Source organism: Castanea sativa, chromosome 10 (genome assembly GCF_040712315.1).
Source record: "Castanea sativa cultivar Marrone di Chiusa Pesio chromosome 10, ASM4071231v1".
Classification (NCBI taxonomy): domain Eukaryota; kingdom Viridiplantae; phylum Streptophyta; class Magnoliopsida; order Fagales; family Fagaceae; genus Castanea; species Castanea sativa.
Genome location: NC_134022.1, coordinates 1052293 through 1196471, shown reverse-complemented (window position 1 = coordinate 1196471; position 144179 = coordinate 1052293). Strand labels below are relative to the sequence as shown.

General features: G+C 35.9%; 8 protein-coding genes, 2 non-coding genes and 1 pseudogene across 33 annotated transcripts in view; 5 read left to right on the top strand and 6 right to left on the bottom strand.

The window, feature by feature from the left end:
- The window catches only part of LOC142613265 (putative disease resistance protein RGA1), a 14428-nt gene extending 653 nt beyond the window's left edge, over nt 1-13775 (bottom strand). The window contains exons 1-18 of one of the 21 annotated variants that reach the window (XM_075785529.1): nt 10312-13775; nt 10011-10130; nt 9763-9839; nt 9491-9595; nt 8475-8562; nt 6900-8205; nt 6132-6232; nt 5113-5198; nt 4667-4904; nt 3557-3803; nt 3065-3201; nt 2736-2830; nt 2320-2416; nt 1733-1820; nt 1523-1653; nt 1245-1420; nt 321-604; nt 1-129 (exon numbers count right to left, since the gene is read on the bottom strand). The exon at nt 1-129 is cut by the window's left edge and continues 56 nt beyond it. In XM_075785529.1, coding sequence (XP_075641644.1) covers nt 10042-10130; nt 10312-13651 — 3429 coding nt within the window. In that variant the 5' untranslated portion in view covers nt 13652-13775 and the 3' untranslated portion in view covers nt 1-129; nt 321-604; nt 1245-1420; ... (12 more) ...; nt 9763-9839; nt 10011-10041. Of the gene's footprint in view, nt 130-320; nt 605-1244; nt 1421-1522; nt 1821-2319; nt 2417-2727; nt 2831-3064; nt 3202-3556; nt 3804-4666; nt 4905-4936; nt 5199-6131; nt 6233-6899; nt 8206-8474; nt 8563-9490; nt 9596-9762; nt 9840-10010; nt 10131-10311 lie in introns of all 21 variants that reach the window. The other 20 variants (XM_075785523.1, XM_075785530.1, XM_075785532.1 and 17 more) reach the window with 20 other exon arrangements.
- Nucleotides 13776-35293: 21518 nt separating this feature from the next.
- Nucleotides 35294-35430, top strand: LOC142614330 (small nucleolar RNA Z247). The gene has a single exon (XR_012840408.1). It is a non-coding gene; the product is annotated as a small nucleolar RNA Z247 (small nucleolar RNA).
- Nucleotides 35431-38416: 2986 nt separating this feature from the next.
- LOC142614271 (geraniol 8-hydroxylase-like) lies at nt 38417-40154 on the bottom strand. The gene is made up of 2 exons (XM_075786855.1): nt 39258-40154; nt 38417-39091 (listed from the first exon to the last, which is right to left on the bottom strand). The coding sequence occupies exons 1-2, from the start codon at nt 40152-40154 to the stop codon at nt 38486-38488; spliced, it is 1503 nt and encodes a 500-aa protein (XP_075642970.1). The 3' UTR covers nt 38417-38485.
- An 11675-nt stretch (nt 40155-51829) lies between these two features.
- On the top strand, nt 51830-53730 carry LOC142612718 (scopoletin glucosyltransferase-like). Its single transcript, XM_075784855.1, has one exon. The coding sequence runs from the start codon at nt 51911-51913 to the stop codon at nt 53456-53458; it is 1548 nt and encodes a 515-aa protein (XP_075640970.1). The 5' UTR covers nt 51830-51910; the 3' UTR covers nt 53459-53730.
- Nucleotides 53731-58211: 4481 nt separating this feature from the next.
- On the bottom strand, nt 58212-109828 carry LOC142613264 (putative disease resistance protein RGA1). 3 transcript variants are annotated; one of them, XM_075785518.1, is made up of 15 exons: nt 106303-109828; nt 105995-106126; nt 105747-105823; nt 105417-105521; nt 104400-104487; nt 103844-104130; nt 102831-103068; nt 102066-102166; nt 100944-101129; nt 100598-100835; nt 99485-99731; nt 98994-99130; nt 95048-95327; nt 58423-58607; nt 58212-58333 (listed from the first exon to the last, which is right to left on the bottom strand). In XM_075785518.1, exons 1-2 carry the CDS (start codon nt 109643-109645, stop codon nt 106026-106028), a joined length of 3444 nt encoding a protein of 1147 aa, XP_075641633.1. In that variant the 5' UTR covers nt 109646-109828; the 3' UTR covers nt 58212-58333; nt 58423-58607; nt 95048-95327; nt 98994-99130; nt 99485-99731; nt 100598-100835; nt 100944-101129; nt 102066-102166; nt 102831-103068; nt 103844-104130; nt 104400-104487; nt 105417-105521; nt 105747-105823; nt 105995-106025. The 3 variants fall into 3 exon arrangements, with proteins under 3 accessions (XP_075641633.1, XP_075641634.1, XP_075641635.1); XM_075785519.1 differs by having other exon boundaries at nt 58214-58333; nt 58428-58607; XM_075785520.1 differs by lacking the exons at nt 58212-58333; nt 58423-58607 and adding exons at nt 94135-94535; nt 94625-94809.
- On the bottom strand, nt 58762-59769 carry LOC142613454 (putative disease resistance protein RGA4). The gene has a single exon (XM_075785815.1). The coding sequence runs from the start codon at nt 59767-59769 to the stop codon at nt 58762-58764; it is 1008 nt and encodes a 335-aa protein (XP_075641930.1).
- On the top strand, nt 71033-71169 carry LOC142614329 (small nucleolar RNA Z247). Its single transcript, XR_012840407.1, has one exon. It is a non-coding gene; the product is annotated as a small nucleolar RNA Z247 (small nucleolar RNA).
- Nucleotides 74222-75908, bottom strand: LOC142613268 (geraniol 8-hydroxylase-like; annotated as a pseudogene).
- On the top strand, nt 87505-89357 carry LOC142613267 (UDP-glycosyltransferase 73B4-like). The gene has a single exon (XM_075785544.1). The coding sequence runs from the start codon at nt 87546-87548 to the stop codon at nt 89091-89093; it is 1548 nt and encodes a 515-aa protein (XP_075641659.1). The 5' UTR covers nt 87505-87545; the 3' UTR covers nt 89094-89357.
- Nucleotides 109829-121483: 11655 nt separating the features above from the next.
- LOC142612621 (UDP-glycosyltransferase 73E1-like) lies at nt 121484-123403 on the top strand. The gene has a single exon (XM_075784735.1). It carries the CDS (start codon nt 121845-121847, stop codon nt 123264-123266), a length of 1422 nt encoding a protein of 473 aa, XP_075640850.1. The 5' UTR covers nt 121484-121844; the 3' UTR covers nt 123267-123403.
- Nucleotides 123404-123925: 522 nt separating this feature from the next.
- On the bottom strand, nt 123926-143366 carry LOC142612620 (protein ENHANCED DISEASE RESISTANCE 2). 2 transcript variants are annotated; one of them, XM_075784732.1, is made up of 22 exons: nt 143074-143366; nt 142888-142962; nt 142720-142773; nt 142033-142098; nt 141695-141798; nt 140918-140985; nt 140722-140844; nt 140513-140553; nt 140320-140420; nt 136419-136514; nt 135346-135410; nt 135186-135257; nt 134903-135058; nt 132832-133058; nt 132713-132752; nt 132440-132594; nt 132229-132330; nt 129582-129626; nt 129339-129479; nt 126177-126272; nt 125942-126043; nt 123926-124260 (listed from the first exon to the last, which is right to left on the bottom strand). In XM_075784732.1, exons 1-22 carry the CDS (start codon nt 143218-143220, stop codon nt 124153-124155), a joined length of 2184 nt encoding a protein of 727 aa, XP_075640847.1. In that variant the 5' UTR covers nt 143221-143366; the 3' UTR covers nt 123926-124152. The 2 variants fall into 2 exon arrangements, with proteins under 2 accessions (XP_075640847.1, XP_075640849.1); XM_075784734.1 differs by having other exon boundaries at nt 140722-140838.
- Nucleotides 143367-144179: the final 813 nt, after the last annotated feature.

The window sequence follows — 144179 nt, the reverse complement described above, 5'->3', positions numbered from 1 at the left end:
CGTTCAGATTCAGCTTTGAGTGTATTTGTAGCCTTATTTAAAGCAGTGTGCTGGACATCTAATGGCTACCCGTTTCTTCTGCCTGCTTGATAATTGGAATTCTCGTAGTATTTCCATGATATGCTAGTCCTGCATTTTATTTGACAGAAAATGCTAAACTCCAAAACAAAAAGATTGAAGTAATAATGCTTCCACCTTTGCTTTATGCATTGAAAGCTATTAAATGTTGTTTTACTCTAAAATAGCAAAATTGACTTAATTACTTGGATCATTAATAACTATCCAATGATGAATTTAGGAGAACTTTTTACTCTACTAACCTGTCATAAGCCACTAATAAACCTTTGCGCATTTGTAACTTTGGTGAAGCTTTGCTTTCCACCTCATTTGCAATTCCTTCTTTCTCATATGCAGTGTTGGCATGGATAAGTCATTAAACAAAACTGATTCTTGACTGACAAGACCAATCTACCAACTCATCCACTTCAATTTAACCTTTCAATTTCAATTCCATCACGTGACCTGATTTAGGATCACATGATCTTTGCAATATTGCAGTCACTATGCATTCCCCAATTCCACTTTTTCCAACAATTGTGACTTTCTGAAAGAAAAGAGTGACAACATTACAATTATGACTTGATTAATCTGTTTTTTCTTTTCAATTATCACTTGATCAAAAAAAAAAAATTCTAGTACTGCTTTGGTGCTAATGCTGTATAGAAGTAAAAGGGTGGCAATAAACAATTTGAAAATAAAATTTAACTTTGCCAAAAAGAATGGCAAAGCTTAGGCCTCAGAAAACCTGAATATCTAGCCTAGATGGATATCTAAAGCTTACGAGATGAAGCTCAATTTTTCCCTTGTATGATTCATTGTCATCCTGGACTCATTACTTAGGTCTATATTCAACTTAGAATTTATCATTGCTAATAAGAAAACATCAACAGCTTTGTCTTTTGCTACTTAGGTCTATGTTTTCAGACAAGGTCAAACAGTAATGCTGAAAGTATTAATATTGTCTTTTGAGCTTTTAGTCAATTGAGTTACTTTATATATATGTTTGGGAGGAAAAAAGAAATGCATTCAATATCCAGGACATAGGCCAATAATTCATAAAGATAATGTAAAGAAGTAATTATAAGCAATTTTATAGTTTCTTTTTGTTAAAATGTAAACATCAATCATATTGGCATTCTTGATCATGTTCAAATAATAAGCAATCAGAACAATAGTTTGCTTACATTCGTGTCCAATGCCTCTTGTGCTATTCTCTCAAATCTAGCATCAAATGCACTTTCAGCTGCATTTAAAAGTTAAAATCCATCGGAGTTTAGAAATTGCTCTAGCCATGGAAGCTGTTTGCTTCTGTCCACAAGATAATGAGTCTTGTGCTTCACCCCCCATGGAGTCCATTCAGCTGCAAATTTCAAATTTCCAAAATATATGAACAACTTAGATGATTATCAAGATGAAAGGATCATCTAAAGTACAGTCATGGACCAGGTCCAGAAGTTAGAACCTCAAGCAATGTATCAGTAAAAGACCAGCAAAGGCAAGTTCAGGTGCAGCTCTCATTTCTTCAATTCTTGCACCACCTTTCCATATGCAATATCATATTTGATGGTGGATGCAAAGAACAAGGGTTCTTGGCTGACAAGACCAAATTTTCCCTACTCCATTTAATCTGAAAATTTTTGAGATTAATATTATCCGTAAGACCTTTGCCCACCTGAAGATCATTGTATCACTTTGAAGAACTAATAACTGCTGACTTCCCACGCTTTTGCATTGTCCAACCAAAGCTCAAGTTTTGCCATCTGGAATATAGAAATAGAATCAATTAAATATATTTGTTCACTTAATAAAGTTAAATGATTGAAATAAACATAATTAATTTATGTATCTACATTTATGTCATCTAATATCTTTCCTATTGCATCATAAGCATTGATGTTTGATCCAGCAAAAAATGAACTTGTGTAGGAAGACGCCAGGCCTAGATACCAAAACTAAACCATCCATGTGGTAAGAAATAAAAGGAAAAAAGGCATGATACTTGCACACATACATTCATATGTTGTGGTTGCACACATCTTCATTAAGGAACTTAAGCCACTAAGTATCTAATACTTTTTTTTTTTTTCAATTTTTTGGCTATTGCTGCATATATAACTTTGGAACCAACTCTATTTGGAGAAAAGGCATAATCAGATACAATAAAAATCAGCAATACTTGAAACAAAAAACAATAATGAAGTTGTTCAATTATAATTGATTAATTTATAGAGGACTGAGTTTAAAATGATATGAATGAACCTGTGGAAGTATTAGGAGTTTTAGATCCTTATGGTCTTCTCTAGGATCTGAGCAGTCACATGGATTCATGTAACGTATGAACCTTGCCCATTAATGCCTGGCATTTTACTGATAAGTGAGAGAAAGAGATATACAAAATGTTTTGTTAACTAAAATAAAATGAACTCATCATTACAAGTGAGTATTCACTATAGTTTCTAGTTCCCACTGATAAAGAATTTAAGACTTTTTAATTTCAATTTTTTTTCTTTTCTTTTTCCTACCTACATTTTTTCTGTAACCAAACGGAGCATAAATTTAAATAATCCATCACTAAAATTGTTGACACTAACTTGAAATGTCAAAATTGTGTGTTAATTCAATCTAAATGAGGCTCATTAGGGGGACCAGTGAAAAGGGGATGATTACCCAAATACCTCATTAGGGGGCACCTCTTCCAGCTTTGCCTCTTTCCTTGGTAACCTCAATGAGGCTCAAAACTAGATTCAGTTTAGAACTCCCTTCTTGTACTCTGTTGCAGAATAAGATTTTTTTTTTTTTTTTTAAGCAGGGAAAGGGTCCAGTGAAAAAGGGATGATGTCGATGCACGATGGAAGTGGAAGAACATGGGGATATAGAATCCACAAGCCAAAAGTTAAAATCAAGACAAAAAGGAATTAGGATGACATAAAAGCAATTGAGTCCTTTTCAGCAATAGTGTGATAGGAGAATTTCTTTCACAAAAAACTATAGATCCTCCCCTTACCTGTGTACTGCCACTTGAAGTCTGAGTGCATTTTGATCTTTGAGATCATTACAAGCCCATTGTTTAAGATGCTGATTCCAGGAGTAATATATACTATAGTTGCCAGCTTTGAATTTCCAACCAGATTATCATTATTCCTATGAAAAGATCCACAAAGTAAGCCAAATAAATCGCCTCCTTGCACACTTTTGAATAAAAACTCAAGTAACAGTTTTTTCTTTATTAAGTAAAAGGAGATTGGCAAAGCCAAAAAATAGGTACTAATACATTTTACATATTATTTCATCTCATATAAATGCGGAAAGGACATATTATGATAATGAAAGTAATGAGACACAATTTCCAGCTTGTCATCTTACTGCATGTTGCAGGAGAATCCTTAGAACATTGAAAAGAAATAATAGCATTAACAATTTTTTTTTTTTTATAGAACAAAAAAGATTGCTATATATCTTTTTATGAAGGATCTAGGTTAACGATTGACATACATACCTAAAGAAGTCAAAGTGGCAGTCAATTCTCAATCTGGTTCTCATTAATTCAGTTCCATTATCAAATAAATGGGAGCAGGTTAATGCCACATCTTTCTTGTTTGACTCTGCCGTCTTAGCAACAACTTGAGTTAGTCAATAATACTCGATCTCTTTAAAGAAGTGAGGTTATCATAATCAAGCATATTGCAGAATCCCCCCTGATTTCCTCAACCATCTCCTCAATTGGTACTTGTCTCTACATTTCCCTTTGATAATCAAAGAACCAAGTGAATAAACTTGAAAACAACTCAAAACTTTTCAATAAACACATTGAATTTATATCCATGAACACAACAAAACAACAATACAAGTATAACTCGATTAATTTGGTTTTGTTTTTCCAATTATGACTGGATCATTAAAAAAAAATCTAGTATTGCTTTGGTGCTAAAGCTATATAGAAGTAAAAAGGTGGTAAAGCACAATTTGAAAATAAAATTTTACCTTTGCCAAAATGAATGGCAAAGCAGCTGAGGCCTTGGAAAACCTGAATATCTAACCTAGATGGATATCTAAAGCATACAACATGAAGCTCAATTTTTCCTTTGTATGATTTGTCATCATCCTAGACTTATTACTTAGGTCTAAATTTAACCTTGAATCAATCATTGCTAATAAGGAAGCATCAACAGCTTTATCTTTTGCTACTTAGGTCTATGTTTTCAGACAAGGCCAAACAGTAATGCTGACAGCATTAGCTTTGTATTTTGAAGTTTTAGTCAATTGAGTTCATGTGAAAGTTTGGGAGGAAAAAAGAAAAACTTGCCATATCCAGGACATAGGCCAATATTTCATAAAGATAATGGAAAGAAGTAATTATATGCAATTTTGTAATTTCTTTTTGTTAAAATGTAAAATTCAGAATCACATAGCTAGGTCAAATGATATACAATGCCGCTGTGGTGAACAAAGACTAGTTTACAGAAAATAAAATTACTAGTTGACACACGTGAAAATGCCTCAAGATGTGATTTAAGAGAATATAGTATGACTATACTTTTAACATTCCTTTTTCAGGCATTCTTGATCATGCTCAAATGATAAGAAACCAAAACAATAATTTGCATACCATCATGTCCAATGCCTCTTGCAATATTCTCTCAAAATCCACATCAAACGCACTTTTAGCTTCATTTAGGAGTTAAAATCCTTGTGTGTTTAGAAATTGCTCTTGCTATGGAAGCTGTTTGCTTCTGTCCACGGGACAAATGAGTCTTGTGCTTCACCACCCATGGAGTCCACTCAGCTGCAAATTCCAGAATTCCACATGACAGTACTTTAGATGATTATCGAATTGAAAGGATCATCTAAAGTACAGTCATGGACCAGAAGTTAGAACCTCACGCAATGTATCAGTAAAAGAACAGCATACGTAAGTCGAGGTCCAGCTCTTATTTCTTCAATTCTTCCCCCACCTTTCAATATGCAATATTATATTTGATGGTGGATGCAAAGAACAAAGGTTCTTGGCTGAAACTTTTTGAGATTAATATTATCCGTAAGAGCTTTGCCCACCTGAAGATCATAGTATCACTTTGGAGAACTGATAACTGTTGACTTCCTGCTTTTGCCTTTTCCAACCAAAGCTCAAGTTTTGCCAGCTGGGACATAGAAATCAAATCAATTAAATATATTTGCTCATTTAATAAAGTTAAATGCTTGAGATAAACATAATTAACTTCTGTATCTACATCTATGTCATCTAATATCTTTCCTAGTGCATCATAAGCATCAATGTCTGACTTCCGCTCAATGGTTTTATACATCTTAAAGTCTGTAGTTTCATTCAGCAGAAAATGAAGTTATGTAGGAAGACACCAGGCCTAAAGACCTGAAACATCCATGTGGTAAGAAAAAGAGGAAAGAAGGCATAATACTTGCACACATACATTCATATGGTGTGCATGCACCCATCTTCATTAAGGAACTTAAGCCACTAAAGTTTCTAATACTTCTTTTCTTTCAATATTTTGCTATTGCTGCATATATAACTTTGGAATCAACTTTGTTTGAAGAAAAGGCATTATCAGATTTAATAAAAATCAGCAATACTTGAAAAAAAAAATAATTATAATTGATAAATTTATAGAGGACTGAGTTTAAAATGGTATGAATGAACCTGTAGAAGTATTAGGAGTTTTAGATCCTTATTTCTATATCTAGGATCCGAGCAGTCACATGGATTCATGGAATGTGTGAATCTTGCCCATTAATGCTTGGCATTTCTCTGATAAGTGAGAGAAAGAGATGTACAATCATTTCTTGTTGACTAAAAGAAAATGAACTCATCATTACAAGTGAGTATTCACTGTAGTTTCTTGTTCCCACTGATAAAGAATTTAAGACTTTTTTTTTTCAAATATTTTTTTCTTTTACCTCCTACATTGTTTTTCTGTAACCAGATTGGGCATAAATTTAAATAATCCATCACTAACATTTTTTTGTCTAATTGAAATGTCAAAATAGTGCATTAATCCAATCTAAATGAGGTTCATTGGCGATGTCCAATGAAAAGGGGATGATTAGCCAAATACCTCATTAGGGGGCACCTCTTCTGGTTCTGGCTTTGCCACTTTCCTTGGTATCCTCAATAAGGCTCAAAACTAGATTCAATTTAGAACTCCCTCATTGCACTCTGTTGCAGAATAAGATTTTTTTTAGCAGGGAGAAGGTCCAGAGAAAACGGGATGATCTCGATGCACGATGGAAGTAGAAGCACATAGGGAAATTGAATCCAAAAGCCAAAATTTAAAATCAAGACAAAAAGGAATTAGGATGACATAGGAGCAATTGAGTCCTTTTCAGCAATAACATGATTGTTGCATTTCTCTCACAAAAACCTATAGATCCTCCCTTTACCTGTGTCTAGCCATTTGAACTTTGAGCGCATTGTGATCTTTGAGATCATTACAAGCCCATTGTCTAAGATGCTGATTCTAGGAGTACTAAATACTATAGTTTCCAACTTTGAATTTCCAACCAGAATACCATCATGCCTTTGCAAAGATTAACAAAGCAAGCCAAATACATCAACTCCTTGGCACACTTTTGAAAAAAAACTCGAGCAACATTTTTTCTTTATAAGTAAAAGGAATTTGGCAAAGCTAAAAAATGATTACAAATATATTTTACATATTGTTTCGTCTCATATAAATGCGGAAAGAACATATTATGATAACGAAAGTAATGAGACACAATTTCCAGCTTGTCAACTTACTATATGTTGCAGGAGAATCCTTAGAACATTGAAAAGAAAGAATAACATTGACATTTTAATCTAGGTTAATGATTGACATCCATACCAAAAGAAGTCACAGTGGCAGAAAATTCTAAATCTGGTTCTCATCAATTCAGTTTCACTGTCAAATAAAAGGGAGCAGGTTTATGCCAGATCATTCTTGTTTGACTCTGCATCTTAGCAACAACTTGAGTTAGTCAATAATACTCAATCTCTTGAAAGAAGTGAGGCTATCATAATCAAGCATATTGTGGAATCCCAACTGATTTCCCCATCCATCTCCTGAATTGCTGCTTGTCTCTACATTTCCCACTAATAATCAAAGAACCAAGTGAAGAATTCGAAAACAGCTCAAAACTTTCGAAGAAACACATTGAATTTGATAGTAAGAACCCAACTAGACCACAATAATGTCCAAATAGGTCAATAAGATTTAAATTTGATAGTTATAAAATCCTAACATAGTAAAGCAAAATTTGTATTGAATACTTATGAGAATGAGATTGGAATTATAGTGCAGGAGTCTTGTGGTCTATTATAAATAAAACTTACTTATTCTTTTATTAACTTGTGATGACGCAACCATTTGTAGAATTTAAAATGGTGCAACAGTGCTAGATATGTCAGAGCTTCAATGGCTGATATTTTAAAAAACACCACAACAATTAACAAGAGATAATTGCCACCACCATTGTCATAACTGCTGTACAAACTAACATTGAACTTGTTTCATATTGGAAAAACCAACAAAAGATAAACAAAAAACAAGATTTAAACCCAACAAAAATCTGAATAATAATTAGTAAAGTATTAATTTTGCCAGCATATTTTTCCATATCATATGTGAGAAATCAAATTCAGGATAAATAATTTTCATATGAAAGTAAAGAAATGTAATTGCAATGTATTGCAAAGTTGTAGGGTAACAAATTGAGAAATATGGCACATGAAATCGGACAAGTGAAAAATACTCGTAATATCAAAACACTTAGAATAAAAATAAAATTAAAAAGAAAGCATAGCATTGACATTTCATTATTGTGTTTTATCCTTCACAGATAAGTTAATGATTGACATACGTACCAAAAGAAGTCAAAGATGCAACAAATCCTGAATATTATTCTCACAAATACACAAATATAAGAACAGACTTATGCCAACTTTTTCCTGTTTGCCTCTACCATTGTAGCCATAAGTGGGATAGCGAGTGATACTCATTCTTTTTAAGATGGAAGGCTGTCATATCCAATCACATTGTAGAAAATCCCCATGATTTCCACACCACCCACAAGTGACTATCCACTGCATTTAGGTTGTGGCTATCTACTGCGTATCTGCCTGAACATGTGACCAAAATGTTTGCTAAATGCCTGCATATAAAAGGGAATCATGGGAGAAGTTGCACGCTATTAGTATCAGTCATCTAAAGAGAGAAAAAATTTAATAAAGGTAGATAGTTAGTTTCCTTTAACATTTATTTTCCACTCTACTGTAGAAAAACACTGAACCCTTCAAAAACTGTTGGGTTGGCAAGCTCACAACTCTAGGGGATGGTATTGGTTGCTCTTGTCATCCAACATGAGAAAGTTCAGAACTCAAAATAACTTGTAAACTAACAAACTATATTGTGGCACTCAACCTTTTTATGGAGTTATGATGGATCCTTCTGCATTTAATTCCAGCCTCAAGGATATATGCTGTCTCAGGTCATTCCGAAGCATTTTCACCTGGCATCATTCAATAAGTACCATTATGGATTTAAGAATCTAAGCTCCTCTTTTCAGATAAGAATTCTGCAGGATAATTATCAAGTTTGAATAAAAAAAGAAGTTACGATTGTATAATCATTGTCTTCCCAAAGTTTCTCACTAACCAGGGGCATAAAATGAATACCATTCCTGAAATATATCATGTCTACATTAAATCTAAGCTGTGTTTTGATGAAACTATTCTATCAAATAAAAGTTACAGACAGTGAATCTCATATATTTAAATATGAAGAATCATCAATTAAACCATTAAGTTCTTAAAATCTTTCAGCTCACCTATCACAAAAGAAGCGAAAGAACCACTATTAAAGACCACTTTTACATATTTGATCTTCATTTCATATATTTTACAACGAAATGAGAACTGCTTTTAGTATGTAAGAAGATAGCCCTAGATACCCAGATGAATTGACATACAGTTTAATGTCAAGCAGGTTCTTGTTTGGAGTAGGAAGAAACATAGAAAACAGGAGAAAAATGGACTGGAGAGTGATTTATTACTGGTTTCAAAGTTCTTGGAAAGGTCAAGAAACCTAACATATGATTAATGACTTACCCTTTATTTTGGGCACTAGAAGACTTCTAAGAACCAAAGTAACCAAAATTGATTACAAGCCAGAGATTGTTAGAGAAGTTGCAATTATAAATGAAGATGATCAAAGCCTAAAGCACACATTTGAAAATGAGGCATCTAGTTCTGTTGGCAATACTTGTATCTATATGGGTAAGAGTAGTAATAAACAGACACTGGATCCCAACTTTGATCATAAACTATTAAGCGTTATGAAGAATCTGCCATAGTGAAAACCTTTTTCTTTATTTTTTTTCCCCTTCGAAAACAAAGAATGATAATATAAAAGTAAATAAAAGTCTATTATTTGTTTACCTCTGTAGCATTTGAATTCAAGGAGAAAGCCAATAACCAACCACTTGTCCTTTATCCAAGTGTCGCTACCATGAATATCAACTTATGATCTAAATCCAACGCAGGCTAAGCAAGACAAAAAAAAGATAGGAAAGAAACATTAGTGATTCAGTATGAAACAACTCATACCTGCACAAGCCAGAAAAAAAAAAAAAAAAACATTAAACAATTTTTTTTATTCAATTGTAGAAAAAAAAACATGGTGGAGCTTATAACCGAAGCATAAAAAATACCTGCATAAGCTAATTCTTCTGCCAGAATACTTCTCCCCACAAATATTATCTCCTTATCAGCAATTGATGATCCTCACCTGACAAGATGAGAAGAAAAACACCCAAAATACATCACCAAATCAACTTGGTTTGAGATACAAAAAGAAACAGAGGAAAGAATTCCATATTCTTTCTCCTAATATGTGAAGAAAGTATGCATGTGAGGAATGAAAATTCTATTGGCAAAGATAAATAAAACAAGAAACCACCTCTAGATAATTATAATTATTCACCACTGAGCTATTGACTTGTTGAACCACTGCAACGCCCAAAAATTTTGGTGAAGCCCCGAGTTTTAAGTTCATATTCCTCATTCGTTTCAGTTTGTTCTGCATACTGAAATTAAAAAGCCAGGAAAAAATTAGCTATACAATTAAAGATGGGTATCCCTAAACACACAAAAACAAAAATCAAAATTCAACATTCAACATTTTTGAAACGAAAAACGATTGGAAAATCTGAGAGATGGTGAAGAAGAAGAAATTTGTTTTGTATAATGAAATTCAATACCTGGATGAGCTAAATTTCCTTTCAAGTTTTGGATGCGAGCAACCCAATCCTGGTTCTTGCAACTTTCTACTAAGATGGGACACCACCGAATATCCAGCGTCTTCAAAGACCTTAGGGCAGGCAATGAAGTCAAATTGGGGCAATCACAAATTTCGAGTGATTGAAGAGATATGATTTCGCAGATCCATTCCGGCAATGTCGTCAAACTCGGACAATCCCGAATTTCGAGACGTCGCAGAGAGGTCGCCTGTTGAAGCCCCATCGGAAGAGAGGCCAATTTTGGCATTTCAGATAATATTAGAGACTGAAGCTTTCTCAGGCCTTGCCATTCCAATTCCATCCCATCCCCATTATACTTACATAACTGAAGTTCTTCAAGTGCAGTGAGATGTTGTATAGATTGAAGGACATGACCATCACTGCCTTCTATCATATCAATATCCAAATATTTTAATTTGGAAAGAGGGGTGAATGAGGCGGCAAGTGTTGAAGAGGAATAAGAAGGAGCAGACGAGGTTGACTCTGCTACTGCTGCTGTTGTTGGGTTTTCCTGAGATGCCGTACTTATCATTCCCATCGATATTGTTCGCTCCAATGGCCTCAAATTAGACTTATACAGATATAGTCTTTCAAGATAAGGAAATAAAGGCATAGAAGATAGTTTAGGGCACTCAGAAATGTGTAGATTGGAAAGACGAGAAAATGAAGGCAGAGAATGATTCTTCGCTGTTATCGTCGATATTTCACCGTCATTATCGGCGACATCTTCGTCCTCCTCGATGGAGTCGCTCCTCCTCTTCCACCATCCCTTTAGATTTGGGCAAGTCCAAATTTTGAGGGATTCTAGGGGTGGAAGTTTAAAACTCTCTGCTACCAGAGATATGTACTCAAGAGAAGAAATATACTCCAATTTGAGAGTTTTGAGAGAAGGAAATTGATGCAATGGTAGCACATCTTGGCAATTCTTCATTGAAAATAACTTAAGGCTTACAAGATTTTTGAGTAAAGAAAGCCAGCTTGGATGTTTCACTCCCCTGTAGCGATATAATTCCAAACTTTTAAGATTTTGGTTTGGTTCCAAAGCTTCCACTGACATCTCATCGTACCCAATATCCACTTCTCCTTCTATCCACATTAACGCCAAACCTTCAAGGTGTTGTTTATCTTTCAAACGTGCAGTTTTATATTCTAATTCAGCATCTTTCTTGTGTCTCAGATTTTTAATCGCTAGACGTTCTCTCAACTGGTTTAATCCGTGAAATTCCTTCAACTCACCACCACACCTAGAGTCCGTACTCAACACATACAGAGTTAGTGAGTGGAGATTAGTCAATTGCCCAAATCCACGTGGCATATGAGTCAAACGAAAGCACCCAGATATGTTAAGATGCCTAAGATTGACTAATTTGCTAATATTTTTTGGCAATTCTATAAGTCCTTCACAATACAAAAGATTTAGTGTCTCCAAATTCTGCAACCTTGTAATGGAATTAGGAAGTATCTTAATCTCTTTATTGCGTGAGAAATCGAGATATCTTAAATGCTTCAACTTTCCAATAGAATGTGGCACAATCCTAATACCAGTCAACTTCAAATCTAACAGGCGCAAGAACTTAAAACTTAAAACAAATGCATCACAAGTTGACTTGTCCCATACCATTTGATTTGAATAATACTCTTGACATGGCAAAAGAAATGTTCTCATCCTACTTGATTTAAACAACGAGGTTGGAATTTGCTTGGATGAGACTAAATCAAAACCAAATGACACATGATGGGTTTTTTCATCCATTTTTCCCTCATTTATGCCAAAAGTGATGCTCTCTAGCCCCACTACCAATATTGCTAGATCATGCATTAGGTCATGTATTTTGAATTTAGTTACATGGGTCCACCAATTTCCTTCAGCTTCTTCAAAGAATGATCTCCAATGTAATTCTTCAAAATACTCACATCCAACATCTTCTAAGCATTGGTTTTGATCTGATGGCCTAATGAACCCTTGTGCCATCCATAGCTTAATCAATATCTCCTTTTCAATTTGATAATCCTTTGGAAATAAACTACAATAAGCAAAACATTGCTTTAAATGTGATGGGAGATGATCATAACTCAATTTAAGTGTTGGTAGGATATCACCTTCATTTTGATCTAGCTTTGAAAAATCTTTATTCATGAAGGAGAACCACTCCTCTTCTGAGGTTTTTGAGCACAATAGCCTTCCTATAAGCTTTATGGCAAGTGGAATTCCTTTGCACTTTCTAACTATTTCCATTCCAAATTCCTTAATTTTTAAATTTCCTGGTTCTTGTCCCTTTTCAAATGCTTTTTTCTTAAATAAAGACCAAGACTCCGCTTCATTTAAACCCCTTAAAAAGTGTGGCTCCATAGTTTTTGAAATATTAGCAACCTTTTTCTCACGTGTAGTTACCAATATTCTACTGCCTCTTGCACCACATAGTAGAGATCCTTTTAAGTTATCCCATTTTTCTGCATTATCATTCCACACATCATCTAATACAAGTAAGTATCTCACTCCATCTAATTCTTTATGAAGAACATTTATCAATGTGCTCATTTCAAGTTTTTCTTGTTTCTTACCTGTTGCATTTTCTAGGATTTTCTCAACAATCCTTTCTACATCAAAATCGTCTGAGATGCACACCCACAATTTTTTATGAAAATGACTATTAATTTCATCATCATTGAATACATATTGAGCTAAAGTGGTCTTACCTAGTCCTCCTATACCTACTATAGGAAGGACTGAAACATTGTCTTCAATATTGGAATCCAATAAACGTTCTATGATCACTTTCTTATCAACCTCTCTTCCAATAAAGTAATTAGCTTCAACACTTACACGACCATGAGTCTTTCTCACACTATTAGTGACTTGTGTCTCCCTAGGACGTCCCTCTAACTTGTACCTATTCTTATCTGCATCAATGGCATCTAACCTCCCCTTAATTGCCTTAATCTTATGACCCATTTTAAGACCATATGCAAGCTGGTTTGATTTGGAGAAGAAGATGCGTACCTCTTTCGCCTTCTTATTCCCGGTCATCACTTCCCTTTGTAAAACTTCAGTGGAAAAGTCATCCAGCAAGTCATCCGCTTCATAAAGTACATCTGTCAGCTTTCTCAGCCAATCACTGATGGCAGCATCCTGCGCCTGTTTCTCCTCCGCATCCAGAATGACAGCTTTGATGGATAAAACCGTGTTCCTGAGCTTATCAAGCTCACCCTTGACACCCCAGAGCAGGACAATCTCTTGGAGAGCAGGCTTTGCCAATTGGCCAATGATTCCCTCAGCAACTTTGATGAGAGCTTCCGCCATTGCACGCTAGTAGTAGCAGGTGAATGAATGCTAAACGGTTACAGTGAACTCAGTTAAAAGGTAGGCAAAATGAGAACAATTGTTTGTGAGGAGAATGGCTTAGGCAGATTGGACAATTTATTTAGAATGCTAGCAAGTTGCAAGTACAGTTGTGATCATATATTATTAAACATTACTTTGGGCAAAATGGTAAGATTTAATTCATCACATTGGTTTTCTTAGCTGGCTCTCACTAATTCAATTCATTATGTATTAATTCAAATTACTTTTGGGATAATGCATATTATAGTATTCTTGAAAACAAAGGTGCAGCGTGCACTTGTTACACATTCTACGACAAATTGCACATGTTGCTGAATCTAAACGCATCTCAAAACATATATTAAGTTAAACAAACAATAGTTTTTGTCTCAACGGTAAGAGGCCCATTTGGCCATGTATGACTAATATTAAAAAACTTACGCATGACATTGGTCATTGTCAGTGGCTATCGTTTTAGTTCAATGTATTTGTATTAGTTTAAATTAGTTTTGGGTTAATGCTCCTTTAAATAGTCTTACTTAGTCTGCGATTTCATACTTGGTGACTTTGACTGGTGATTGGAATTTGTGAAAATAAGAAAATGTAGATGCACTCGGTCATTATCCCATGACAAATTATAAGTAGAGGTTTGCTAATATATATATATATATATATATGAAAATATCTACATTTTATCGAATGAGCAATCTGGACTCTGGACTCTAGATTTATTCTTAATTCCTTATCATTTTAATGAGTAAAGATAATTTTTTTGGGGTAAGACTCTCTTTCCCTCTCTCAATTATAGAAAAAAAAATACCAAACAAAAGCGAAAACAAAGCTGTTACGAAATTCCCCATCAAAAAAAAAAAAACTGTTATGAAATAATTATTAATTTTGTGTGTGGAAATGATTATTAATTTAATAAGTAATTAAAATGTAAATAGAATAAATTCATAAGTAACACTATTAAATTAAAAATAACTAAAAGAATTTAGATAGTTGCAACTGTATTATCACTATATATATTCTTTAAAAACAAAAAACAAAAAATACTATATATAAACTAGCTTCATCACATGTGTTTTGCATGTGCAATGAAGGTAATTTTTATTTTGTTTTGGGTTTAGTGTCATCATGTTTAAAAACGAGATATAAATAGTGTGGATGTGTCGATCAATGGGTTTAGGTGTAATTTTGAATAATAATTAATAATGTTAAGGGGTTCTAATGTTCGGGCAAGGCTTAGGTACAATATTTATGTGTTGTTCCTTAGGTTCCCCTCTTAAGATTCTGTCATGTGGATTTTTTCTCATAGTATGAAACTTTATTTTTTAGTTAAATATCCATATAACAGAATCTTAAGAGAGGAACCTAAGGAACTACACCTAAGATATTGTACCTGAGTTTTGTCCCTAATGTTCTATAGCTTTGCAAGTATTTCAAACTATGTAAAGTTGTGATTTACAACTATTTTGTGTTGGCTTTAATTCCATGTCAAATTTGATTGTAATTTTATTTAATCTTGTGTACCTTGTATTTTATTAGGGATTTCTTTGTAAGGGTTATGTGTGAGAGAAAGTGTGAAGACTCAAGGCAACATTGAAGATCAAAGGAGTCTTCACATTGAAGATCAAAGGAGTCTTCACGAGTAGCTCACGAGAAGCCTTCCCACGAATTGAAGCCATGCACTCAGCGAAACATTCTGTTTTGCTATTTTGTCATATCTGATACATTATGTCTCTACCCACACTATATATACCCACATTACCCACATATTGAAATGAGTGTTTTTTGGAGAGAAAACCCTAGCCATAACCCTTGAGAGATAAAGGTTGTCATACCCACAATCCTCTACACAATCCATTGTAGTTTTCCTCAACTCCTACCTCTCCATATCCATATCCATATCCATATCCTTGAGAGGTTGATAGCTCAAACACTTATCACACCCAATCTGAGTGATAAGTGAGGTTTTAGTGCTGCTGGGAAGTATTGGAAGAAGCCAAACTTTGTCGGATGCAATCGGGCGCATTGCGGGATCCAGAAAGTTAGACAAGATACAGTTCCAAGAAGCCTTGTTAGAGTAGGAGCTTGGAGGGGTAGATTAGGCTTGAAGGGTCTCTTGCTATTCGTGTATCCCAACTTATTATTTAGTGGATCAATTTATGGCTTGGAGGGCGGCGGAGAGGCTTTTCGCCGAGTTCTTCGGTTTCCTCTTCGATAACACATCAGCTTGTTATCTTGTGTTTGCATTTCTCTTTGCTACTCTTTTAGCTTTCATTTTACTGTTGTGGTTTGAAGAATATGGCTTCAAGTAGCTTTATTGTTTGTTCGCTCGCATTTACTATATTTCGCAATTAGTTTAAGTTAAAGTAAAATCAACCGAGCCGTAATCTTTTAATTTGAGGTCTAAACAAGCTCTTGTGTATTCATACAAATCTGAGCTTTCAAAGTGCAACAGGGGTCATGTTTTTTATATCAATGCAGCTGAATGCCTTTGTTTTGTTTTGTAATCTTAGCAAACTGTAGCTTCCAGCGTGGACAATTATTGGCCACACGTGCATATGGGTTTATTCTATTACTCTGTTTTTTTGGGTTGAAGTAGAATTTGTTAAAATCTTTCTCCGTTCTTTTTTTCGTAATTAGTTATTTGAACGTAAGAAAGGAAAAAAGTCTAAAACTAATAAACTTAATAAAAAAAAAAAGTAAACTGTTGTTTTAACCTATTTGTGTTTTTAATTTAAAATTATCTAACTAAAAGATATGGGCATTTTAGAGAGTTTAAGAATTTATATAAGGGTATTTTAGTATGTAAAATGTTGAAATCCAAACAGAAAATTCTATTATTAGTGTACTAGACTCATCATACGCACTTTGCACATACAATAATGCTCTTTATTATTATTTTTTGTTCAATATTATAATGTTTAACCTGTGTTTTTTAATTTAAAATTATTTAACTAAAAAATAGTTATATTTCAGAGAGTTTAAAATTTTTTTGAGGATATTTTAGTACGCAAAATGATAAAACTCAAACAAAGAATAATGTTATTAATAGTAAGACTAGCCTCATCACACATGCTTTGCACGTGAGATGAGGTTCTTTTTTATTTTTTGGGTTTAGAGCATTCATATCAGTCTCATCAATTTAATATTTTAGTAAAAATTTATCTAAACTTAAACAAAACAAGCGTGCATCAGTCTCACTAAATTAACTAAAGTTTTTAAAGAGGATAATCTCATCTCTATATGTAGTAAGCCTCTATCTTTACTACATTAAACTTCAATGTTAGTAAAGTATTAAGGTTGATGTATGTGTATGAAAATAATAGATAGCTAAACTAGCAAAAATAGAGTTTTTTTTTTATTTTTTTTTATTTTAGCTAAATATTTGAGGAGACTGATGTAAATGCTCTTAGTGTCATTTTATTCAAAAATGAGATAGAGATAGTGTCCTAATTTTTAGGATATTTCTATGAGTATTTTTTTTCTAATTAATTATTTGTACATGAGAAAGGAAAAAGCCTAAAATTTATGAACTTAAAAAAAAAATAGTAAATTAATCTCCTATTTGTGTTTTTAAGTTTAAAATTATTTAAGATAGAGGTATTTTAGAGAGTTTAAGAATTTGTATGAAAATATTTCAGTACGAAAAATGATGAAATCGAAACAAGGAATCATGTTATTAATAGTACTAGACTCAATACACACGCTTTGCGCATGCAATAATACTTTTTTTTTTGTTTTTTTTTAATGTTATATATAATGCTTAAAAGTGATATATAAATAACCGTGTGTATTTATTTAATTTTTTTTAAGAAGGAGGTAAAGTAATGTAGAACAATGTTTAGAAATGGGATAGAGAACCATAAGAAGTTGAAACCCAATGGGACATTTGAATTTATTGATTGGAATAAGAATTGTGATAAGTAAAAAACATTTGAAGAATGAGTAGTTTTACGTGAGGTAATGAGTTTTTTTTTTTGGAAATAATTTTTTTTTATAAAGATAATTGAAATACTTGAATTTAAATAGATAACAAATACAGATAGCAATCTGACTTTTTTATTTTATAGGAGGAATCAAACATTTGAATACAAATGGGTGGAGAGAATAACGATTTGTTTTTTTTCCTTTTGTATGTGAGATTTTTTTTTTTTTTTTTTTGGAGGGGGTTGTATGTGAGATAGTATTATTGTTTAACCTCTTTTGCTTTTTTGTAGGAAAAAAATTAAACTAAAGAGTATGTTATTTCAAAATTTGTATGAGAATATTTTAGTATGCCAAAGATTGAAGACGAAACAAGGGAATCCTCTTATTAATAATATATATATATATATATATATATATATATATATATATATATATATATAATATGAGAATAATAGAACATAATCTTCTCAAAAAAAAGAAAAAAAGAATAATAGAACATAAACAAACAAATGGTAACTATATTTGTCTTTCACCTTGCACTACTCCTTTTACAGATGGTAACTAAACAAACAAATGGTAACATAAATAAATAAATTCATGCGCCTTTCTCCTTACACTCCTCCTTTTGCTCTTTTGTAACTATATTTTTCTTGTACCTAATGGTCAAGGTCTCAATCTTTGTTATTATTGTAACTATATTTATTGTGAGAAATAAAGTTCTCCATCTTTTATTGTAAAAAAAAAAAGGGAAAAAAGAAATAAATGGAAAGTTCCACCTTTCAATTCCAAAATTATTTGCAATTATGATTCGTCCCCTTATGTCTCTACAACTTCTTTAAATAATAAAATTAATTGTCCCTATCACTTCCAATTCCAAATTAATTTGTCCGCAAAGTTTTGCAAAAAAAAAAAGAGGGGAAAAAGAGTAAGAGAGTGAGAGAGAGAGAGAAAGAGAGGCAATTTCAAGTTTCAACCTTTCAAAAAAAGGAAAATGCTATAGATATAAATTTTTTTACAAAAATTTTTACAAACTGCTAATGTGATGAGTAGTTATTGGTAAATGAAAAAGTAATGTTAATGGTAGGTTCTGATAAAAACCAATAAGAAGTTAGCCATGAATCCACCACAATAATTTGTAAAAATATTGTAAAATAGTTTGTGCTTACTCTTCAAAAAACAAAGAAAATGTTTAGCACCATCTATTTAATTCCAGATCTATTTGCAATTAGTTATAGATTTGTTTCATCATTGGGAGAAAATTTAGAGTGGATAAAGATTCATCACATGTAACTCTGTTCGATCTGTTCTAGAAAACCAAAAGCATCATATGGGTTGTCTTTGCTGGTTGTCATTAATTCAATTCATTATGTATCGAATTCAAATTACTTTAGGCCTAATGCACCTTATAATAGCTAGTCTATTAGTCTATTAGTCTTGGTCAAGAACATGGTGCACAGTGCAATTGTTACACATTCTGCGACAAATTTCACATGTTGCTGAATCTAAACGCATCTCAAAACATATAATAAACACACAATATTTTTTGGTCATATGTATGACCAATGTTGAAAAACTTACGCATAACATGGGTTGTTATTAGTGGCTCTTGTTTAATTCAATGTTTTTGTATTAGTTTAAAATATTTTGGGTTACTGCTCTTTTAAATAGTCTTACTTAGTCTGTGATTTAATACCTAAGGAACGCTGGCTTAACCCATATTTTTGTCTCAATTGGTGACTTTGACTGGTGCCTGGAATTTGTGAAAATAAGAAAATGTAGGTACACTTGGCCATTATTCCATGACAAATTATAAATAGTGAGGCTTTGCTTATATATATCTAGGAAAATATGTACATGTTATTTATACCTTATCATTTTAATTGATAAGGGTAATTTCTGGAAAGAAAAAGATAGGTACATCGTTTTTACTAGACTCATCAGTCATGTCATATGTTTGATAAAATGGCGTGTATACACCCAAAAGCCGACGACTCTGAGCTTGACCCATCAACTCTTCTCCTTCACAAACGGTTTCTTGGACCTAACGGCTTAAGCGTCCAAACGAGATGAAAAGTTGACGGGGACAAAGAAGCTCCTGACGGGCCCAATATGGCATTGCTTGGACTCCACGAAATGGTATAAATGGAAACATCTTGTGCCCCACGAATAGCCTTAATTGAGAAGGTCTCTACAAGGGAAGAGTCTCATAAAGATACGTGCGTTAATAAGAATCTTCTCTACAATGAAAGATCTTCTTCGCCAAGGAATAGATGTCAACTCTACACTACTATAAAAACCCCAAAGCTCTCACAAATCAAGGTACGCATAATTCACCACAGCTCTGGCACTCTAGAGTTGTGAGAAATTCTCTAACTTGACCGTCAAAGGGTATTTGGCTAGTACCACACTGGTACTCTTCAAATGTTCTTCTTCCCTTTATGTGTTGTGCAGGTCTTGCTTGGAGTACATGAGGACCATGTAGCTTACTGATGATTTTTGGCATCATCATTAATGAACAAAGTTTTTTGGGGGGTAAGATTCTCTCTCTCACTTGATAAAAAATCCCAAACAAAATGTGTCCTAATATTAGGAGAAATAAGATTCAAATCCCTCCTCCTTATTATATTATGAAATTATCAACAAAAAAAATTAATTGTTTTATTGAAAATTTTGAAATTAGTAAATATAAAATGAAAAGGATAGAAAATTGTCCAATCTCTCCCTTGCCATCTTTTTTGTTAAATTACAAATTACACCCTCTAATTTTGTCCAAAAAGTAAAATGCTTAATTTTTTTTGTGAAATGCACACCTATATAAAATTTATAAGATTGAAATGAATAAATTAAAAGTACTAAATTAAATTTGGGGCAAAGTTAGAGAGCTTTTAGTTTTGTTCTTCTCTAATTTTCTCATTCGACATAAATGGAATCAAATTTTACTATTTCGAGTATTAAATAACTTTAATTTAAGGGAAAAAAGTTACCAAATGAAGTGTGGGTTAGAGCATCAGCATTAGTGGTTCAAAAATTTTAGCTTTTAGCACCACAAAAAGCTACTTTATCTATTTTATCACATCAATTTACAAAACACCCAACATCAATAGTTTTAGGGTAAATTGCAAATTACACCCTTGAAATTTGGGGTTGATTGGATTTTACACCCCAAAATTTTCAAAAACTTGATTTTACTACCTAAAGTTTGGTTTTGTTAGCTATTTACCCCCCAAATCAGCCTCAAAACTACATTGTTTTAAGGATGACCAAGCGAAGAGCTAGCATGCATCAGAACTGTAAGTGCACAATTGCACCTGGACCCAAAGACAATTATGAGCTCAGGCCCAATGAGCCTTAAACAATGAAATTTGTAGAGTATGGATTTGAAATCTAAGTTAAAGGTACTGAGAACTTGATAACAGGCTAAGGTGTGAAAAAATACTTGTAAATAATAGATGATAATTGCAAAAGGACCTCCTCGGACGTAAGCCGAGGACCACTTCTGTATTATTTCTCTTTCTCTCTTAAAGATTACAATTCTTAGTTCTTTTCTTGGTCACCGACTGATCCCCTTTTCTAGGGCCTTCACCCCCTTTAAATACTTCTTTCCTTGGTGATTTATCCACGTGCTGCTCAAATCCCCTCTCCCCTAGATATTTCTTCTCTTAGTGCTTTGAATAGTAACCAGAAGTTTCGGTCCTACTGTTCAGGGGTCACTTCCCCATTAATGCGGCCAGGGAGGTAGGTACAGGGTCTTTAATGTGGAGGTAGCAGCCTTTTCCTAAGATATTTTTCTTCCGCTGGTCACTCTAGAAGGTACAGGGATCCCTCCCTTTAACCAACAGTCTTTCCGGAACTTTGTCTTGATCATTCTAGCGAGACTCCAAATCCTCCTGGGTCTATCCGAGGAGAAACTCACCCTCGGATGTGTCCTCGGACTCTTGGCGCATGGACTGATTCGTAGTTTCAACAGGCTTTTAATTTAGGAACAAGTCGGCCCTACTAGTTAGAGCCCAAAGGCTCAAATACCTGCTTGGGTCCTTTTACCCCCCCATAATAGCCCCTCAAAACTCTATTTTTCAACATCCGAGGAGGAAAATAGGGTTTTGACCCAACGAGAACTTACCCCACACGTTTTGTCAATGACCACGCATGTGGAGCTCGTTTCGTGTTCCAGGAGATGCCATTTGGCGGTTATAATTTCAAAAACGTGCGCATTTATGACCGTAAGTTACACCTTGTTCCCCACGTTCAACGGTGAGATGAGCATCCAACGGCCCTCATCGCTCTCGAAAATTTGGCGGGACGGATGCAATTTCGAGGCCGCTTCCCGCACGTCATAACGCTTTGGAAACATGCGCCCTCATTTATTTCTCCAGAGCATAATCATATCAAAACCTCAGCCGTTTGCCTTTTCTCTACAGAAACCCGTGGAAACTTGCACAACTACAAACTTTGTAAGTTCCTAATTTTTTTTTTCTTTTACTCCTTTCTCCTCGGATTCTATCCTCGGCTCCCTTCTTAACCACTTTCTTTCTTAAAACTTGCCCTTTCGTTTCTTACTAATGGGTAGATTCAAGTGTTTAGTTGACACCGCCGCTGGGATGGAGGGTTTTAGGGCCAAGTACCACATTCCCAGCGACGTAGGTTTGGAATATTGCCCGGCGGAAGCCGTGGCTGGGTCTAGGAAAACGGGAGAGGTTATCATTCCCATGATTGCCTTCATAGAAGGTGGGATGACCCTCCCAATGAAAAGCGTAACCAGGGAATACCTCTGCAACCACAGGTTGTGTCCTGACCAGTGCGCTCCCAACGTCTTTAGAGTTCTAGGAAGCGTCGATGCTCTCAATGAGCAAATGGGCCTGAACCTAACTTGGCATGACGTCGTTTTCATGTACGAATGTCACAAGCTTACTAGGGTAGGTTATTCTATCAAATCCCGCTCTAGTGTAGTTAGGTTGATCTCCTGTCTGCCCAAGTCCAATAAAGGCATGAAGGAAGACTACCTCATCACCTCAGGCAACTGGCACGACGGCCCCAACTGCCCAGTCGAATGGGGAGATCCAGGTGTGACTCCTTAGTATCTAACTTCCCGCCCCATAGTTCCATCTAAACATCTTGAAATGTTTACTTACATTTACTAAGCGTTTAACTTTAGTTTATTACACGTCCTACAAATCTGACCATGTTTGTCTGTTTTGGTGTCTTTCTTTGCAGATAAACAACACGTGCGCCCGCGCCTGAGCCATTGCAACGTTGCAGATTTGAACCGAGTGCCTCGCTCAGAGATTTTTGTGAGTGAGGACTTGCAGCTCCGGGCGGCTCATTTGATATTAGGGTATGACCCCATATCCACAGACTTTCAGGAGATAGAAAACGCAATCGTTGCGAGTGATCGGAGACGTAGGCTAATCAACGTTGTCAGGCCGCATTTCTTAGCCGACCACGATATTCCCGACGATCCCCACACAATCTTATACACGCAACCTCTCACGGCGATCCCCCTCGCAGCACATTCTTAGGCAGCTACCATCCCAGAGGAGCAGGTGCCCTCATCAAATACGTTGGACGAGGAGATAGAACAGTTTCAACTCGAGGACGCCCAAAGACCTCGTGGAAACCCGTTCGTTGTTCTTTCCAACGAGGAAGAAGAGCCCGCCGAGACCTCTGGGATCGCGGGCCTAGTGATAGCACGTCCAGACGACAGCTCTGTTGAAGAGGACATGGACGCGCTTAAGGGCCTCCTAACCGCGAGAGGCGAGAGAGTTGCTAAAAAGGGGGCGAGGGGATCCCAAGCTCCCCCCGCCTTGCCACCACCCCCTCCTCCAGCCGACCCCAAGCCTCCTACTGACGATCCGAAGAAGAAAAGGAAGGTGGAGGCCGAGGGGGCTGGTGGCAAGGAGCAGAAAAAGTTGAAACAGCAGCCACCGCCGGCTCAGCAGCAGAAGCTGGACAAGGGCAAAGGGCGCGCCCGTTCAGTTGAAAGTGGGGAGATCAGAGACATGGCCGAGGTGCGCCGAGCACCTGCTATGTGGTCTCCCGAACTGAGACTAGATGGAGCGCCAATTCCCCTTCAGTCTACGATCAGGGCGTTCCAACAAGGCCATGCCCTCCACCTGGCCGATGCATTGGAGCGCCCACTTCTGCTGCCCAAGGACATGGAAGCCTTGGAAAAAATGAGCCAGCCTCAGCTGTTTCTTTCCTTGAAAAGGGACTTAGCTCTGGTAAGCTTCATTTCATTCTTGTATTCTTAGGGTTATTTATAAATTTCATAGTATATTTAACCCCCTAACATTTATCGCAGGCCATTCAAGAAGTTTTTGCTGTCGAGAAATTCGTGGAGGATTCTCGGAAGCGAATTGGAGCGGAGCAGGAAATAAGGCAAGAGACAAAAAAGTCCCTGTGCCAGGCCCTGGCGGATAATGGCTGATTTGAAAAGAGAGAGAGATGGTGCTGAAGCCAGTCTGAAAACCATGAAGAACTAAGTGGAGGGGCAATACAAGCTTCTTTACCAAAAGGATGACGAGCTCTCCCAAGCCCAACGGGCACGCTCTGACTTGAGGAAGGAGCTTGCGCGGATGAAGGAGGAAGCTCTTGCCCACAAGCACACTCTAGAAGCTGCAAAGCAGGCCAGCTACCGGGAGGGAGTGGTTGCAACACAGGACCAGCTGACAGAAGCTTTCGCGACATTGTGCCGAGAATACTGTTAGCAGGTATGGGGGGAGGCCTTAAACGTAGCAGGGGTTCCTCAAGCTTCCGAGCTGAGGAAGCCCGAGAACGTTTGGCTTCCCCTTGACATACAGGAGATAGAAGACGCTCCTGTTTTCGCCTCTCCTGCCCTTCCTCCTGTGATGCCAGAACTCGTTCCTGATCCTACAGAACCTGAAGGTTCCCATAACGAGAAGGACGGGTGTGGAGGTGCCGAGAAGGAGCAAAGTCAGAACGTGGAGCCCCTCATTCCTTCAACAGACAAAGGAAAACAAGTCTTGTCTACCTTTGAGTTGGAGCTGAAGAGCACTGAGGCTGGCAGCAGCTCCCTCCAAGACCCCCCTCCCCAAGCTTAGGGCCTAGCATAGGACTTTTCTGTACTTCCTTTTTTTTTATTTTATTTTATATGATGATGTATTCCTTTTATAATTAATGAAGAACAATTTTACTCTATTTCCATCCGAGTTGTATTTATTTCACTTTGTCCTTTTTATGCTTGTTATGAAAGTTTTTACTAACACATAACTAAAGACAAAACAGAACAAACAAGTCTAACTCCAGTAGTTGAACAATTATAACCTTTAAACAGCCATGCGCGTATTTGCTTTGCAAAGTAAAACATTTAAGAACCTGACAGAAACTAACTTAGTTTGGATATTATACAATGCCTTAGCTAGAAAACCCACATGATGATTAAACTTTGTAATCTGACATATCAATTCTAGTAGAATGTAAGGTCCGAGGACCATTCCTTACCAAATTTTCGTTTAACACTTAAACATATAAAACCTAAAATCCAATTTAACGACTGGTAAGATATTGAGTTCCACAAAGTGTGTGATAAGAATAAGAACAGTGACTAAGGTTCTGTTTAAGAAATGATAAGATGTCAATTTCCACAAGGTTGGTGGTCCGAGGACCATACTTAACCAAGTTTCTGTTTGACACTTAAGAATAGTAACTTCAAATGTTAATTTCCCCAAAGTAGGAGGTCCGAGGACCCGGCATAACTAAGGTTCTGTTTAACAAATGATAAGATATCAATTTCCACAAGGTTTGTGGTCCGAGGGCCATACAAAACCAAGTTTCTGTTTGACACTTAAGAATAGTAACTTCAAATGTTAATTTCCCCAAAATAGGAGGTCCGAGGACCCGGCATAACTAAGGTTCTGTTTAACAAATGATAAGATATCAATTTCCACAAGGTTGGTGGTCCGAGGACCATACTTAACCAAGTTTCTGTTTGACACTTAAGAATAGTAACTTCAAATGTTAATTTCCCCAAAGTAGGAGGTCCGAGGACCCGGCATAACTAAGGTTCTGTTTAACAAATGATAAGATATCAATTTCCACAAGGTTTGTGGTCCGAGGACCATGCTTAACCAAGTTTCTGTTTGACACTTAAGAATAGTAATTGTAAGCCCCTAATGTATTCATAACTTTGAACAGCTAACTAACAAAAGCACCTTTTATTAATAATAATAAATTCGAAGGTTATTTACATTCCATGGGCGTGGTACAATTCTTTCATCTAGGTCAACTAGCCGATACGACCCTATGCCAGCTACTGAAACAATGCGATAGGGACCTTCCCAATTTGGTCCTAGCTTACCCCAAGCTGAGTTCTTAGCAGTGCCCACCACGTTTCTTAGTACAAGATCCCCAGGTGCGAGTGGCCTTAGCTTCACGTGGGCATCACATCCCCGCTTGAGCTTCTATTGATAATAAGCCATTTGGATCATAGCTGCCTCGCGCCGTTCCTCAACTAAATCCAGGCCTTTCTCCAGGAGGCCATCATTATTCTCCGGGCTAAAAGAACTCGTCTTTAGGGTGGGAAAACCAAATTCCAGAGGTATCACCGCCTCGGCTCCATAAGTCATAGAGAATGGAGTTTCTCCAGTGGACCTGCGCGGTGTAGTCCGATACGTCCACATAACATGTGGGAGTTCTTCTACCCATCTACCTTTCGCATCGTCCAACCTTTTCTTGAGCCCACAGACTATGACCTTGTTAACGGCCTCGGCTTGCCCATTTCCTTGAGGATAAGCTGGGGTGGAGTATCTATTTATGATGCCCATATCACCACAATACTTCCTAAAAGCCTTGCTGTCGAATTGAACGCCATTGTCCGAAATAAGTGTGTGGAGTATACTGAATCTGGTGATGATGTTTTTCTAAACAAACTTCCTGGAGTCAACGTCTCTGATATTGGCTAAGGGCTCAGCCTCGACCCATTTAGTGAAGTAGTCAGTCCCCACGAGCAGCCATCTTTTGTTTCCTGCAGCCTTCGGAAATGGCCCCACTATGTCCAATCCCCATTGTGCGAAAGGCCAAGGACTGGAGAGAGGGTTAAGAACCCCTCTAGGTTAATGAATATTAGGGGCGAACCTCTGGCATTAATCACATTTTCTGGCATAGTCCTGAGCCTCCCTTTGCATATTGGGCCACCAATAACCTTAAGTCAGGGCTTTATGGGCTAAGGACCTTCCCCAAGTGTGGCTCCCACAAATCCCTTCGTGCAGTTCTTCCAAAAGTGCTTCCGTTGATTCTGGGTGCACACATAATAAGTATGGTCCTGAGAAGGATCATTTATACAGTTTCTGGTCCTCAAACAACCAAAAACGTGGCGCCTTTCGATGTATCTTATCTGCTTCAAATTTGTCCTTAGGAAGGACATCGTTTCTAAGAAAAGATATGACCGGGTCAATCCAACTAGGTCCAGGCCGTATCAGATGGATGCGAGTTGCGTTGACAACGGTAAGAGTTGGTTTTAGCAAATCCTCTACAAGGATGGCCCTGGGCAAACCCTGAGTCAAGGACGTTGCTAACGTTGCCAAAGAATTTGCATGGGTGTTTCCATTTCTAGAAACGTGAGATAAAACAAAAGAATCAAGTTTAGCTTGCTGACGTTTGACCTGGGCCAAGTATTCTTGCATTCTCGGATCCCTAGCCTCCAATGGTCCCCGTGACCTGGCCGACCACTAATTGAGAATCCGAGAACACATGAACTTCCTTTCCACCCATCCTATGTACCATGTTCATGCCCACCAAGACTGCCTCGTACTCGGCCTCATTATTAGTAGCCGAGAACGCCAGTCTTAGAAATTTTCGAAGACAATTCCCTCAGGGGATATCAGGACAAGTCCAACACCAGACCCTCTCTGATTAGCTACCCCGTCCACATATACTCTCCAAATTGGGGGTGCTGCGCCGGTGATCTCAGTAACTGATTTTTCATCCATGTGTGCTTCTTTCAGAGTCTCTTCTAGCAATGGTTCGGTAAACTCTGCCACCAAGTCAGCAAGGACCTGGCCCTTCACCGAGGTGCGAGGCATGTATTTAACGTCAAAGGCCCCCAAAATGGTTCCCCACTTTGCCACCCTGCCAGAGTAATCGGCGCTGCGTAACACCACCTTGAGAGGCAATTGGGTCAGAACCACCACGGTGTGGGACTGGAAATAATGAGGGAGCTTCCGCGTGGCATGAACTATGGCCAGAAGTGCTTTCTCCAAGAGTAGATAGCGCACCTCGGCCTTATTCAAGGACTTACTAACGTAGTAGACCGGTCTCTGCACCCCGCTTTCATCCCTTATGAGGATCAGGTTGACCGCGTGGATGGCCACTGCTAGATAAGCAAACAGGACCTCGTCCGCCTCGGGGCGAGACAAAATGGGTGGCCGAGAAAGATATTGCTTAAGCTGTTGGAAGGCTAACACGCAGTCGTCGGTCCATTGAAACCCTTTCCATTTATTCAACAATTGGAAGAAAGGACGGCACCGGTCAGCTGACCGAGAGATAAATCTGCTTAGTGCGGCGATCATTCCGGTCAATCTCTGGATCTCCTTTGAGTTTCGAGGCGGCTGCAAGTCCTAAATAGCCTTGACCTACGATGGGTTTACCTCGATACCTCTATGAGTAATCATATAACCCAAGAACTTTCCAGATCCCACACCAAAAGAGCACTTTGAGGCGTTAAGGCGCAACTTGTGCTTCCTAAGCACCTGGAAGGTGTCAGCCAAATCTTTAATGTACGAGGGTATTGTTTTACTCTTTACCACCATATCATCCACGTATACCTCAATGGTCTTCCCAAGTTGTTGTTCGAACATCCTGGTCATCATTCTTTGATAGGTAGCCCCAGCATTCTTCAACCCAAACGGCATGACCTTATAATGATAGTTCCCTGTTAGAGTAATGAAAGCAGTTTTCTCCTGATCCTCCAATGCCAATGGAATTTGATGGTAACCCTGGAAGGCATCCAAAAAACTCATACGAAGATGGCCGACAATGGCGTCCACAAGTTGGTCAATACGTAGCATTGGGAATGAATCCTTCGAGCAGACCTTGTTTAAATCCGTGAAGTCCACACATACTCTTCACGTTCCATTCTTCTTTTTGACCACAACCGTATGCGCCAACCATTCGGGGTAGAAAACTTCTTTAATAGCCCCAGCCCTCTTGAGTTTGAGCACCTCCTCCTTGACAGCCTCAGAATGTTCCTTGGAAGAACGCCGAGGTGGCTGCCTTCTTGGAACAATGGCGAGGTTGACATTCAAATTATGATAAATGAAGCTCGGGTCTACGCCCAAGGCCTCATAAGGGTCCCACGCAAAAACATCAATGTTGTCTTTCAGAAATTCCAACAAATCCATCTTCTCCTGGTATGGCAAGCGTATGCCAACTTGGAAGAATCTCTCAGGGTCATCGGCTATTAAAAACTTCTCTAAATCCTCACAAAGAGCCTCCTCTCCTGTCACCGACCCAGGTGCATCCGAAGCTGTTAATTGCTATGAGTCTTTGATGACCAAAGCCGATGACTCGACTTCTGTCTGATGAAGCACTGCGGCTGATATGCATTTCCTGGCCACCGATTGGCTGCCGAGGATCTCTTCAACATATTCCCCCGAGGGGAATTTAACCTTAACATGCAAGGTAGAGGAGACAGCACCCAAAGCGTGCAGCCATGGCCTGGCAAGGATGGCTGTATATGGGGAATACGCGTCAACCACAATGAAATCCACCTCGACCGTTTCTGAGCCAGATTGAACGGGCAAACGAATCTGTCCTTTCGGTACAACGACCTTCCCTTCAAAGCTTATAAGTGGCGAATCGTAAGGAGTAAGATCTTCTAGCCTCAACCTTAGCCCCTTAAATAAATCAGGGTACATAATATCTGCACCGCTGCCCTGATCAATCATCACCCTCTTCACGTCATAATTCCCTATCCTAAGAGTGACCACAAGAGCATCGTCATGGGGTTGGATGGTACCAACCTTATACTCCTCTGAAAATCCCAAGACGGGTAAGTTCACCTTCAACCTCTTCGGCCTGCAGCCTGCCTCTTCGGACTGAGAATATGAAACTGCCATCACCCTGGTGGGACCTGAGTCGGTCCTGCCAAGTGCAGCAAAGATAACGTTAATTGTTCCCAACGTCGACCGAGATGAATTACTCTTCTGATTATTTGAGTCGGATTGATGGCCCTGCCCATTAGGTTGATAAAGGTGCTGCTTCAGTTTTCCTTCACTAACAAGCTGCTCCAAGTGGTTCCAAAGGGTCCGACAGTTCTCGGTAGTGTGGCCCACGTCCTGATGGTACTGACAAAAGAGATTCTGATTCCTCTTCGCAGGGTCTCCCGCCATCTTACTGGGCCACTTGAAGAAGGGCTCCCTACGAACCTTCTCCAGCAATTGGTGTACTGGTTCTCGGAACACAGTATTCACAGTCTGAGGTGCTGCCGAGCCGAACTGCCCAATGTAATCTCTCCTCGGCTTGTTGTTGTGGTATCTATCCGACCTGAAATCCCTTCTCTCCTGCGGGATAACCTTCACCTTACCCTTTCCTTGCTGCTGGTCTTCCTCCACCCTTTTGTATTCATCAATACGATCCATGAGGCGACGTACGCTGCGGACGGGCTTTTTGGTCAAGGACTTCCTCAAGTCGTGATCAGTAGGAAGGCCTACCTTAAAAGTATTGAGTGTCACCTCATCAAAATCACCATCTATCTCATTAAACATCTCCCAATACCGGTCGAAATATGCTTTCAACGTCTCCCCTTCCCTCATGGCCATGAATAACAATGAGTCCAATGGTCGAGGCACTCTGCTACATGTGATAAACCGCGACGCAAATGCTCTCGTAAGCTCCCCAAACGAACCTACAGACCCCGATTTAAGGCTGTTGAACCACCTCATAGCAACAGGTCCCAAGCTAGAGGGGAAAACTTTACACATCAGGGTCTCATTATGAGAGTGCACTGCCATCCTCTGGTTAAAGTGACTCACGTGCTCTACCGGATCAGTCCGGCCATTGTAGATGGTAAAGGTGGGCTAGGTGAACCTTCTGGGGAGCCTCCCCTTCTCAATCCTCCGTGAAAATGGCGATTTGGATAGTTGGTGCAACGCCCGACTCATAGCATCGTTCCCCAAGCCCCTGGAAGGGAGCTTCTTGTGCCTGCGAGCTGGCAGGTCATCCTCCTCACAAGAGGACGTTGCGGTGGGGGGCGACCACGACCTCGAGCTATAGCTACTTCCCCGGACCTCCACTGAAGAAGGATTAGATGAGGACGGTGAATGCTTGCGTCTGACGCGGCGCAGTTTTCTTTTCAAATGATTAATCTCCTTTTGCATGGCCTTAGCACCATCCTCGTGGGTGGTGCTACCCCCGCCATGAGTATGGCTCGCCCTAGGATATTCTGTATGAACGCTTCCCTCTCGATCCCTTCGACACTCAAAATGCTCGAAAAGATCCTCAGGTTGTGATCCTTGAGACTCTGCATGGTGTGAGCCTAGGCTTGCCATAGTATCACAGCTCCTTCCAGACTAGATCCCCACAGACGGCGCCAATTGTAAGTGCACAATTGCACCTGGACCCAAAGACAATTATGGGCTCAGGCCCAATGCGCCTTAAACAATGAAATTTGTAGAGTGTGGATTTGAAATCTAAGTTAGAGGTACTGAGAAATTGATAACAGGCTAAGGTGTGAAAAAATACTTGTAAATAATAGATGATAATTGCAAAAGGACCTCCTCGGACGTAAGCCGAGGACCACTTCTGTATTATTTCTCTTTCTCTCTTAAAGATTACAATTCTTAGTTCTTTTCTTGGTCACCGACTGATCCCCTTTTCTTGGGCCTTCACCCCCTTTAAATACTTCTTTCCTTGGTGATTTATCCACGTGTTGCTCAAATCCCCTCTCCCCTAAATATTTCTTCTCTTAGTGCTTTGAATAGTAACCAAAAGTTTCGGTCCTACTGTTCAGGGGTCACTTTCCTATTAATGCGGCCAGGGAGGTAGGTACAGGGTCTTTAATGTGGAGGTAGCAGCCTTTTCCTAAGATATTTTTCTTCCGCTGGTCACTCTAGAGGGTACAGGGATCCCCCCTTTAACCAACAGTCTTTCCGGAACTTTGTCTTGATCATTCTAGCGAGACTCCAAATCCTCCTGGGTCTGTCCGAGGAGAAACTCACCCTCGGATGTATCCTCAGACTCTCGGCGCATGGGCCGATTCATAGTTTCAACAGGCTTTTAATTTAGGAACAGGTCGGCCCTACTAGTTAGAGCCCAAAGGCTCAAATACCTGCTTGGGTCCTTTTACCCCCCCACAAACTACGTCATTTTAGGCCTAAACTTTAAACTTCAAACAAATTCTCTAGCCTAAACAACAAAGTTTAAGCCAAATTCCTAAAATCTGAAAACAAAAACCATGAACATTATTTAGTTTTCCATAGTCATTGTCTAAGTTCACACGTGAAATCAGAGCTAGGGAGGTTTGGGTCTGGGTTCACATATGAAATCTGCGCAAGAACCATTTGATATAAAATATTCCCCATCGATTTTCAATTTCCAGGGATTGGACCGAAATTCTATGAGATTTATTACTTCTTCATAGTGCCAAGAAACATATTAAGGGAAAATTGAAGAAAGAAAGGAAGAAACTAGGGGCAATTAAAAATATAGAGTATTAGAGAAATTGAGAAAACTAAAGAAGAGGATTTGAGGTATGACTAAACTTATTGCTCAATGGATGTGGATATATTAAATATGGGCAATTTTGGACCACTCTACCTCGCTATCCTTTGGGCATCTTTCCTCTAATTTGGGACAAAGATGGATAAACAATGATTCTAATTTAGCGAGGCATTGCATGGCTTGCGATGTGGGCAGATACATTAGGTTCTTGCAGGACCAAAGTTTCGCCGCTGCACCTGCCGCTGGCGGGATGAGGGATTTGGGTTCTTGAGGTTTTAGTTTGTGGGAACTCTGAGTTTTTTGTTGTGAGGTTTTGTTTTTAGATTTTAGGAATTTGGCTTAAACTGTGTCGTTTAAGCTAGAGAATTTTGTTTTAAGTTTAGGCCTAAAACGACGTAATTTTGATGCATACTAACTCTTTGCTTGGTCATCCCTAAAACGACGTAGTTTTAGGGCTGGTTTAGCAAAAATAAAACACATCAACATGATGATGTGTCACTTAATAGTAGAAATTAACCATAAAAAGTGAATTACTAATGGAACCAACTTTAGGGTGTAAAATCAAAATTTTGAAACTTTGGAGTGTAAAATCCAATCAACCCAAACTTCAGGAGTATAATTTGCAATTTATCAATGGTTTTATTTTAGCATTCAACACATTAAAATAATATAAATAACACAATAAAATAATATATACACTACAATAAACAACAACCACAACCACAAGTCCACAACCAAAAGGAAAGCAAAAACAAAAGTTTATTTTCTTTTTAAATCATGCCCAGAAAAATATAAGTTTAAAAAAAAAAATCGCATCTAGTTAAACCAAAAAGGAAAAGAAAGAAAGATGAAAAGAAAAGAAAAGAAAAGAAAAAGCACTATCACACACACACATGGCCCAGGAAAGCAAAAGCAAAATAAAATAAAAAGAGGCAACCAGCAGGTATCTAGTACGTGATTTGAGCTTCAGTGGGGAGCTAATAAAATACTTTTTTTTTTTATCATCTGAGCTGCAATGCACACGCAAAAATGGCTGTGCAATGTAGCTCAACGGCCAGAAATTTTAACTTTCCCCCCACCGATGCAGTCCACTTCTATTATATTTAGTTACTAAATTTAGAATTTTAGTAATTTGCCTTCACCAATACTAGTGCTAAACTTCAGTAACATTCCTGTTACAATATTGCTTCAAAGATCTATAATTTGATAATGATAGGATTTTTTATTTTTATTTTTTGAATAATACGATTTGATAGGTCCATGTGACTAAAAGCATATGTTGATGGTTTTATTAATAGTTATGCAATGGATTGGAGGAATATTGCATTGTAGGAATTTTCCAAGAAGGTGGTTTGGAGGTAAAAAATTTTCCAAACAAAATATAGAATCTGTATACATAAAATATATATAAAATAACTTGAACAAGCTTAGACTATTTCACCATCTACTCAAAGTCTCCAATAAGCGAAACCCGTTGTCAAGTACCTGGTAACTTTGACCGATAATCGTAAGATGCGAAATCATGAAAACAAAGGTGCAGAGTGCACTTGTTAGTTGTTACACATTCTACCCCAAATCGTTGCACATGTTGCTAAATCTAGACGCATCTCAAAACATAGTAAACATGTGAAAGTACAAAGAAGTTGACGGAAACATTTCTTTTTTTCTTTTCTTTTTTTCTTTTGTTTTCCCTAGTATTTCGTCAAAACTTTTAACTAGAGACTAATCACTGTTTGCGATAAGTGGGCCTATAGCGGGATAAATTGCTGGCCTATGAAGTTTTTTCAAAGTGCTGGTGCCTGAATTTGAATTAGAAAGCTCCTAGTCAAACCCAAGACAGCCACTTTGAAACCAAGTGCCCAATTGCTTAGCCAACTCCATTGGTTTACATTTCTTATTTCTTTTTCCATAGAGCATTTCACCTCAAAGATCAGAGTGTTTTTCCAAGATTATGTGCAGGGACGGAACTAACTGGAACTAGAAGGCCCCCCCAAAACTTTTCCGGAATTAAATTTTCACCCCTGTAATTAACAAATATATGTTTCCCTCCTCCCTAAAACTCTTCATATTTCTTTTATGGATACCTTAAATTAAATTGGTTAAATTTTTATATTTGTTTATTATTTTGACCCCTCATTTTTAAAATTTTAGTTTCGCCCCTAATGATAAAAATGGATAACTTCACATTATAAAAAGAGCAAAATCTTGACTTTTTATCAAGAGCTTTCTAATTAAGTATAAATATTTTATTATATTGAATTAGTCTATATTGATTCTCTATAATTTTGAGGGAACACGTATTTTTTTAGTTAAAATCTTTTTATTTACTTAAAAAATGAAACAAAAAGTGCCCCAATTAAGTCACTGAACAGAAAAAGAAAAAGAAAAAGAAAGAGGAGTGACAGAGATATGATGAAAGAAAGAGAAAAAGAAAGAAAGAGAAATATTATTTTAATGAAAAGGAGAAAGGATGATATAAATTGTTGTGCTGGGATTGTTGTGTTTCTGGGATTTTTTTTTTTTTTAAATTTTGGCTTATAAATCGAGTTTTAGAGACTTGATTTCCAGGTGGACGCCACGTGGAAAATACACCAATTCAGACGTGATCAGAACACTGAAATCAAGTCTTTGAGACTCAATTTATAGGCCAAAAATCGAGTATTTGAGACTCAAGATGTTAGTAAAAAATATAGTTTTGTAACAGTGCTTATTAATTATATTATTTGGCAAACAGGGTTAATTCCCAATTTTGGCCATCTAAGTTATCCTAATGTTTTTTTTAATGGAAATTATCTTAATGTAGACTTATTGTCGGTTTGTATTTTATACTGAGCTTCAATTGATTGTTTTGTTTTTATTATCACATATTTTTGGTGATTTGGGTGCCCTGTAGGAGTGTCTTTAATAAGTAGGCTGTGTCATTTTGTACGTTATCTACTTATGGACTAATATGGAGACTTACCGTTTCACACTAGTATCATACAAGGAGAAACTCACGTCCAACTATGTCAATCACTTGGTGATTATGAAATTAACTCTTATATTCTTGCTGGTCTTCCATCAGAATATAATTCTCTTGTGACCTTTGTTACTAGCTGGTTGGAATTGGTTTTTCTTGATGAACTCTTTGGACATTGTTGCAATTTGGCATGACTTTAGCAAATCGTAAATTTTGGACTTTGAAACAAGCAGTTCCTTATGTAAATAGTGTTTGATAGGTTGATAGTTTAGTTCCTTGTGCCATTCCTTATGTAAATTTTCAATTGCGCCCAATGTGGAGCCCACATGTCAGTGAGAGAAATGTCTCATACCCATTAAGTACAAGATACATTCATGGTAGTTGAAGGAAAAAAAAATTATAAATAATGTACATGGTAGTTGAAAGACAAAAAAAATCTAAAAATATGATAATGATTACAAACATGGATTTTCAAAAATATGATTCTTCAATTAAAAAAAAATTCTCATTAAAAAAAGTCGGGTTTTAAAAAATATGCTTGCTATGTTTAGATGATCAAATGAAAGTACATTTGGAAACAAAGAATAAAGAAAACATAAAGAAAGAATAAATAAAAAATTTAAATGAAGTGGTAAAATTATAGAATGTGTGATGTTGAGTCTATTATAAAGTGGGTTGTTAAAATAGATAAAATAACTTTTTGAGATGCTAAATGTTAAATTTTATGGCATTCTTGATATGAATGTTGTTATTATAGTTAAAGATTAAAAACTTTTTTTCAATGAACAACAAATAATAGAAACAGAAAGAAAAAGCATAGAAAATGAAGAAGGCAACAACGGTGCATGTCGTATCTACGCCAGCAGTCAATTTGTGCCTTATTTGCATTATTGCAATGTCATTGCGATCTGATTTGGACGAGGCCAAGCTTTTGCCATTTGATATCAATTTTAGTCTCTTGCAAATGAAAGTTGTATCTTGCTCTTGCTTGGTTGGTTGAATTTTCTTCATTCATAAAGGAAAATACACATTTGTCTGGTTTTCTTTTTAATACAAAGATATAAATTCTACTCTAGTATAATTTAAGTATATATGTGTGTAAAACTTATTTCTAAAGACTTGAACCCCGATCCTTACCCCCCACACCCCACAAACACTTATAATTGTGGAGTGACCATCGCATTAAGGATGTGCGGTGGCAGGGCCGGCTCAACAACTTTGAGAGTCTTAGGCGAAAATTTTAAGTGGAACCTTTTTATATTTAAATATTAATCAAATAATATATATTGAGATGTGAGATATATGGCTATGCACCTGTGCAGTGCAAATGTGAGATGTCTAGCCTATACTCCTATGGCTAAGTGTAAAAGCAGAAAAGGGTCCATGCATTAACAAAAATAGAATGTTTGTATCATAGCAAGGGTCCAATTAAGAGAGGGGCAGAAAAGGGTCCTATCATAGCAGAATTTTGTATCAATATTTTCTCAGCCTGTCCATTGACTAAAAATGTGTCCCATCAATCAATTATGCAGTAAAATAAACTAATAAAATATATAATTTAAGTTAAATAAATAGCAGACTGTAGACTCACCATCTTCATTTTCGGAAAGATAGTGGGAATTTGGGAAGTGTGTTTTGCGCATTAAAGTGCGCTTGCATTTTTTTTAGTGGGTCCATGGGTCTTGTTCATGGGACCTACAAGTATGGAAAACAACAAATCTAACTTAAAAAATGGATCCCACGGCACTATTCACAATTTTAAAAATTATTTTGCTACAGTGTTTTCAGTTTTCAGTAATAAGCGGTATCCAAACAGACCCATAGAAAAGGGGAAGAAAATTACCTCCTTTTCAGTTTTGAATTTTCTGTGAATTGAAGGGAATCAACAAAGAAAAATTCCAAGCTAGGCTGAGTTTATGGAAAAAAAATCAAGAATCAAGATGAACATGAAGAAAAGAAAGGTAGGAATATAGATGGAGAGGCATAGAGATAGAGAGATGAGAGATTTTTCTTTTGTTTTTGAAATTTATAATCTCTATTTTAGCATATTTCAAGATAATTACGTTGTATTATTAATGAATTTGTCTGGTATTAATTTTGATTTTAGCATATTTCAAGAATGAGTTAATAAATTTGTCTCCTAAAATTTAATTTTGTTAGCTGAAGTTTGACTATTTTTGTTTTTTTCCTTTTTAATCTTCTGCATTTTAGGATACAATGGGACGTTTTTAATACATTTTATTGACCAATAAAAGTGATTAAAATTTTTTTAATTAAAATATATAGATAAATATATTATATATATAATTTGTTTTTACAAGTGGGGGCCTTTTTTTTTTTATTTGGGAGCCTTAGGCGATTGCATCAATTGCATCACCTATTAAGCCGGCCTTGTGCGGTGGTACATTTGTTTGTTTTGAACTTTGATCGGTGGCTAACTACGTAGAAGATTCTAAAACAATCAAATCCTTTTTTATTTAAAGGTAAATAACAAAATATTGTTCAAGAATCCTTTTTAATGGATTTTTATTAGATAATCTGGAAGTATATTTCCTCTCTCTCAGATGGGGTTGGAGTATACTCCTGAATTATTTAATAAATTTTTATTTTTCAAATTTATACCAACAATCTTTAGAATTGTGTGCGTTTATGCCAAGGTTTAAAAATCTAAAAATGTGATATTTATTTTACACTGAAACGTGAAAATGTTTTTGTTTTATTTTTTATTTTTATATAAGATAGAAATTCTACTCTAGTATAATCTAAGTATATATGTGTATAAAGCTCCTTTCTGGAGACTTGAACCTTGACCCTTGACCCTTATCCCCCACACCCTACAAGCTCTTATACTTATGAAATGACCATCGCACTAAAGACGTGCAATGATAAAATGAAAATGTTAGTATGTACAAAAAATGTGCAAGAAGTTAGGTATGATAATTATTACAATTCTATTGAATAGATATTGCTCTCTTATATGACAATAACGTTGATTTTATTTTTTTGCTGAATAAGACAATGACAATAACGTTGAATTTTAATAATTGCTATTTAAAGGAGGTTGGTGTGTGCAAGAGAAGTTAGGTGGGATAACTGATAATTATTACACTTTTATTGATAAGACATTGCTTTCTTATATGATAATAACGTTGAATTTTAAGCCCTTAGAAGGACGGACAATAATAATTACTAATTAGAGGAGGCTGGTTTGGATGGAAGGAGGGGAGGGAGAGTACATAAAACTGTTACACCATGATAGGAATAGCTCGTAGGGGTTTTGCCTTCTGTAAGGTTAAACCAAACTTCTCTTCAAAGTAGATATCTTTGGGCTTAAAACCACCTTCAACTTTCCAATCAAAGGTGTGTATAAGCGAACCCAACATCAAGTGTAACATTCTTAACGCCAATGTTAATCCAGGACACATTCTCCTTCCTGCACCAAATGGAATAAGCTCAAAATTCCTTCCCTTGACATCAATTTCTGATCCCATGAACCTCCCTGGCTCAAATGAGTTTGGGATTTCCCATATACTGGCATTCCTGCCAATAGCCCAGATATTTACAAGCACTTGTGCACCCTTTGGGACTGAGAAGCCGTGAATTTCTACATCTGCTTCAGCTTTACGGGGAAGCAACAGCGGAACCGGGGGGTGTAACCGAAAGGTTTCTTTAACTATTGCTTGTAAGTACGGTAAATGATCAATGTCAAATTCCACCATTGCATTTCCTTTGCCAATGATTTGCTTGAGCTCTGCTTTTGCTTTTGACAAAACCTCAGGGTTGTAGAGTAGCTCCGCCATTGCCCATTCCAATGTGGCCGAAGTTGTATCATTGCCCGCAAGAAACAGGTCCTATTCGATCCATAAAAAGTATGCGATTATAGATCATCGGATCCATTCACTAAACCGCAAGCCACAATAATAAAATGTACGTAAATAGATTATTACCCAAAAACAAAGTGCATAAATATATGAATAAATTTGTAGTTATTGAAGAAGAATATAAAGAAATTGTTACCACAAACAAATGTGCGATTTGAGTTTTGTCAATCTCCCCTGTGCTTTCTTCACTGATATGAAGAAGGGTATCTAACATGTCATTGTTTCTGATAGAACCAAGCGTTTTTCTTTGCAGCAACCGTTGGCTAATAATGCTGCTAAAGAGGTCTATCATCTTCCCAAAGTAAATTGTCATCTGGCGCCGTATGCCTTGAGGATCAACCTTCTTAAGCACAGGAAAATAGTCGGCCAAGTTTGGACGTGAACCCACTTCAAGGATACTATGGACGAGTTTGCTTAACTCTCTCCCCGTGGCAGAATTGGGGTCAGCCAAGTCTACTGAGAAGATGGTATTAGATAACAAATTAAGGGAGGTTTTAAAAGCTGCTTTGCCAATATCAACTGCATCTCCATTTAGACTGCTATTATGGATATCGGCAAGGAGCGCTTGCACTTTCTTTCGCCGGAGGTTTTGGTTTGCATCAAGTATCTGATTAGCAAATAAATGGGACTTGCAAATCCTTCGAAGGTTTCTCCATTGGGTTGAAACCGGTAGCCAAGGCAAGCTGAACTCGTGCTCATTGCCAGCTACGACTGACTCTGGAATGGTACGGTTGCAGAAGAATTGGTCATGTTGTTGGAGAACTTCTTTCGCCAAGTCTGCTGAAGAAATGACTATTGTGGTTTTCTGGCCTAGCTTTAGAGTCATTAAGGGGCCATGTGTATTGGCAAGTTTAGCCATGGACTTTTTGGGTTTGTGACCAACAAGTTCTAAAAGGTTTCCGATGATTGGAAAAGCTTTAGGTCCTAGTGGAAGCTTTTTGGAAGTCACTTTACTTCTTGCAATTGAATAAAAAGCTTGAATTATGGTCCAGGTGAGGCAAAGACATAGTATAAAGCTCATGAAATAATCCATCTCTCTTGGCTCTTTTTGCTCAAATTTCTTTTCCCTCTCTACTGCCCAAATTCATTCCTAGTTAGTGGATGTTTTCTTTGCTAATATAGAAAGACAATGGAAGCATTATTTTGATGTCATTGGAAAGGGTATAAGAAATATCTAGATATTTTCTTTGTTGAAAATTTCTTGTTTTAAGAAGGCATCTCAACCTAGGGAAAAAAAAAAGGCTATATGCATCATTCTTACTCCAATATAATAACAATTATAAGTCATCTTCTCCATTAATATAAGGATAGGTGGAGATTGACAAGTCAAACATATGCCTAGAAATCCTTTTTCTTTTAATATATTGATAGGCAGTGGCCTTTAAAAAAAATTTTGGGACCATCTTGAATTTTTTTATGCCAATAAAATTAAATTTTAGTCTATAATTTGAGCAATTTAACAATATATTGGGGTCTTTCAAGCAAAAAGGAAAAAATCAAAAAAAAAATTGAACTAAAATCTGAAAATATATATATATATATATATTTAATAAAACTACTACAAGTTGGGCAGTTGCTTGATTACTTCGACTAAGCACACTGCCCAATACAACACAATTTTCAACGTTTTGATTATTTTTTATTATAGTATGATTTTTCCTCACCAGACATATGTTACTTCCTTCTCATTTTTAATTATTTTTTCTTGTTTATTCTTAACCACACGTGTCTTCGGTCTCCTCGATTTTTACACTTCATACTTTTAAATCTTATCACATCTTCATTTACAATTTTACATCTACGTTTTTCCTTCCTCATTGTACGTAACTTCTGTGTCTTCTACCAGTTCCAGTGCCTCTTCTCAAGTTTTGAGTCTCAAATTTCTCAATACAATTTTTTTTAACTGTACAGGTACCTTTGTTCATTTATTTTCTTCTCATTTTTTTTTTCCTTTTGAGGTTTTTTGGTTTACAGAATGCAAATTTGTTTTGGTTTTAAGAACAATTTTTTTTTTTTAAGCACAAACTTCATGCCGGCAGAATGTTGAATTTCGGCCGGTATTTACCAAAACATCCCAAAATAGACCGGAATGACCCAAAATTTTTTTCCGAAGTGGAATAGGGTAGGTTACTGTTCCCGTTTGTTTACCAACACTGTATTTTTCAGCCGTTACAACCGAAATGGAATGGAATTAAAAACATTAAGTCAAACCTAATTACATAAAGGCTAAAAAAAAAAAAAGATTGTGTAATTTATGCTTCCTAAGGAACACCCTAAACAAAATTCCTGGAGCCGCCACTGTTGATAAGTTAGGTTTCATAAAGTGATGCCTATTATCCTATTAGCTACTAAAGTAATTTCAAGCATAGCTCTTTCCTACAAACGTGGGACAAGTCAAGCCATTGAATATTCAACTCCCTAAATTTAGAGCTAAAGGAAACCATACCTGCTGCAGTCTCACATTCAGCCGCAAAGCAAAAAAAAAAAAAAAGTTGTTCAACCGTGTGTTGTGGCTAAAACAAAAGAAAACCTTATATATACACGTGTATCTTAAGAGATAAAAGGCTAGGGTTTTTAAAAGCTTATCAAGGCCCATATATTTACTTATGCCACCTCACTTGGGCTCCATATTCCATAGTATTTATCTTATTTTTAATATCTTAAGCCCAATTCAATTAAATTTATTTAATTGTAGACCTCCTTTTTAATTTACGTATAATAATTAAATTGGTATTAAAATCATGGGGTGTTACATATTTCATCCTAGCAGGACATTTCCCCCAAAAGAGCTTGAGCGAGAATCCCAGAATAAACGTCCCCCTTATCCCCATCACCAGACCATACTCTCTCTTACCTCTGACTCATGGCAAACCGCACCTGTATTGACTGGGTACAAGTGGGTGGTGCCTGAGCTTTGTGTGCGGTCCACTCCCGTGTGAGTTCATGGTTTTTCTGCTGTTCATGCGTTTGCCATTGCCCTCGGATTTTTCTGGTTCTTGTTGCGCGTTCTGTTGCTCATTTTTAACCATTCGTGGCGCAGATGGGTCACTGGGTTTTCATTCTTTGTATCTCGTTTCTTCCCTGGATTGGGTTTTGCTTGGGTATGGGCCCTTCCTTCTTCAATTTAGCCCCTATCTTCTCTTACTTCTGGTTTATGGGTCGACTGATACTTATGTCATGCCACTGTGTTATTTCTGCCATGTATTGTTTAACGGTGCTTGTTGGGCCTGCCGTATACTGCCCAGTATTTCTACTGGGTTAGTTCTCATACCATCTCGGGCTTCTTTGGCCCATTTTGTTTCTCTAGGAATCCTTGGCCCAGTTCATTCATTTGGGTATCCTTAGCCCATTCCATTCTTACATTACCATGGGCTTTTGCTAAATCTTTTGGGCTTCCCCAGCCCAATTACCATATCCTCTTCCTTTTGGGGTTTGTGGACCTTTTGCACCAACCCCCTTTTTCCAATTCCTTTCTTTGGGGCTCCTTCGGCCCATCTTTACTTACTTTCCACTTCTTATAATTCTCATGGGCTTGCTACTTCCTTCTCTCGGCCCCCCCCTGGGCCCATTTGCTTTATTTTGAGGTCTTTTTACTACTTTATAGGCTTGTGGACCATAATTCTTGTCATTCGGGCTTAATGGTCTTTTCTTATTTTGCTAGCTCTTCTTCCTTCACCCTTTTCATATTGTTGGGCTTCTTCTTGGTATTAGGCCCTTTTGCCAAAATGGGCATCAACAATTCCTTAAATTTTTTCAAAAGTTTGTTTTTTTCCTTAAATTAAAATTTTTTCCCGTCCTACAATTAGTGAAAAATTCATTTTTCTTCCCTAAACTATTGAAAATGTTTCTTTCGTCTTTAAACTTTACAAAAAAAATTTTTTTGGTCCCTAAATTATTGAAAGACGTTCTTTTTTCATCCCTACTTTTGTCTATAAAATATTTTTAAAAAAAAGCTATTTACAAAATTTAAGGATAGTTTTTTTAAAAGTTTAGGGACAAAAAAAAAATCTAATAATAATAATAATAATAATAGGTGAAGTTGAGAGAAATTCAAATTAGAATTCTAAATTAGAGTTCCAATTTTACACTATGTGTCATAAATTATTTATTTTTAAAGAGTTTTATTTTTTAATTTTAGAAGTAAATGTGAGACCACATCATAAATATTCATTCAAGTAAGTTATTAAGTACAAAAACCAAAAAGTCTAGAATAAATGAATCATAAAAAATAAAAAAAAAAGTGCTTCACAATTGTGGGGTACAGAAATCCGTTGAGGAGATCATGCCACGTGTTATAGCATAGACCGAGAAGGCCACTATAGCTTCGAGGAGATCACGCCTTCAGACGGTAAGGCCACTTTAATGGCACGATATCAGAGGAGGTCACACTAAGGGAGAGGAATTTCGGGGAAGGTGCCAGCCCTGACCGAAGGGATGGAGGCTGCCACCGCATTTAATACCACCTACCAAACTTCTTGGCCGCATTTATGTGGAGGAGACCTCTGAACAGTGTTATCTTGATTGTTGTGACTCAGAAGAGGCTGAGAAATGTGTCTGATGGGATAAGCACTCAAGTAGTGGCCTGGATGATCAACAAATAGAGGGCCAAGATCATCTAGGGGGAGCTATATAATGTAAGGGACCTTCCGAGGTCGAAAAAAAATGAGGATCGAAGAAGGAAACATTGTAATAGCCAGGACTATAATAAAATATGAGTTTAAAAGAAATATAGCGTAGGATCATTCTCATTGGATGTTGCCGAGGAGGATTTCTTGTGTTTAGAAGCTTGTCCTCCTTATTTTCTTGTTATCTTTTATTCACTGTGTGTGTTCTTGGATCTGCTGAAGCCTAACTTTTAAGCCCACTCTCTACAAATTCATTATATTGGGCTCTTTAGGCCTTAATCCATTCATTCTTTGGGCTTGAGAACCAAAACCTGCCCCTACAATTGGCGCCGTTTGTGAGGATAGCTTGAGCTTTGGTGGGATCAACATTCAACCATGGTAGGTTCAGGGCCTAACCGGGAAGAGTCTGTGGGTTCCCCATGTCACGACCACTTCCTCAACCTTGAGCGCAGGAGAGATCGTGAAGTCAGTATACACACTACTCAAACTAGTAAGAGTCAGTCTCGAGGTGGAAGTCGCATCTCTCGAGAAGAAAACACTAGGAGCCTGCAGTAAGAGATAGACCATTTGCTAAGAAGACTACACCGCAAGCAGTGTAGAGGAACTCCTTCGAGTCTTGATCATTCTTCTGGCAATGATAGTGACGATAGCTATTGGCCTAAGTCGAGGACTCCTCCCAGTGAGTCTTTTTTGTAATACGAGAGGCTCTACAATAGGCAGAAAGGGTAGAACCTGTTTCACACAAGCTTGGGCAACGATGCCATGAGCAGGGCATTGAATCAGATTTCTAAGTCACCTTTTACTTGTAGGATAGAGGTAAGGAGACTTCCTTGGCGGTTTACCCAGCCCACATTCACCATGTATAATGGCAAGAAGGACCCGGTGGAGCACGTTAGCCACTTCAACCAAAAAATGGTTGTTCACTTGAAGAATGAGGCCCTAATGTGCAAGGTGTTCCCATCCAGTTTGGGGCCCATGGCGATAAGATGGTTCCATGGTCTCGAAGAAGGTTCCATCAGTTCCTTCAAGGAGCTCATTAAAGCCTTTGGGGCTCGTTTCATGACATACAGTAGAGTTCCTCGGCCTTTGGACTCCTTGCTGTCCATAACCATGCGAGAGGGAGAGACCCTAAAAACGTACTCCGACAGGTACTAGGAGATGTTCAACGAGATAGACAAGGACTTCAATGACGTGGCTATAAGGATTTTCAAGGTCGGCCTGCCCGTTAAGCATGATCTGAGAAAGTCTTTGACCAGGAAACCGGTTAGGAGTGTGTGTCAACTCATGGACCATATTGATGAATATAAGTGGATCGAGAAGGACCAACAACAGGGAAAGGGGAAAGACAAGGTGGTCACACAAGATAGAAGGGATTATAGGTGATAGGTACAATAACAGCCGACCTCGAAGAGATTCACGGGGCATTCTAGGTCTACTACCCCTCAGGTAGTCAGAACTGTGTTCCGAGAGCTAGTGCACCAAATCTTGGAGAAAATTAAGAATGAGTCGTACTTTCAATGGCCAAAAGATGGGAGGGGACCCCTCGAGGTGCAACCAAAGTCTTTACTGTCAATACCACCAGGAGTGGGGGCACACCACTGAAGACTGTAAGACGTTATGGAGTCACTCGGAGCAGCTAGTTAAGATCGAAAAGTTAAAGCAATTCCTATACCAACCCAATGGACAGGGTGGTCAGGCGGGGTCAGGGGATCAGAGAGATGCTCCTACGGGACCACCTTTAGGTACAATTAGCGTCATCCTCGCCACCCCGAGAAGGACTGGTTCTTAGTCATCTAGAGTTATATTTATAGCTCATCTATCTGCTGAGGGCTCATCCCCTGATCCGAAGAGGAGTAGAGTGGAAGGCCGCCCGACTTTGAGCTTCTTGGACGAGGATAAGGCCGAAACATTGCAGCCACACAATGTTGCCCTAGTGGTCACTCTCCGGATAGGTGGGTATAATGTGAAAAGGGTGTTGCTAGATTAGGGCAGCAGCACAGAGATCATGTACCCTAACCTATTTAAGGGACTATAGCTGAGGTTCGAGGACCTGACTTGCTATAACTCCCCTCTAATAGGGTTTCACGGGAAGGTTGTCTTTCTAAAGGGCTAGATCCGACTGCCCGTGACTATGCAAGAGGGAGAGACCCTGAAAACGTACTCCGATAGGTACTAGGAGATGTTCAACGAGATAGATGAGGACTTCAATGACGTGGCTATAAGGATTTTCAAGGTCGGCCTGCCCGCCGAGCATGATCTGAGAAAGTCTTTGCCCAGGAAACCGGTTAGAAGTATGTGTCAACTCATGGACCGTATTGATGAATATAAGCGGGTCGTGAAGGACCAATAACAGGGAAAAGGGAAAGCCAAGGTGGTCACATAGGATAGAAGGGATTACAAGTGATAGGTATAATAACAACCGACCTCAAAGAGATTCGCGGGGCATTCTGGGTCTGCTACCCCTTAGGTAGTCAGTACTGTGTTTTGAGAGCTAGTGCACCAAATCTTGGAGAAAATTAAGAACGAACCGTACTTTCAATGGTCAAATAAGATGGGAGGAGATCCCTCAAGGCACAACCAAAGTCTTCACTGCCAATACCACCACGAGTGAGGGCACACCACTGAAGACTGTAAGACATTGTGGAGTCACTCGGAGCAACTGGTTAAGATCGGAAAGTTAAAGCAATTCTTAGACCAACCTAATGGACAGGGTGGTCAAGTGGGGTTAGGGGCTCGGAGAGATGCTCCTATGGGACCACCTTTAGGTACAATTAGTGTCATCTTCACCACCCCGAGAAGGACTGGTTCTCAGGCGTCTAGAGTAATATCTGTGGCTTGACTGTCTGCCGAGGGCTTATCCCCCGATCCGAAGAGGAGTAGCGTGGAAGGCCGCCCGACTTTGAGCTTCTCAGATGAGGATAAGGCTGGAACATTGCAGCCACACAATGTTTCCCTGGTGGTCACTCTTCGTATAGGTGGGTATGATGTGAAGAGGGTGTTGATAAATTAGGGTAGTGGCACAGAGATCGTGTACCCTGACCTATTTAAGGGACTAGCTGAGGTCCAAGGACCTGACTTGCTATGACTCCCCTCTAATAGGGTTTCACGGGCAAGTTGTCTTTCCAACGGGTTAGATCTGACTGCCCGTTCAGACAGGCACCTAGGTCGTGGAGGTAAACTTCATCGTGGTAGATACCTACTCCCCCTACACTACTATTATGGCCAGGCTTTGGCTTCACGCCATGGGGGTCGTGCCTTCCATGTTGCACCTGAAGGTAAAGTATCCGTCTAGGGATCGGGTTGAAGAGCTAGTGGGAAGCCAATCTATGACCAGGCAATGCATGGTGGCCGTAATTAGACATCAAACTAGGCCAGAGAACTCGAGCCCTACTGGGCAGGACTTATAGCAATCACAGGTGCTGGGGTAGAGGGGGAAGGGGCGAAGTGTGAACCCTTGGAAAGGCTCTTTATTGGTGACAATGAGGAGAATTTCTTTCAGGTCGGGGCACAGCTGCCTCCTCGGGAGAGGCAAGAGCTAGAAGATTTTCTTATAAAAAAATATTGACGTATTCGCATGGAATGCCTACGAGGCCCCAGGGGTGGATCTAGATTTCATTTGCCACTGCCTAAACGTTAATCCATCTATCATCCCCAGAAATCAGTCGCCTCAGTGCTCATCTAAGGAACACTCTAACACCGTTAAAGCAGAAGTGCTCAAGCTCAAGCAGGCTGAGGCCATAAAAGAGGTATTCTACCCTGAGTGGCTGGCCAACACAGTGGTGGTAAAAAAAGAAAATGAGGAAGTGGCAAATGTGTGTGGATTTTATGGATCTAAATAAAGCTTGCCCAAAGAATCCTTTCCCCGACCTCGGATAGATCAATTGGTGGACGCAATGGCGGGATTTTGCATATTCACCGGTCTTCTCAAGGAGAGAGTTGTAGGTCTCTTGCAGTCCCGCTGCTCTTTCATCTTCCTCATCATCAGATTCTTTTGCTATCCCTACCGACTCCAATTCAGTGTACTCACCAAGCTCTTTCACCAGTACACTTAAATCATCTGAAGATTCCACATGAGCAATGGTCATGAATGCAGAGAAGTTTCCCTCTCCATCACAGCTTTCATCTGAATCTGAATCTGAAGAGTTGGAGTCACTAAGAGTGGTGGCATATACCTTGCCCCTCCCTCTCAAGTAATTAGGACATTCTTTCTTGACATGTCCATGTCCATTGCATTCGAAGCATGTGATTCCTTGAGTGGATTGAGACTCCTTCCCATATTTTCTCTTAAATTCCTTTTTATCTTTTTCGAAACTTGGAAATTTTCCTTTCTCAGCAAATTTTCCACTCTTCTTGAATTTCGAGAACTTTCGAAAATTCTTTACAGGATATGCCACATCTTTCTCGACCTCATCCTCATCCGATGAGTCATAAGTTTCCACCCTCTCATTGATTGTCTTTAGAGCAAGGGATTTGCTCTTCTTTTGTGATGGCAAAGACAGCTCATAAGTTTGAAGTGAGCCAACTAGTTCTTGAACTTCGATATCATCAAGGTCCTGCTCTCTTCAATAGCTGTAACCTTCGCACGAAAGCTCTCTGGCAATGATCGAAGGATTTTCCTTACTATCTTTGAATCCTCCGTCTTTTCACCCAAGTTGAAGTTGCCGTTAATTACCTCATTCAGCTTGCCATATAATGAGTCGAATGACTCGTAGTCACTCATTTTCAGCTCTTCAAATCGAGTGCTTAGCATTTGCAATTTAGTGTCCTTGACTTTCTTTGTTCCTTCATAGGTAGTTTCCAATATTTGCCATGCCTCCTTGGCAATTGTTACGTGAGATATCCTGTGAAACTCATCTGGAGACACACTACAAAAAATAGCATTCAATGCCTTGCTATTTGCATTGGCTGCCGCAAGTTTCGCCTTATCCCATATGGATTTAGCGGCTTCTGGCTTAGTCCATCCAACATCTACAGCATCCTAAACAATCTCATCAATTAAACACAAGAATGCCCTCATGCGAACTTTCCAAAAACCATAGTTGTTTCCATCAAAATATGGTGGAGCATTGAGAGATTGAGATCGATCCATCTCAAACAGGGTCAATGATCGCACTTAGGTAATTAAACCACTGCAAGTGCACCCGCTCTGATACAAATTGAATGTTTAAAAATTGTGTAAAACACCTTAGAACGTTTAAACCCCCAAATTACAAATTACCAACACAAGCTTATTATCAAACAATGTATGTGCGGAATATGAAAATAAGCTAAATTAGAATTGGTAAAACAATCTAAACCGAAATTAATCACAACCACAGCATCAATTAAAAGGTAAAGATTAACGAAAGAAAGATGCAAACACAAAGACAACACAGTGATGTGTTATTGGAGAGGAAACCGAAGTCCTCGGCATAAAACCTCTCCACCCCTCCAAGCGGTCAATAATCCACTAGAGAATGAAGTTGGGATACATGAACAATAGAAGACCCTCCAAGCCTAATCTACCTAGTGTACCTAAGCCCTCCAAGCTTCTTGCTCCAACGAGGTTACGCCGAACCTTTGTCTTCTCTAACTTACAGAATTCCACTATAGCCCATAGCATCAACCAATACCAATTGGTCCCTTCCTAATTGCTTCCCAAGCACCAAATAACATTCTCACAGATATGGGTATGGTGAGAAAATGATTTGGCTAATGTACCACTCAAGGATTTAACAATGGAGAGGGTGAGAATAGAGGAATTTGGAGAATCAAATGATAAAGATGGTGGATGAGTCAATCTTGTTTTTCTCTAAGGTTTCTCTCTCAAAATTCTCTCTAGAAGCTCTCAACAAAACGTGGGTATAAGGGGTATTTATACTAGTGTGTGTTTGGAATGCGAAAGGTCAATTTTAGCCAAACAGAGCATTCTGGCGACTCGAGCTCGCAACTGGAACGAGTCGCGAGTTTAAGTCGCGAGCTAACTGCCTGGCTAGCTGGAGGTTTTGTCCTGTAGTGCGACAGCTAGCGTGACTCTTCAGCTCCCCCTGCATGCTTCACACATGTACCTTTTTGGCGACTCGGCAGTCACAAGCCAGTCACGAGGTCCAGTCGCGAGTCCCTACTTGAGTGCACACTCTTGAGCTTTTCTTCATACTCTTTTACACACTACCCTTACATGATTCTCGCCTAAATACAAGGGTTTCTAAATGCTGAATTACAAGCAAATTGGCACGGAATAAAGCCAACAAAAATGATTGAATAAATTCAATCTTACATGGTGCGATGGTGGTGGGGCTATGGATTCCGATGTTTGGATTCCGATGGTTTTGGGTGTTGTGGTGTGATGGTTTGAGGGGCTATGGATTTCGATGGTTGGATTCTGATATTTGGGTTCCGATGGTTGGATTCTAATGGGGTTTGGGTCAGATTTGGATTGGTTGGTTTGAGTTAGCGTGGTGGGCAGTGGTGCTAACGTGGTGGTGATTGGGTTGTTTTTGCTATAGGTTTGTTGGGTTTTGTTTTGTTTTGTTTTTTTTAATAATTTGGGTTTTGGTTCCAATGGGATTTTGGTAGGCAGTGGACAGTGGTGGCGTGTTGGTGGTGACTGGGTTGTTTGGTTTATTTAATGGGTTTGATGGGTTTTTGGTGGGTATTTGCTAGATTTTATTTATTTATTTTTAATTTATGTTTTTTATTCCGGTGGGATTTTGGTAGGTAGTGGTGGGCGTGGTGGTGGCATGGTAGTAATTGGATTATTTGGTTGTTAAGAGAGGGATATAGAGGCAAGGATAGAAATGAGAGAGGGAGGAGAGAAGATAATTTTTTTATTATTTTATTGCATAATTTATATTATTTTAATGTGTTGTATTATAAAATAAAAGTTGAGATGTTAGATGTATTGTAAAATAGTATGGTATAATAGATAAAATAGCTTTTGAAATGGTGAAATAGAATAGTTTGAAAACATGGGATGTGAATGCTCAACAAATTTTAACATACTGCAAAGTGTAAACTAACATGCATTTTAAGTAGTGTGTCTTGCCAATCAAATATGGTGATTGATTATGGCTTTAAAGTAAAATTTAACTTCACTATCCGTTAGCAACTTTCTTTTAATGGGAAGAATGGTGTGCAAGTTATTAGGTATTCCAATGTGTGTTTCTAGAAAAGAAAAAAAAAATCCAATGTCGGCCAAAATGTCATATACTATTGTTTGAAAAAATATGTATAAATTTATCACTGTTTGTGAAATATTTAGCAATTTATCACATTTTTGAAACTCGAATTTATGAAATTCGAGTTTGCCGTATAACTCGAGTTCTAAAAACTCAAGTTCTTTGAAAAAATAGCTCTTAGATTTGTCATACTATTTTTTATGGAGTTCGAGTTCTTAGAACTCGAGTTACATAAAAAAAAAGATTCAAAATTTTTCTATGGGAACTCGAATACCATAAAAAACTCAAGTTGTTAAAAGTCGAATTTCTAATTAATAATATAGCTCTACATATTTTGGAAACAGTAATACATTACAAAACATTTTCAAAATCTATTTCACCATTTTGGAACTCCTATGTCAATGCTACTGTTCTAGCCTTCTAGAGTGTTGCATTGATTTATGGATAAAAGCTATTACAGATACACAATTACACAAATATTTTTAAAACTGAAATTATGATCATGTCTTCAGCTCTGATTTCAATTATATAAAATTTATAAAAAAAAAAAAAAAGTGAGCATAATAAATACTAGCTTAATTTATTTAACAGGAACCGACTCGTTTCCCATTGAAACGGGAAATCGAAGACCGAATGTGGACACGTGTTTGCCGTATCCTATTATGTTTGTACACGAATCGAGTTCTTAAACCTACCGGCCCCACTCACTCTTAATTAACGAATGGTAGTGTACGTATTGGCTTCAACCGACATAAGCACGAAAAGAAGCATCTCGGCTCTGATATCTCACACCTAACACTATACTATGCAGATTACCTAACAGTCGCTTTGCAATTGCAAACCCATATTCCCAAAGTCATTTTCTAATTACACTACAAATACAATTACTGTGTATTCTTTCTTCCTTTCTTCCTAGCTAAGTTTTCTTTTACTTCTATAAAAAGAAATTTCTTAGCCAAAGCCCTTAGATCATAGTGAGTCAAGATATATAGATTGTGAAAAAAAAAATGTCAAGAATGGAGATTTGGGTAGTTCCATTTTTTGGGCAAGGCCATTTGTTCCCATGCGTGGAGCTATGCAAACACATAGCTTCAAGAGACTTCGAATCCACATTCATCATCTCCTCCAATCTCTCCACCTCCATCCCCTCCTCTTTCCGCCAACACCCTCACATCCAAGTCATCGAAATCCCATCCTCTCTTCCATCTCCACCACCACCACAACCACAGCCTGCCTCTGCCTCTGATCCCATGCACCACCACTTTAAACACCACGAACAAATGGCCCTCGCGCTTCAGAACCTCCTCTCCACCCGACCCGGACCCAAGCCCGTTTGCGCCATCCTCGACGTCATGATGGGTTGGTCCACCGAAGTCTTTGCTAAATTCCACATCCCAACTGTTGGTTTCTTCACCTCCGGTGCTTGCTCTGCAGCCATCGAGTGTGCCACGTGGAAGTCCCACAAAGAATTGGATACAATAAAACCCGGAGAGACCCGTTTACTCCCCGGGTTACCCGAAGACATGGCTATTTCCTATTCTGATCTTAAGCGCCGCCCTCATGGACCACCAGGCGGGCCACCACCAGGTCCACCACCGCCACTCAGCGGTGGACCACGACCATTCATCGGTGGCCCAAAGAAAATGGGTCCGCCAAAACCTGGAAGCCAGCCAATGTGGGTGGAGGAGGTAGAGGGTGTCATCACTTTGTTAATCAACACGTGTGACGATCTGGAGAGTCCATTCATTCGCTACATCTCCGATCAGGTTGGGAAACCGGTCTGGGGGGTGGGCCCACTCTTGCCCGAACAGTATTGGAAGTCAGCAGCAGCAGGCTCACTTCTTCACGACCGTGAACTTCGTACCAACAACAGGAAGTCAAATGTTACCGAAGACGAGGTGATCCAATGGTTGGATTCGAAGCCACGTGGGTCTGTTCTGTACGTTTCTTTCGGTACCGAGGTGGGTCCCACCATGGAAGAGTACCCACGATTAGCTGATGTGTTATTGGAATCATCGTCAACAACGTTTATATGGGTGATACAACCCGGTTCGAGAAGGTCCGGTCCGCCACGTGCATTCCTAGGGCCAGAGGGCCAACCCGGTTCAGAACAAGAAGAAGAGGTTGGTTATTTTCCTCATGGTTTGGATAGCAAAGTCGGCAATAGGGGTTTGATAATACGTGGATGGGCACCACAGTTGTTGATACTGAGTCACCCATCAACGGCTGGGTTTTTATCGCATTGTGGATGGAATTCAACTGTGGAAGCCATTGGTCGAGGGGTACCCATTTTGGCATGGCCCATTAGAGGGGATCAATACTATGATGCCAAATTGGTGGTCAATCATCTCAAAGTTGGGTACATGATTTCTGATGATTTGTCACGGACGGTTCAGAAAGAAGATATAGTGAAGGGAATAGAGAAATTGATGGGTGATGAAGATATGAAAAATAGAGCACAAGCACTCTGCACTAAATTTGTACAAGGTTTTCCAAAAAGTTCAGTCACTGCTTTGGATGCTTTTAGGGATTTTATCAACCACAAAGCTGCTTAGGCCTTTTAATTTTCTATATGTACACGCAATCGTGTGTTGTGTTTTCCTTTTTTTTTTTTTCTATCCATTTTTAATAACTCTAATAGACAGTATAGACAACCCCACAAAAAGAGAAACAAACTAATATGTATGGCTTTTATAAAATCCTTGAATGTTATATTCAATTTCCAGGATTTTGTTTCATAGAATCATAGGTATTGGAATCGAGTTATTGTATTTTGTTAATTTATTTTTGACAAAAATGTCATTTTGATTCTTACATTATGAAATCACATTCAATTTGATCCTTACATTTTAGTAGCAATCAATTTATTCTTATTATTTTCAAGGAGGAATTGGGTTTTTGACCTTATTTTTAAAAATACCTAGTATAATGTCTATGTTTTGAAACTATTAAGCACTATGTTCCTGTTTTCAAATTCGATTTTAAAATAAAATTGAGTTACAAGTGGAACTTGACATTAGTTCTATGTATATTTTGCCACTTAATTTTGAGGATATACATATAACTCAATTTTGAGGATATACATATAACTCAATTTTGAGAATATCGAGTTTTATACAAAACTTGATTTTGTTAAAATCGAGTTTAAAAAACAAGGGTGTAAGAGCACGAAATCTAGTGACCCAAGCCCACTTAGAATAGCCGGATAAAAGTTCCAAATTCAGCCTAAATCAATAAATACTTGTAAAGAGAGTGGGATGAATAAGTTTGGACTTCGCCTGAGAACACAGATAGAGTATGAGGAATCAGAGGTTTAAGATTTAAATGTACAAATGAGTCTTTACAAATTTGCCCGAGAACAATGTTCTTGAATTTTACAAGTACTGTTCACTCTCTTTCTCTCAGTTACTGTTCTGGCTGTGACCTATTTTTCTTTGATTCTTTTCTCTGGATCTCCCCCTATCTAAGAGTCTCTTTCCTTTATATACTCCATGGCCACTTGCATCCTAGCCCTCCATCTCCAATCCTCCTCAACCTCCTTAGGACACTTGTCCCACTAAACTTCTAATGAAGGTGGTGGAAGGAGCTGTAGATCCACTATTTAGGTCACTTTCCTCATTAATGCAGCTGATAAAACTGTTGTCAACCATTCAATGCGAAGGAATAGGTGAGACTTTGCAAGAAACTTCACACAAAGATCTCATTTAACCCCTGAGGCACCCACCTTCACCCATTATATCCCTCAAGGACGTTCTGTCACTTCCCATTCTCTCCTCGGACCGTCTCACTCCTCAAGCCGTGGATGCTCTTTCAAGAGAAACAATTGAAGGCTATAACGGTACTTCCCATCTTCGGTCCTCAGGTCCCCACAAGGGGGATTCTGCTAAATAGTTTCAAAACAGAGATATTATACTAGATATTTTTTATAAAAAAAAAGGGCAAAAGCCCATTTTCCCTTATTTTCAACATGCAGTCAATTTTTAATAATGTTAATTTTTTTTAGTGAAAGTTGTAGTCATTAATTACAAATAACCAAACTTTTTCCTATTAAAATTTACCTCAAAAGAACCAAAGAAAAAAAGAAAACAAGCAATTTTAGATTTATACAATCACCTCTCAAATACAAACAACTTTAAAATAAATAAAAACAAACAAACAAACAAACAATTTAAGAATGTACATTGTACCATCTCATTATTAATCATAACCTTCGAGAGAGAATTTTTATATAGATCATATTTAAATTTAAAACTAGAAACAATAGCACATCCCCTAAAACAAAATTCACATTTCATTTTTATTATATTGAAGTTACATCATTAAACACAAAGAAAATATTTTCTTTTTTGCACATTTACTTATTTATTAGAGAGAATTAAATAATCATTTTATTTCTTTTCTTTAAAAAAAAAAATGGAACCCGGATGACTTGATAAAATAATCAAGATCGTTTATTATTCTTTTGCAATATGAAAAACTAAATCTTCTTTTGCTGGGAGGAGAAGAGCTATTGGAACAGTAGCTATTGTATCAAAAAAATTTAGAAACAAAATTCAAAGTTAAAACAAAAATAAAAGAGAGCACAAAGCTTATTAGTGTCGGGGTTAAGGAAGGCTTGCAGCAACCTCTCTCTCTCTCTCTCTCTCTCTCTCTCTCTCTCTCTCTTAATAGTTAATGTTTACTTAAATGGTATTATTCTGATTTTGACTCTAGGATTTAATTTGTTTTCTTTAAAAAATATAAGGCTTTTTTTTAAAAAAATAAAAAATGTAAGGCTTGATTTGTTACATTTGAAACTATAGAGTTTAATTGGGACTACCCTTAAATTATAGTGTTTAAATAAAAATTTTGCCTAAATGTTTTAGCATCGAAAGCTCCATCAAGTTGGAAAAAGACCAAACAACACATCCATTTCAAAATAAGAAAATTGAATTTAACCACAAAAAAAAAAAAAAAAAAAAGCACACCTTTAGAGCTAACAAGGCATCCCATAGTGTGACCACCCGCAATGTGAGGTCGAACTCGATGAGACTATGTTCTAATTCAAGCATCTTCCACCTCCAAGCTCCTTCACTAATTTGGCAACCATGCTTACCCACATTGCCGACACAATACGGTGATCACTCATAGTGTCGCTGCTGATGACATTTATAGAGAGAGAGAGAGAGAGAGAGAGGTAAAATTGTATTTGTGGATTATTTTAATATGGGGAGAGAGAAAAATAAAAATATAAGTTTTAATAGGAAAGAAAAGTTATAGTTATTTTTTATTTTTCTAACTAGTTAAAAATATTACTATATAAATATCTCATCCCCTTCCTTCCCCATCAAGGCTCGAATCAAGATTTCATGTTTAGGGGTGTTCACAGCGTGGTTTTGGGCCATAGTACCGCATTTTAATAGATCGGTCATAATGCAATGCAATTTGTTTTTAGACTGTGCCGTGTGATGTGGTTTGGTCTTTTTTTTTTTTTTTTTTTTTGAAAATTGGTCAGTTTTCATATATATATTAAATATGTATATATTGAAAATCTTAACTTCAGCAGTTCAACATAACTCTTAGGGCATGTTTGGTAAACTGTAATGGGTGCTGTAATATAATAGGTGCTGTAATGTAATAGTTATTCCTATAGTCATTCCTTATGAATAGCTATTCTTCAAAATGAGGAATAAATATTCCTCTTTAAAATGTTGCATTAGCTATTCCTTAGTAAGTGCAATAATTTCAAAAATTAATATATTTCCAAATAAAAAAAACTTTCCATATACATCTAACAATTATAAAATTATAAAATCATAAAAAATAACACATATCTCTCTTAAATTTAAAAATAACAATTTTTAAGGAGATATAATTGTATGAGTAAGATATTTCCTAAAATAAATGTTAAGTTTCATTCTAATATTATAACTCATAATCAAACTAATGAATATGTTTAATTATTACATTACAACACATTTTATTCCTAGTAATAATGATTACAATTCCTGTCGTAATCTCCATTTAGTGCAATATAATAGTTATTGTAATAGACACTGTAATATAATAGTTATTCCTATAATTTAACCATTATTTAGTTTGGTAATATTTTTATTACAAAGAATAGTTATTCGTTATAAATTGCTATTCTTCAGAATGAGATATAACTATTCTTCTCTAAAATGATTATGGCAGTTATTCCTTAGTAGGTGCAATAATTTTTAAAATTAATATATCTTAGAGCCTCAGAACTTAAAGCCCATTATTGCAAAGGGCAAAAGCTACAAATGAATGCTCATGGTCTAGTTTACAATTGAACATGCTTAAAACAACCAGAGAAAAAAAAATCAGGATTGCAATTAGTAATATTAAATTGTAGTCATAATAATGTTTTTTTGCAAGGTTTTGGATCAAAATCAGGTGGACTAACCATAAAGTTGTTCAAGATATTAATATGTGAAAAATTTTCAACTTCTAACATCTTATTTTAATTTTCCTTGAATCAATTGTCACTAATTTGAGTATTTATTTAGATAGCATTAATTTGATAATAAAAATTATTAAATGGAGTATGACTTTAGAGTTCAAAAAAATTGCTTTTATAACTTTATAGAAAACCCTAACTCATTAAATAAAAATTATCTTTTATTTGTTCTCTTGAATAAGTGAAAAAGAAAAGATAGTAATATTAAAATCTTGTTGTTCCTTCATCCATAACCCCAATCCCTAAAGTTTGCGTATAGATGTAATCAACCATGGTTGAAATTAATATCACTCAACTTTTCTTCTTATGAATTTTTCTCATACCAAGGATTGGATTGTCATTGGCATTTCTGGTTGCCACTTACTGCATGAATGATTTGGAACCCAACAAGGCAACAACAATTTCCAAAAAGAAAAAGAAACTATAGTTGATTTTGATAACTATAAGTTAAAATCAAGCTAATTGGATTCAGAGATTCAATATATGAATATAAAATTATACAGATTTTAATTCTCAACATGATTTAATAACACAATCACAATAAAAAGAAATGTGAATAATATAAATTGAAGAAGAGATAATTAATATATGAATGCTCATGGTCTAGCTTACATTTGAACATGTTCCAAAATGGAAAACCAATTCAGAGAAAAAAGCAAATCAGGATTGCAAGTTTAGCTCCTGAAATATAACAAAATTTTGGAATAGGAAATTTTTTGCAGATGACTTTAGTAAGAAAGGATCAGGTCGTAATATTATATTGTAGTCCTAATAATGCTTTTCACTAGCTTTTAGATTAATAACTAAGTATAGAGTTCCCCTCTCTTACAGAATTGAAGTGCAGGATATGTATTTCCATTAAGCGAGTAATAGATGTGTCTTAAGCATCCGATTGCACCATTAGGTGATAGCTATTAACTTCATATCTGCTTGACACTTGTCCTATATGTTTGCAAAATGCCTGGACCTGAAATGCAACCATGAGACAAGTTGTATGTTACATAGAATCAATCATCTAAAAAGTACTTGATGGAGTTTTTTCTAATTAATATCTACCTTACTACTTAATAGCCTGGTTCACCATCACTCGGTTCAGTGCATCTTGAATTATTCGTTCAGATTCAGCTTTGAGTGTATTTGTAGCCTTATTTAAAGCAGTGTGCTGGACATCTAATGGCTACCCGTTTCTTCTGCCTGCTTGATAATTGGAATTCTCGTAGTATTTCCATGATATGCTAGTCCTGCATTTTATTTGACAGAAACTAAATGAAGCGGTATAGTCCAATGAGTCTGTAAGACTCACAAGCAAATGCTAAACTCCAAAACAAAAAGATTGAAGTAATAACGCTTCCACTTTTGCTTTATGCATTGAAAGCTATTAAATGTTGGTTTACTCTAAAATAAAGACCAAGACTCCTCTTCATTTAAACCCCCTAAAAAGTGTGGTTCCATAGTTTTTGAAATATTAGCAACCTTCTTCTCACGTGTAGTTACCAATATTCTACTGCCTCTTGCACCACATAGTAGAGATCCTTTTAACTTATCCCATTTTTCTGCATTATCATTCCACACATCATCTAATACAAGTAAGTATCTCATTTCATCTATTTCTTTATGAAGAACATTTATCAACGTGCTCATTTCAAGTTTTTCTTGTTTCTTACCTGTTGCATTTTCTAGGATTTTCTCAACAATCCTTTCTACATCAAAATCGTCTGAGATGCAGACCCACAATTTTTTATGAAAATGACTATTAATTTTATCATCATTGAATACATATTGAGCTAAAGTGGTCTTACCTAGTCCTCCTATACCTACTATAGGAAGGACTGAAACATTCTCTTCAATATTGGAATCCAATAAACGTTCTATGATCACTTTCTGATCAACCTCTCTTCCAATAAAGTATTTAGCTTCAACACTTACACAACCATGAGTCTTTCTCACACTATTAGTGACTTGTGTCTCCCTAGGACGTCCCTCTAACTTGTACCTATTCTTATCTACATCAATGGCATCTAACCTCCCCTTAATTGCCTTAATCTTATGACCCATTTTAAGACCATATGCAAGCTGGTTTGATTTGGAGAAGAAGATGCGTACCTCTTTCGCCTTCTTATTCCTGGTCATCACTTCCCGTTGTAAAACTTCAGTGGAAAAGTCATCCAGCAAGTCATCCGCTTCATAAAGTACATCTGTCAGCTTTCTCAGCCAATCACTGATGGCACCATTTTGCGCCTGTTTCTCCTCTGCATCCAGAATGACAGCTTTGATGGATAAAACCGTGTTCCTGAGCTTATCAAGCTCACCCTTGACACCCCAGAGCAGGACAATCTCTTGGAGAGCAGGCTTTGCCAATTGGCCAATGATTCCCTCAGCAACTTTGATGAGAGCTTCCGCCATTGCACGCTAGTAGTAGCAGGTGAATGAATGCTAAACGGTTACAGTGAACTCAGTTAAAAGGGAGGCAAAATGAGAACAATTGTTTGTGAGGAGAATGGCCTAGGCAGATTGGCCAATTTAGTTAGAATGCTAGCAAGTTGCAAGTACCGTTGTGATCATATAATATTAAACATTACTTTGGGCATAATGGTAAGATTCAATTCATCACATGGGTTTTCTTTGCTGGCTCTCACTAATTCAATTCATTATGTATTAATTCAAATTACTTTTGGGATAATGCATGTTATAGTAGTCTTGAAAACAAAGGTGCAGCGTGCACTTGATACACATTCTACGACAAATTGCACATGTTGCTGAATCTAAACGCATCTCAAAACATATATTAAGGTAAACAAACAATCGTTTTTGTCTCAACGGTAAGATGCCCATTTGGCCATGTATGACTAATGTTAAAAAACTAACGCATAACATTGGTCGTTGTCAGTGGCTCTCGTTTTAGTTCAATGTATTTGTATTAGTTTAAATTAGTTTTGGGTTAATGCTCCTTTAAATAGTCTTACTTAGTCTGCAATTTCATACTTGGTGACTTTGACTGGTGATTGGAATTTGTGAAAATAAGAAAATGTAGATGCTCTTGGTCATTATCCCATGACAAATTATAGGTAGAGAGGTTTGCTAATATATATATATATATATATATATATATATATATATATATGAAAATATCTACATTTTATCGAATGAGCAATCTGGACTCTGGACTCTAGATTTATTCTTAATTCCTTATCATTTTAATGAGTAAAGACAATTTTTTTGGGGTAAGACTCTCTTTCCCTCTCTCAATAACAGAAAAAAAATACCAAACAAAAGCGAAAACAAAGCTGTTATGAAATTCCCCATCAAAAAAAAAAAAAAAAAGAAGCTGTTATGAAATAATTATTAATTTTGTGTGTGGAAATGATTATTAATTTAATAAGTAATTAAAACGTAAATAGAATAAATTCATAAGTAACACTATTAAATTAAAAATAACTAAAAGAATTTAGATAGTTGCAACCGTATTATCACTATATATATTCTTTAAAAAAAAAAAATACTATATATAAACTAGCTTCATCACATGTGTTTTGCATGTGCAATGAAGGTAATTTTTATTTTGTTTTGGGTTTAGTGTCATCATGTTTAAAAACGAGATATAAATAGTGTGGATGTGTGGATCAATGGGTTTAGGTGTAATTTTGAATAATAATTAATAATGTTAAAAGCATGGGGTTCTAATGTTTGGGCAAGGCTTAGGTTCCCCTTTTAAGATTCTGTCATGTGGATTTTTTCTCATAGTATGAAACTTTATTTTTTAGTTAAGTATCCATATGACAGAATCTTAAGAGAGGAACCTAAGGAACTGCACCTAAGGTATTGTACCTGAGTTTTGTCCCTAATGTTCTATAGCTTTGCAAGTATTTCAAACTATGTAAAGTTGTGATTTACAACTATTTTGTGTTGGCTTTAATTCCATGCCAAATTTTATTGTAATTTTATTCAATCTTATGTACCCTATATTTTATGTGGGATTTCTTTGTAAGGGTTATGTGTGAGAGAAAGTGTGAAGACTCAAGGCAATATTGAAGATCAAAGGAGTTTTCACGGGTAGCTCACGAGAAGCCTTCCCACGAAGTGAAGCCATGCGCTCAGCGAAACATTCTGTTTTGCTATTTTGTCATATCTGATACATTATGTCTCTACCCACACTATATATACCCACATTACCCACATATTGAAATGAGTGTTTTTTGGAGAGAAACCATAGCCATAACCCTTGAGAGATAAAGATTGTCATACCCATAATCCTCTACACAATCCATTGTAATTTTCCTCAACTCCTACCTCTTCATATCTATATCCATATCCATATCCATATCCTTGAGAGGTTGATAGCTCAAACACTTATCACACCCAATTTGAATGATAAGTGAGGTTTTAGTGCTGCTGGGAAGCATTGGAAGAAGCCAAACTTTGTCGGATGCAATTGGGCGCATTGCGAGATCCAGAAAGTTAAACAAGACACAGTTCTAAGTAGCCTTGTTAGAGTTGGAGCTTGGAGGGGTAGATTAGGCTTGAAGGGTCTCTTGCTATTCTTGTATCTCAACTTATTGTCTAGTGCATCGATTTACCGCTTGGAGGGCAGCGGAGAGGCTTTTTGCCGAGTTCTTCAGTTTCCTCTTCGACAACACATCAACTTGTTATCTTGTATTTGCATTTCTCTTTCCTACTCTTTTAGCTTTCATTTTACTGTTGTGGTTTGAAGAATATGGCTTCAAGTAACTTTATTGTTTGTTCGCTCGCATTTACTAAATTTTGCACTTAGTTTAAGTTAAAGTAAAATCAACCGAGCCGTAATCTTTTAATTTGAGATCTAAACAAGTTCTTGTGTATTCACACAAATCTGAGCTTTCAAAGTGCAACAGGGGTCATGTTTTTATATCAATGCAGCTGAATGCCTTTGTTTTGTTTTGTAATCTTAGCAAACTGTAGCTTCCAATGTGGACAATTATTGGCCACACATGCATATGGGTTTATTTTATTACTTTGTTTTTTTGGGTTGAAGTAGAATTTGTTAAAATCTTTCTCCGTTCTTTTTTTCGTAATTAGTTATTTGTACATAAGAAAGGAAAAAAGTCTAAAACTAATAAACTTTAAAAAAAGAAAAAGAAAAGTAAACTGTTGTTTTAACCTGTTTGTGTTTTTAATTTAAAATTATCTAACTAAAAGATATGGGCATTTTAGAGAGTTTAAGAATTTATATAAGGGTATTTTAGTATGTAAAATGTTGAAATCCAAACAGAAAATTCTATTATTAGTGTACTAGACTCATCATAGGCACTTTGCACATACAATAATGCTCTTTATTATTAATTTTTTGTTCAATATTATAATTGTAAGTGCACAATTGCACCTGGACCCAAAGACAACTACGGGCTCAGGCCCAATGAGCCTTAGACAATAATATTTGTAGAGCGTGGACTTGGAACCTAGATTAGAAGTGCTGAGAACTTGATAACGGGCTAAGAGTTACAAACACATGTAAATAACAAAAGATAATTGTAAATAGGCCTCCTCGGACGTAAGCCGAGGACTACTTCTGTATTATTTCTATTTCTTACTTAAAAGTTACAATACTTAGTTTCTTTCTTTGTTGTCGATCCCCTTCTCTCTGGCCTCCACCCCCCTTAAATACTTCCTTCCCTGATACTTTTTGGACAGTGACTAGAAGTTTCAGCCCTACTGTTTAAGGGTCACTTCCCCATCAATGCGGCCAGGGAGGTAGGTGCAGAGCCTTTAATGCGGAGGTGGCAGCCTTTGCCCTTGATATTTTCTTTAACACTGGTGCATCTAGAAGGTTCAGGGTGTCCCCCTTTAACCATTAGTCTTTCTAGAGTTGTGCCTTGACCTTCATAATGAAGTCTTGAGTTCTCTTGGATCTGTCCGAGGAGAAGCTCGCCCTCGGCTGTACCCTCGAATCCTAGGCGTATGGGCCAATTCGTAGAGTTTAATTCTGGAGCAGGTCGGTCCTCCATGCTACAGTCCAAAGGCCCATATGCCCATTTGGGTCCTTTTACTCCCCATAATAATGTTTAACCTGTGTTTTTTAATTTAAAATTATTTAACTAAAAAATAGTTATATTTCAGAGAGTTTTAAAATTTTTTGAGGATATTTTAGTACGCAAAATGATGAAACTCAAACAAAGAATCATGTTATTAATAGTAAGACTAGCCTCATCACACATGCTTTGCACGTGAGATGAGGCTCTTTTTTATTTTTTGGGTTTAGAGCAATCACATCAGTCTCATCAATTTAATATTTTAGCAAAAATTTATCTAAACTTAAACAAAACAAGCGTGCATCAGCCTCACTAAATTAACTAAAGTTTTTAAAGAGGATAATCTCATCTCTATATGTAGTAAGCCTTTATCTTTACTACATTAAATTTCAATGTTAGTAAAGTATTAAGATTGATGTATGTGTATGAAAATAATAGATAGCTAAACTAGCAAAAGTAGAGTTTTTTTTATTTTTATTAGTTTAGCTAAATATTTGAGGAGACTGATGTAAATGCTCTTAGTGTCATTTTATTTAAAAATGAGATAGAGATAGTGTCCTAATTTTTAGGATCTTTCTACGAGTATTTTTTTTTTCTAATTAGTTATTTGTACATGAGAAAGGAAAAAGCTTAAAATTTATGAACTTTTAAAAAAAAAAGTAAATTAATCTCCTATTTGTGTTTTTAAGTTTAAAATTATTTAAAATAGAGGTATTTTAGAGAGTTTAAGAATTTGTATGAAAATATTTTAGTATGCAAAATGATGAAATCGAAACAAGGAATCATGTTATTAATAGTACTAGACTCAATACACACGTTTTGCGCATGCAATAATATTTTTTGTTTTTGTTTTTTTTAATGTTATATATAATGCTTAAAAGTGATATATAAATAACCGTGTGTATTTATTTAATTTTTTTAAAAAGGAGGTAAAGTAATGTGGAATAATGTTTAGAAATGAGATAGAGAACCATAAGAAGTTGAAACCCAATGAGACATTTGAATTTATTGATTGGAATAAGAATTGTGATAAGTAAAAAACATTTGAAGAATGAGTAGTTTTATGTGAGGTAATGAGTTTTTTTTTTTTTTGGAAATAATTTTGTTTTTTTTTTTTTGATAAAGATAATTGAAGTATTTGAATTTAAATAGATAACAAATACAAATAGGAATCTGAATTTTTTATTTTATAGGAGGAATCAGACATTTGAATACAAATGGGTGGAGAAAATAACGATTTTTTTTTTTCCTTTTGTATGTGAGATTTTTTTTTTTTTTGAGGGGGTTGTATGTGAGGTAGTATTATTGTTTAACCTCTTTTGCTTTTTTGTAGGAAAAAAATTAAACTAAAGAGTATGTTATTTCAAAATTTGTATGAAAATATTTTGGTATGCCAAAAATTGAAGACGAAACAAGGGAATCCTCTTATTAATAATAATATATATATATATATATATATATATAATATGAGAATAATAGAACATAATCTTCTCAACAAAAAAGAAAAAGAAAAAAAGAAGAATAATAGAACATAAACAAACAAATGGTAACTATATTTGTCTTTCACATTGCACTACTCCTTTTACAGATGGTAACTAAACAAACAAATGGTAACATAAATAAATAAATTCATGCGCCTTTCTCCTTACACTCCTCCTTTTGCTCTTTTGTAACTATATTTTTCTTGTACCTAATGGTCAAGGTCTCAATCTTTGTTATTTTTGTAACTATATTTATTGTGAGAAATAAAGTTCTCCATCTTTTATTGTAAAAAAAAAGGGAAAAAGAAATAAATGGAAAGTTCCACCTTTCAATTCCAAAATTATTTGCAATTATGATTCGTCCCCTTATGTCTCTACAACTTCTTTAAATAATAAAATTAATTGTCCCTATCACTTCCAATTCCAAATTAATTTGTCCTCAAAGTTTTGCAAAAAAAAAAAGAGGGGAAAAAGAGTAAGAGAGTGAGAGAGAGAGAGAAAGAGAGGCAATTTCAAGTTTCAACCTTTCAAAAAAAGGAAAATGCTATAGATATAAATTTTTTTACAAAAAATTTTACAAACTGCTAATGTGATAAGTAGTTATTGGTAAATGAAAAAGTAATGTTAATGGTAGGTACTGATGAAAACCGATAAGAAGTTACCCATGAATCCACTACAATAATTTGTAAAAATATTGTAAAATAGTTTGTGCTTACTCTTCAAAAAACAAAGAAAATGCTTAGCACCATCTATTTAATTCCAGATCTATTTGCAATTAGTTATAGATTTGTTTCATCGTTGGGAGAAAATTTAGAGAGGATAAAGATTCATCACATGTAACTCTGTTCGATCTGTTCTCGAAAACCAAAAGCATCACATGGGTTGTCTTTGCTGGTTGTCATTAATTCAATTCATTATGTATCGAATTCAAATTACCTTAGGCCTAATGCACCTTATAATAGCTAGTCTATTAGTCTATTAGGCTTGGTCAAGAACATGGTGCACAGTGCAATTGTTACACATTCTGCGACAAATTTCACATGTTGCTGAATCTAAACGCATCTCAAAACATATAATAAACACACAATATTTTTTGGTCATATGTATGACCAATGTTGAAAAACTTACGCATAACATGGGTTGTTATTAGTGGCTCTTGTTTAATTCAATGTTTTTGTATTAGTTTAAAATATTTTGGGTTCCTGCTCTTTTAAATAGTCTTACTTAGTCTGTGATTTAATACCTAAGGAACGCTGGCTTAACCCATATTTTTGTCTCAATTGGTGACTTTGACTGGTGCCTGGAATTTGTGAAAATAAGAAAATGTAGGTACACTTGGCCATTATTCCATGACAAATTATAAATAGTGAGGTTTTGCTTATATATATCTAGGAAAATATGTACATGTTATTTATACCTTATCATTTTAATTGATCAGGGTAATTTCTGGAAAGAAAAGATAGGTACATCGTCTTTACTAGACTTGTCAGTCATGTCATACATTTGATAAAATGGCGTGTACACACCCAAAAGCCGACGACTCTGAGCTTGACCCATCAACTCTTCTCCTTCACAAACGGTTTCTTGGACCTAACGGCTTAAGCGTCCAGACGAGATGAAAAGCTGACGGGGACAAAGAAGCTCCTGACGGGCCCAATATGGCATTGCTTGGACTCCACGAAATGGTATAAATGGAAACATCTTGTGCCCCACGAATAGCCTTAATTGAGAAGGTCTCTACAAGGAAAGAGTCTCATAAAGATACGTGCGTTAATAAAAATCTTCTCTATAATGAAAGATCTTCTTCGCCAAGGAATAGATGTCAACTCTACACTACTATAAAAACCCCAAAGCTCTCACAAATCAAGATACGCATAATTCACCCAGCTCTGGCATTCTAGAGTTGTGAGAAATTCTCTAACTTGACCGTCAAAGGGTATTTGGCTGGTACCATACTGGTACTCTTCAAATGTTCTTCTTCCCTTTGTGTGTTGTGCAGGTCTTGCTTGGAGTACATGAGGACCATGTAGCTTACTGACGATTTTTGGCATCATCATTAATGAACAAAGTTTTTTGGGGGGTAAGATTCTCTCTAACGCTTGATAAAAAATCCCAAACAAAATGTGTCCTAATATTAGGAGAAATAAGATTCAAATCCCTCCTCCTTATTATATTATGAAATTATCAACAAAAAAAATTAATTGTTTTATTGAAAATTTTGAAATTAGTAAATATAAAATGAAAAGGATAGAAAATTGTCCAATCTCTCCCTTGCCATCTTTTTTGTTAAATTACAAATTGCACCCTCTAATTTTGTCCAAAAAGTAAAATGCTTAATTTTTTTTGTGAAATGCACACCTATATAAAATTTGTAAGATTGAAATGAATAAATTAAAAGTACTAAATTAAATTTGGGGCAAAGTTAGAGAGCTTTTAGTTTTGTTCTTCTCTAATTTTCTCATTCGACATAAATGGAATCAAATTTTACTATTTCGAGTATTAAATAGCTTTAATTTAAGGGAAAAAAGTTACCAAATGAAGTGTGGGTTAGAGCATCAGCATTAGTGGTTCAAAAATTTTAGGTTTTGGCACCACAAAAAGCTACTTTATCTATTTTATCACATCACTTTACAAAACACCCAATATCAATAGTTTTAGGTTAAATTGCAAATTACACCCTTGAAATTTGGAGTTGATTGTATTTTACACCCCAAAATTTTCAAAAACTTGATTTTACTACCTAAAGTTTGGTTCTGTTAGCTATTTACCCCCCAAATCAGCCTCAAAACTACGTTGTTTTAAGGATGGCCAAGCGAAGAGCTAGCATGCATCAGAACTACGTCATTTTAGGCCTAAACTTTAAACTTCAAACAAAATTCTCTAGCCTAAACAACAAAGTTTAAGCCAAATTCCTAAAATCTGAAAACAAAAACCATGAACATTATTTAGTTTTCCATAGTCATTGTCTAAGTTCACACGTGAAATCAGAGCTAGGGAGGTTTGGGTCTGGGTTCACATATGAAATCTGCGCAACAACCATTTGATATAAAATATTCCCCATCGATTTTCAATTTCCAGGGATTGGACTGAAATTCCATGAGATTTATTACTTCTTCATAGTGCCAAGAAACATATTAAGGGAAAATTGAAGAAAGAAAGGAAGAAACTAGGGGCAATTAAAAATATAGGGTATTAGAGAAATTGAGAAAACTAAAGAAGAGGATTTGAGGTATGACTAAACTTATTGCTCAATGGATGTGGATATATTAAATATGGGCAATTTTGGACCACTCTACCTCGCTATCCTTTGGGCATCTTTCCTCTAATTTGGGACAAAGATGGATAAACAATGATTCTAATTTAGTGAGGCATTGCATGGCTTGCGATGTGGGCAGATACACTAGGTTCTTGCAGGACCAAAGTTTCGCCGCTGCCCCTGCCGCCGGCGGGATGAGGGGTTTGGGTTCTTGAGGTTTTAGTTTGTGGGAACTCTGAGTTTTTTGTTGTGAGGTTTTGTTTTTAGATTTTAGGAATTTGGCTTAAACTGTGTCGTTTAAGCTAGAGAATTTTGTTTTAAGTTTAGGCCTAAAACGACGTAATTTTGATGCATACTAGCTCTTTGCTTGGTCATCCCTAAAACGACGTAGTTTTGGGGCTGGTTTGGCAAAAATAAAACACATCAGCAGGATGATGTGTCACTTAATAGTAGAAATTAACCATAAAGAGTGAATTACTAATGGAACCAACTTCAGGGTGTAAAATTAAAATTTTGAAACTTTGGAGTGTAAAATCCAATCAACCCTAAACTTCAGAAGTATAATTTGCAATTTATCAATGGTTTTATTTTAGCATTCAACACATTAAAATAATATAAATAACACAATAAAATAATATGTACACTACAATAAACAACAACCACAACCCCAATTAAAAAAAAAAAAAACCACAACCACAAGTCCACAACCAAAAGGAAAGCAAAAACAAAAGTTTATTTTCTTTTTAAATCATGCCCAGAAAAAAATAAGTTAAAAAAAAAAAATCGCCTCTAGTTAAACCAAAAAGGAAAAGAAAGAAAGATGAAAAGAAAAGAAAAGGCACTATCACACACACACATGGCCCAGGAAAGCAAAAGCAAAAAAAAAATAAAAAGAGGCAACCAGCAGGTATCTAGTACGTGATTTGAGCTTCAGTGGGGAGCTAATAAAATACTGTTTTTTTTATCATCTGAGCTGCAATGCACTGGCAAAAATGGCTGTGCAATGTAGCTCAACGGCCAAAAATTTTAACTTTCCCCCCACCGATGCAGTCCACTTCTATTATATTTAGTTACTAAATTTAGAATTTTAGAAATTTGCCTTCACCAATACTAGTGCTAAACTTCAGTAACATTCCTGTTACAATATTGCTTCAAAGATCTATAATTTGATAATGATAGGATTTTTTATTTTTATTTTTTGAATAATACGATTTGATAGGTCCATGTGACTAAAAGCATATGTTGATGGTTTTATTAATAGTTATGCAATGGATTGGAGGAATATTGCATTGTAGGAATTTTCCAAGAAGGTGGTTTGGAGGTAAAAAAATTTCCAAACAAAATATAGAATCTGTATACATAAAATATATATAAAATAACTTGAACAAGCTTAGACTATTTCACCATCTACTCCAAGTCTCCAATAAGCGAAACCCGTTGTCAAGTACCTGGTAACTTTGACCGATAATCGTAAGATGCGAAATCATGAAAACAAAGGTGCAGAATGCACTTGTTAGTTGTTACACATTCTACCCCAAATCGTTGCACATGTTGCTAAATCTAGACGCATCTCAAAACATAGTAAACATGTGAAAGTACAAAGAAGTTGACGGAAACATTTCTTTTTTTCTTTTCTTTTTTTCTTTTGTTTTCCCTAGTGTTTCCTCAAAACTTTTAACTAGAGACTAATCCTGTTTGCGATAAGTGGGCCTATAGCGGGATAAATTGCTGGCCTATGAAGTTTTTTCAAAGTGCTGGTGCCTGGATTTGAAACCAAGTGCCCAATCACTTAGCCAACCCCATTGGTTTACATTTCTTATTTCTTTTTCCATAGAGCATTTCACCTCGAAGATCAGAGTGTTTTTCCAAGATTATGTGCAGGGACGGAACTAACTGGAACTAGAAGGCCCCCCCAAAACTTTTCCGGAATTAAATTTTCACCCCTGTAATTAACAAATATATGTTTCCCTCCTCCCTAAAACTCTTCATATTTCTTTTATGGATACCTTAAATTAAATTGGTTAAATTTTTATATTTGTTTATTATTTTGACCCCTCATTTTTAAAATTTTAGTTTCGCCCCTAATGATAAAAATGGATAACTTCACATTATAAAAAGAGCAAAATCTTGACTTTTTATCAAGAGCTTTCTAATTAAGTATAAATATTTTATTATATTGAATTAGTCTATATTGATTCTCTATAATTTTGAGGGAACACGTATTTTTTTAGTTAAAATCTTTTTATTTACTTAAAAAAATGAAACAAAAAGTGCCCCAATTAAGTCACTGAATAGAAAAAGAAAAAGAAAGAGGAGTGACAGAGATATGATGAAAGAAAGAGAAAAAGAAAGAAAGAGAAATATTATTTTAATGAAAAGGAGAAAGGATGATATAAATTGTTGTGCTGGGATTGTTGTGTTTCTGGGATTTTTTTTAAAAAAAATTTTGGCTTATAAATCGAGTTTTAGAGACTTGATTTCCAGGTGGACGCCACGTGGAAAATACACCAATTCAGACGTGATCAGAACACTGAAATGAAGTCTTTGAGACTCAATTTATAGGCCAAAAATCGAGTATTTGAGACTCAAGATGTTAGTAAAGAATATAATTTTGTAACAGTGCTTATTAATTATATTGTTTGGCAAACAGGGTTAATTCCCAATTTTGGCCATCTAAGTTATCCTAATTTTTTTTTAATGGAAATTATCTTAATGTAGACTTACTGTCGGTTTGTATTTTATACTGAGCTTCAATTGATTGTTTTGTTTTTATTATCACATATTTTTGGTGATTTGGGTGCCCTGTAGGAGTGTCTTTAATAAGTAGGCTGTGTCATTTTGTATGTTATCTACTTATGGACTAATATGGAGACTTACCGTTTCACACTAGTATCATACAAGGAGAAACTCACGACCAACTATGTCAATCACTTGGTGATTATGAAATTAACTCTTATATTCTTGCTGGTCTTCCATCAGAATATAATTCTCTTGTGACCTTTGTTACTAGCTGGTTGGAATTGGTTTTTCTTGATGAACTCTTTGGACATTGTTGCAATTTGGCATGACTTTAGCAAATCGTAAATTTTGGACTTTGAAACAAGCAGTTCCTTATGTAAATAGTGTTTGATAGGTTGATAGTTTAGTTCCTTGTGCCATTCCTTATGTAAATTTTCAATTGCGCCCAATGTGGAGCCCACATGTCAGTGAGAGAAATGTCTCATACCCATTAAGTACAAGATACATTCATGGTAGTTAAAGGAAAAAAAAAATTATAAATAATGTACATGGTAGTTGAAAGACAAAAAAAATCTAAAAATATGATAATGATTACAAACATGGATTTTCAAAAATATGATTCTTCAATTAAAAAAAAAAAATTCTCATTAAAAAAAGTCGGGTTTTAAAAAATATGCTTGCTATGTTTAGATGATCAAATGAAAGTACATTTGGAAACAAAGAATAAAGAAAACATAAAGAAAGAATAAATAAAAAATTTAAATGAAGTGGTAAAATTATAGAATGTGTGATGTTGAGTCTATTATAAAGTGGGTTGTTAAAATAGATAAAATAACTTTTTGAGATGCTAAATGTTATATTTTATGGCATTCTTGATATGAATGTTGTTATTATAGTTAAAGATTAAAAACTTTTTTTCAATGAACAACAAATAATAGAAACAGAAAGAAAAAGCATAGAAAATGGAGAAGGCAACAACGGTGCATGTCGTATCTACGCCAGCAGTCAATTTGTGCCTTATTTGCATTATTGCAATGTCATTGCGATCTGATTTGGACGAGGCCAAGCTTTTGCCATTTGATATCAATTTTAGTCTCTTGCAAATGAAAGTTGTATCTTGCTCTTGCTTGGTTGGTTGAATTTTCTTCATTCATAATGGAAAATACACATTTGTCTGGTTTTCTTTTTAATACAAAGATATAAATTCTACTCTAGTATAATTTAAGTGTATATGTGTGTAAAACTCATTTCTAAAGACTTGAACCCTGATCCTTACCCCCCACACCCCACAAACACTTATAATTGTGGAGTGACCATCGCATTAAGGATGTGCGGTGGCAGGGCCGGCTCAACAACTTTGAGAGTCTTAGGCGAAAATTTTAAGTGGAACCTTTTTATATTTAAATATTAATCAAATAATATATATTAAGATGTGAGATATATTGCTATGCACCTGTGCAGTGCAGATGTGAGATGTCTAGCCTGTACTCCTATGGCTAAGTGTAAAAGCAGAAAAGGGTCCATGCATTAACAAAAATAGAATGTTTGTATCATAGCAAGGGTCCAATTAAGAGAGGGGCAGAAAAGGGTCCTATCATAGCAGAATTTTGTATCAATATTTTCTCAGCCTGTCCATTGACTAAAAATGTGTCCCATCAATCAATTATGCAGTAAAATAAACTAATAAAATATATAATTTAAGTTAAATAAATAGCAGACTGTAGACTCACCATTTTCATTTTCGGAAAGATAGTGGGAATTTGGGAAGTGTGTTTTGCGCATTAAAGTGCGCTTGCATTTTTTTTAGTGGGTCCATGGGTCCTGTTCATGGGACCTACAAGTATGGAAAACAACAAATCTAACTTAAAAAATGGATCCCACGGTACTATTCACAATTTTAAAAATTATTTTGCTACAGTGTTTTCAGTTTTCAGTAATAAGCGGTATCCAAACATACCCATAGAAAGGGGAAGAAAATTACCTCCTTTTTAGTTTTGAATTTTCTATGAATTGAAGGAAATCAACAAAGAAAAATTCCAAGCTAGGCTGAGTTTATGGACAAAAAATCAAGAATCAAGATGAAAATGAAGAAAAGAAAGGTAGGAATATAGATGGAGAGGCATAGAGATAGAGAGATGAGAGATTTTTCTTTTGTTTTTGAAATTTATAATCTCTATTTTAGCATATTTCAAGATAATTACGTTGTATTATTAATGAATTTGTCTGGTATTAATTTTGATTTTAGCATATTTCAAGAATGAGTTAATAAATTTGTCTCCTAAAATTTAATTTTGTTAGCTGAAGTTTGACTATTTTTGTTTTTTTCCTTTTTAATCTTCTGCATTTTAGGATACAATGGGACCTTTTTAATACATTTTATTGACCAATAAAAGTGATTAAAATTTTTTTAATTAAAATATATAGATAAATATATTATATATATAATTTGTTTTTACAAGTGGGGGCCTTTTTTTTTTATATTTGGGAGCCTTAGGCGATTGCATCAATTGCATCACCTATTAAGCTGGCCTTGTGCGGTGGTACATTTGTTTGTTTTGAACTTTGATCGGTGGCTAACTACGTAGAAGATTCTAAAACAATCAAATCCTTTTTTATTTAAAGGTAAATAACAAAATATTGTTCAAGAATCCTTTGTAATGGATTTTTATTAGATAATCTGGAAGTATATTTCCTCTCTCTCAGATGGGGTTGGAGTATACTCCTGAATTATTTAATAAATTTTTATTTTTCAAATTTATACCAACAATCTTTAGAATTGTGTGCGTTTATGCAAAGGTTTAAAAATCTAAAAATGTGATATTTATTTTACACTGAAACGTGAAAATGTTTTTGTTTTATTTTTTATTTTTATATAAGATAGAAATTCTACTCTAGTATAATCTAAGTATATATGTGTATGAAGCTCCTTTCTGGAGACTTGAACCTTGACTCTTATCCCCCACACCCTACAAGCACTTATACTTATGAAATGACCATCGCACTAAAGATGTGCAATGATAAAATGAAAATGTTAGTATGTACAAAAAATGTGCAAGAAGTTAGGTATGATAATTATTACAATTCTATTGAATAGATATTGCTCTCTTATATGACAATAACGTTGATTTTATTTTTTTGCTGAATAAGACAATGACAATAACGTTGAATTTTAATAATTGCTATTTAAAGGAGATTGGTGTGTGCAAGAGAAGTTAGGTGGGATAACTGATAATTATTACACTTTTATTGATAAGACATTGCTTTCTTATATGATAATAACGTTGAATTTTAAGCCCTTAGAAGGACGGACAATAATAATTACTAATTAGAGGAGGCTGGTTTGGATGGAAGGAGGGGAGGGAGAGTACATAAAACTGTTACACCATGATAGGAATAGCTCGTATGGGTTTTGCCTTCTGTAAGGTTAAACCAAACTTCTCTTCAAAGTAGATATCTTTGGGCTTAAAACCACCTTCAACTTTCCAATCAAAGGTGTGTATAAGCGAACCCAACATCAAAATTCCTTCCCTTGACATCAATTTCTGATCCCATGAACCTCCCTGGCTCAAATGAGTTTGGGATTTCCCATATACTGGCATCCCTGCCAATAGCCCAGATATTTACAAGCACTTGTGCACCCTTTGGGACTGAGAAGCCATGAATTTCTACATCTGCTTCAGCTTTACGGGGAAGCAATAGCAGAACCGGGGGGTGTAACCGAAAGGTTTCTTTAACTATTGCTTGTAAGTACGGTAAATGATCAATGTCAGATTCCACCATTGCATTTCCTTTGCCAATGATTTGCTTGAGCTCTGCTTTTGCTTTTGACAAAACCTCAGGGTTGTAGAGTAGGTCTGCCATTGCCCATTCCAATGTGGCCGAAGTTGTATCATTGCCCGCAAGAAACAGGTCCTATTCGATCCATAAAAAGTATGCGATTATAGATCATCAGATCCATTCACTAAACCGCAAGCCACAATAATAAAATGTACGTAAATGGATTATTACCCAAAAACAAAGTGCATAAATATATGAATAAATTTGTAGTTATTGAAGAAGAATATAAAGAAATTGTTACCACAAACAAATGTGCGATTTGAGTTTTGTCAATCTCCCCTGTGCTTCCTTCACTGATATGAAGAAGGGTATCTAACATGTCATTGTTTCTGATAGAACCAAGCGTTTTTCTTTGCAGCAACCGTTGGCTAATAATGTTGCTAAAGAGGTCTATCATCTTCCCAAAGTAAATTGTCATCTGGCGCCGTATGCCTTGAGGATCAACCTTCTTAAGCACAGGAAAATAGTCGGCCAAGTTTGGACGTGAACCCACTTCAAGGATACTATGGACGAGTTTGCTTAACTCTCTCCCCGTGGCAGAATTGGGGTCAGCCAAGTCTACTGAAAAGATGGTATTAGATAACAAATTAAGGGAGGTTTTAAAAGCTGCTTTGCCAATATCAACTGCATCTCCATTTAGACTGCTATTATGGATATCAGCAAGGAGCGCTTGCACTTTCTTTCGCCGGAGGTTTTGGTTTGCATCAAGTATCTGATTAGCAAATAAATGGGACTTGCAAATCCTTCGAAGGTTTCTCCATTGGGCTGAAACCGGTAGCCAAGGCAAGCTGAACTCGTGCTCATTGCCAGCTACGACTGACTCTGGAATGGTACGGTTGTAGAAGAATTGGTCATGTTGTTGGAGAACTTCTTTCGCCAAGTCTGCTGAAGAAATGACTATTGTGGTTTTCTGGCCTAGCTTTAGAGTCATTAAGGGGCCATGTGTATTGGCAAGTTTAGCCATGGACTTTTGGGGTTTGTGACCAACAAGTTCTAAAAGGTTTCCGATGATTGGAAAAGCTTTAGGTCCCGGTGGAAGCTTTTTGGAAGTCACTTTACTTCTTGCAATTGAATAAAAAGCTTGAATTATGGTCCAGGTGAGGCAAAGACATAGTATAAAGCTCATGAAATAATCCATCTCTCTTGGCTCTTTTTGCTCAAATTTCTTTTCCCTCTCTACTGCCCAAATTCATTCCTAGTTAGTGGATGTTTTCTTTGCTAATATAGAAAGACAATGGAAGCATTATTTTGATGTCATTGGAAAGGGTATAAGAAATATCTAGATATTTTCTTTGTTGAAAATTTCTTGTTTTAAGAAGGCATCTAAACCTAGGGAAAAAAAAAAAAGGCTATATGCATCATTCTTACTCCAATATAATAACAATTATAAGTCATCTTCTCCATTAATATAAGGATAGGTGGAGATTGACAAGTCAAACATATGCCTAGAAATCCTTTTTCTTTTAATATATTGATAGGCAGTGGCCTTTAAAAAAAAATTTGGGACCATCTTGAATTTTTTTATGCCAATAAAATTAAATTTTAGTCTATAATTTGAGCAATTTAACAATATATTGGGGTCTTTCAAGCAAAAAGGAAAAACTCAAAAAAAATTTTGAACTAAAATCTGAAAATATATATATATATAATAAAACTACTACAAGTTGGGCAGTTGCTTGATTACTTTGACTAAGCACACTACCCAATACAACACAATTTTCAACTTTTTGATTATTTTTTATTATAGTATGATTTTTCCTCACCAGACATATATTACTTCCTTCTCATTTTTAATTATTTTTTCTTGTTTATTCTTAACCACACGTGTCTTCGGTCTCCTCGATTTTTACACTTCATACTTTTAAATCTTATCACATCTTCATTTACAATTTTACATCTACGTTTTTCCTTCCTCATTGTACGTAACTTCTGTGTCTTCTACCAGTTCCAATGCCTCTTCTCAAGTTTTGAGTCTCAAATTTCTCAATACAATTTTTTTTAACTGTACAGGTACCTTTGTTCATTTATTTTCTTCTCATTTTTTTTTTCCTTTTGAGGTTTTTTGGTTTACAGAATGCAAATTTGTTTTGGTTTTAAGAACAATTTTTTTTTTTTTAAGCACAAACTTCATGCCGGCAGAATGTTGAATTTCGGCCGGTATTTACCGAAACATCCCAAAATAGACCGGAATGACCCGAAATTTTTTTCCGAAGTGGAATAGGGTAGGTTACTGTTCCGGTTTGTTTACCAACACGGTATTTTTCAGCCGTTACAACCGAAATGGAATGGAATTAAAAACATTAAATCAAACCTAATTACATAAAGGCTAAAACAAAAAGATTGTGTAATTTATGCTTCCTAAGGAACACCCTAAACAAAATTCCTGGAGCCGCCACTGTTGATAAGTTAGGTTTCATAAAGTGATGCCTATTATCCTATTAGCTACTAAAGTAATTTCAAGCATAGCTCTTTCCTACAAACGTGGGACAAGTCAAGCCATTGAATATTCAACTCCCTAAATTTAGAGCTAAATGAAACCATACCTGCTGCAGTCTCACATTCAGCCGCAAAGCAAAAAAAAAAAAAAAAAGTTGTTCAACCGTGTGTTGCGGCTAAAACAAAAGAAAACCTTATATATACACGTGTATCTTAAGAGATAAAAGGCTAGGGTTTTTAAAAGCTTATCAAGGCCCATATATTTACTTATGCCACCTCACTTGGGCTCCATATTCCATAGTATTTATCTTATTTTTAATATCTTAAGCCCAATTCAATTAAATCTATTTAATTGTAGACCTCCTTTTTAATTTACGTATAATAATTAAATTGGTATTAAAATCATGGGGTGTTACATATTTCATCCTAGCAGGACATTTCTCCCAAAAGAGCTTGAGCAGGAATCCCAGAATAAACGTCACCCTTATCCCCATCACCAGACCATACTCTCTCTTACCTCTGACTCATGGCAAACCGCACCTGTATTGACTGGGTACAAGTGGGTGGTGCCTGAGCTTTGTGCGTGGTCCACTCCCGTGTGAGTTCATGGTTTTTCTGCTGTTCATGCGTTTACCATTGCCCTCGGATTTTTCTGGTTCTTGCTGCGCGTTCTGTTGCTCATTTTTAACCATTTGTGGCGCAGATGGGTCACTGGGTTTTCATTCTTTGTATCTCGTTTCTTCCCTGGATTGGGTTTTGCTTGGGTATGGGCCCTTCCTTCTTCAATTTAGCCCTTATCTTCTCTTACTTCTGGTTTGTGGGTCGACTGATACTTCTGTCATGCCACTGTGTTATTTCTGCCATGTATTGTTTAACGGTGCTTGTTGGGCCTGCCGTATACTGCCCAGTATTTCTACTAGGTTAGTTCTCATACCATCTCGGGCTTCTTTGGCCCATTTTGTTTCTCTAGGAATCCTTGGCCCAGTTCATTCATTTGGGTATCCTTAGCCCATTTCATTCTTACATTACCATGGGCTTTTGCTAAATCCTTTGGGCTTCCCCAGCCCAATTACCATATCCTCTTCCTTTTGGGGTTTGTGGACCTTTTGCACCAACCCCCTTTTTCCAATTTCTTTCTTTGGGGCTCCTTCGGCCCATCTTTACTTACTTTCCACTTCTTATAATTCTCATGGGCTTGCTACTTCCTTCTCTCGGCCCCCCTAGGCCCATTTGCTTTATTTTGAGGTCTTTTTACTACTTTATAGGCTTATGGACCATAATTCTTGTCATTCGGGCTTAATGGTCTTTTCTTATTTTGCTAGCTCTTCTTCCTTCACCCTTTTCATATTGTTGGGCTTCTTCTTGGTATTAGGCCCTTTTGCCAAAATGGGCATCAACAATTCCTTAAATTTTTTCAAAAGTTTGTTTTTTTCCTTAAATTAAAATTTTTTTTTCGTCCTACAATTAGTGAAAAATTCATTTTTCTTCCCTAAACTATTGAAAATGTTTCTTTCGTCTTTAAACTTTACAAAAAATTTGTTTTTGGTCCCTAAATTATTGAAAGACGTTCTTTTTTCATCCATACTTTTGTCTATAAAATATTTTTTTTAAAAAGCTATTTACAAAATTTAAGGATAATTTTTTAAAAAGTTTAGGGACAAAAAAAAAAATCTAATAATAATAATAGGTGAAGTTGAGAGAAATTCAAATTAGAATTCTAAATTAGAGTTCCAATTTTACACTATGTGTCATAAGTTATTTATTTTTAAAGAGTTTTATTTTTTAATTTTAGAAGTAAATGTGAGACCACATCATAAATATTCATTCAAGTAAGTTATTAAGTACAAAAACCAAAAAGTCTAGAATAAATGAATCATAAAAAATAAAAAAAGTGCTTCACAATTGTGGGGTACAGAAATCCGTTGAGGAGATCATGCCACGTGTTATAGCATAGACCGAAAAGGCCACTATAGCTCCGAGGAGATCACGCCTTCAGACGGTAAGGCCACTTTAATGGCACAATATCAGAGGAGGTCACACTAAGGGAGAGGAATTTCGGGGAAGGTGCCAGCCCTGACCGAAGGGATGGAGGCTGCCACCGCATTTAATACCACCTACCAAACTTCTTGGCCGCATTTATGTGGAGGAGACCTCTGAACAGTGCTGTCTTGATTGTCGTGACTCAGAAGAGGCTGAGAAAGGTGTCTGATGGGATAAGCACTCAAGTAGTGGCCTGGATGATCAACAAATAGAGGGCCAAGAGCATCTAGGGGGAGCTATATAATGTAAGGGACCTTCCGAGGTCGAAAAAAAATGAGGATCGAAGAAGGAAACATTGTAATAGCCAGGACTGTAATAAAATATGAGTTTAAAAGAAATATAGCGTAGGATCATTCTCATTGGATGTTGCCGAGGAGGATTTCTTGTGTTTAGAAGCTTGTCCTCCTTATTTTCTTGTTATCTTTTATTCACTGTGTGTGTTCTTGGATCTACTGAAGCCTAACTTTTAAGCCCACTCTCTACAAATTCATTGTATTGGGCTTTTTAGGCCTCAATCCATTCATTCTTTGGGCTTGAGAACCAAAACCTGCCCCTACAATTGGCGTCATTTGTGAGGATAGCTTGAGCTTTGGTGGGATCAACATTCAGCCATGGTAGGTTCAGGGCCTAACCAGGAAGAGTTTGTGGGTTCCCCACGTCACGACCACTTCCTCAACCTTGAGCGCAGGAGAGATCGTGAAGTCAGTATACACACTACTCAAACTAGCAAGAGTCAGTCTCGAGGTGGAAGTCGCATCTCTCGAGAAGAAAACACTAGGAGCCTGCAGTAAGAGATAGACCATTTGCTAAGAAGACTACACCGCAAGCAGTGTAGAGGAACTCCTTCGAGTCTTGATCATTCTTCTGGCAATGATAGTGACGATAGCTATTGGCCCAAGTCGAGGACTCCTCCCAGTGAGTCTTTTTTGTAGGACGAGAGGCTCTACAATAGGCAGAAAGGGTAGAACCTGTTTCACACAAGCTTGGGCAACGATGCCATGAGCAGGGCATTGAATCAGATTTCTAAGTCACCTTTTACTTGTAGGATAGAAGTAAGGAGACTTCCTTGGCGGTTTACCCAGCCCACATTCACCATGTATAATGGCAAGAAGGACCCGGTGGAGCACGTTAGCCACTTCAACCAAAAAATGGTTGTTCACTTGAAGAATGAGGCCCTGATGTGCAAGGTGTTCCCATCCAGTTTGGGGCCCATGGCGATAAGATGGTTCCATGGTCTTGAAGAAGGTTCCATCAGTTCCTTCAAGGAGCTCATTAAAGCCTTTGGGGCTCGTTTCATGACATGCAGTAGAGTTCCTCGGCCTTTGGACTCCTTGCTATCCATAACCATGCGAGAGGGAGAGACCCTGAAAACGTACTCCGACAGGTACTAGGAGATGTTCAACGAGATAGACAAGGACTTCAATGACGTGGCTATAAGGATTTTCAAGGTTGGCCTGCCCGTTAAGCATGATCTGAGAAAGTCTTTGACCAGGAAATCGGTTAGGAGTGTGTGTCAACTCATGGACCATATTGATGAATATAAGTGGATCGAGAAGGACCAACAACAGGGAAAGGGGAAAGCCAAGGTGGTCACACAAGATAGAAGGGATTACAGGTGATAGGTACAATAACAGCCGACCTCGAAAAGATTCACGGGGCATTCTGGGTCTGCTACCCCTCAGGTAGTCAGTACTGTGTTCCGAGAGCTAGTTCACCAAATCTTGGAGAAAATTAACAATGAGTCGTACTTTCAATGGCCAAAAGATGGGAGGGGACCCCTCGAGGTGCAACCAAAGTCTTTACTGTCAATACCACCAGGAGTGGGGGCACACCACTGAAGACTGTAAGACGTTATGGAGTCACTCGGAACAGCTAGTTAAGATCGAAAAGTTAAAGCAATTCCTATACCAACCCAATGGACAGGGTGGTCAGGCGAGGTCAAGGGATCAGAGAAATGCTCCTACGGGACCACCTTTAGGTACAATTAGCGTCATCCTCGCCACCCCGAGAAGGACTGGTTCTTAGTCATCTAGAGTAATATTTGTAGCTCATCCATCTGCCGAGGGCTCATCCCCCGATCCGAAGAGGAGTAGAGTGGAAGGCCGCCCGACTTTGAGCTTCTTGGACGAGGATAAGGCCGAAACATTGCAGCCACACAATGTTGCCCTAGTGGTCACTCTCCGGATAGGTGGGTATAATGCGAAAAGGGTGTTGCTAGATTAGGGCAGCAGCACAAAGATCATGTACCCTAACCTATTTAAGGGACTATAGCTGAGGTTCGAGGACCTGACTTGCTATAACTCCCCTCTAATAGGGAAGGATGTCTTTCTAAAGGGCTAGATCCGACTGCCCGTGACTATGCGAGAGGGAGAGACCCTGAAAACGTACTCCGATAGGTACTAGAAGATGTTCAACGAGATAGATGAGGACTTCAATGACGTGGCTATAAGGATTTTCAAGGTCGGCCTGCCCGCCGAGCATGATCTGAGAAAGTCTTTGCCCAGGAAACCGGTTAGAAGTATGTGTCAACTCATGGACCCTATTGATGAATATAAGCGGGTCGGGAAGGACCAACAACAGGGAAAAGCGAAAGCCAAGGTGGTCACATAGGATAGAAGGGATTACAGGTGATAGGTATAATAACAACCGACCTCAAAGAGATTCACGGGGCATTCTGGGTCTGCTACCCCTCAGGTAGTTAGTACTGTGTTTTGAGAGCTAGTGCACCAAATCTTGGAGAAAATTAAGAACGAGCCGTACTTTCAATGGTCAAATAAGATGGGAGGAGATCCCTCAAGGCGCAACCAAAGTCTTCACTGCCAATACCACCACGAGTGAGGGCACACCACTGAAGACTGTAAGACATTGTGGAGTCACTCGGAGCAGCTGGTTAAGATCGGAAAGTTAAAGCAATTCCTAGACCAACCTAATGGACAGGGTGGTCAAGTGGGGTCAGGGGCTCGGAGAGATGCTCCTATGGGACCACCTTTAGGTACAATTAGTGTCATCTTCACCACCCCGAGAAGGACTGGTTCTCAGGCGTCTAGAGTAATATCTGTGGCTTGACTGTCTGCCAAGGGCTTATCCCCCGATCCGAAGAGGAGTAGAGTGGAAGGCCGCCCGACTTTGAGCTTCTTGAATGAGGATAAGGCTGGAACATTGCAGCCACACAATGTTTCCCTGGTGGTCACTCTTCGTATAGGTGGGTATGATGTGAAGAGGGTGTTGATAAATTAGGGTAGTGGCACAGAGATCGTGTACCCTGACCTATTTAAGGGACTAGCTAAGGTCCAAGGACCTGACTTGCTATGACTCCCTCTAATAGGGTTTCACGGGCAAGTTGTCTTTCCAACGGGCTAGATCTGACTGCCCGTTCAGACAGGCACCTAGGTCGTGGAGGTAAACTTCATCGTGGTAGATACCTACTCCCCCTACACTACTATTATGGCCAGGCTTTGGCTTCACGCCATGGGGGTCGTGCCTTCCATGCTGCACCTGAAGGTAAAGTATCCATCTAGGGATCGGGTTGAAGAGTTAGTGGGAAGCCAATCTATGACCAGGCAATGCATGGTGGCCGTAATTAGACATCAAACTAGGCCAGAGAACTCGAGCCTTACTGGGCAGGACTTATAGCAATCACAGGTGCTGGGGTAGAGGGGGAAGGGGCGAAGTGTGAACCCTTGGAAAGGCTCTTTATTGGTGACAATGAAGAGAATTTCTTTCAGGTCGGGGCACAGCTGCCTCCTCGGGAGAGGCAAGAGCTAGAAGATTTTCTTATAAAAAAATATTGACGTATTCGCATGGAATGCCTACGAGGCCCCAGGGGTGGATCTAGATTTCATTTGCCACTGCCTAAATGTTAATCCATCTATCATCCCCAGAAATCAGTCGCCTCAGTGCTCATCTAAGGAACACTCTAACACGGTTAAAGCAAAAGTGCTCAAGCTCAAGCAGGCTGAGGCCATAAAAGAGGTATTCTACCCTGAGTGGCTGGCCAACACAGTGGTGGTAAAAAAAGAAAATGAGGAAGTGGCAAATGTGTGTGGATTTTATGGATCTAAATAAAGCTTGCCCAAAGAATCCTTTCCCCTACCTCGGATAGATCAATTGGTGGACGCAATGGCGGGATTTTGCATATTCACCGGTCTTCTCAAGGAGAGAGTTGTAGGTCTCTTGTAGTCCCGCTGCTCTTTCATCTTCCTCATCATTAGATTCTTCCGCTATCCCTACCGACTCCAATTCAGTGTACTCACCAAGCTCTTTCACCAGTACACTTAAATCATCTGAAGATTCCACATGAGCAATGGTCATGAATGCAGAGAAGTTTCCCTCTCCATCACAGCTTTCATCTGAATCTGAATCTGAAGAGTCGGAGTCACTAAGAATGGTGGCATATACCTTGCCCTTCCCTCTCAAGTAATTAGGACATTCATTCTTGACATGTCCATGTCCATTGCATTCGAAGCATGTGATTCCTTGAGTGGATTGAGACTCCTTCCCATATTTTCTCTTAAATTCCTTTTTATCTTTTTCGAAACTTGGAAATTTTCCTTTCTCAGCAAATTTTCCACTCTTCTTGAATTTCGAGAACTTTCGAAAATTCTTTACAGGATATGCCACATCTTTCTCGACCTCATCCTCATCCGATGAGTCATGAGTTTCCACCCTCTCATTGATTGTCTTTAGAGCAAGGGATTTGCTCTTCTTTTGTGATGGCAAAGACAGCTCATAAGTTTGAAGTGAGCCAACTAGTTCTTGAACTTTGATATCATCAAGGTCCTTGCTCTCTTCACTAGCTGTAACCTTCTCACGACAGCTCTCTGGCAATGATCGAAGGATTTTCCTTACTATCTTTAAATCCTCCGTCTTTTCACCGAAGTTGAACTTGCCGTTAATTACCTCATTCAACTTGCCATATAATGAGTCGAATGACTCTTAGTCACTCATTTTCAGCTCTTTAAATCGAGTGGTTAGCATTTGCAAGTTAGTGTCCTTGACTTTCTTTGTTCCTTCATAGGTAGTCTCCAATATTTGTCATGCCTCCTTGGCAATTGTTACGTGAGATATCTTGTGAAACTTATCTAGAGACACACCACAAAAAATAGCATTCAATGCTTTGCTATTTGCATTGGCAGCCGCAAGTTTCGCTTTATCCCATGTGGATTTAGCGGCTTCCGACTTAGTCCATCCAACATCTACAGCATCCCAAACAGTCTCATCAATTGAACACAAGAATGCCCTCATGCGAACTTTCCAAAAAGCATAGTTGCTTCCATCATAGTGGAGCATTGAGAGATTGAGATCGATCCATCTCAAACAGGGTCAATGATCGCACTTACGTAATTAAACCACTGCAAGTGCACCCGCTCTGATATCAATTGAATGTTTAAAAATTGTGTAAAACACCTTAGAACTTTTAAACCCCCAAATTACAAATTACCAACACAAGCTTATTATCAAAGAATGTATGTGCGGAATATGAAAATAAGCTAAATCAGAATTGGTAAAACAATCTAAACCGAAATTAATCACAACCACAGCAGCAATTAACAGGTAAAGATTAACGGAAGAGAGATACAAACACAAAGACAACACAGTGATGTGTTATCGAAGAGGAAACCGAAGTCCTCGGCGTAAAACCTCTCCACTGCCCTCCAAGTGGTCAATAATCCACTAAAGAATGAAGTTGTGATACATGAACAGTAGAAGACCCTCCAAGCCTAATCTACCTAGTGTACCTAAACCCTCCAAGCTTCTTGCTCCAATGAGGTTACGCCAAACCTTTGTCTTCTTTAACTTACCGGATTCCACTATAGCCCATAGCATCAACTAATATCAATTGGTCTCTTCCTAACTGCTTCCCAAGCACCAAATAACATTCTCACAAATATGGGTATGGTGAGAAAATGATTTGACTAATATACCTCTCAAGGATTTAACAATGGAGAGGGTGAGAGTAGAGGAATTTGGAGAATCAAATGATAAAGATGGTGGATGAGTCAATCTTGTTTTTCTCTAAGGTTTCTCTCTCAAAATTCTCTTTGGAAGCTCTTAACAAAACGTGGGTATAAGGGGTATTTATACTAGTGTGTGTTTGGAATGCAAAAGGTCAATTTTAGCCAAACAGGGCATTCTGGCAACCCGAGCTCGCGACTGGAACGAGTCGCGAACTAATTGCCTGGCTAGCTGGAGGTTTTGTCCTGTAGTGCGACAGCTAGCGTGACTCTTCAACTCCCCCTGCATGCTTCACACGTGTACCTTTTTGGCGACTTGACAGTCGCAAACCAGTCACGAGGTCCAGTCACGAGTCCCCACTTGAGTGCACACTCTTGAACTTTTCTTCATACCCTTTTACACACTACCCTTACATGATTCTCACCTAAATACAAGGGTTTCTAAATGCTGAATTACAAGCAAATTGGCACGGAATAAAGCCAACAAAAATGATTGAATAAATTCAATCTTACATGGTGCGATGGTGGTGGGGCTATGGATTCCGATGTTTGGATTCCGATGGTTTTGGGTGTTGTGGTGTGATGGTTTGAGGGGCTATGGATTCCGATGGTTGGATTCTGATATTTGGGTTCCGATGGTTGGATTCTAATGGGGTTGGGGTCGGATTTGGATTGGTTGGTTTGGGTTAGCATGGTGGGTAGTGGTGCTGGCGTGGTGGTGATTGGGTTGTTTTTGCTATAGGTTTGCTGGGTTTTGTTTTGTTTTGTTTTTTTTCATAATTTGGGTTTTGGTTCCAATGGGATTTTGGTAGGCAGTGGACAGTGGTGGCGTGTTGGTGGTGACTGGGTTGTTTGGTTTATTTAATGGGTTTGATGGGTTTTTGGTGGGTATTTGCTAGATTTTATTTATTTATTTTTAATTTATGTTTTTTATTCCGGTGGGATTTTGGTGGGTAGTGGTGGGCGTGGTGGTGGCGTGGTGGTAATTGGATTATTTGGTTGTTAAGAGAGGGATATAGAGGCAAGGATAGAAATGAGAGAGAGAGGAGAGAAGATAATTTTTTTATTATTTTATTGCATAATTTATATTATTTTAATGTGTTGTATTGTAAAATAAAAGTTGAGATGTTAGGTGTATTATAAAATAGTATGGTATAATAGATAAAACAACTTTTGAAATGGTGAAATAGAATAGTTTGAAAACATGAGATGTGAATGCTCAACAAATTTTAACATACTGCAAAGTGTAAACTAACATGCATTTTAAATAGTGTGTCTTGCCAATCAAATATGGTGATTGACTACGGCTTTAAAGTAAAATTTAACTTCACTATCCGTTAGCAACTTTCTTTTAATGGGAAGAATGGTGTGCAAGTTATTAGGTACTCCAATGTGTGTTTCTAGAAAAGAAAAAATAAATCCAATGTCGGCCAAAATGTCATATATTATTATTTGAAAAAATATGTATAAATTTATCACTGTTTGTGAAATATTTAGCAATTTATCACATTTTTAAAACTCGAATTTGTGAAATTCAAGTTTGCCGTATAACTCGAGTTCTAAAAACTCAAGTTCTTTGAAAAAATAGCTCTTAGATTTGTCATACTATTTTTTATGGAGTTCTGAGTTCTTAGAACTCGAGTTACATAAAAAAAAAATCAAAATTTTTCTATGGGAACTCGAATACCATAAAAAACTCAAGTTGTTAAAAGTCGAATTTCTAATTAATAATATAGCTCTACATATTTCAAAAACAGAAATAGATTACAAAACATTTTCAAAATCAGTGGTAAATGACCAGATTGGAACTCCTATGTCAATGCTGCTGTTCTAGCCTTCTAGGTGGTTGCATTGATTTATGGATAAAAGCTATTACAGATACACAATTACACAAATATTTTTAAAACTAAAATTATGATCTTGTCTTCAGCTCTGATTTCAATTATATAAAATTTATAAAATAAAAAAATAAAAAAGGGTGAGCATAATAAATACTAGCTTAATTTATTTAACAAGAACCGACTCGTTTCCCATTGAAACGGGAAATCCAAGACCGAATATGGACACGTGTTTTCCGTATCCTATTATGTTTGTACACGAATCGAGTTCTTAAACCTACCGGCCCCACTCACTTTTAATTAACGAAAGGTAGTGTACGTATTGGTTTCAATCGACATAAGCATGAAAAGAAGCATCTCGGCTCTGATATCTCACACCTAACACTATACTATGCAGATTACCTAACAGTCGCTTTGCAATTGCAAACCCATATTCCCCAAAGTCATTTTCTAATTACACTACAAATACAATTACTGTGTATTCGTTCTTCCTTTCTTCCTAGCTAAGTTTTCTTTTACTTCTATAAAAAGAAATTTCTTAGCCAAAGCCCTTAGATCATAGTGAGTCAAGATATATAGATTGTGAAAAAAAAAAAATGTCAAGAATGGAGATTTGGGTAGTTCCATTTTTTGGGCAAGGCCATTTGTTCCCATGCATGGAGCTATGCAAACACATAGCTTCAAGAGACTTCGAATCCACATTCATCATCTCCTCCAATCTCTCCACCTCCGTCCCCTCCTCTTTCCGCCAACACCCTCACATCCAAGTCATCGAAATCCCATCTTCTCTTCCATCTCCACCACCACCACAACCACAGCCTGCCTCTGCCTCTGATCCCATGCACCACCACTTTAAACACCATGAACAAATGGCCCTCGCGCTTCAGAACCTCCTCTCCACCCGACCCGGACCCAAGCCCGTTTGCGCCATCCTCGACGTCATGATGGGCTGGTCCACCGAAGTCTTCGCTAAATTCCACGTCCCAACTGTTGGTTTCTTCACCTCCGGTGCTTGCTCTGCAGCCATCGAGTGTGCCACGTGGAAGTCCCACAAAGAATTAGATACAATAAAACCCGGAGAGACCCGTTTACTCCCCGGGTTACCCGAAGACATGGCTATTTCCTATTCCGATCTTAAGCGCCGCCCTCATGGACCACCAGGCGGGCCACCACCAGGTCCACCACCACCACTCAGCGGTGGACCACGACCATTCATCGGTGGCCCAAAGAAAATGGGTCCGCCAAAACCTGGAAGCCAGCCAATGTGGGTGGAGGAGGTAGAGGGTGTCATCGCTTTGTTAATCAACACGTGTGACGATCTGGAGAGTCCATTCATTCGCTACATCTCCGATCAGGTTGGGAAACCGGTCTGGGGCGTGGGCCCACTCTTGCCCGAACAGTATTGGAAGTCAGCAGCGGCAGGCTCACTTCTTCACGACCGTGAACTTCGTACCAACAACAGGAAGTCAAATGTTACCGAAGACGAGGTGATCCAATGGTTGGATTCGAAGCCACGTGGGTCTGTTCTGTACGTTTCTTTTGGTACCGAGGTGGGTCCCACCATGGAGGAGTACCCACAATTAGCTGATGCGTTATTGGAATCATCGTCAACAACGTTTATATGGGTGATACAACCCGGTTCGGGAAGGTCCGGTCCGCCACGTGCATTCCTAGGGCCAGAGGGCCAACCCGGTTCAGAACAAGAAGAAGAGGTTGGTTATTTTCCTCATGGTTTGGATAGCAAAGTCGGGAATAGGGGTTTGATAATACGTGGATGGGCACCACAGTTGTTGATACTGAGTCACCCATCAACGGCTGGGTTTTTATCGCATTGTGGGTGGAATTCAACTGTGGAAGCCATTGGTCGAGGGGTCCCCATTTTGGCATGGCCCATTAGAGGGGACCAATACTATGATGCCAAATTGGTGGTCAGTCATCTCAAAGTTGGGTACATGATTTCTGATGATTTGTCACGGACGGTTCAGAAAGAAGATATAGTGAAGGGAATAGAGAAATTGATGGGTGATGAAGATATGAAAAATAGAGCACAAGCACTCAGCACTAAATTTGTACAAGGTTTTCCAAAAAGTTCAGTCACTGCTTTGGATGCTTTTCGGGATTTTATCAACCACAAAGCTGCTTAGGCCTTTTAATTTTACGTATGTACACGCAATCATGTGTTGTGTTTCCCTTTCTTCTTCTTTTTTTTCTATCCATTTTTAATAACTCTAATAGACAGTATAGACAACCCCACAAAAAGAGAAACAAACTAATATGTATGGCTTTTATAAAATCCTTGAATGTTATATTCAATTTCCAGGATTTTGTTTCATAGAATCATAGGTATTGGAATCGAGTTATTGTATTTTGTTAATTTATTTTTGACAAAAATGTCATTTTGATTCTTACATTACGAAATCACATTCAATTTGATCCTTACATTTTGGTAGCAATCAATTTATTCTTATTATTTTCAAGAAGGAATTGGGTTTTTGCCCTTATTTTTAAAAATACATAGTATAATGTCTATGTTTCAAAACTATTAAGCACTATGTCCCTGTTTTCAAACTCGATTTTAAAATAAAATTGAGTTACAAGTGGAACTCGACATTAGTTCTATGTATATTTTGCCACTTAATTTTGAGGATATACATATAACTCAATTTTGAGAATATCAAGTTTTATACCAAACTTGATTTTGTTAAAATCGAGTTTAAAAAACAAGGGTATAAGAGCACGAAATCTAGTGACCCAAGCCCACTTAGAATAGCCGGATAAAAGTTCCAAATTCGGCCTAAATCAATAAATACTTGTAAAGAGAGTGGGATGAACAAATTTGGACTTCGCCCGATAACACAAATAGAGTATGAGGAATCAGAGGTCTAAGATTTAAATGTACAAATGGGTCTTTACAAATTTGCCAGAGGACAACTTTACAAGTGGGTCTTGAATTTTACAAGTACTGTTCACTCTATTTCTCTCAGTTACTGTTCTGGCTGTGACCTATTTTTCTTTGATTCTTTTCTCTGGATCTCCCCTTATCTAAGAGCCTCTTTCCTTTATATACTCCATGGCCACTTGCATCTTAGCCCTCCATCTCCAATCCTCCTCAACCTCCTTAGGACATTTGTCACACTAAACTTCTGGTGAAGGCAGTGGAAGGAGCTGTGGATCCACTATTCAGGTCACTTTCCTCATTAATACAGCTGATAAAATTGTTGTCAACCATTCAATGCGAAGGAATAGGTGAAACTTTGCAAGAAACTTCACACAAAGATCTCATTTAACCCCTGAGGCACCCACCTTCACCCATTATATCCATCAAGGATGCTTTGTCACTTTTCATTCTCTCCTCGGACCATCTCACTCCTCAGGCCGTGGATGCTCTTTCAAGAGAAACAATTGAAGGCTTCAACGGTACTTCCCATCTTCGGTCCTCAGGTCCCCACAAGGGGCATTCTGCTAAATAGTTTCAAAACAGAGATATTATACTAGATATTTAAAAATAAAAAAATAAAAAAAGGGCAAAAGCCCATTTTTCCCTATTTTCAACATGCAGTCAATTTTTAATAATGTTAATTTTTTTTTAGTGAAAGTTGTAGTCATTAATTACAAATAACCAAACTTTGTCCTATTAAAATTTACCTCAAAAAGAACCAAAGAAAAAAAGAAAACAAGCAATTTTAGATTTATACAATCACCTCTCAAATACAAACAACTTTAAAATAAATAAAAACAAACAAACAAACAATTTAAAAATGTACATTGTACCATCTCATTATTAATCATAACCTTCGAGAGAGAATTTTTATATAGATCATATTTAAATTTAAAACTAGAAACAATAGCACATCCCCTAAAACAAAATTCACATTTCATTTTTATTATATTGAAGTTACATCATTAAACACAAAGAAAATATTTTCTTTTTTGCACATTTACTTATTTATTAGAGAGAATTAAATACTCATTTTATTTCTTTTCTTTTAAAAAAAATGGAACCCGGATGACTTGATAAAATAATCAAGATCGTTTATTATTCTTTTGCAATATGAAAAACTAAATCTTCTTTTGCTGGGAGGAGAAGAGCTATTGGAACAGTAGCTATTGTATCAAAAAAATTTAGAAACAAAATTCAAAGTTAAAACAAAAATAAAAGAGAGCACAAAGCTTATTAGTGTGGGGGTTAAGGAAGGCTTGCAGCAACCTCTCTCTCTCTCTCTCTCTCTCTCTCTCTCTATAGTTAATGTTTACTTAAATGGTATTGTGAGGTTCCGAGGACCCAAGAACCCGAAGACCCGAAGAGAGGAAGGCCGACATACAGTAGGTAAGATGGAGCAAAGGAGTAAGGGAAGTTACCTAAAAATACCCGAAGATGATGTGGCATGGGCATTGCTGACATAAGGGTTACAAATATCCGAAGGTGGTAGGCTAAGTTAGAAAGATGCATTAAATGCCCGGCAACAACCATTCTGGCCGCATTAATTGGAAGATATCAGATCAATCTGTTGCATTAATGTGGATATGACCTGAACAGTGTTGAACGCAAAGCTAGAACTCTGCTCCATTACCGACAGACAGGTGTCAGAAGGAAGAACATAGTAAATTGTGAGGTGTAGGGCCATGATGAAAAGAGCAAATAGTATAAATAAGAGTCGGGGCATTATAGAGAGGGGCTTTTTGTTGTTGAACCCTCTCTACCAAATGTATTGTATGAGGACTTTTAACTGAATAAAACAGTAGTAACGTTTTTAAGCTGGTTTTATGAGTTTTTGGTCCTTACAGGTATTATTCTGATTTTGACTCTAGGATTTAATTTGTTTTCTTTAAAAAATATAAGGCTTTTTTAAAAAAAATAAAAAATGTAAGGCTTGATTTGTTACATTTGAAACTATAGAGTTTAATTGGGACTACCCTTAAATTATAGTGTTTAAAATAAAAATTTTGCCTAAATGTTTTAGCATCGAAAGCTCCATCAAGTTGGAAAAAGATCAAACAACACATCCATTTCAAATTAAGAAAATTGAATTTAACCACAAAAAGAAAAAGAAAAAAAAGAAAAAAAAAAAAGCACACCTTAACAAGGCATCCCATAGTGTGACCACCTGTAATGTGAGGTCAAACTCGATGAGACTATGTTCTAATTCAAGCATCTTCCACCTCCAAGCTCCTTCACTAATTTGGCAACCATGCTTACCCACATTGCCGACACAATACGGTGATCACTCATAGTGTCGCTGCTCATGACATTTATAGAATGCTAGAGAGAGAGAGAGAGAGAGAGAGAGAGAGAGAGAGAGAGAGAGAGAGAGGTAAAATTGTATTTGTGGATTATTTTAATATGGGGAGAGAGAAAAATAAAAATAGAAGTTTTAATAGGAAAGAAAAGTTATAGTTATTTTTTATTTTTCTAACTAGTTAAAAATATTACTATATAAATATCTCATCCCCTCCCTTCCCATCAAGGCTCGAATCAAGATTTCATGTTTAGGGGTGTTCACAGCGTGGTTTTGGGTCATAGTACTGCATTTTAATAGATCGGTCATAATGCAATGCAATTTGGTTTTAGACCATGCCGTGTGACGTGGTTTGGTCTTTTTTTTTTTTTTGAAAATTGGTCAATTTTCATATATATTAAATATGTATATATTGAAAATCTTAACTTCAGCAGTTCAACATAACTCTTAAGGCATGTTTGGTAAATTGTAATAGGTGCTGTAATATAATAGGTGCTGTAATGTAATAGTTATTCCTATAGTCATTCCTATAGTCATTCCTTATGAATAGCTATTCTTCAAAATGAGGAATAAATATTCCTCTTTAAAATGTTGCATTAGCTATTCCTTAGTGAGTGCAATAATTTCAAAATTTAATATATTACCAAATAAAAAAAACTTTCCATATACATCTAACAATTATAAAATTAAAAAATCATAAAAAATAACACATATGCCTCTTAAATTTAAAAATAACAATTTTTAAGGAGATATAATTGTATGAGTAAGATATTTCCTAAAATAAATGTTAAGTTTCATTCTAATGTTATAACTCATAACCAAACTAATGAATATGTTTAATTATTACATTACAACACATTTTATTCCTAGTAATAATGATTACAATTCCTGTCGTAATCTCCATTCAGTGCAATATAATAGTTATTGTAATAGACACTGCAATATAATAGTTATTCCTATAATTTAACCATTATTTAGTTTGGTAAGATTTTTATTACAAAGAATAGTTATTCGTTATAAATTGCTATTCTTCAGAATGAGGTATAATTATTCCTCTCTAAAATGATTATGGTAATTATTCCTTAGTAGGTGCAATAATTTTTAAAATTAATATATCTTAGGGCCTCAGAACTTAAAGCCCATTATTGCAAAGGGCAAAAGCTACAAATGAATGCTCATGGTCTAGTTTACAATTGAACATGCTCAAAAATGGAAAACCAACCAGAGAAAAAAAAAATCAGGATTACAGTTAGTAATATTATATTGTAGTCATAATAATGTTTTTTTGCAAGGTTTTGGATCAAAATCAGGTGGAATAACCATAAAGTTGTTCAAAATATTAATATGTGAAAAATTTTCAACTTCTAACATCTTATTTTAATTTTCCTTGAATCAATTGTCACTATTTTGAGTATTTATTTAGATAGCATTAATTTGATAATAAAAATTATTAAATGGAGTATGACTTTAGAGTTCAAAAAAATTGCTTTTACAACTTTATAGAAAACCCTAACTCATTAAATAAAAATGATCTTTTATTTGTTCTCTTGAATAAGTGAAAAAGAAAAGATAGTAATATTAAAATCTTGTTGTTCCTTCATCCATAACCCCAATCCCTAAAGTTTGCGTATAGATGTAATCAACCATGGTTGAAATTAATATCACTCAACTCTTCTTCTTATGAATTTTTCTCATACCAAGGATTGGATTGTCATTGGTATTTCTGGTTGCCACTTACTGCATGAATGATTTGGAACCCAACAAGGCAACAACAATTTCCAAAAAGAAAAAGAAACTATAGTTGATTTTGATAACTATAAGTTAAAATCAAGCTAACTGGATTCAGAGATTCAATATATGAATATAAAATTATACAGATTTTAATTCTCAACATGATTTAATAACACAATCACAATAAAAAGAAATGTGAATAATATAAATTGAAGAAGAGATAATTAATTTATGAATGCTCATGGTCTAGCTTACAATTGAACATGTTCCAAAATGGAAAACCAATTCAGAGAAAAAAGAAAATCAGGATTGCAAGTTTAGCTCCTGAAATATAACAAAATTTTGGAATAGGAAATTTTTTGCAGATGACTTTAGTAAGAAAGGATCAGGTCGTAATATTATATTGTAGTCCTAATAATGCTTTTCACTAGCTTTTAGATTAATAACTAAGTATAGAGTTCCCTCTCTTACAGAATTGAAGTGCAGGAACATTGATAGATGTATTTCCATTAAGCTAGTAATAGATGTGTCTTAAGCATCCGATTGCACCATTAGGTGATAGCTATTAACTTCATATCTGCTTGACACTTGTCCTATATGTTTGCAAAGTGCCTGGACCTGAAATGCAACCATGAGACAAGTTGTATGTTACATAGAATCAATCATCTAAAAAGTACTTGATGGAGTTTTTTCTAATTAATATCTACCTTACTACTTAATAGCCTGGTTCACCATCACTCGGTTCAGTGCATCTTGAATTATTCGTTCAGATTCAGCTTTGAGTGTATTTGTAGCCTTATTTAAAGCAGTGTGCTGGACATCTAATGGCTACCCGTTTCTTCTGCCTGCTTGATAATTGGAATTCTCGTAGTATTTCCATGATTTGCTAGTCCTGCATTTCATTTGACAGAAACTAAATGAAGCGGTATAGTCCAATGAGTCTGTAAGACTCACAAGCAAATGCTAAACTCCAAAACAAAAAGATTGAAGTAATAATGCTTCCACTTTTGCTTTATGCATTGAAAGCTATTAAATGTTGGTTTACTCTAAAATAGCTAAATTGACTTAATTACTTGGATCATTAAGAACTATCAAATGATGAATTTAGGAGAACTTTTTACTCTACTAACCTGTCGTAAGCCACTAACAAACTTTTGCACATTTGTAACTTTGGTGAGGCTTTGCTTTCCACCTCATTTACAATTCCTTCTTCTCATATGCAGTGTTGGCATGGATAAGTCATTAAACAAAACTGATTCTTGACTGACAAGACCAATCTACCAACTCATCCACTTCAATTTAACCTTTCAATTTCAATTCCATCACGTGACCTGATTTAGGATCACACGATTGCAATATTGTAGTCACTATGCATTCCCCATTTCCACTTTTTCCAACAATTGTGACTTTCTGAAAGAAAAGAGTGACAACATTACAATTATGACTTGATTAATCTGTTTTTTCTTTTCAATTATCACTTGATCAAAAAAAAAAAAAAAATCTAGTACTGCTTTGGTGCTAATGCTATATAGAAGTAAAAGGGTGGCAATAAACAATTTGAAAATAAAATTTAACTTTGCCAAAAAGAATGGCAAAGCTTAGGCCTCAGAAAACCTGAATATCTAGCCTAGATGGATATCTAAAGCTTACATGATGAAGCTCAATTTTTCCCTTGTATGATTCATTGTCATCCTAGACTCATTACTTAGGTCTATATTCAACTTAGAATCCATCATTGCTAATAAGAAAACATCAACAGCTTTGTCTTTTGCTACTTAGGTCTACTTTTTCAGACAAGGTCAAACAGTAATGCTGAAAGTATTAATATTGTCTTTTGAGCTTTTAGTCAATTGAGTTACTTTATATATAAGTTTGGGAGGAAAAAAGAAATGCATTCAATATCCAGGACATAGGCCAATAATTCATAAAGATAATGTAAAGAAGTAATTATAAGCAATTTTATAGTTTCTTTTTGTTAAAATGCAAACATCAATCATATTGGCATTCTTGATCATGTTCAAATGATAAGCAATCAGAACAATTGTTTGCGTACATTCATGTCCAATGCCTCTTGTGCTATTCTCTCAAATCTAGCATCAAATGCACTTTCAGCTGCATTTAAAAGTTAAAATCCATTGGAGTTTAGAAATTGCTCTAGCCATGGAAGCTGTTTTCTTCTGTCCACAAGACAATGAGTCTTGTGCTTCACCCCCCATGGAGTCTACTCAGCTGCAAATTTCAAATTTCCAAACTCACTACCTTTAATAAGGCTTTATTGGGGAAATGGTTGTGGCGGTTTGGTAAGGATGAGGGTCGTTTATGGAGGCAGGTAGTAGCTTCAAAATATGGGGAAGATTGGGGGGATGGACCTCAAAGCTGGATAGGGGAGCTCATGGGTGTGGTTTGTGGAGAAGCATCCGCATGGGTTGGGAGGATTTCAGCAAAAATTGTCAGTTTGTGGTTGGGTTGGGGAATAGGGTGAGGTTTTGGCAGGATGGGTGCTATGGGGATCAACCTTTTCAATTGGCTTTTCCTAGGCTGTATGGCATTGCCATTGATAAGGAGGCTTCTGTTGAAGCTTCTTTGCATAGGCAGGGGGCGGAGGATAGAAGATTTTGGAATGTTCGGTTTAGTAGATTTTTTAATGATTGGGAGATGGATGAAGGGCTGCGGTTTCTTCATATGTTGGGTGCTATAATCCCTCCTATGGATGTTGGAGACCGGATGCGTTGGAAATTGAAGCCTAATGGGGCTTTTGACATCCGGTCGTACGATAACAAATTAAGAAATTCTCCTTCAACTATCTTTCCTTGGAAAGCTATTTGGAGAGTAAAGGCCCCTAGGCAAGTTTCTTTTTGTTGTTTGGTGTGTAGTTTGGAATAAGATCCTAACGGGAGACAATCTGAGATTGAGGAGATTGGTTTTTGTGGATCGGTGCATTATGTGCCGTCATTGTGGAGAGACGGTAGATCACCTTCTTCTTCATTGTGAGGTGGCCTATCGGTTATGGAGCTTTGTTTTTATAACTTTTGGCTTGGCTTGGGTTATGCCTAGTTCGATTCCAGACTTGCTTTTTGGATGGTGGAATTGGCTGGGGAAGAATTCGTCTCAGATCTGGAATTTAGTTCCATTGTGCATCCTTTGGTGTATTTGGAAGGAGCGGAACCGGAGGACTTTTGAGGATTTGGATAGCTCTAGTGATCATTTGCTTGCTTCTTTTTGTGGAACTCTATTTGATTGGTCTCGGGCGTGGGGACTCACGTCTAGTGATTCCCTCTCTTCTTTTCTTTGTTCCCTTTTCCTATTGTAATTTCTTTGTTGTTTGGTTCTCTCTCTTGTTTCTCTTTGTTTTCTTTTTCTTGTATTTCTAGGTTGCTATGTGTTTTCCAGGCATAGAGTAACCTTCGTATATATATCATTCTTACTTATCAAAAAAAAAAATTATCAAGATGAAAGGATCATCTAAAGTACAGTCATGGACCAGGTTAGAAGTTAGAACCTCAAGCAATGTATCAGTAAAAGACCAGCATAGGCAAGTTCAGGTGCAGCTCTTATTTCTTCAATTCTTGCACCACCTTTCCATGTGCAATATCATATTTGATGGTGGATGCAAAGAACAAGGGTTCTTGGCTGACAAGACCAAATTTTCCCTACCCCATTTAATCTGAAAATTTTTTAGATTAATATTATCCGTAAGAACTTTACCCACCTGAAGATCATTGTATCACTTTGAAGAACTGATAATTGCTGACTTCCCACGCTTTTGCATTGTCCAACCAAAGCTCAAGTTTTGTCATTTGGAATATAGAAATAGAGTCAATTAAATATATTTGCTCACTTAATAAACTTAAATGATTGAAATAAACATAATTAATTTCTGTATCTACATTTATGTCATCTAATATCTTTCCTATTGCATCATAAGCATTGATGTTTGATCCAGCAAAAAATGAACTTGTGTAGGAAGACGCCAGGCCTAGATACCAAAACTAAACCATCCATGTGGTAAGAAAAAAAAGGAAAAAAGGCATAATACTTGCACACATACATTCATATGTTGTGGTTGCACACATCTTCATTAAGGAACTTAAGCCACTAAAGTATCTAATACTTTTTTTTTTTTTCAATTTTTGGCTATTGCTGCATATACAACTTTGGAACCAACTCTATTTGGAGAAAAGACAACTTTGGAACCAACTCTATTTGGAGAAAAGACATAATTAGATACAATAAAAATCAGCAATACTTGAAACAAAATCAATAATGAAGTTGTTCAATTATAATTGATTAATTTGTAGAGGACTGAGTTTAAAATGATATGAATGAACCTGTGGAAGTATTAGGAGTTTTAGATCCTTATGGTGTTCTCTAGGATTTGAGCAGTCACATGGATTCATGTAACGTATGAACCTTGCCCATTAATGCCTGGCATTTTACTGATAAGTGAGAGAAAGAGATGTACAAAATGTTTTGTTGACTAAAATAAAATGAACTCATCATTACAAGTGAGTATTCACTGTAGTTTCTTGTTCCCACTGATAAAGAATTTAAGACTTTTTAATTTCAATTTTTTTTCTTTTCTTTTTCCTCCCTACATTTTTTCTGTAACCAAACGAAGCATAAATTTAAATAATCCATCACTAAAATTGTTGACACTAACTTGAAATGTCAAAATTGTGTGTTAATTCAATCTAAATAAGGCTCATTAGGGGGACCAATGAAAAGGGGATGATTACCCAAATACCTCATTAGGGGGCACCTCTTCCAGCTTTGCCTCTTTCCTTGGTAACCTCAATGAGGCTCAAAACTAGATTCAGTTTAGAACTCTCTTCTTGTACTCTGTTGCAGAATAAGATTTTTTTTTTTTTTTTTTTTAAGCAGGGAGAGGGTCCAGTGAAAAAGGGATGATGTCGATGCACGATGGAAGTGGAAGAACATGGGGATATAGAATCCACAAGCCAAAATTTAAAATCAAGACAAAAAGGAATTAGGATGACATAAAAGCAATTGAGTCCTTTTCAGCAATAATGTGATAGAAGCATTTCTTTCACAAAAAACTATAGATCCTCCCCTTACCTGTGTACTGCCACTTGAAGTCTGAGTGCATTTTGATCTTTGAGATCATTACAAGCCCATTGTTTAAGATGCTGATTCCAGGAGTAATATATACTATAGTTGCCAGCTTTGAATTTCCAACCAGATTATCATTATTCCTATGAAAAGATCAACAAAGTAAGCCAAATAAATCGCCTCCTTGCACACTTTTGAATAAAAACTCAAGTAACAGTTTTTTCTTTATTAAGTAAAAGGAAATTGGCAAAGCCAAAAAATAGGTACTAATACATTTTACATATCATTTCATCTCATATAAATGCGGAAAGGACATATTATGATAATGAAAGTAATGAGACACAATTTCCAGCTTGTCATCTTACTGCATGTTGCAGGAGAATCCTTCGAACATTGAAAAGAAATAATAGCATTAACATTTTTTTTTTTTTACAGAACAAAAAAGATTGCTATATATCTTTTTATGAAGGATCTAGGTTCACGATTGACATACATACCTAAAGAAGTCAAAGTGGTAGTAAATTCTCAATCTGGTTCTCATTAATTCAATTCCATTATCAAATAAATGGGAGCAGGTTTATGCCACATCTTTCTTGTTTGACTCTGCCGTCTTAGCAACAACTTGAGTTAGTCAATAATACTCGATCTCTTTAAAGAAGTGAGGTTATCATAATCAAGCATATTGCAGAATCCCCCCTGATTTCCTCAACCATCTCCTCAATTGGTACTTGTCTCTACAATTCCCTTTGATAATCAAAGAACCAAGTGAATAAACTTGAAAACAGCTCAAAACTTTTCAATAAACACATTGACTTTATATCCATGAACACAACAAAACAACAATACAAGTATAACTCGATTAATCTGGTTTTGTTTTTCCAATTATGACTGGATCATTAAAAAAAATCTAGTACTGCTTTGGCGCTAAAGCTATATAGAAGTAAAAAGGTGGTAAAGCACAATTTGAAAATAAAATTTTACCTTTGCCAAAATGAATGGCAAAGCAGCTGAGGCCTTGGAAAACCTGAATATCTAACCTAGATGGATATCTAAAGCATACAACATGAAGCTCAATTTTTCCTTTGTATGATTCGTCGTCATCCTAGACTTATTACTTAGGTCTAAATTTAACCTTGAATCAATCATTGCTAATAAGGAAGCATCAACAGCTTTATCTTTTGCTACTTAGGTCTATGTTTTCAGACAAGGCCAAACAGTAATGCTGAAAGTATTAGCTTTGTATTTTGAAGTTTTAGTCAATTGAGTTCATGTAAAAGTTTGGGGAGGAAAAAAGAAAAACTTGCCATATCCAGGACATAGGCCAATAATTCATAAAGATAATGGAAAGAAGTAATTATATGCAATTTTTTAATTTCTTTTTGTTAAAATGTAAAATTCAGAATTCACATACCTAGGTCAAATGATATACAATGCCGCTGTGGTGAACAAAGACTAGTTTACAGAAAATAAAATTACTAGTTGAGACACATGTGAAAATGCCTCAAGATGTGATTAAAGAGAATATGGTATGGCTATACTTTTAACATTCCTTTTTCAGGCATTCTTGATCATGCGCAAATGATAAGAAACCAAAACAATAATTTGCGTACCATCATGTCCAATGCCTCTTGCAATATTCTCTCAAAAACCACATCAAATGCACTTTTAGCTTCATTTAGGAGTTAAAATCCTTGTGTGTTTAGAAATTGCTCTTGTTATGGAAGCTGCTTGCTTCTGTCCACGGGACAAATGAGTCTTGTGCTTCACCACCCATGGAGTCCACTCAGCTGCAAATTCCAGAATTCCACATGACAGTACTTTAGATGATTATCAAATTGAAAGGATCATCTAAAGTACAGTCATGGACCAGAAGTTAGAACCTCACGCAATGTATTAGTAAAAGAACAGCATACGTAAGTTGAGGTCCAGCTCTTATTTCTTCAATTCTTCCCCCACCTTTCCATATGCAATATTATATTTGATGGTGGATGCAAAGAACAAAGGTTCTTGGCTGAAACTTTTTGAGATTAATATTATCCGTAAGAGCTTTGCCCACCTGAAGATCATAGTATCACTTTGGAGAACTGATAACTGTTGACTTCCTGCTTTTGCCTTTTCCAACCAAAGCTCAAGTTTTGCCAGCTGGGACATAGAAATAAAATCAATTAAATATATTTGCTCATTTAATAAAGTTAAATGCTTGAGATAAACATAATTAACTTCTGTATCTACATCTATGTCATCTAATATCTTTCCTATTGCATCATAAGCATCAATGTCTGACTTCCTCTTAATGGTTTTATACATCTTAAAGTTTGTAGTTTCATTCAGCAGATAATGAAGTTGTGTAGGAAGACACTAGGCCTAGAGACCTGAAACATCCATGTGGTAGGAAAAAGAGGAAAAAAGGCATAATACTTGCACACATACATTCATATGGTGTGCATGCACACATCTTCATTAAGGAACTTAAGCCACTAAAGTTTCTAATATTTCTTTTCTTTCAATATTTTGCTATTGTTGCATATATAACTTTGGAATCAACTTTGTTTGAAGAAAAGGCATTATTAGATTTAATAAAAATCAGCAATACTTGAAAAAAAAAAAATTATTATAATTGCTAAATTTATAGAGGAAAGAGTTTAAAATGGTATGAATGAACCTGTAGAAGTATTAGGAGTTTTAGATCCTTATTTCTATATCTAGGATCCGAGCAGTCACATGGATTCATGGAATGTGTGAACCTTGCCCATTAATGCCTGGCATTTTTCTGATAAGTGAGAGAAAGAGATGTACAATAATTTCTTGTTGACTAAAAGAAAATGAACTCATCATTAGAAGTGAGTATTCACTGTAGTTTCTTGTTCCCACTGATAAAGAATTTAAGACTTTTTTTTTTTCAAATATTTTTTTCTTTTACCTCCTACATTGTTTTTCTGTAACCAGATTGGGCATAAATTTAAATAATCCATCACTAACATTTTTTTGTCTAATTGAAATGTCAAAATAGTGCATTAATCCCATCTAAACGAGGCTCATTGGCGGTGTCCAATGAAAAGGGGATGATTAGCCAAATACCTCATTAGGGGCCACCTCTTCTGGTTCTGGCTTTGCCACTTTCCTTGGTATCCTCAATAAGGCTCAAAACTAGATTCAATTTAGAACTCCCTCATTGCACTCTGTTGCAGAATAAGATTTTTTTTAGCAGGGAGAAGGTCTAGAGAAAACGGGATGATCTCAATGCACGATGGAAGTAGAAGCACATAGGGAAATTGAATCCAAAAGCCAAAATTTAAAATCAAGACAAAAAGGAATTAGGATGACATAGGAGCAATTGAGTCCTTTTCAGCAATAACATGATTGCTGCATTTCTCTCACAAAAACCTATAGATCCTCCTTACCTGTGTCCAGCCATTTGAACTTTGAGACATTGTGATCTTTGAGATCATTACAAGCCCATTGTTTAAGATGCTGATTCCAGGAGTACTATATACTATAGTTTCCAACTTTGAATTTCCAACCAAAATATCATTATGCCTTTGCAAAGATTAACAAAGCAAGCCAAATACATCAACTCCTTGGCACACTTTTGAAAAACAACTCGAGCAACATTTTTTCTTTATAAGTAAAAGGAATTTGGCAAAGCTAAAAAATGATTACAAATATATTTTACATATTGTTTCATCTCATATAAATGCGGAAAGAACATATTATGATAATGAAAGTAATGAGACACAGTTTCCAGCTTGTCAACTTACTACATGTTGCAGGAAAATCCTTAGAACATTGAAAAGAAATAATAGCATTGAAATTTTAATCTAGGTTAATGATTGACATACATACCAAAAGAAGTCACAGTGGCAGAAAATTCGGAATCTGGTTCTCATCAATTCAGTTTCACTGTCAAATAAAAGGGAGCAGGTTTATGCCAGATCATTCTTGTTTGACTCTGCATCTTAGCAACAACTTGAGTTAGTCAATAATACTCGATCTCTTGAAAGAAGTGAGGCTATCATATTGCGGAATCCCAACTGATTTCCCCATCCATCTCCTGAATTGCTACTTTTCTTTACATTTCCAACTAATAATCAAAGAACCAGTGAATAAACTCGAAAACAGCTCAAAACTTTCGAAGAAACACATTGAATTTCATAGTAAGAACCCAACTAGACCACAATAATGTCCAAATAGGTCAATAAGATTTAAATTTGATAGTTATAAAATCCTAACATGGTAAAGCAAAATTTGTATTGAATACTTATGAGAATGAGGTTGGAATTATAGTGCAGGAATCTTGTGGTCTATTATAAATAAAACTTACTTATTCTTTTATTAACTTGTGATGACACAGCCATTTGTAGAATTTAAAATGGTGCAACATTGCTAGTTATGTCAGAGCTTCAATGGCTTATATTTTAAAAAACACCACAGCAATTAACAAGAGATAATTGCCACCACCATTGTCATAACTGCTGTACAGACCAACATTGAACTTGTTTCATATTGGAAAAACCAACAAAAGACAAACAAAAAACAGGATTTAAACCCAATAAAAATCTGAATAATAATTAGTAAAGTATTAATTTAGCTAGCATATTTTTCCATATCATACGTGAGAAATCAAATTCAGGATGAATAATTTTCATATGAAAGTAGAGAAATGTAATTTCAATGTATTGCAAAGTTGTAGGGTAACAAATTGAGAAATATGGCACATGAAATCAGACAAGTGAAAAATACTCATAATATCAAAACACTTAGAATAAAAAAAAGAAAAAAAAAAAAGAAAGCATAGCATTCACATTTCATTATTGTGTTTTATCCTTCAAAGATAAGTTAATGATTGACATACGTACCAAAAGAAGTCAAAGATGCAATAAATCTTGAATCTTATTCTCACAAATACACAAATATAAGAACAGACTTATGCCAACTTTTTCCTGTTTGCCTCTACCATTGTAGCCATAAGTGGGATAGCGAGTGATACTCATTCTTTTTAAGATGGAAGGCTGTCATATCCAATCACGTTGTAGAAAATCCCCATGATTTCCACACCACCCACAAGTGACTATCCACTGCACTTAGGTTGTGGCTATCTACTGCGTATCTGCCTGAACATGTGACCAAAATGTTTGCTAAATGCCTGCATATAAAAGGGAATCATGGGAGAAGTTGCACGCTATTAGTATCAGTCATCTAAAGAGAGAAAAAAGTTAATAAAGTTAGATAGTTAGTTTCCCCTAACATTTATTTGCCACTCTACTGTAGAAAAACACTGAACCCTTCTAAAACTGTTGGGTTGGCAAGCTCACAACTCTAGGGGATGGTATTGGTTGCTCTTGTCATCCAACATGAGAAAGTTTAGAACTCAAAATAACTTATAAACTAACAAACTGAATTGTGGCACTCAACCTTTTTATGGAGTTATGATGGATCCTTCTCCATTTAATTCCAGCCTCAAGGATATATGCTGTCTCAGGTCATTCCGAAGCATTTTCACCTGGCATCATTCAATAAGTACCATTATGGATTTAAGAATCTAAGCTCCTCTTTTAAAATAAGAATTCTGCAGGATGCTTATCAAGTTTGAATAAAAAAAGAAGTTACGATTGTATAATCATTGTCTTCCCAAAGTTTCTCACTAACCAGGGGCATAAAATGAATACCATTCCTGAAATATATCATGTCTACATTAAATCTAAGCTGTGTTTTGATGCAAACTATTCTATCAAATAAAAGTTACAGATAGTGAATCTCATATACTTAAATATGAAGAATCATCAATTAAACCATTAAGTTCTTAAAATCTTTGAGCTCACCTATCACAAAAGAAGCGAAAAGAACCACTATTAAAGACCACTTTTACATATTTGATCTTCATTTCATATATTTTACAACAAAATGAGAACTGCTTTTAGTATGTAAGAAGATAGCCCCAGATACCCAAATGAATTGACATACAGTTTAATGTCAAGTAGTTTCTTGTTTGGAGTAGGAAGAAACATAGAAAACAGGAGAAAAATGGACTGGAGAGTGATTTATTACTGGTTTCAAAGTTCTTGGAAAGGTCAAGAAACCTAACATATGATTAATGACTTACCCTTTATTTTGGGCACTAGAAGACTTCTAAGAACCAAAGTAACCAAAATTGATTACAAGCCAGAGATTGTTAGAGAAGTTGCAATTATAAATGAAGATGATCAAAGCCTAAAGCACACATTTGAAAATGAGGCATCTAGTTCTGTTGGCAATACTTGTATCTATATGGATAAGAGTGGTAATAAACAGACACTGGATCCCAACTTTGATCATAAACCATTAAGTGTTATGAAGAATCTGCCATAGTGAAAACCTTTTTCTTTATTTTTTTCCCCTTCGAAAACAAAGAATGATAATGTAAAAGTAAGTAAAAGTCTATTATTTGTTTACCTCTGTAGCATTTGAATTCAAGGAGAAAGCCAATAACCAACCACTTGTCCTTTATCCAAGTGTTGCTACCATGAATATCAACTTATGATCTAAATCCAACGCAAGCTAAGCAAGACAAAAAAGATAGGAAAGAAACATTAGTGATTCAGTATGAAACAACTCATACCTGCACAAGCCAGAAAAAAAACAAAACAAACAAAAAAAAACAAAACAAACAAAAAAACCAAAAACAAAACAAACAAAAAAAACCAAAAACAAAAAAAAAAAAAAATTATTCAATTGTAGAAAAAAAAAACATGGTGGGGCTTATAATCGAAGCATAAAAAATACCTGCATAAGCTAATTCTTCTGCCAGAATACTTCTCCCCACAAATATTATCTCCTTATCAGCAATTGATGATCCTCACCTGACAAGATGAGAAGAAAAACACCCAAAATACATCACCAAATCAACTTGGTTTGAGATACAAAAAGAAACAGAGGAAAGAATTCCATATTCTCTCTCCTAATATGTGAAGAAAGCATGCATGTGAGGAATGAAAATTCTATTGGCAAAGATAAATTAAACAAGAAACCACCTCTAGATAATTATAATTATTTACCACTGAGCTATTGACTTGTTGAACCACTGCAACGCCCAAAAATTTTGGTGAAGTCCCGAGTTCTAAGTTCATATTCCTCATTCGTTTCAGTTTGTTCTGCATATTGAACTTAAATAGCCAGGAAAAAATTAGCTATACAATGGGTATCCCTAAACACACAAAAACAAAAATCAAAATTCAACATTCAACATTCAACATTCAACATTTTTGAAACGAAAAACGATTGGAAAATCTGAGAGATGGTGAAGAAGAAGAAATTTGTTTTGCATAATGAAATTCAATACCTGGATGAGCTAAATCTCCTCCCAAGTTTTGGATGCGAGCAACCCAATCCTGGTTCTTGCAACTTTCTACTAAGATGGGACACCTCAGAATATTCAGCGTCTTCAAAGACGTTAGGGCAGGCAATGAAGTCAAATTGGGGCAATCACGAATATAGAATGATTGAAGAGATATGATTTCGCAGATCCATTCCGGCAATGTCGTCAAACTCGGACAAACCCAAATTTCGAGACGTCGCAGAGAGGTCGCCTGTTGAAGCCCCATCGGAAGAGAGGCCAATTTTGGCTGATCAGATAATCTTAGAAACTGAAGCTTTCTCAGGCCTTGCCATTCCAATTCCATCCCATCCCCATTATACTTATATAACGTAAATTGTTCAAGTGCAGTGAGATGTTGTATAGATTGAAGGACATGACCATCACTGCCTTCTATCATACAAATATTCAAATTTGTTAATTTGGAGAGAGGGGTGAATGAGGCGGCAAGTGTTGAAGAGGAATAAGAAGGAGCAGACGAGGTTGACTCTGCTACTGCTGCTGTTGTTGGGTTTTCCTGAGATGCCGTACTTATCATTCCCATCGATATTGTTCGCTCCAATGGCCTCAAATTAGACTTATCCAGACTTAATTCTTCAAGATAAGGAAATAAAGGCATGGAAGATAGTTTAGGGCACCTAGAAATGTCTAGATGGGAAAGACGAGAAAATGAAGGCAGAGAATGATTCTTCGCTGTTATCGTCGATATTTCACTGTAATTATCGGCGTCATCTTCGTCCTCCTCGATGGAGTCGCTCCTCCTCTTCCACCATCCCTTTAGATTAGGGCAACTCCAAATACGGAGGGATTCTAGGGGTGGAAGTTTAAAACTCTCTGATACCAGAGATACGTACTCAAGAGAAGGAAAATTCGCCAAATAGAGAGTTTTGAGAGAAGGAAATTCATGCAATGGTAGCGCATCTTGGCAATTCTCCATTGAAAATAACGTAAGGCTTACAAGATTTTTGAGTAAAGAAAGCCAGCTTGGATGTTTCACTCCCCTGTAGCCATCTAATTCCAAACTTTTAAGATTTTGGTTTGGTTCCAAAGCTTCCACTGACATCTCATCGTACCCAATATCCACTTCTCCTTCTATCCACCACTGTAACGCCAAACCTTCAAGGTGTTGTTTATCTTTCAAACGTGCAGTTTTATATTCTAATTCAGCATCTTTCTTGTGTCTCAGATTTTTAATCACTAGACTTTCTCTCAACTGGTTTAATCCGTGAAATTCCTTCAACTCACCACCACACCTAGAGTCTTTACTCAACACATACTGAGTTAGTGAGCGGAGATTAGTCAATTGCCCAAATCCATGTGGCATATGAGTCAAACTACTGCACCCATATATGTTAAGATGCCTAAGATTGACTAATTTGCTAATATTTTTTGGCAATTCTATAAGTCCCCAACAATTACGAAGATTTAGTGTCTCCAAATTTGGCAACCTTATAATGGAATTAGGAAGTATCTTAATGTGGCTGTTAGATGAGAGATCGAGATACCTTAAATGCTTCAACTTTCCAATAGAATGTGGCACAATCCTAATGCCAGTGCAATTCAAATCTAACAGGCGCAAGAACTTAAAACTTGAAACAAATGCAACACAAGTTGACTTGTTCCATACCATTTGATTTGAATAAAGCTCTTGACATGGCAAAAGAAATGTTCTCATCCTGCTTGATTTAAACAACGAGGTTGGAATTTGCTTGAATGGGACTAAATCAAAACCAAATGAGACATGATGGGTTTTTTCATCCATTTTTTCCTCATTTATGCCAAAAGTGATGCTCTCTAGCCCCACTACCGATATTGCTAGATCATGCATTAGGTCATGTATTTTGAATTTAGTTACATGGTTCCACCAATTTCCTTCAGCATCTTCAAAGAATGATCTCCAATGTAATTCTTCAAAATACTCACATCCAACATCTTCTAAGCATTGGTTGTGATCTAATGGCCTAATAAACCCTTGTGCCATCCATAGTTTAATCAATATCTCCTTTTCAATTTGATAATCCTTTGGAAATAAACTACAATAAGCAAAACATTGCTTTAAATGTGATGGGAGATTATCATAACTCAATTTAAGTGTTGGTAGGATATCATCTTCATTTTGATCTAGCTTTGAAAATTCTTTATTCATGAAGGAGAACCACTCCTCTTCTGAGTTTTTTGAGCACAATAGCCTTCCTATAAGCTTTATGGCAAGTGGAATTCCTTCGCACTTTCTAACTATTGCCATTCCAAATTCCTTAATTTTTAAATTTTCTGGTTCTTGTCCCTTTTCAAATGCTTTTTTCTTAAATAAAGACCAAGACTCCTCTTCATTTAAACCCCTTAAAAAGTGTGGTTCCATAGTTTTTGTAATATTAGCAACCTTCTTCTCACGTGTAGTTACCAATATTCTACTGCCTCTTGCACCACATAGTAGAGATCCTTTTAACTTATCCCATTTTTCTGCATTATCATTCCACACATCATCTAATACAAGTAAGTATTTCATTCCATCTATTTCTTTATGAAGAACATTTATCAATGTGCTCATTTCAAGTTTTTCTTGTTTCTTACCTGTTGCATTTTCTAGGATTTTCTCAACAATCCTTTCTACATCAAAATCGTCTGAGATGCACACCCACAATTTTTTATGAAAATGACTATTAATTTCATCATCATTGAATACATATTGAGCTAAAGTGGTCTTACCTAGTCCTCCTATACCTACTATAGGAAGGACTGAAACATTCTCTTCAATATTGGAATCCAATAAACGTTCTATGATCACTTTCTTATCAACCTCTCTTCCAATAAAGTAATTAGCTTCAACACTTACACAACCATGAGTCTTTCTCACACTATTAGTGACTTGTGTCTCCCTAGGACGTCCCTCTAATTTGTACCTATTCTTATCAACATCAATGGCATCTAACCTCCCCTTAATTGCCTTAATCTTATGACCCATTTTAAGACCATATGCAAGCTGGTTTGATTTGGAGAAGAAGATGCGTACCTCTTTCGCCTTCTTATTCCTGGTCATCACTTCCCGTTGTAAAACTTCAGTGGAAAAATCATCCAGCAAGTCATCCGCTTCATAAAGTACATCTGTCAGCTTTCTCAGCCAATCACTGATGGCACCATCCTGCGCCTGTTTCTCCTCTGCATCCAGAATGACAGCTTTGATGGATAAAACCGTGTTCCTGAGCTTATCAAGCTCACCCTTGACACCCCAGAGCAGGACAATCTCTTGGAGAGCAGGCTTTCCCAATTGGCCAATGATTCCCTCAGCAACTCTGATGAGAGCTTCCGCCATTGCACGCTAGTAGTAGCAGGTGAATGAATGCTAAATGGTTACAGTGAACTCAGTTAAAAGGTAGGCAAAATGAGAACAATTGTTTGTGAGGAGAATGGCTTAGGCAGATTGGCCAATTTATTTAGAATGCTAGCAAGTTGCAAGTACAGTTGTGATCATATATTATTAAACATTACTTTGGGCATAATGGTAAGATTCAATTCATCACATTGGTTTTCTTAGCTGGCTCTCACTAATTCAATTCATTATGTATAAATTCAAATTACTTTTGGGATAATGCATATTATAGTATTCTTGAAAACAAAGGTGCAGCGTGCACTTGTTACACATTCTACGACAAATTGCACATGTTGCTGAATCTAAACGCATCTCAAAACATATATTAAGGTAAACAAACAATAGTTTTTGTCTCAACGGTAAGATGCCCATTTGGCCATGTATGACTAATGTTAAAAAACTAACGCATAACATTGGTCGTTGTCAGTGGCTCTCGTTTTAGTTCAATGTATTTGTATTAGTTTAAATTAGTTTTGGGTTAATGCTCCTTTAAATAGTCTTACTTAGTCTGCAATTTCATACTTGGTGACTTTGACTGGTGATTGGAATTTGTGAAAATAAGAAAATGTAGATGCACTTGGTCATTATCCCATGACAAATTATAAGTAGAGAGGTTTGCTAATACACACACACATATATACATATACCTATATAATGGACAACCCCTTTATATAGGTAAATAAAGCAGTGAATAGTGGCATTTTTTACTATTCATATTAGGACTCGTGAGGGCAACAGAGGCGAATAAGCCAAAAGCTTATCAGTTAAAGTAATAGTGGTAGGTAAGGCTATTGCAGCAATAATGGTGCTGAAAGTAGGAAGCATCATTAGTAAATAAAATAATAGTAGCAACAGGTAATGAAATAGTAGTCAGTAGTCATCAGAAGTCACCATCAAGTAAAGTAATAGTGTATGCTTTTAACTTGGGTGAATATGTCTTCAATATTGATCGATGTGCATGCCAGACAAGTAAAAACATCAATGGAGTTTCAGATGTGCCAAAGTAGTCAATAGAACAAACATCATTATCAAGTAAAGCAATAGACATCAATATTGGTGCCAAAAGTAGTTTGGCCTTTCATGCCAAAAGGAATTATCCGTAGCATAAGTGGAGATAGCATCAGATAAGGCAATAGTGAATATTTTATCCTTAGGTGAATATGGAGGTCAGACAAATCAATTATCCTTAATTAGTGTCTGCAGCATCTGACGGGTATCCTTCATAAGGATCCCATGTAGGGCAAGGATCCCATGGGGGATCATCATTACATTCATGTTCATGATAAGTTGAATATTGATTGCAGAAATCACAATATAATAATGGCTCATAAATAGGATCCTTTCCTGGTGTGAGAAACTTATTTGGATTATCATGACTCTTCCTGTGCATATGGCGGACATCATATGCATATGGTTTATTCACAAAAACATAAATTCTATCTGTACAACCAAAAAAGTGGTAGTCTTTCCATAATTCTTGGCTAACATCTAGAATTTGATTGTTGAAGTAAATTCTCCAACAGTCAGCAAGGGCAAAAGGTTTTTTATAGGAAAGGTAAGTATCTCCTTCATACCATTGTCCTTAGTGGGTATAATCATTAATGAGAACAAGATGATGTGATGGTTGAATATTCATTCAATTATTTCTTTCCCATTTTGGCAGAGTGCTCCAGCATCTAATAGATACAAAAAGGACTTTCAATTCCTGCAACAACCTTTTGTATAATATCAGGGAATTGGCTAATTTGATCATGACTAATTAATTTTATTAGTCTAATGAAGCCAAATTCAAACATCTGGGAAAGCCAGAAGGGATTATCATTTGAACCATCTTCGTAGTTAATCAAAAGGCCAGGAAAATGATGATTCATCTCATGAACTCTGAGACTACTCCCAAAGTATTTTCCCCATTCTGCCCTGTATTGAGCATTATCAGGATCATTTGAGTGACCAAGATCAGGGGTGATTGTAACAAGAGTTTTGATTTTGTTAAGGGGAAAACCTATATATATATGTGTGTGTGTGTGTGTGTGTGTGTGTGTGTGTGTGTGTGTGAAAATATCTACATTTTATCGAATGAGCAATCTGGACTCTAGACTCTAGATTTATTCTTAATTCCTTATCATTTTAATGAGTAAAGATAATTTTTTTGGGGTAAGACTCTCTTTCCCTCTCTCAATTATGGAAAAAAAAAATACCAAACAAAAGCGAAAAAAAAGCTGTTATGAAATTCCCCCTCAAAAAAAAAAAAAAATTTGTTATGAAATAATTATAAATTTTGTGTGTGGAAATGATTATTAATTTAATAAGTAATTAAAACGTAAATAGAATAAATTCATAAGTAACACTATTAAATTAAAAATAACTAAAAGAATTTAGATAGTTGCAACCCTGTTATCACTATATATATTCTTTTAAAAAAAAAACAAAAAATGTTATATATAAACTAGCTTCATCACATGTGTTTTGTACGTGCAATGAATGTAATTTTTATTTTGTTTTGGGTTTAGTGTCATCATGTTTAAAAACAAGATATAAATAGTGTGGATGTGTGGATCAATGGGTTTAGGTGTAATTTTGAATAATAATTAATAATGTTAAGAGCATGGGGTTCTAATGTTTGGGCAAGGCTTAAGTACAGTACTTATGTGTTATTTCTTAGGTTTCCTTCTTAAGATTATATCATGTGGCTTTTTTCTCATGGGATGAAACTTTATTTTTTTTAGTTAAGTATCCATATGGCAGAATCTTAAGAGAGGAACCTAAGAAACTGCACCTAAGATATTGTACCTGAGTTTTGTCCCTAATGTTCTATAGCTTTGCAAGTATTTCAAAGTGTGTAAAGTTGTGATTTACAAGTATTTCGTGTTGGCTTTAATTTCGTGCCAAATTTGATTGTAATTTTGTTTAATCTTATGTACCCTGTATTTTATGTGAGATTTCTTTGTAAGGATTATGTGTGAGAGAGAGTGTGAAGACTCAAGGCAACATTGAAAATGAAAGGAGTTTTCACGAGTAGCTTGCGAGAAGCCTTCCCGCGAATTGAAGTCATGTGCTCAGCACATGACTGGAATGCAAAGAGTCATGACAGATGGTGACAGTTGATTTTCACAAGTATTTCGTGGGTAAGGCCTTCCCGCGAGATACCCACAAAACATTCTATTTTACTATTTTGTCATATCTGATACACCATGTCTCTACCCACACTATATATACCCACATTACCCAAAAAATTGAAATGGGTGCTTTTCAAAGAGAAAACCCTAGCCACAACCCTTGAGAGATAGAGATTGTCATACCCACAATCCTCTACACAATCCATTGTAGTTTTCCTCAACTCCTACCTCTCCATATCCATATCTATAATTATATCCTTGAAAGTTTGATAGTCCAAACACTTATCACACCTAATCTGAGTGACAAATGAGGTTTTAGTACTGCTAGGAAGCATTGGAAGAAGCCAAGTTTTGTCGGATGCAATTGAGCGCATTGCGGGATCCGAAAAGTTAGACAAGACACAATTCTAAGAAGCCTTATTGGAGTAGGAGCTTGGAGGGGTAGATTAGGCTTGGAGGGTCTCTTACTATTCGTGTATCCCAACTTATTGTCTAGTGGATCAATTTACCGCTTGGAGGGCAGCGGATAAGCTTTTCGCCAAGTTCTTCGGTTTCCTCTTCAATAACACATCAGTTTGTTATCTTGTGTTTGCATTTCTCTTTCCTACTCTTTTAGCTTTCATTTTACTGTTGTGGTTTGATGAATATGACTTAGAGTAGTTTTATTGTTTGTTCGCTCGCATTTACTTTATTTCGCACTTAGTTTAAGTTAAAGCAAAATCAACCGAGCCATAATCTTTTAATTTGGAGTCTAAACAAGCTCTTGTGTATTCACACAAATCCGAGCTTTCAAAGTGCAACAGGGGTCATGTTTTTATATCAATGCAACTAAATGCCTTTGTTTTGTTTTGTTTTGTAATCTTAGCAAACTATAGCTTCCAGCGTGGACAATTATTGGCCACACATGCATATGGGTTTATTCTATTACTCTGTTTTTTTGGGTTGAAGTAGAATTTGTTAAAATCTTTCTCCGTTCTTTCTTCCGTAATTAGTTATTTGTATGTAAGAAAGGAAAAAGTCTAAAAATTATAAACTTAAAAAAAAAATAGTAAACTGTTGTTTTAACCTGTTTGTGTTTTTAATTTAAAATTATTTAACTAAAAGATATGAGCATTTTAGAGAGTTTAAGAATTTATATAAGGGTATTTTAGTATGTAAAATGTTGAAATCCAAAAAAAAAATTCTATTATTAGTGTACTAGACTCATCATACGCACTTTGCACATACAATAATGTTCTCTTTTATTATTTTTTGTTCAATATTATAATGTTTAACCTGTGTTTTTTAATTTAAAATTATTTAACTAAAAGATAGTTATAATTTAGAGGGTTTAAGAATTTTTGGAAGGATATTTTAGTATGCAAAATGATGAAACTCAAACAAAGAATCATGTTATTAATAGTAAGACTAGCGTCATCACACATGCTTTGCACGTGAGATGAGGCTCTTTTTTTATTTTTTGGGTTTAGAGCATTCACATCAGTCTCACCAATTTAATATTTTAGCAAAAATTTATCTAAACTTAAACAAAATAAGCGTACATCAGTCTCACTAAATTAACTAAAATTTTTAAAGAGGATAATCTCATCTCTATATGTAGTAAACCTCTATCTTTACTACATTAAATTTCAATGTTGATAAAATATTGAGGCTAATGTATGTGTATGAAAATAATAGATAGATAAACTAGCAAAAGTAGAGGTTTTTATTTATTTATTAGTTTAGCTAAATATTTTAGAAGACTGAAGTAAATGCTCTTAGTGTCATTTTTATTTAAAAATGAGATAGAGATAGTGTCTTAATTTTTAGGATCTTTCTATGAGTATTTTTTTTTTCTAATTAGTTATTTGTACATGAGAACGGAAAAAGCTTAAAATTTATGAACTTTTTTAAAAAAAATAGTAAATTACTCTTTCATCCTATTTGTGTTTTTAAGTTTAAAATTATTTAAGATAGAGGTATTTTAGAGAGTTTAAGAATTTGTGTGAAAATATTTTAGTATGCAAAATGATGAAATCGAAACAAGGAATCATGTTGTTAATAGTACTAGACTCAATACACACACTTTGCGCATGCAATAATACTATTTTTTTTTTTTAAGTTATAATGCTTAAAAGTGATATATAAATAACTGTATGTATTTATTTAATTTTTTTAAGAATGAGGTAAAGTAATGTGGAATAATGTTTAGAAATGAGATAGAGAACCGTAAGAAGTTGAAACCCAATGGGACATTTGAATTTATTGATTGGAATAAGAATTGTGATAAGTAAAAAACATTTGAAGAATGAGTAGTTTTACATGAGGTAATGAGTTTTTTTTTTTTTTTTTTTGATAAAGATAATTGAAGTATTTGAATTTAAATAGATAACAAATACAAATAGGAATCTGACTTTTTTATTTTATAGGAGGAATCAGACATTTGAATACAAATGGGTGGAGAGAATAACGATTTTTTTTTTCCTTTTGTATGTGAGATTTTTTTTTTGTTTGAGGGGGTTGTACGTGAGATAGTATTATTGTTTAACCTCTTTTGCTTTTTTGTAGGAAAAAAATTAAACTAAAGAGTATGTTATTTCAAAATTTGTATGAGAATATTGGTATGCCAAAAATTGAAGACAAACCAAGGGAATCCTTTTATTAATAATATAGATATATATATAATATGAGAATAATAGAACATAATCTTCTCAAAAAAAAAAAAAAATAATAATAATAATAATAATAATAATAGAACATAAACAAACAAATGGTAACTATATTTGTCTTTAACCTTGCACTACTCCTTTTACATATGGTAACTAAACAAACAAATTGTAACATAAATAAATAAAGAGAAATGCTAATGAATGCCCTTAGGGCATTGGTTAATAAACCATTTAAAGAAAGTTTTTATGGGAAAAGAAAATAAAACAATTAATATTTTGATAGTTTTTTTCATTTTCCATAAAAATGATATCAAAATTTTCCTAAATTGGATTATTAACCAATGCCCTAAGGGCATTCGTTAGCATGACCCATAAAGGACCCATAAATAAATTCATGCGCCTTTCTCCTTACACTCCTCCTTTTGCTCTTTTGTAACTATATTTTTCTTGTACCTAATGGTCAAGCTTTCAATCTTTGTTATTTTTGTAACTATATTCATAGTGAGAAATAAAGTTTTCCATCTTTTATTGTAAAAAAAAAAGGAAAAAAGAAATAAATGGAAAGTTCCACCTTTCAATTCCAAAATTATTTGCAATTATGATTCGTCCCCTTATGTCTCTACAACTTCTTTAAATAATAAAATTAATTGTCCCTGTAACTTCCAATTCCAAATTAATTTGTCCTTAAAGTTTTGCAAAAAAAGAGGGGAAAAAAACTAAGAGAGTGAGAGAGAGAGGCAATTTCAAGTTTCAACCTTTCAAAAAAAGGAAAATGCTATAGATACAAATTTTTTTACAAAAAATTTTACAAACTACTAATGTGATGAGTAGTTATTGGTAAATGAAAAAGTAATGTTAGTGGTAGGTTCTGATGAAAACCAATAAAAAGTTAGCCATGAATCCACTACAATAATTTGTAAAAATATTGTAAAATAGTTTGTGCCTATAGCGTTACTCTTCAAAAAACAAAGAAAATGTTTTGCACCATCTATTTAATTCCAGATCTATTTGCAATTAGTTATAGATTTGTTTCATCATTGGGAGAAAATTTAGAGAGGATAAAGATTCATCACATGTTACTCTGTTCGATCTGTTCTCGAAAACCAAAAGCATCACATGGGTTGTCTTTGCTGGTTGTCATTAATTCAATTCATTATGTAACGAATTCAAATTACTTTAGGCCTAATGCACCTTATAATAGTCTATTAGTCTATTAGTCTTGGTCAAGAACATGGTGCACAGTGCAATTGTTACACATTCTACGACAAATTTCACATGTTGCTGAATCTAAACGGATCTCAAAACATATAGTAAACACACAATATTTTTTGGTCATATGTATGACCAATGTTGAAAAACTTATGCATAACATGGGTTGTTGTTAGTGGCTCTTGTTTAATTCTATGTTTTTGTATTAGTTTAAAATATTTTTGGGTTAATGCTCCTTTAAATAGTCTTACTTAGTCTGTGATTTAATACTTAAGGAACGCTGGCTTAACCCATATTTTTGTCTCCATTGGTGACTTTGACTGGTGACTGGAATTTGTGAAAATAAGAAAATGTAGGTACACTTGGCCATTATTCCATGACAAATTATAAATAGAGAGGTTTTGCTTGTATATATATCTAGGAAAATATGTACATGTTTTTTATACTTTATTCCTTATCATTTTAATGAACAATGTTTTTTGGGGGGTAAGATTCTCTCTCTCGCTTGATAAAAATCCCAAACAAAATGTGTCCTAATATTAGGAGAAATAAGATTCAAATCCCTCCTCCTTATTATATTATGAAATTATCAACAAAAAAATTTAATTGTTTTATTGAAAATTTTGAAATTAGTAAATATAAAATGAAAAGGATAGAAAATTGTCCAATCTCTCCCTTGCCATTTTTTTGTTAAATTACAAATTACACCCTCTAATTTTGTCCAAAAAGTAAAATTCTTAATTTTTTTTGTGAAATGCACACTAAAAATTATAAGATTGAAATGAATAAATTAAAAGTACTCAATTCAATTTGGGGCAAAGTTAGAGGGCTTTTAGTTTTGTGCTTTTCTAATTTTCTCATTCACGACATAAATGGAATCAAATTTTACTATTTTGAGTATGAAATAGCTTAAATATAAGGGAAAAAAGTTACCAAATGAAGGGTGGGTTAGAGCGTTAGCATTGGTGGTTTAAAAAATTTTAGCTTTCAGCACCACAAAAATCTACTTTATCTATTTTATCACATCACGTTACAAAACACCCAATATCAATGGTTTTAGGTATAAATTGCAAATTATACCCTTAAAGTTTGCGGTTGACTGGATTTTACATCCCAAAGTTTTCAAAAACTTGATTTTACTACCCAAAGTTTGGTTCCGTTAGCAATTTACCCCCCAAATCAGTCTGAAAACTACGTCGTTTTAAGGATGACCAAGCGAAGAGCTAGCATGCATCAAAACTATGTCGTTTTAGGCCTAAAGTTTAAACTTGAAACAAAATTCTCTAGCCTAAACAACAAAGTTTAAGCCAAAATTCCTAAAATCTGAAAACAAAAACCATGAACATTATTTAGTTTTCCATAGTCATTGTCTAAGTTCACACGTGAAATCGGAGCTAGGGAGGTTTGGGTCTGGGTTCACACATGAAATCTGCGCAACAACCCTTTGATGTAAATTATTCCCCATCGATTTTCAATTTCTAGGGATTGGACTGAAATTCCATGAGATTAATTACTTCTTCGTAGTGCCAAGAAACATATTTGGGGAAAATTGAAGAAAGAAAGGAAGAAACTAGGGGCAATTAAAAATATAGGGTTTTAGAGAAATTGGGAAAACTAAAGAAGAGGATTTGAGGTATGACTAAACTTACTGCTCAATGGATGTGGATATATTAAATATGGGCAATTTTGGACCACTCTGCCTCGCTATCCTTTGCGCATCTTTCCTCTAATTTGGGACAACGATGGATAAACAATGATTCTAATTTAGTGAGGCATTGCATGGCTTGCAATGTGGGCAGATACATTAGGTTCTTGCAAGACCAAAGTTCCGCTGCTACCCCTGCCGCCGGCAGGATGGGGGGTTTGGGTTCTTGAGGTTTTAGTTTGTGGGAACTCTGAGTTTATTGCTGTGAGGTTTTGTTTTTAGATTTTAGGAATTTGGCTTAAACTTTATCGTTTAAGCTAGAGAATTTTGTTTTAAGTTTAGGCCTAAAACAACGTAGTTTTGATGCATGCTAGCTCTTCGCTTGGTCATCTCTAAAACGATAGTTTTGAGGCTAACTTGGCAAAAATAAAACACATTAGCATGATGATGTGTTACTTAATAGTAGAAATTAACCGTGAAAAGTTAATTACTAACGGAACCAAACTTCAGGGTGTAAAATCAAAATTTTGAAACTTTGGGTGTAAAATCCAGTCAACCCTAAACTTCAAGGGTTTAATTTGCAATTTATCCATGGTTTTATTTTAGCACTCAACACATTAAAATAATATAAATAACACAGTAAAATAATATATACACTACAATAAACAACAACCACAACCCTAATTAAATAAATTTAAAAAAAAAAAAAAAAACAACCACGACCACAAGTCCACAACCAAAAGGAAAGCAAAAACAAAAGTTTATTTTCTTTATAAATCATGCCCATAAAAACATAAGTTAAAAAAAAAATTCGCCTCTAGTTAAACCAAAAAGGAAAAGAAAAATAAAATAAAAAGAGGCAATCAACAGTATCTAGTACATGATTTGAGCTACAGCAACACGCAAAAATGGCTGTGCAATGTAGCTCAACGGCCAGAATTTTAACTTTTCCTCCACTGATGCAGTCCACTTCTATTATATTTAGTTGTTAAATTTAACATTTTAGTAATTTGCCTTCACCAATACTAGTGCTAAACTTCAGTAACATTCCTGTTACAATATTGCTTCAAAGATCTATAATTTGATATTGATAGGATTTTTTTTTTTTTTTTGAATAATACAATTTGATAGTTCCATGTGACTAAAAGCATATGTTGATGGTTTTATTAATAGTTATGAAATGGATTGGAGAAATATTGCATTGTAGGAATTTTCCAAGAAGGTGGTTTGGAGGTAAAAAAATTTCCAAACAAAATATAGAATCTGTATTCATAAAATATATATAAAATAACTTGAACAAGTTTAGACTATTTCACCACTGTACCTGGTGACTTTGACCGATAATAGTAAGATGCGAAATCATGAAAACAAAGGTGCAGAGTGCACTTGTTAGTTGTTACACATTCTACCACAAATCGTTGCACATGTTGCTAAATCTAGACGCATCTCAAAACATAGTAAACATGTGAAAGTACAAAGAAGTTGACAGATACATTTCTTATTTCCTTTTCCATAGAGCATTTCACCTTGAAGATCAGAGAGTTTTTCTAAGATGATGTGCAGGGACGGAACTACCTGGAATTAGAAGGCCCCCCCAAAACTTTTCCGGAATTAAATTTTCACCCCTGCAATTAACAAATATATGTTTCCCTCCTCCCTAAAACTCTTCATATTTCTTTTATGAATACCTTGAATTAAATTGGTTAAATTTGTATATTTGTTTATTATTTTGACCCCTCATTTTTAAAATTTTAGTTTCGCCTCTAATGATAAAAATGGATAACTTCAAATTATAAAAAGAGCAAAATCTTGACTTTTTTATCAAGAGCTTTCTAATTAAGTATAAATATTTTATTATATTGAATTAGTCTATATTGATTCTCTATCATTTTGAGGGAACTCATAATTTTTTAGTTAAAATCTTTTTATTTACTTTAAAAAAATGAAACAAAAAATGTCCCCCAACTAAGTATAAATATTTTATTTTACTTTTTAAAATTAGTAAAAATGAAATAAGATGGGAAGAAAAACCCTTCAAATCTCTGTCTCTGTCTCTTTCTCTCTCATTGGATTTGCTAGCTATTGCAAAACAAAAATCATGCATGGAAGACAGGGTGACCAAAGGGATTTTGGGGCCTCAGGCAACTTTTAAATTGAAGCTTTTATATATTTAATTTTTTAAAAAAAATCTTCTAATTTGTTTAGATGCAAAATTTTTTAGTTTTTGTTGTTGAATTCCTTATGCATTTGTGATTTGTTAATCTAAATTTTTTTTGTAACTTTTCTCACTATGCTAATTTAAGAAGGTTGTGACATTTTTTTGAATCCCTAACATTCTTCGAGAGAAATTGTTTTTTAAAGATGGCGACGACGACAACAACAACAACAACAACAACAACAACAAAAACCCTAAGCTTAGGTGGACGATGGACCACCATCCACTCTTTTTTTTTTCTTTATATGTTTTTTTAATTTATATTTGTAGTTATTATATATATATACACACACACTAGTTGTTAACAACAACAAAAATTAAGTTTTGTGAAAATTAATCAAGTCTCAAAAGGGTTCTCTAGATAATTTGTTGCTAGCATTGAACACAATATGATAAAATATATATATATATATATGTATATATATGTAACAATTATAAAAATAAAAAATTAATAAAAATTACTCATATCTCTCTCAAATTTTAAAATATATATATATATATATATATATATTATTTTTAAGGAAATATATTTTTATGAGTAGGATATTTTCTAAAATAATTTTTAATTTTTATTCTAAGAGTAATGCTATAGTTACAAACTATTTTACAATATTTTTACAAATCATTGATGTGGCAAATTTTTACTAGTTTTCATCTAGGTTCATTACTAACATCATCTTTTCACTTACCGATAATCACTTACCATATCATTAGTTTATAAAATAGTTTGTGTTTACAACATTGCTCTTATCCTTATGTTATAATTCACTATTAAACTTATAAATAGGATTAGTTATTTTATTATAATACATTTTATTCCTGAGTAAGTCTGGTACCCAACCAATTTCATAACTTTGCCACAATTTTATTAAGTGAAAATCCGTAAGCAGTGGAATCATAGATCCATATAAACCCACCATAATTTTGTCACCGTAACAGACAGTAGACACATGCCACAAAGATTAAACACTGAATTAGCCTACTCTGGAGGGGACTCTGGAATCTTCTGACCTCACCGTCCAGCAAATCAATCCCATTTGATTTCACATTGATGCCCCATTCCATTCATTTCATTTCACTTTCTTGCTAATATATACCAAACAGTCCAACCCTTTTGTTTTTCTTTATCTTTTTTGTTTACCAAACAGTCCGACTAAACTATTAATAAGCCCTTTTCCTTTCTCTTACAACATTTTCCACCAAGACTTGTCGGCCACCTTATCCAACCAAAGTTAATTTTATTACACCGACTCAAATATCAGCTTTGTTGGGTTGTGTTGTGTTTGATGAAAAACAAGTTCAATTAAAGATGTCTTCTTCAACTTCAAGCTCAAGCTCAAGCTCAGGTGAGATTTTGGTGGTGCCCAAAATTGCGCAAGGCCATCTCTTCCCTTGTATTGAGATCTGCAAACTCCTCCTCTCCCGAAATTACAGCATTACCCTTCTTGTTGATTCCGATATTACTTCTTCTATCCCTTCCTCTCTCCTCCACTCCCCTCTCTTCCACTTCCAACTCACCAAAGACATTCACGGCTGGTATCTCCAACGTGACCCGGGGGTTTCGACCCGACCCATCTGTGCCATCATAGACCATATCATCAACAAGAACACCCACCATATTTTCTCCGAATTCGCCATCCCCACCGTCGTTTTCATCACTTCTGGAGCCTGCTGGGCCGCCGTCCAGCACGCTATTTGGGTTGTCCGACCCGGAGACATGAGACCCGGCGATGTTCGGACTCTTCCCGGGTTACCCGAAGACATGGTTCTCAAGTATTCGGATCTTAAGCAAAGGCGTCATTGGATGAAGATGGGCCCTCCTCATAAACAAAAAGAGGGCCCAAGAGGGGAGGGCCCACGAGGTGATGGCGGTGGTGGTCCACGTGGCCCGCCTTTTCCGGGTGAGCCTGCTCCATGGGTGGAAGAAGTGGAATCCGCTGCAGCAATTCTGATCAACACGTGTGATGATCTCGAGCGTCCGCTTCTCGATTACGTGGCAAACTTGACACGCAAGCCCGTTTGGGGTGTGGGTCCCTTGTTGCCTGATCAGTATTGGGAGTCTGCGGACTCGTTGCTGCTCCGGGTCCAGGACCAAGAGATCCGACCCAATAAAGAGTCCAATTACACCGAGGACCAGGTAATTGAGTGGTTGGATCAGCAGCCACGTGGGTCTGTGGTGTACGTGTCATTCGGGAGTGAAGTGGGTCCTACAATGGAGGAGTACCCTGAGCTGACCAAGGCATTGGAGGAGTTGACCGGGTCAAACTCATTCATATGGGTCATCCAAAAGAAATCTGATTATTTTCCAAATGGGTTGGATGGGAAAGTAGGGAAGAAGGGTTTGATAATACACGGGTGGGCACCACAGCTGTTGATACTGAGTCATCCATCAACAGGTGGATTTGTTTCTCACTGTGGTTGGAACTCTACTGTAGAGGCAATAGTGCGTGGGGTCCCACTCTTGGCATGGCCGATTAGGGGTGACCAATACTATAATGCCATGTTGGTGGTGAATCATCTTAAGGTGGGGGCCATGGTCTCAGAGAAGTACCCAGCTGAAATGGTAAACAAGGATGATATATTGGGTGGGATGCAGAGGGTTTTGAAAGACAATGAGATCAGAAGACAGTCTGAGATACTTGGTGCCAAGTTTGAGCAAGGCTTTCCAGCAAGCTCATTGGCCTCCTTGGATGCTTTTAGCGATTTTATCAAACATAAAGCAGCGGCCTAGCTTTTCTTATATTGGTCGCCTTGTAATCCCAAGTCAGACACATGATGTACTTTTGAGCTTTTTTTTTTATTTTTTATTTAAGACTTCCCGCAACCCCTTGTAAAATTTCAAGAAAAAATCACATTGTCTTTAATTAATCTCTCTCCACAAAAATAATAATGATGATGATGATGATAAGTATGCAAAGACTGGAAACATATGGGTGAGCGGGTGATTATTTTACGAGCAGCAGGCCATTGAGAGAGTCCTTGAAGCATTGTATAATATATCATGCGTTACCCGGACAACTATAACATTTCAAATTCAAACCCCAAAATGAAAGTATAGTACTTACTGGGAACTACACATTTTTAAATGCATACATCGGCTCATATGTATAATAAAACTAAAATTGACTCACACACTCCCTTTTCTATTCATATCGATATCTTAAAGCAGGAATTAGATCCAGAGACAAAAGGGAAAAGGTATGGCACTATAAATGATGAACTTAACTAAACACACCTGAAAGGCTCAAACACCTTAAATTTACATCAATTTCCATGTCACAAATAGTTCTCGTGAGTGGGAGAATGTGTTAAAAAAATAACAGGAATTATAACCCAGTAAAGAGAAATAATGACAAACCAATTTAACCCATCCTGTAATCTTATTTAATACCCTTATCAAAAAAAAAAAAAAAAAAAATTCTTATTTAATACCGTACGTAGAAAAAACCCTGCTTCTGTTTTTACTATTTTATACAAAATTCAATTGGAAAACATTGACAAACATACTTTCTGCTAATCACAATAAGGAAACTAATGGGAAATGAAATACATTTTTATATCTTAACAAATGATTTTAAAAAATTCAATACAGGTCAGTCATCTCTATTCTTGGGTCGTCATGATGGATCTAGATCCAGCTTGGGGACTATAGCCGATGAAAGCTCTATATGAGAAACACGGACAGCACCAATCAGCCGCTCCGGCAATTCATCAGTAGTATTTGCCTGTCAATTAAAACAGTCATTTAACCATTTCTTTAGCTCTAGATTAATATAATAAATTGCTTCTCAAAAAAAAAAAAAAAAGATTAATATAATAAATTGTATCAAGCCCTGAAAGGCAGAAGTCAGTTGAATCACATGTTAGAGCCACCTCTCTTGCATCACATCAGTGATCAAACACACCTATAAGATTATCACATCAACTTTCTGGATATTAAAAAGAATATTTATAAATCTATCCTGTTTTTGACTCTGAAGCTGAATTTAAAACAGAATTCAAGCCATTCCTTTCAAGTAAGAGTGTGCTCTTCTCCAAAGGAAAGAAATATTTTCAATTTAAAAAATTAATAGCTAATTTATTGATAAATAGTTATCATAGATTATACTGGAACATCATATCATAAGGAATTACATTATATGACTTTCCCTCACCATAGATCACTATAAGTACTATTAAAATTAGAAATTAATTTACTCAATTGCCAAATTTCAAAAGATTTAACATACTACTACAATCAAAACTCTAACTACAGTTTTAAGAAATTTATACAAGTTTCATTATTTATTTTATATTATCTTAATCATCTACCATAATTTTTTGTTTTGATAAAACTAAGTGCTTCTGCCGTTTAACTTAACTGCATATTTTCAATAAAAAAAAATATATATATATATATATATATATATATTTATTAAGCTTTAAATTTTGATAATATTAGAAAAGTTTTATTAATCTGTGCATTGCATAAACATACTGCTAGTAATAGATTATAACTGTAATGTAAATATAATGTTAAATAAACAGAGTTTGCTATCGAGTATTTTACAGGCAGCATCAGTGTGCTCACATGACAAATTTACAAGGTTAGGCATGTTATAATCCTCAGCCCATAGTCAACAAAAATTGAGGATAGAGTTCAATGAGTAAAAATAAAATTGAAGACAAAAGGATTCCAACAGCATGCAAGCCTAACACGTTTATAAAGTTAGGCCTTCTTCTTTCCATTTCTTTTCCCCCTTTGATAAATAAAACTGGTATTTATACTTCCCCTGGATTAATCGTCTAGCCCATAATAATAAATTAGAACATGAGAGAGGTATTGTAGGACAAAAGGATTTCAAAAGCATGAAAGTCTTTGTCCATGAGTGAGTTCCAAAGAAAACTCTAAAAAGAGAAATCCATTGTGCTTCCTTTCATTTTTAATATCCACATAAAAAATTAAAACTCTTAAAACAAAAATTTGTAATTTTTCTTGCTTCAATTTGTCTTTCCTTCATACAGTTGAATGCTTGTAGCTTCTCTTTTAGCCTCAATAGACATAAGGGTGTCGTACGAATTTGGATTGGTTGGGTGGTCAAACTTCAGAAGTTCATGTAAGAACCAAGTTTAACCCAACTAACCCACCTATACCAATAATAGTGGAAGCTCAAAAAAGGATTAAACCAGTACACTCTAATTTTATACCAAGTGTCCCAAATAAGATATCAAATCCAATATAGTTTTTTACCAAGTGTTTTCCCAATAATTCATTTAACTTTAGTGGCCAGCTACCATATAAAATGTTGCACTTAATTAAACCACATTGATTGCTCAAATGTATAAGTGTGACGATATAAGACTTCAGTGGCAGTCTCCCCTGGTAAACTAAAAGCTGAGATAATATCATCATTAAAATAACCATACCTGTACAAGGAAAGCCATGTCTACCACCAATGTTGTAATTACACCAACTACAAGACCCAAAACTCCATTGGCAACAGTTGAAGAACCAATGTCAACATCAATCTACAGAAGATTAACAATGTTCAACCATATCAATAAAAATAAAAGTTTAAGATAAGCTTCACTATTAAATCACTCATTTAAAAACTAGCCAGAAAGAATTTAACTATGTATTAAAGACATTGAGAAGCTTTACTTCCAAGTACTTAGGACCACGGATATAGTTACAATCAACTGCTTTTCCCAATAGACAGGGGGTGCTCCCAACACTCTGCCGCACAATCCATGAGCCCTGCACGATTCAACACATGAGATAACAAAGAGTTAGGTTTTCTTTTCTTTTTTTGATAGGTCAATAAGGAAGAAAAAGGAAAGAAACAAAAAGCAGACACAAGAACCCTAGAAAGGACTAAAGGAAAAGCAATTTCTTATATCTGTGAAAATTAAATTTCATCGATTTGAAAAAATAAGGGGATAAAAATAAAAAAGCAATCCCTGCAAACTGAAGAAAAAATTATCATCATTGAAGATTGTCCTGCCGTGTGCATATACAAGGTACAGGGGAAACAAAGAGGCATCAAACAATTTAGAGGTCACATGGAATGACTTAAAAGCATATGGTAATCAAATGGTCAGGCCACTCCACTGGTTTAATTGTTTTTGCTGGAATTGAGCTACGTTTGAGAGCTAAAAATGGATACCAACAAGAGCCAACTTGAAGTGATAAAAAGTAAATTTACTCCATATTAATAAGCATAGCATTTTGAATGCAAAATACTACACAACTACTTATGTTGGCAATTCCTTTTATTTCATGTTTTTATTTATTTTTACTGGTAAGTTACACATGGAAAGGGTTTTGAACCTACAATCTCACCCCCTCCCCCATTCTTGTGGGAAGAGAAAGTTGAGCTAGAGCTCGTTGGCCAGGTACCTTGCTGTTAAGCATTTAAGCAAACTGAAGAAGTTATATAACTGAATTACAATTAATCTAGTTAAAAATGTAAATGGTGTCAAGAATAATAAACAACAACGACCCACAACAGTCATCTCCATTCAGATAAGACATGGGGGAAAGGGCACGAGCAGAGCTCTCCTTAAACACCTCTCCCCCACCCCCCCCCCCCCCAAAAAAAAAAACTCCAAAGAACATTCTTGGTTAGGTTGAACTTCATTTGAGTTTAAGGCAAGGGGCTAGGATTTGGCTTTGGATGATAGATGCACCTTTGATAGGTTCAAATTTTTAGTATTTAAGAAGTGTCCAAAATCCAAAATTGTGTGTAAGTGAATCAATGCATGTAATTCACAGGCCACCTACAATATTAATTATATAAAAAAAAAATTACAAAAATCATGAGTAAAAACTTTACAGTTAGCCTTTTAGAAATATAAATTTTAATTAGTGAATCAATGAAAAAAAACGTGTAAAAACATATACTTTAAGGTAAAACACATTTTACTGTCTAACTTTAGTGTCGCTGTCATTTTATCCCCTTAAGTGTTAAAACTTGCAATTAACCCCCTGAAATTTCAAATTGCTGTGAGATTAGCCCCCACCCAACATCAACTTCCATTAACTACAGACCATTAACTGCCCCTAAACTCAAAGAACCAAAATGACAGCAATTCGGAAGTTTACAAGGTTAATTGCAAATTTTGAAACTTAAGGTACCAAATAACAACTATTTGAAAGTCTAGGGGGGCTTAGCAGCGAAAGCGTGCTTTAGGCTTAAGCTCAAAGCTCTAAGCCCCAAGTTCTCAATGCTTTAATGGGTGAAAAAATGGCTCATTTAATGAAGGGTGCTTTAGGCAACCCCTTTTAGAGCTTTTTGAAGAAGCACACCTAGGCACGCTTTTTTATTTTATTGCCAAAAAAGATATGGATCATCAAAATTAATTGCTTAATCTTGAAAGAAATGACATGGACCAATGATTTACTACACAACCACTATCCTTAAGTGTGTTGCATTACACAAACAAACTTTTTATCTACATGTCATAAGATACGAACAAGATTAATATACAATTCTTGTGGTTTTTGGTCTTTGACTTTTAGATGTATGTTGATTGAACCAAATACATCATTTGATCATAACTATCATGATTATGTACTTTTATAAAGCACAAGAGAATTATATAACATATTATGCTTAAACTTTCTATGACTAGATTATTATGATATTGAGCATTGAAAATTGTTTTCAATTTACTATATAAAAATTTTAAGAATTTAAATAACTTGAGTAAATTTTAAATTTAAAAACATTATACAATTACAAATACCTAATAGGTAAAGTATACAAATTTTGAGTTATTATTATTTTTTATTGAATATTACAAATATTTCTATTAGAAGTTATGAGATATTACATTTGGAAACTGTGCGCTTTACTTCAATCAGGTGCACACGCTTGTACTTGCACATAGGCTCTTGGAGCCTATGTGCTTGATTGCGCTTGACACTTTTACCAACATTGGGGCTTAGGTGCAAATTTTGAAACTTGAGGGACCAAAATGATAGCTACATCAAAGTTAGTAGGACTAAAATTTAACTAGTGAAATATCCTTAAAGTGGATGTGCCACGATACAACAAAACATGTATACAAATCCCTGATGATAAGCTTTGTCACCAAGACTTTATAAACTTTTATATGTGATGCCTTTCAGATTGAAAACAGAAATTATATTCATAGAACAACAAGGCAGTAGCCATAGTACAAGAGAAGTATACAAGAATTAGGTAAAAGGAAAAATATAAATACAAAACTAAAGTCTAAATTTACGTAACTCCATGAAATTAAAGAAAGAAAAAAAGTACAATCCCCTAACGCCTTCAGCCAATCAACAAGTGATCTAAGAATCAATGTCTTAAAATTCAAGTATTGACTATCGAGAGATCAAACAATCAAACATCTTAGCATTATTAGTGTTAAAATTATGATTAAATTCGCAATTTCCTAACAGTTTAAGCTATTAGGACAATCGTTAATTTATCATGGTATCAAAGCAGGAGATTCTGAGTTCGAATCCTGTCTCCACTCTACCTTCCATTTAAAATGTTAAAATCCTACATATTAGGCCCCATTTATTAAGGGGGAGTTTATGATTAAATGATTAAATTCACAATTTCCTAACAACTTAAACTTGCTTTTGGGACAACCTGTAATTTATCAATTAGCTAGCCAATATTTAAGAGTCCTTGGGAATTGAACATCTTGGCATTATTATCTACATGGCATGCATGCATAAAATCTATGCCTGCATAGAGGCATGAGTGTGATAGAGTGCATGAAAGGATGTTTCTAGAGAAGGCAATCCCCAAGAGGAGCACAATAGAACTGAAAATGAAACGAATACCTTGGGAACTGATGGGATGAGCTTCAGCCTACTATTACGGAATTCATCATCACCATCAACAAATCTTTGCAAGAGGGATCCAGGAACTAACTCCTTTGTCACAAAATAAAATACCATACTATAGTGTGTTGAAGCAGGTACCTGTAAGATTAAAGCATTAATTCAACTGCAAACTCCCGATACATTTAAGCATAAAAGTCACAAGAAGCTGAATGAAAATTTATGATAAAAAAATCAACTTACTTGCAAATTTACAATGAAAGAGAAAAGCCCTTTTTCCAAGGCAACCTATATCAATGTTTGAAAACAAGAAACATCAATAGAGCCTATTCAGGAATTAACAACAAATAAATTGTAGTTGAAATCAAATGGATTGATCACTATAAATTGAACCGTATCATCTTGGTCAAGTAATGACTCCATTCTCCAAAGTTCATGAGAAACATCCAAGTGCAAGTAGAACAAAATAAATAATCTACACCTGTTGTCAATTCCCCATATATTAAGGTGGTAGTGCAATAATGACTATACTATAGTATCATGTCTGACGACGTTTTAGAATTATTACAGTCAATAAAACCTTTATTCGACTTCACACATCATTGAGAAAGGAAAGTACGCACACATGAGACTACACGGTCATACCCAGTGCACAAAACTCCCACTTTTGCAGGGAATGGGAGAGGTTATGGTAAGCAGCCCTCCTCTCAAATGTTTTTGGAGAGGCTGATTCCCAAACTAAAACTAGAGACCTATCTCTTTTGGTGGAAGGCACTCGCCATCGTACCAAGGCCCGTCCTCTGATTTTGTAGATGTTCAATCCAAAACCTCACCCTCCACCTTGATCTTACAAGATGAGAGAAGGTGATGTAGAATCTTTAGTAATTTAGCACCAAATTAGATTTCTTAATGAGATCTTGAAGGATTCTTAAATGGGGTCTGAGGTTTTTTTCTTTTTTGACAAGTAAAAAAAAAATGTATATTCAAAAACCCCAACCTCATGCAGAAAGACATAAGGAAAGACTGGATACTAAAAAGATTGGATCTTGAATATGTTTGATAGTTGTTTAGTGTTAAAACAGGTGAATAGAATGAGAAATAAAGAAAGATAAAATAGTAGGCAATCTCACCTTACTAAGCAACCACAAGAAGGCAATGACACTTGAATAAGTTGTTGGAATTTTATTAAAATAATCCCACTATGAATGTTATTGACTATAATAGATCCTTTATATAGGCTATTGCTAAATCCTTTCCTAAAAGGATTAGGCCTCCAAAATAACCTATTCCTAGAAAGACTAGGATTACTTTTATTTTCTTTTTTTGTTTTAGAAACTAGGGTATCCAAACCTCTTCCAGTACCCTAATAACAAAGGAAAAGTTCTTAAGAACTTCTAAACCAAAAAGGACTCAATTTAACTATCAAATTATCAAAAAAATTAAAAAACAAACAAACAAACTCAATTTAACTTAGACTAACTAAACAAGCTCCCAAGAGAGCTCTCCATCATCCAAATATCCCAAATAAGTGCTTGAGCACTAAAACCAACTTTCCCTCGTCACTTATAAGCGTTCAAAGGGAGCTGTCAATTAGGCTCCCCATCATCTCTCCCCAACTTGGAAAATCTCTGACGCTTGCAAGAAAAAAAAGGGAATGAAAACACAAGGTCACCATTGATGCCTGGAAACTCATTAGCAGTAATCCAAGTAGACTCCGAGAGTGGAGAATTCTTCCATTTAACCAAGTATTTCTGGTTCCAACCATCTCTTGTCGATAAAATTTATTTATTTATTATTTTATTTTTTGATAAATAACGAAGGTTCATTAATCAAAATACCCAGGTACACCGGTAGTGTACATGGATAGGAGTACATCAAGTTCATAAATTAGAATGATCAAGTATAACAAAAAGATTAGAACAAGAAAAAAAGTAAAAACAGAACTCCAATCAAACAAAGAGTGGAGGAGGAGAGATTTAATCTCGAGAATCGACCGTTCCTTTCCCTCAAAGCATCTACTGTTCCTTTCTCGCCAAAAACACCATAAAACACAATGTGGGACAGCCCTCCACAACCCTATGTTGCGATGTCTACCAAACATCTTTGATTTTTTCCTTTAAGTTAGGGGAATGCTAAATTTCTTCCTTTACATTAGAGGTTGGGGACAACCTAACTACAACAGCATGTGCCTCATACACATTAACATAATGTTTAGTATAAAATGTTAAATCTTCAACATTAAACACATTACTAATACCCATGTCTTATTGTAACTCAAGGACATAAGCATTAGAACTTATCTTCTCCAATATCCTGTATGGACCAACATTCTTGGATATTGGATTGGTGCTTTTTGTAATCATTACCATATCTCCTTGAATATCATGCATTTGAGTGAGCGTTAATCTAGGGAACAAAAAATTCACTATTTTTAGTAAATTGTTAAACTCTATTTTTACTACTTACCCATTTTACTTTATTTTAGACATTATTGGTTAATTAAGTTATTAGTATTTTATTTTATTTCCTAGAGTCATGATTATTTTTGTGATTCAATAATTGGTCATTGACTCGAGTCAATTAGGATTAGGTTTTAGTCATAATAGTCTACATAAGCAAGCTATTGCACTCTTAAGGAAACAAGTTCATGATGAATAATTTCAGTCGGAATTTATTCCAATGGCTTTCTGCCAACTCTAGTCAACTCTAAGTGTTGATTCCTAAGGCAAATTTCTTAGGAGAATTTTGTGCTGCATTAGTTTTCATATCAAGCTTGCTCTACGTCATACTCAGTACTCACAAACAACGATACATTTAAACAAGGTAGTGTATATATTCAATCCACTGCAAAATAGTACACAACCAAACAATGTTTCGCTTCTAAACTTACTTGTGCTGCACATCCTTGACGCCTAGCAACATGGTCGATTCTTTTTGTGTCCTTGAACCAATCTACAGCTACAAGATCCATTAGATGTTTTCCTGCAGGAATCTTCAAATACATATTTGACAACAATTGGTTAGAGCAAGGCAAACAAGGTCTTAAAAGTTGAACCACAAAAAACCAATAATCTAACCAATAGCTCAAATTAATAGGAAACCTTTGTTTTATCATAACAAAAATGCTTGCTTCGGACTCTAAAGTTGTTTCCATCTGAAATCGTCCAGCAGTCACGAGCTTTATCACGATTATCACGCCGGAGGTTTCCCGAGAAACAGGACAAATCAATTTGGTCCACTGGTTCTTCTTCCAAGGCTTCAATTCAAGAAAAATATTGTGATCAGATCTTCCACTTAGTTCCATATCTATATATCTGCTACAATATTTTTTATTTCTAACAAAAAAAAAAACAAAAGAACTAGTGATCATCTACCTGTTCTCTTGATATCACTCTCAAGCCCAGGTGTGTCTGCCTGAAAAATGTGAATAACTTACATTCAGACTTCAGAGAGAGAAAATAAAGAAAATACCAGGCATTTGAGCAAATCAAACCTCTTGTTCAGCCTCAGCTATTTGAAATTCCTCATCGTCATCAGAGTATTCATCCATCATCACTGAATTTCTGTTTGCACCATTTATTTGATCAGTAGCTGCACTAGGATGAAGGGAAGATTTCCCACCCTTCTTTGAGGATGCAGAAGCTGATGTCATATTAACCATAACAGGGATTCTTGGAGCAGCATTCCTCTCGTCTGTCTGGGCAAACCATTCACGCAGTCCTACCACAAACAAGATTTTAAGCAGGAAAGGGAAAAAAAACACAAACGATCAGTAGTGATACAGAAAAGTGACAGCAATCTGCTGAAGAGTGCACTTAAATTGAAACAAAGATGAAAGAGAAAAGAAAATCCCTTTTTTTAATAAGTAAAAGAGAGACAAAGTCCTTAAAATGTTTTTTTTTTTTTGGATAAATAATGAAATTGTATAAATTAAAATTCCAGGTACACTGGGGGTTGTACATGGGTAGCAGTACATCAAACTCTGAAATTACAAACAAAGTCCTTAAAATGTTGCAAACATTTTCTCTTTATTAGTAAATTACACATGCACCAATGGCCTTTGACCACCTCACCATCCATCCATTCTTGTGGGAAGAGAAAAATGCCTTTTAAGCCGACGCTCATTCACAAAAAAGTAACAAATTTTAACACAACCCCCCCCCCCCCGGGGGCAGTTGGGGCCGTGCACGCGTTCATGTCTTCTTTTGTATCATTGCTGAAATTTAATGGCTAGAACATAGTGTATATATACATATATATATATATATATATATATATATATAGAGTTTCTAATTGCGAAAAGTAATAGTAAAGATTTGCGGATGCAACAAAGGGGAAAACCCAAGATCTGCGTTGCTGTTCCAGGGCTGTGAACATTAACCACATTAATGTAACTGTTTGGGTTATTTGGGGCTATTTGATGGATGGGAGGCTTAGGGTTTTGAAATTTATTTTTTACGGTTTAAAAGGGGAAAAATCCATGTGTTACTTAGCCAGAAAAAAATAGGTGCATATCCATGTGTGCATCATACCTAGGACTTCCTTGGAAGAAGGTTGTATCACACAACCCTCAAATAAAGCTTCTTAGCCTAAATTTTTTTTTTTTTTAAGAAAAACTGTATTCTTTCTCCTCGAATTGAGTGTATTACATCCATAAAAATAGATAACTAAAACGTATTCCTAATAAAAAATAAAAGTATTCTTCTCCTCGAATTGAGTGTATTGCATCCATAAAAATAGATAACTAAAACCTATTCCTAATGAAACTTGGACTTCTAGAAACTTCTAATAGGACTTGGACTTGGCCTTAAATTCATTGGGCTTCACTACTAAACCCAAATTAAATAACTAAACTCAAATAAAACCAAAATTAGACCCAATGGACTATTAGTACAACCCATCCCTATAAACCAGAAAATTACAAAATTATTTGGCTTTTAAAATTGAATTAAATAATATTGGCTTCTTGCTGCCTGCATCATGATTTCTAGCTGGAATCTCACCTAGGACAAGAAAGAATAGTAAAAGCTAAATTTTATGCAAACTGCAATTCAGTTTATACAAAAGAAAAACTTTATGAACAGCAGTTGAACACTGTTGCTATAGTAACAGTGTTCAAAAAAATTGGATTGTCACAGGCTCTTGTATTGTATAGCAAGTGAATGCAAAAAAATTTGGCACAAGTTGGAATTGCTGATGGCCTGGGTTTGAAGGGCTGACAAGCAACTATGAACAAAAAAGTTGCAAACCCACATTACCAGTGACTAAGGCATTCCTTTGTATTATTCGTGAGAAACTGGGGATTCTAAATTCTATTGAAGTTATATTATTTCTTTAATACAAAAACTTTAATAGTTTAGACGCTGACAGCACCAAAGAAAACCCAGAATCCAACAATAATCACCCAAATTCCAACCCCACAATCACAAATTCCTATCCCACCTCCCCTCAATAGCCAAAGCAGAGAGAAGTTAGATATAAACATAACAAAGACATTGAAAAATGATACCAACATGCAATAACACTCCAAATTTTACAAATTAAAAGCAGGGGAAGGAACTCACCAGCGACACTATTTAAAATTTGAAGGAGACAGTGTTGCTGAAATGATGATACATAACCTACACCCCATCCTTTCAGATCAATCTGCATAAGATGCTGCACCTGTGCCCTTGGTCTCCCATTTCGAGGTTTTAAAGGTGAAATGTTGTATCCTCCACCTGGGAAAGTTCAAATACATAATGTTATACATGGTTCAATATAGAGAACGAAACAAATGGTTTCCATCTCTTAAATTCTTAGTAATTATGCCTCAGGCATAAACAAAGAAGATAACAAGGAACTTACTCTCAATATGTGCCCGTACATATCCTGGCTGTGGACCACAGTTCTCATGTTCCCTAGAACGAAATAAGACAACTGCAAAACAACAAGAAAGCAAACGTGAAATTTTCTAATAAAAGAAATGATGGCGACCAAATAAGAGGTAAAAAACCAGAACACTTACCATAACTTCCGTCATCATTTCGGCGCCAATATCGCACATAACAAAGATCACGAGGCCACACAAACCTGCAACAGCATGGATTGGTAGGTACAGTTAAAGAGATATTATGCATATGATTTTAGAAAGGAAGGAGGAAGCTTTCTTTCTGACAACTGAAACGACTAAAACTTAAAACTACAACAAAAAAATTTTTATGATATGACATTTAAAAGGAGAAAAAACTTATCCTTGAACAAAGAGTCAAACACAAATAGTTAAAATAACAGGTATTCAAAATTAATTATGAAATTATAATAGATAGAAAGTCCTCTAGAAGACTTACAAGAGGGGGGGAAAGCATTTTTAAAGTGTTCTCAAGGATAAGAATGCAAAAGAGCCCAGTTAATCCAAACATTCAACCTAGACAAAAACAAATTAACAAAATGATGTTCCTAAAGCACTAGCTGAAGTTAAAAACACGTACTAGGAACAACTTTTAGAGAGAATTATGACATTTTCCATACAGTATAAAGAATTCTTTTATAAAGTTTAAGGTGATATAGGTTGTTTAGACATAAGCAAGCTAGTCCACACCATAACAGCTTTCCTGTGTCATTGTCTTGCTAATAACTCTGAGCAGCTTCCTTTTTTTTTTTTTCGGAGGGAGGGGGGGGGGGTGGCTAGGTATATAGGGGGAGGGGCGCTGGTTGGATTCAAACCCTGGTGCCCAGGCACCACAAGAGGTGGTGAAACCACTGGGAGTATCCCTCAAACTCCCAACTCCAATGAGCAACCTCTCTAGTTAGCACTCCTCAAATAAAACACTATAACAATGCATATTAGGTATATCCCCACAACACACGCACAAATACCATTATTTTGAGGGTATAAAAAATTTTGTAACACAACGACATAAACTTGCAGATATTAGAACACATCCAGATGCTCACTTTATGATCAGTTGGGAAGCTGTAATTGGGTAAGCAAAGGAGCACCAGGCTTTAATAATTTTTCTTCAAAAATCTATTAACTCATGCCTGCAGTAATATAAAAATTATATAAATTCTAACACATTAATTTGGAGAGAACATTACATCGGAAACCAGTCCAACTGAAGTCTGTGATAAAGTAATGCTGTGTGTCCATCTACCTCCTCAACTAAGCTACCATACTGGAAACTGCAATCCCACCTGTACAACGCATGGAAAGGGAGGAAAAAAACAAAACTTTAGAAGTACAAACAAGACAAGAAAATTGTATTTTAAACATGGAATTGGGGCTAAGTCAAAACATTCTGGAGCTTTTTAGATCCACAAAGAAAATCTTTTAGAAAAGAAAACAGAGAAACTCAAATGTTCTAAAGCCACATGAGATCATGTTACATGGACATAGTCATATAGGTGCACACAAGGACAGAAATACATGTCTGAATGTTGTATTAAACACAGACATGAAACACTAAGATTTAAACATAAATATTAACACACCTTTTACAACAGAAGCCAATCACCAAAATATTCCAATTAAATAGCAAATGAAGACCGCCAATAACAAAATGAAGCAACAAAAGATCCAAAATAGAATAAAATGCAAGCCGTGCGTAATAAAGCTTATAAACTTGAAAAAATATATCAGTTTAAACTATTTTGAATTACCTCTGAGAGTCTGAGTACCACATGTGCGAACTAATCTATATTCCATTCTACAACATCTGCGTATGAGTTTATTATCCTAGAAATTTATAACTTCAAAAATAAAAAATAAATCCAAACAACATAATTTAACATTGTAGAAAACCCCTAATCGTATAGTAGATCAATGCATATGACAGCCCTCTAGTTCACAGAGCAGCATATGATTTAAAAGAAAACACTTGGGGTGTAAGCACAGCCCATTAGTTCACTCACTTATGCCACTCTATGAAATGAATGCATAGAGAGAGCATAGTAGCGGACCTGCAGCTACCTATGACATTGAAAAACAAAGGATGCTAAAGATCTTGTATGCAACCCCCTAAAGAGATTTCAAGCTTCCAAAACAAGCCCCCTAAGGAATTGCTTCCTGCAGTTATTTTCTATCATCAAGACATCAGGTCCATGCAATTTTGGCTGGTTTAATCTCAATGGTTCAACAATTTTCAGTAGCTATTGACTGTGCAGTAAATGCCATTTGGGGGAAAATCCCTAAATCATGAACTAATTTCTAAAGGGGATTATCAATCACTAAGAATAAGCATGAGGTAGTATTTGGACAACCTATAAGAAAATGGCATACTTGATTGCTAGTCAATTTTTTAAAGACAATTGCTAGTCATTATTACTAATTCTTGTGCTCCCTCATTTTAGTCTGAAAGGCATCAGAGAAAGATGTGGTCATGCATCTCAAAAGTACTTGCAACCATGGAACATGACTTGGGCAATAAATATTACAGCAAGTCTTCCTTGCACATGAGCAAGGCAGGAGATTTATGATACCATGAGTCTTAAGATCATAATGAGGTAATCTGGCATAGTCCTCAGAAAACTAATTAAAATAGAAGCAGACGGACCAACAATGAAATTTCCAGATCTTGGCTAGGTAAAGTCAGACACTTGATCTTCAATATAATGCATGCTTCAACATATAGGAAGTGACAGATGATGTTAAGCCAAGAGCCTTGTAACTCAATCAGCACTTCCTAGTGTTTCCAACAAACACCTAGGGTTCAAATCCCCCTTCTCCAACTATCAAATTCTAAAAATAAATAAAATTAAAAAAAAATTTGTTTCATAAATAAAAAATAAAAGTGATAAAAGGATGTTAGTTGTGATTGCACAACTGTGGCAATTAAGGCCTTGTTTGTTTTAGTGGAAAACATTTTCTGCATATCCGGGTGTTCGGTACAATAAAAATCGCAAGCCAAGATGATATATTTTCTATGATCTATAGAAAACAAACTCAATAGAGTGGAAACATTTCACAAGAACGTCACATACTCAACAAATCACTACAAATAATCTCCACACCATGAGAAAAATTCTCTCCCATGCCCCCCCTTCTCTCCATAGACTAACCATTGACCACCAGTGAATTTTTTTACTCAAGTCTCATTCAATTGGTCACGTAAATTCAGAATTTGGGATCTGTTTTGATCTGAGGCTCCTAAATGACCCAAATAAATAGACATTGTTTTCCAATTTAGGGTTCCATGGATGAAAGTTTTTGTTCAAATAATTATTTGAAATTACAAAAATGTAAATTATTTGTTCAAATAATGGGTCAATTTTCCATAAAATGCTTTCTAAACAAAAAGAGATTTAGCCAAGAGGTAAAAAGTATAATCCAAGAAAAGTAACCAAGACTGGTTAACCAATAGAAGATAAAATTTATCCCAAAGAGAGGAATAAAGCATATAATAAGATGAAAGCCCGCCCACAAAAAAAAAAAAAAAAAAAAAAAAATTTATTAGTAACGAAAAATTTTATTAAAAAAAGAAAAACAGTCAACCCGAGTACATTGGGAATCTACTATGGAGGCACAAATCAAGAACTCAAATTACAACGATCAAGTAAAACAGTAAGGGAAGAATAAGAAAGATGACAAAAGACCACACTCCAATCAAGGAGAGTGTGTAAAAAAAAGACTTAATCTCTAGCGTAGAGTGTTCACATCCCTCAAAACTTCTAGCATTTCTTTCACACCAAATACACCATGTCAAGCAATGAGGCACAAGTCTCCACAAATCTATGCTTCGATGTCGTCCAAACTTACCCTGCCAAGACTCAAACAACTCAATAACCTTGCGAGGCATAACCCAGTGGATTCCAAACAAACAGAACACCAACGACCACAACTCTCAAGCTATAGGATAATGAAGAAGAAGATGATCCACTGACTCCCCACAATTAAAAAGCATCAATTTCAACGACCACCAGAAATACTGTTTTAAAACCCTCTAGCTTTCAGATAGTCCTTCAAATAGAGTACATAACTCAATTTTTTTTTTTTTTTTTTTTTGGTAGTTCTATAGCTACAATGGAGGAGGGGAGATTGGAACCCTCACCTCTGTTGAAAACACCAAGAAATGCCAATTGCACTACAAGGATTCACAAACTGCCGCAGTTCCACCTTTGCATATTTATTTGCTTTTCCCAATGCCCATAATCTAATTACATCCTAAACCACCCTTTAAATCAAATCCATAAAGGAGGCAATCAACTCTAACTCCCAATCTTGCACCAATTGGGTAAAAATGACATTGCAATGATATCTATCCCCTGAGAAAGATATTAGCTCTGCCACAATGCAGCTCTTATATGTGCAATACCATACAACTCTGGGAAATTATCTTTCAGAGGAAGCCCCCCTCACCAAGAATCATGGCAGAATTTAATAGAAGAGCCATCACCCACCTTAAAGCTGACAAAATGATTAAACATATCCCACCCCTTCTTGATACTCTTCCAAAGTCAAACCCCATAAGACCCCTGTACATTATTAGAACCCCAACCCCCCACATACTGCCATATTTAGTGTCCACTACCCTTCTCCAAAAAGCATCTCTCTCCGTTGCATACCACCACAACCACTTCCCCAACAGGGCTTATTAAAAAGGACCAAGTCTCGGATGCCTAATCCCCCATTTTGAAGTGGTTCACAGGCACTCCTCCAACTAACCAGGTGATATTTAAACTCATTTCCCACCCCTCCCCATAGAAAATCCCTAATTATTCAATACATTGAGCAACACTCATTTTAGAGGATAGTATTACTGTACAGGTCTTTATGTCCTACTACTTGTGAGGGAACCACTAAATATTCCAACCAAAGTTTTTTATATGTATTCTTGTATAAATAGCACAAAGGTTCCAGATGTCTAAGTAAATGTTCCTAAAAATGAACATGCACACATGCAGGTATACATAGTGGACTCTTGCTGCATACAACAAGGGCAGTACAGCAATGCGCTTTTAGGGTTATCTGTAAAAGAATTATTTGAAAAGGGAAAACACCTACTCAAACCGTATCCCATCCATGCTCATAACAAGTTCAAATATTTCTTCACATGTAGCCTCCACAACACCAACAGCCTTCATTGCTCTACTACAGCTTCGTGGCTGCAGAAGGAAAACCACAAGAAATGATCTTGAACTAAAACAACCGAATTATAATCATGTCATGTAAGAGAAAGAAAGAAACAATGCCATACAAGGTAATCAACTTCCAGAAGTTCTTCAAAAATGCGAAGTCCTGTCAGTGTTAACAAAAAGAAATCATAAGTGACTCATCTATTCGGCCATGCCATTACATGTTGCATCATACACCAATCATATCACCAAATCCAATTCCTTAAGCAAGTTTTCTAAAAAAATTCATTCTGAGCTAAACTGCTAATAAAGGATGTAAGAAAATACTTGCCGTTTTGGCATTGGAGAAGACGCCAATGCTTTCTAGAAAATGCTTGATTGTTAGTATTATGGTTCGATAATTCCGAGTCTAATTCACGCGTCCAGTCAAACACTGAATCCGGAAGACCTGCCACTTATATAAAGATGATGAGATTCAAGTAGAGAATGCATCTACTGGAACAAAAAAAAAAGGATTTAAAGAAAACCATTTCCAATCGTTGTTCTCCGCAACAAATTTGGATTAGCATCATCTTCATCTTCTTGTGCACTGAACCTGCACAAAAGAATCGAAGATTATTATTTATGAAGCAGGGAGAACAAATAAAAATCATGTATTTTATAAGCAATACAAAGTACAAGAGTACAATATTGAATACGGAACAATTCTCAGTAATGCAATCAAAAACACAACATAAGCTGCATAAACAGTATTAAGGCAACAGATACAAGACAAACCAACATTACCCAATCACACATGAACAAAGCAACATGACAAAAATTAATCTTAGGCCAGAGATATGTTGAATTAAATACAAGATTTTGACTTATCAAAAAACAAAAATTTAAATACAAGATTTTAAAAGGAAAAAAGAGAACAGGTATATATAAATTAATTACTAGCAAATATCTAAATCTATATCTGTCAAGTCTAAAAAAACATCTAATATAGGTATATTCAAATCCAGAAACATAAACAATTATGCTAACATTGCACATAAAATGCAGAGAATCATTTCTCTAATAGCAGTTTAAAGTTTATAACAAAAACAAGTGCAGAAAACAAAGCTAAAATACTAATCTATATCAGTCAAATCTTTTAAACGTTTAATAGAATTGAAACATAATGCAAATACTACACATAAATTTTTTTTTTTTGATAGGTATTAAAAAATATCACTGTTGCTGGGGATCGAAATAAATTTCATCTACTAATAATAACAACTAAAAGAAGAAGAGAAAAGTTAATTTAGTAAAGTACTTACTGACTTTCGCGGTCAGATGATGAAGCAGTCCTTCCATTATCCATCCCAGGTTTGTATTCAAAAGAAACATATTTGTTACCATTTGCAACTTGTGATCCCTGATGCTGCACACATAAACATTCAATGAGTACCATATGCGCTGAACATTACAATGCAGGAACCATATATTTTTCTGCACATAAATATATAAAAATTTGGTAAACAACAAGTTTTAATGATTCACCAGAGACATTCTTATTTTCACCCAAAAGACATAATGGGAGCCACAATATCATAGAGCAGATCAACAACACAGATTAGTTGGAAAATTAAAACCGCGAAGTTTGAAAACAACAGACCTGATCAATCACAAACTCTATCTTTTCCTTCCAGAGTAATGCCTCCTGGATGTTGAATGCTGCCATCTGGAACAAGAACACAACCCAATGGATATTATCACACAACGAAAAAAGTACACAAAGCTAGCCAAACAAATTTCCAAAGACCAAAGTGTAATTTAATTGAATTGAAAGGACTGAAAAGGCCTAAGGGGGTCTCTTTTTTTAATTGAACCATATACTTGTGCTATGCCCACTTTGGTTCTTTTTCTTTATTGATTACATATCCACACAAAAAATATAGATATCATTTGCTAGTTACAAGTCCACACAGTAGACCAAGAGCACTGTAGCTCAACTGACACTTTCAGACGTTTCCAATGGGAAAAAATCTTGGGTGAGACGGGCATATAAGCCCATTGTCTCACTAACATGTGGGACCCAAGCGGAGACAATGGGCTTATACGCCCGTCTCACCTAATACCTTCTCTTCCAATGGAGATTCTCAGGGTTCAAAATTTCAAATCCCCCCACCTCCTATTATCGAATTATCCAACAACCCAAAAAAAAAGGGTCCAAGGTTTCTCTAATGACTAACTAAATGCTCTCATAACTAAATAAATAAGAGTAAAAAGCACATAAATAAATGTGTGATTTGTAAAAAAGAAATTGACAATGATTTTATATATATATTCTTAAACCACAGACCGTAATTCGATGGTGCTTCTCTTTCTTGTTGTAAACACACAAAACGTAAACCATCTGCAGCAACAAATAATAAAGAAGATAGATAGATTTCAGTTCGATACTCTCACAATTTATTAACAATACATATACAATTCAAGTCTTTGATTGTGAAACTGACAACAAACTTACATGTCCATGGTGAGTCTTCAACCCTCGATCCTCCACTCTACAGTTTCCATCAATTACCATAGTCTTAATTGGAACCTGTGTCACGTTTTTCAACAACAACAAAAAATTCACTTTTTTTTTTTCCTTTTGTTAAAAGCAAAAAAAAAAAAGAATCAGAATAAAAAAGCAGAGTAAAAAAGTGAGTACCTGATTGTCTTGGGGCTTTCGCTTGTAGTAAGCGAGCAAGCGAGACTCGAGCACGAAATAGCGCATGTGAATGAACGACCGTCCGATCTTTCTCCGGCCGTATCGGACCATCCATCCTTCGTATATTACCTTCGACGAAGACGACATCGTTTCGTTCTTATAAATCTCTCTCCCTCGCGGAATCGTTTTTTCGAGGTGAATTCCGCGAGATCAGATCAGCGCGAGAGAAGGAGAGAGACCGACCTAACTAACCTAACTAAGTGACTTGTTGATCGCTCATTTCTTCTTCTTGTTATTCTTCGTCACTCACTCAGGAGTCAGGAGCAGTAGGATTTCAGATTCCGCGGAATATTGTATTGAATTTCTTTTCCAGGAATTCAAATTCTGATTTTCGAGAAGAAAATCTAGAGAGAGAGAGAGAGAGAGTGAATCAGAGAGAGAGGTTTTTTATATAATATTTTTAAATTGACGTGTCGAGCCGGGATCGGTGAACGACGCCGTATAGGGAGGAGGGGGTGGTGGGATAAGTTAGACTCTAGGACCGCGTGAGGATTTTTTTTTTTTTATGTTTTTTTTTAAAGTTTGGGTGAGAGAAAGAGGGGGGGGGTCAGGGGGTGACTGGTGGTGACTACTCTCAAGTCTCAACTCAAAAGTCTCACTTGAGAGATCCCACGTAAAAGGTGAGGAGAGTGAGTGTCCTGGGAAGGTGTGCACCAAAATGGACTGTTTTGATTGGCTGGTGGGGTCTTTATCTATCTTGGCGCGGTGGTGCTTTCATATTTTGAATCAATACAACACATGGAACTCCGATTGCCTTTCATTTTTTTGAACACATTGCCTACGTCTACCGCCTTCTCTAAACCATAATTTTGCATCATCCTATTAGCACAGCCTTAGGAAATTAAAAATAGTAGGCTATTTTACAATTTAGGAAAATTAAATCAACGAACTTAAAGTTTTAACATTTTTAAAGTCACATCAAGGTTTAAAAAATAATAAACAAAGACAAAGAATTAGATGAATTGTATTCTTATGTAATATATAACATATTTAACTTGAATATACAATGAACCTACTTGCCAAAATGACTTTACTTGTAATATTAT

Bases quoted from the DNA above. Each gene is read 5' to 3' on its own strand.
- LOC142614271 (XM_075786855.1), bottom strand. From the start codon at position 40,154: ATGGATTATTTCATGAGCTTTATACTATGTCTTTGCCTCACCTGGACC. The intron at 39,092-39,257 runs GTAACAATTTCT...TGGATCGAATAG, and splicing joins AAATCGCACATTTGTTTGTG to GACCTGTTTCTTGCGGGCAA.
- LOC142612718 (XM_075784855.1), top strand. From the start codon at position 51,911: ATGTCAAGAATGGAGATTTGGGTAGTTCCATTTTTTGGGCAAGGCCAT.
- LOC142613454 (XM_075785815.1), bottom strand. From the start codon at position 59,769: ATGGCGGAAGCTCTCATCAAAGTTGCTGAGGGAATCATTGGCCAATTG.
- LOC142613267 (XM_075785544.1), top strand. From the start codon at position 87,546: ATGTCAAGAATGGAGATTTGGGTAGTTCCATTTTTTGGGCAAGGCCAT.
- LOC142613264 (XM_075785518.1), bottom strand. From the start codon at position 109,645: ATGGCGGAAGCTCTCATCAGAGTTGCTGAGGGAATCATTGGCCAATTG. The intron at 106,127-106,302 runs GTATTGAATTTC...TGGCTATTTAAG, and splicing joins AGGAGATTTAGCTCATCCAG to TTCAATATGCAGAACAAACT.
- LOC142612621 (XM_075784735.1), top strand. From the start codon at position 121,845: ATGTCTTCTTCAACTTCAAGCTCAAGCTCAAGCTCAGGTGAGATTTTG.
- LOC142612620 (XM_075784732.1), bottom strand. From the start codon at position 143,220: ATGTCGTCTTCGTCGAAGGTAATATACGAAGGATGGATGGTCCGATAC. The intron at 142,099-142,719 runs GTCTGTGGTTTA...TTCTTGTTCCAG, and splicing joins AGAAGCACCATCGAATTACG to ATGGCAGCATTCAACATCCA. The intron at 126,273-129,338 runs GTATTCGTTTCA...TGAATCGTGCAG, and splicing joins TCATCCCATCAGTTCCCAAG to GGCTCATGGATTGTGCGGCA.